General features: G+C 49.9%; 7 protein-coding genes across 12 annotated transcripts in view; 1 reads left to right on the top strand and 6 right to left on the bottom strand.

Annotated features, from left to right (window-relative positions):
* PRC1 (protein regulator of cytokinesis 1) overlaps positions 1 to 28511 on the bottom strand; it is a 28996-nt gene extending 485 nt beyond the window's left edge. The window contains exons 1-15 of one of the 4 annotated variants that reach the window (XM_046655168.1): positions 28409 to 28511; positions 14283 to 14415; positions 13939 to 14061; positions 12239 to 12472; positions 11991 to 12161; positions 11369 to 11518; positions 10625 to 10772; positions 9679 to 9815; positions 7324 to 7419; positions 6075 to 6221; positions 5751 to 5861; positions 3263 to 3373; positions 2505 to 2681; positions 2140 to 2181; positions 1 to 563 (exon numbers count right to left, since the gene is read on the bottom strand). The exon at positions 1 to 563 is cut by the window's left edge and continues 485 nt beyond it. In XM_046655168.1, the coding sequence (XP_046511124.1) occupies positions 492 to 563; positions 2140 to 2181; positions 2505 to 2681; positions 3263 to 3373; positions 5751 to 5861; positions 6075 to 6221; positions 7324 to 7419; positions 9679 to 9815; positions 10625 to 10772; positions 11369 to 11518; positions 11991 to 12161; positions 12239 to 12472; positions 13939 to 14061; positions 14283 to 14415; positions 28409 to 28419 (1863 nt within the window). In that variant the 5' untranslated portion in view covers positions 28420 to 28511 and the 3' untranslated portion in view covers positions 1 to 491. The remainder of the gene's footprint in view (positions 564 to 2139; positions 2182 to 2504; positions 2682 to 3262; positions 3374 to 5750; positions 5862 to 6074; positions 6222 to 7323; positions 7420 to 9678; positions 9816 to 10624; positions 10773 to 11368; positions 11519 to 11990; positions 12162 to 12238; positions 12473 to 13938; positions 14062 to 14282; positions 14416 to 28408) is intronic. The other 3 variants (XM_046655171.1, XM_046655169.1, XM_046655170.1) reach the window with 3 other exon arrangements.
* Positions 28512 to 31709: 3198 nt separating this feature from the next.
* Positions 31710 to 49912, bottom strand: VPS33B (VPS33B late endosome and lysosome associated). The gene is made up of 23 exons (XM_046654898.1): positions 49543 to 49912; positions 46004 to 46084; positions 45585 to 45646; positions 44003 to 44052; positions 43739 to 43806; positions 40236 to 40281; positions 39089 to 39183; positions 38685 to 38789; positions 38171 to 38267; positions 37871 to 37948; positions 37595 to 37668; positions 37223 to 37309; positions 36940 to 37030; positions 36645 to 36719; positions 36322 to 36386; positions 36142 to 36196; positions 34867 to 34913; positions 34157 to 34289; positions 33456 to 33529; positions 32880 to 32981; positions 32615 to 32690; positions 32391 to 32507; positions 31710 to 32079 (listed from the first exon to the last, which is right to left on the bottom strand). The coding sequence occupies exons 1-23, from the start codon at positions 49636 to 49638 to the stop codon at positions 32000 to 32002; spliced, it is 1854 nt and encodes a 617-aa protein (XP_046510854.1). The 5' UTR covers positions 49639 to 49912; the 3' UTR covers positions 31710 to 31999.
* Positions 49913 to 54340: 4428 nt separating this feature from the next.
* Positions 54341 to 59778, bottom strand: NGRN (neugrin, neurite outgrowth associated). Of its 2 annotated transcripts, XM_046655092.1 has the most exons (3): positions 59574 to 59778; positions 59102 to 59212; positions 54341 to 55439 (listed from the first exon to the last, which is right to left on the bottom strand). In XM_046655092.1, exons 1-3 carry the CDS (start codon positions 59735 to 59737, stop codon positions 54827 to 54829), a joined length of 888 nt encoding a protein of 295 aa, XP_046511048.1. In that variant the 5' UTR covers positions 59738 to 59778; the 3' UTR covers positions 54341 to 54826. The 2 variants fall into 2 exon arrangements, 1 of the variants encoding a protein (XP_046511048.1); XR_006887671.1 differs by lacking the exon at positions 54341 to 55439 and adding an exon at positions 55446 to 56172 and having other exon boundaries at positions 59102 to 59717.
* A 96-nt stretch (positions 59779 to 59874) lies between these two features.
* TTLL13 (tubulin tyrosine ligase like 13) lies at positions 59875 to 70531 on the bottom strand. Its single transcript, XM_046655093.1, has 15 exons — positions 70354 to 70531; positions 69618 to 69888; positions 69220 to 69260; positions 68704 to 68822; positions 67195 to 67325; positions 66788 to 66944; positions 66251 to 66394; positions 65794 to 65879; positions 65247 to 65478; positions 64592 to 64776; positions 62977 to 63162; positions 62499 to 62679; positions 62029 to 62208; positions 61132 to 61450; positions 59875 to 60748 (listed from the first exon to the last, which is right to left on the bottom strand). The coding sequence occupies exons 2-15, from the start codon at positions 69875 to 69877 to the stop codon at positions 60492 to 60494; spliced, it is 2478 nt and encodes an 825-aa protein (XP_046511049.1). The 5' UTR covers positions 69878 to 69888; positions 70354 to 70531; the 3' UTR covers positions 59875 to 60491.
* A 2400-nt stretch (positions 70532 to 72931) lies between these two features.
* GDPGP1 (GDP-D-glucose phosphorylase 1) lies at positions 72932 to 81159 on the bottom strand. 2 transcript variants are annotated; one of them, XM_046652189.1, is made up of 4 exons: positions 80788 to 81159; positions 80426 to 80461; positions 75331 to 75387; positions 72932 to 74277 (listed from the first exon to the last, which is right to left on the bottom strand). In XM_046652189.1, exon 4 carries the CDS (start codon positions 74266 to 74268, stop codon positions 73078 to 73080), a length of 1191 nt encoding a protein of 396 aa, XP_046508145.1. In that variant the 5' UTR covers positions 74269 to 74277; positions 75331 to 75387; positions 80426 to 80461; positions 80788 to 81159; the 3' UTR covers positions 72932 to 73077. The 2 variants fall into 2 exon arrangements, with proteins under 2 accessions (XP_046508145.1, XP_046508144.1); XM_046652188.1 differs by lacking the exon at positions 80426 to 80461.
* A 145-nt stretch (positions 81160 to 81304) lies between these two features.
* CIB1 (calcium and integrin binding 1) lies at positions 81305 to 84860 on the top strand. The gene is made up of 7 exons (XM_046652190.1): positions 81305 to 81545; positions 81650 to 81684; positions 82787 to 82895; positions 83805 to 83955; positions 84070 to 84188; positions 84274 to 84362; positions 84600 to 84860. Exons 1-7 carry the CDS (start codon positions 81495 to 81497, stop codon positions 84619 to 84621), a joined length of 576 nt encoding a protein of 191 aa, XP_046508146.1. The 5' UTR covers positions 81305 to 81494; the 3' UTR covers positions 84622 to 84860.
* Positions 84861 to 85110: 250 nt separating this feature from the next.
* On the bottom strand, positions 85111 to 120628 carry SEMA4B (semaphorin 4B). Its single transcript, XM_046652187.1, has 15 exons — positions 120478 to 120628; positions 109607 to 109832; positions 95337 to 95500; positions 95101 to 95163; positions 93363 to 93461; positions 92657 to 92768; positions 92280 to 92393; positions 91991 to 92142; positions 90920 to 91101; positions 90632 to 90782; positions 89405 to 89615; positions 89189 to 89304; positions 88757 to 88923; positions 87602 to 87687; positions 85111 to 87339 (listed from the first exon to the last, which is right to left on the bottom strand). The coding sequence occupies exons 2-15, from the start codon at positions 109719 to 109721 to the stop codon at positions 86600 to 86602; spliced, it is 2472 nt and encodes an 823-aa protein (XP_046508143.1). The 5' UTR covers positions 109722 to 109832; positions 120478 to 120628; the 3' UTR covers positions 85111 to 86599.
* Between the last annotated feature and the right edge of the window lie 19120 nt (positions 120629 to 139748).

Raw genomic sequence — 139748 nt, 5'->3', positions numbered from 1 at the left:
CTTTAGGTGAGAGCAAAGCTATCACAGCTATAGCATTAACTGAATATCTCTAAACAAAAAAGATATTAATTGCTAATTATAAGTGTACAAGCCAAAATTACTTCATGTCCCATACCCCAAGGATGGGCATAGTCAAGCATTTTCCTACACAATGGTGAAATAAAACAAGCCCTTGATCGTGCTTTAGCAAGAGGAATTATGGGGCAGAAAAAGAAATTAGATTCAATATGCTAAAATTTGCACTTAATGCTATGAACTAAGTTTTAATGTGTTTTTTGAATCAAAATAAAACCAAGTCTCTAAGGACCCACTAAGCCTATTATGGAGTTTCATCTGTAACACTCATTTACTTCTGTAAGTTAGGCCCATGGTAATGGAACCTCTCGAGGCTTTCAAGGACACCTAAATTTAAGAAAAATGAAAACCACCCCTCTCTAATTAGGTCCAGTCTTGGCACAGGAAGCCACAGCTGGCTGACTGATCAGGGCTTCTCAGGACTGGATGTTGGTCGAATTGAGGATTCGAGAAGTAGCATCAGATTTGGAAGCCTTTGAGAGTTCTCGCTGTTGAGAAATAAATAACATCAATGGCAGTACTGCCCCTCTCATGCACGCCCCGCCCTTGTAAGCATGGGTGAGTGTCAGCATGAGGTCCCTGAGGGCTGCTTCCCTGAGACAGAGGTCCCTAGCCCAGCACAAGCTGTGTTAGGAACAAAAGGTGAGGGACTCTGACCATTCTTAGTCACGGATTAAGCGTGTGCACATATGCCCTTGACCGTTTCCTCAGCCGGTCCATCCTGTTAAACCCTCACAGACAAGCAATCCCTTATACTTCACAAAATACTCTGTTGTCAAGCTAGGTGGGCAACAAGCTTTGGTCTTCTGAGCCCTTTCTAAAACAATGGGCCAGACCATATATCTACCAATCCCTGGGGCTGAGGGCCTTGTAACCTGCTGGTGATTTGATCTCATGCTGGAGCACATGGTATAGAAGCAGAAGATAAAGCATGAATGACCTTTGAGAAAGACCGATGTTAGTAGCGGTTAGTCTACTGGCTTTCGTGCTGCCTGGTGGCGTCTACCAGTCATAGCAACCAAAACCAGATGAACCTGTCTAGGCCTAGCCAGGGGCAAGCAGGTACATTTAAGCCCCAAGTGGATGAAATGGGGCTTGGCTGAGCAAGTGAAAAAGAGGAAGCTGGACCCTCTGTCCAGCAGTCAGCTTGCCAGAGTGTCACACACCCACTTCTATAGGTAGAAGCACATCAGTCCTGTAATTTGAGAAAAGTGCCAGCATGTGAAGCTAGCTTCAATGCTCAAAATGAGCTATCACCATGGGCAACTGTCCCATTCTCCATCACTGCAGCAACAGGAGAGCTGGCGCCCTAGGCTTTACTCAGTATCCCCGCAAGGGTAAGGAGCAGCTTACCTCTCAACAGAAAGATACGAGGGAAGAGGGAACACACATTGTTAAGTAAAGGGCACTGCAGTTAAGTGTTAGTAAATATGGACTAGGTTACTAGGAGCTGAAGAACATTCTGGAATTTCTTTCTTCCAGTGTCTCTCATATGCTTTCGCAGCTCAATGTGGTAGAAATAGGCAAAGGCAAGGAAATGAGTGATGGCTAGCTCAGAGTAGACGGAAAGTTGGTGATTAGCCCCGAGGGGTTAGTAAGGCATATACTCCAGGAAATAATCAGCACACAGGTCAAGGACCTCATAGGCAGCACACAGCTGGGGCTCCCCTCCCCACGTGATGGACCTCTGTTCTTTCCAGCACATTGGAGGCCTCTGATGTCACAATTGGGGAGGGTGAAGGTTTTCTGTTATGAAATAACATGATAAAAAAGCTTTGCCTGACTTTAGGTGGGGCTGAGAATCCAATTCAAGTCTGAACAAATTTTCCTGTTAATCAGCAGGTTAGTCAGTGTGTTGGAACTTAAGCCAGATATTTATTATTTTTGAAGTCTGTATTAGGATTTTCTGCTTCCTTTGTAAAAAAAAAAAAAAAAAAAGGGTCTGTGATAGTACAGCTGAGATTATTGGTTAGTGTAGCCCTGTGCCCAGATGGAAATGAAGCCAGCAGATGACAGATCAGTTTGGAAAAGGGACATGGGACATGCAGGGGTTGCCATACAGACCTGAAGCCCAACAGTGGAGCTGTCAGAGAGGGATGGATCCTTCTAAGAACAAAGAATTAAGACAATTACCAAGAACTCCACCAAGAGAGCACAGGGCAGCTGATCAGCAGGGTCACCTCCTGCAGCCAGGGAATGGTATTTCTTAAGCAGAAGGATCCAAGGTAAATGTCTAGTTGCTGCTGCCTTCTGTCCTATACACTCCCCTTAAACCACCCCCACCCCACGCCATGGTCAAGGCAGGAAAGGGATTCTCAGCCTCCAAAGAACCGGCCTAACTAAAAAGCTGGGTGCCCTGGGGAAGATACCCACTCTGCCCCAACTGTGTGCTCCCCAGAGACTGGTAGATATTAGAAAAGGTGAATTACCGCAAACTCAGAATAGGTGCTGGCAACAGAATTAATGCTGAAGTTGCGCTGGAGAGGGGCCGAGTTGGGGTACCCACCACACAGGATGCTGCCATTGAGCTCCAGGTTCTCCTTGTTGGCTCCATGCCTACTGGCATGGGGTGTTTTTTTTCCTGAACAGCTGGAAGTGACAACTGGCTGCAGAGAAAGGAAAGACAGATCAATGTATCATCCTTATAATGACTACAACACACACACATAAATGCAAATTGTCAAAGGCTGATACCATCTTTATATTATTCATGTGTCTGGAATCCTGTACTTCTGGTTTAAAGAAATACAAATTCTAAACGATCTGCAGAACACCTGTCTTGAGCACAGTCTGTAAAATACTTGAAAGACTGGACGCGTTTTAGCACATACTCCCCACCATATGCGAGAGTACCGGACTGTGTCTAGTGATCCAGTGTCACTGGGCTGGAACCCACATGCAGGGACTCCGCTCAGCAGCAACTGAAGACTAGACTTTAAACTGAGCCTAGGGGCACCATCACCTGCTCTTGAGTGTCCCAGTTACACCCCGTGCTTCCCTGATGCTGGTGGGGCTCAAAAAGACCATTCTTTTTCTGATTTAGTTTTTTGACAGATTTGCTAGCTTACATCTGTCATCTCAGCATCTCAATGATAACTGAATCTTAGAAACTGGAACAGATAGGTGGGGCCCCTGGGTAAACAGGCTGAGACAGTGCTGGGGATGTGTTTGTACAGAGCACACTAACCTTGCTGCCAGAAGGTGGAAGTCGAGACACAGGAGAGCGGTAGATCGTCCCCCCAAAGATGGGCCGCATGCTACTGTTGGCCGTAGCATTGGACATGGTGGTAGTGTTCAGCTAAGGAGAAGAATAGAGATTACTGATGTGAGTTACATGCTCAGCAACCCATCCCTACACTACAGAAAAACGAGTATGGGAAGCAGTCTAAGAAAGATGGGTTTCCATGGGGAATCGCTTTGAGGAAATCTGTGAAAAGTGTTCACAGCCTATTTATATCTAGCAGACGGAACTATAAAGTGGCACAACCATTTTGTTTTTCAAAGTTAAACACTTAGCATATGACCCAGCCATACCACTCTTAGGTATTTACCCAAGAGAAATGAAAGCGCATATCCATACAAAGACTGACACATAAATATTTATAGCAGCTTTATCTGTAATAACCAAAAAACTAGAAACAAGCCAAATATCCATCAACAGGCAAATGGATAAGCAAACTGTGGTGCAGTCACGCATTGGAACACTGTTCAGCAAGAAAAAGTGGTGACCTATTGATACATGTAGCAACAGGGATGAATCTCAAAAACAATTATGCTAAAGGACAGAAGCCAGACAAAAAAGGACATGTAATAGAGCCAGCCCTGGTGGCCTAGTGCTTAAAGTTCCGTGCTCTCCACCTTGGTGGCCCACGATCGTTTGCTAGTCATGGAACCACCCCACCTGGCTGTCGATTGCCATGCTGTGGCAGCAGCTCACACAGAAGAACTAGAGGGACATACAACTAGGATATACAACCGTGCACTGGGGCTTTGGGGAGAAGGAAAAAAAAATCTTAAAAAAAAAAAAAATATGTAACATATGATTCTATTTATGTAAAATGTTAGAAAATGCAAACTAATAAATAGTGACAGAGCGAATTTGTGATTGCCAGGGGCTGAGGGGGAAGGAGGAGAGGAGGGGGAGGCAGAAGGGAACACAGGCATGAGGAAACTTCAGGTGTGACAGATATGTGATCATTGCCTTGATTGTGGTGACAGTTTCATGGTGTATACATATGTCAGAAGTTATTAAATGTTGTGTCAATTTTAATAAAGCTGTAAAATTTTTTTAGTTAACTCTAGGTGGATTAAAAACCTTAAAATGGAATAGCAAAACTATTAAAATCGAAGACACAAACTAGGAAATAACAATGTAGAAAAATATTTGTATGGCTTCAGGTCATGGGTAGCTTACTTACAAGGTACAAGAAGTACAAATCATAAAGAAAACAGACTAAAAACATTTTTATTATATTAAAATTAAGAACTTTCTGTTCACCAGCAAGACACCATAAAGAGTAAAGAGACAAGCTACACAAGACACACACAAGTACTGCCAATGAGCATGGCAAAAGGTTCAACTTCATTAGTAATTAGGGAAATAAAAACCAAAATCATGAGACATTACTTGATACCCATCAAATAGACAAAAATTTAAAAGTCAAGATTTTCATCACGTGTTGGCAGGGACTGGAGCCACCTCGACACCAAGGTACTACCACTGGGAGCATGGATGGGTACAACCCCTTTGCATCACTGATGGGAGGGTTAGTGCTGCCAGGACTTGAGAAGTGTGTGGATACAGCCCTCTTGAGAGCAAGGGCTGGCTCACTTATCTCTGTATTCTCAGCATCCAGCACAGACGTTCTCAAACTTTTAATTAAAACACACCTTTCTAGAATTGAATTTTAGTGTTTTTAAAAGTTTATTTTCATAATAAAAAATTATGTGTTAAACTACCTAATATCAAACAATATGGAACTAGTTTAATAAAAGTGTGTCAAGAGGATAGAATATACAGCTAATAACGAGCATACATTTGAAGAAAGTTTGATGCTATAAAAAAAATCACAACCAATACCAAAAAGGCAGAAATCAAAATTATATAATATGATCTCTATTTTGTAAAAACACATTATTTTTAAAAACCTTTTTAAAAAGCAAGAAAAATACTCTCAGTGGTTCTCTTAGATGATTTTTTTAAACATTTCATATGTTACAAAATATGAGTTGAAGAGGGAAAAAGGAAATGATGCTCCACTTCCTTTATCAAAGAAAAAGTTAAAAAAGGAGAAACTCCCGATTTCCTGTTCTGGAGATTCAGGAGTATTAAGTATTCTACTTACAAAACATGAAAGTCTTCTTTCACATAGTACCATGGTCACTTGTCGGAATTCTGAAGGTTTATCATTGCAGAATGTTGGCAGGTACTGGCCCCCCTAAGTTTAATCTGAGGACTCAACAACTGGACACATCAAAGCTGGCCATGCCTGACAGTCACTGTCCAGTCTTCTCAGGACTAAACTGCACTCCTCCATTCACTCTCTCATGTGGACTCGGCCTGGGAGGCCAGGATAGCCCTTCCCCATCTCTGCAGGACAGAAGGCAAGAGACGGCCCAGAGCCCTGTCCTCAGCAATCCCTCGTCAGTAGTGGTCCACAAAGCCTCACGCTTACCTTGCGCACTTTGCCTGGCGTGTTGGGTGCCAGGCCTCGCCGCTTGTTGGGTGTTCGAGGAGCACTGCCATACAGCATCTCTGTCTCTGTCTGCTTCTTGTTCTTTAGTTGCTGTGTGAAAATCAGAAGCAATAGTGATAAATCCCAATAAGAGAACAGGTCTGAGATGGGAACAAAAGCAAGGCCAGAAATCTGGTGCCAAGTCTCTGCAACCAGAGCTAAAAAGAGCTGCGGTGGGCTGCTGCTTCCCCAGCCCAGATCCCTGGCAGATGCTGGGCTGCTCACATTATTATCTTCTCCTCTTCGCAAATTGTGTTCACTTACTCTTTCCTGCTTGGCTCGCTCTTTCTCTAGTCGATGCATCTCCCACTGTTCTGTCACATACTCCATGAATTTCTGCCCATTCACCACAAACGCTTTTGAATGCTCCTGTTCCCACATGTCGATCCGTGCCTTCAACTCCTCTTCCAGCTGAGCCCAGACACAAGGACACGTTAATTACTTCAAATCTTTGGTATGAAGCCCAAATGATTCTCCCAAAGAATGGCTCCTTCCTCCCAAGAGCATCATTAGCCTAACTTCAGGTAGCTGGACCCATGGAGGTACAGGTCAGAGTGGCCAGAGATCAAAGCCTAGGGATGGTTCTTTCACAGTACACATGAAGGTGGGAAAAGGCAAGAACCCAGACTCTGCCCACTAAGGTTCTGGGGTCTAAAGCTGAAGGTGGCACTGGGGAAGATGGGTGACATGAAACAGGCAGTGGACATTAGGAGCAGCACTACCTGGGTTCCAACCCGGAAGCTACCTCTCACTGGCTATGAAAAGGGGGCAAGGTACTTAAGTTCTCAGTGCCTCAGTTTTCTCATCTGTAAAAATGGAAATAATACCAACCTCACAAGGACGTTATAACGATTAAATGAATAAATGGAAAGCACTTTGAAATAGTACGTGGCACTTAATTTAATAAATGCTGTTATTACCAAAATAGAGAATAGGAACGAAGCCCACAGCACTTTAAAAAGCTTGCCTTGGGTTACAGGCTGAACTGTGTGCCCCAAAAGTCATATGTTGAAGTCCTAGCCCCAGTACCTCAGAAAGTGGTCCTTTATTTGAACACAGAAGTAATTAAGTTAAAATGAAGTCATTAGAGTGGGTCCTAATTCACATGACTACTGGTGGCCTTATAAGAGAAAATTTGGACCCAGACACATAGAGAAGGAAGACCATGTGAAGACACAGGGAAGAGATAACTACCTCCAAGCCAAGGAGAGAGGCCTCAGAAGAATGCCTCCTTGCCAACCTTGATCTCAGCCTTCCAGCCTCCAGAACTGTGAGAAAGTAAATTTCTGTGGTTTAAGCCACCCAGTCTGTGGTGCTTGGTCATGGCAGCCCTGGAAAGCTAATGAACCTTCATATTCAGTTGCTTATACTAGGAAGGCCTAGTATAAGCTTCCTATCTTTGCCTAAGCTTTGGAAGAGAAGAGTTTTGTGGCAAAATGAGTCAAAGCTGCAAATATACAAAAAGTGAAGTATTTTGGAGCCAAGCACCAAGAACTCTTAGCAACAATATTACCTTAGGGAGTGTTTTTTGGAGCTTCGCTCGTTGCTTTTCTTCTTTTAAAAGATTTCCTCCACGATTCGTAAATCGACTTGGATCTGAAGCTTTTCTCTGTGAAAAATACATTTTTTTTTTTTTTGAGGAAGATTAGCCCTGAGCTAACTACTGCCAGTCCTCCTCTTTTTGCTGAGGAAGCCTGGCCCTGAGCTAACATCCATGCCCATCTTCCTCTGCTTTATTTGTGTGACGCCTATCACAGCATGGCTTGCCAAGCAGTGCCATGTCTGCACCCAGGATCCGAACCGGCGAACCTGGGGCCACCGAAGCGGAATGCGCGCACTTAACCACTGCGCCACTGGCCCGCCCCTGACAAAAACATTTTAATTAGCATAAACCCCTAGACAGAACAATTACTTCTGCTATGATGCCTTGCTCTCATCAACTGATAAATATTATTAAGTAGACTTTCCAGGAGTCTTGCATCCCATCCACTCTCAGCAGTGAGAAATGGTGGAGTTCTGAAGCGGGGGAGCGGAGGGTGAGCACTCCCGGGAATAGGCAAGATCATCCACTGGCGTGCAGGAAAACTGCTGTTTCCTTTTCAGTCTAAAAAGTCTAAGACAGGCTTCCCTATTTAATGCACAGTGTCGCTGGTCCCTTCCTTGGTTTGGCTGTCAAAAGGAAATGAGGTACGCAGAGGGACAAGAGGGGGTTCTACACTCGGAGGGCTTGGTGGTGGCACCCCTACTTGCCCCCTTACTTCTGGCATATTGAGACAACGCAGCTTAAATTAAGGGGTTTGCCCAGTTAAGGGGTTTATAGATAATCTGATATTTATGAAATTAACCCTCAAAATGGACAAGTAAAAAATGTAAAGTGGTAGGTTTCTTATTCTTCTTTTGTTTCTATTCTATCATATATACAGTATATCAGAACATGAGTATATAACTTGTAAATATAAATTAGGTCTCTACACTCAAAAATAGGGTCAGATAATCAGAAAAGTTTAGAAACAATCTTGACGATTTCAGGGCCAAGCTTGTAAAGAAATTCTATTTCCCTTCCAGACTGCTTGTTTGGTGACTGCTTATAAATGCTCACTAAAGGGGATGGTAGTTTCTTTTTTCTTAAATACTGGCATGTCTACAAAGGTTCCTTATTTGGCTCTTTATTGACATTTACTACTCCTGCTTCTTGCTTTCAACCAAAGTAAAGAGTCACTGAAGACTAGGACACCTGTTCTTAAACAGCTATAAGATTTCAGACAATTCTCTCCACTTCTGAGTCCTAGTGTCCTGCCTGTAAACTTGTGGGAGTTGAACTCAGGATTCTAAGAAGGCCCCTTTGAGCTCTAACAGAGAATGAGTCTCCTTGAATTGTGTGCCCTACATGCCTCATTTGCTTCATTCTAGTCCCAGCCCTGAGCTCTAAAATGCCTTGGGAACCAGTATATGCAAAGTCTATCAGAAGAAAAGGAATTCAGAGTAAAAACATGTGCCCCCAGGGCCGGCCCAGTGGCCTAGTGGTTAAGTTTGTGCGCTCTGCTTCGGCGGCCCAGCGTTTTGCTGGTTTGGATCCTGGGTGCGGACATGGCACTGCTCATCAGGCCATGCTGATGCAGTGTCCCACATGCCACACCTGGAAGGACCCACAACTAAAAGTACACAACTATGTACCGGGGGGCTTTGGGGAGAAAAAGGAAAAATAAAATCTTAAAAAAAAAAAAAAAATAGTACCCCAATACCCAGACAATGTTCTATGAAAATAGCCAAAGTTGGAATGGTAGAGAATGTTAGTTGTGTTCCCCAACACCCATTCTTTCTCCTTTCTTAGTAACAGAACCCACATTTACCTGTGGCAGCAATTCTCCCAGCCTCACCAGCAGCTGGTGTGCATGTAAGCAGAGGTGCTGTGAGGAGAGCCTGGGAGGAGCCCTTAGTGGGGCTGGAGGGGCCACGCCTTCTGTGTTTTTTCCTCTACCACGCTGCCTGAAGTGCTAAGGTGGGAGCTTGGGAGCCACCCTGGCCCTGAGGATAAGGCCCACCCATTAGTGGGAGGGGAGCCATGAGAGGGAGAAGCCTGGGCCCCTACTGACTGTGGAACTGCCATACCTGCCCTGCACTGCTTACCTCTGGACTTTATGTAAGAAACTTCTACTTTATTTAAGCCATTAATTTTGGGTTTTTCTCTTATATGTTCCTGCATACAAGCTTAACAAATACAGATAAGTTAGCAGTAATTCAGAGATTTAATACCAATATGGTATTAGAAACTGGTAAGGAGCAAAGGAAACTGGACTCGGACCCTAACCAGGGCATGGTTTCTGAACACTTTATTGTACTCTAAGGAAAACAAAAACTAGGACACTACCTCAAACTCTAAGAAGAGCTTCCAGCTTTCTTCCCATTTCTGGACACCTTCAAAGAGTTCTTTGTGAACCTCATAGTAGTTTCTTAACCGCACAATCTCGGCATCATGGAGTTGGAGCAGATTTTCTGTGTAGTCCTCTGCAAGATATAGGCCCAGTAATTTTAAAAAATTCTTCTAGTGTTTAGTATCCCAATTTACTAATCCTTTGTCCCCCTAAGATGGAAATATTTTTCTTCCTTATAGTAAAAATAGTACAATAAATAAGTCTATATTATGGATAGTAAAAGCCAGGTTTGTCACGATCAGCCTGGGAGTACTAGGGACTAAAGGACTGGAGTGTGGACTAAAATGATTCAGATTCTCAAACCTCTGTCATCTCTTGCCTTGTCTTAGTTTCTTTCATATTGTCCCTTTCTACCCTGCCCAGTAGAGGGTTAGGTCACAGATAATGTCCAAAAACACTTGTTGAATTTAGTAAAGACAGCCTTACATTTATATTCAGTTCAGGTCAGACCAGAATTCCACTGGGCGCTGGGCTCCAACTCTGTGGGCTCAAATGTGGGCTCTGCCATTGACCTGCTTGCTGTGTGCCTCTGGGCTAAGTTGCTCAACATTTATGTGCCTTAGTGTCCTCATCTGTTGATATGAGGATTAAGTGAGATCCTATTGTTAAGGGTTTGACAGCGCATCTGGCATAGAGTAAGCACCTGGTAAACTTAAGCTTCACAAGTACAGGTTACAGTGATATACTACTTCAGAAATCAAGAGAGCCCTTGTTTCCTAATAGCATGTGCAAATGGTTCTTTGTACAGGAATGGCAGTTTATGCTGAATGGCTTGAAAAGGTGGCTATATCTGTTCAGCAGAGGAAATACTTCCTGGTGAATGTATGCACTTGTAAAAGACAAGTGAGCAGGCCAGCTGAAGACCACCGCTTCTATACTAACCAGAATAGTAAGGGGCAAAAGCGTTTCTCTGCTCCTGGCTGTAAAAACACTGGTCCCAGTATTGAGCCAGCTCCACTCGAATGGCCTCAATCACTTTCTTCATGTTTTGCATCTTGAGTTCTTCCAACCGATCCACTTCTAATTGCAGCTGAAACAAAGAGACCTGTTAAAGGTGCCTGTCATGCTTTTATATTCATGGAGATTTGCAAAAGTTTCCCCCTCACCTTTTTTTTTCTGCTGGGAAAGATTCGCCCTCAACTAACATCTGTTGCCAGAGGAACATCAGTTCCTCTCTCTCTTTTTTTTTTCTCCCCAAAGCCCCAGTACACAGTTGTATATTCTAGTTGTAAGTCCTTCTAGTTCTTCTATGTGAATCGCTGCTGCAGCATGGCTACTGACAGACAGTGGTGTGGCTCTGTGGCTAGGAACCAAACTCAGGCCGCCGACGCAGAGCACATTGAACTTTAACCACTAGGCCAGCAGGGCTGGCTCTAAAAGTTCCCCCTTTTCAAATAAAATTACAACACAAAGCCACAGGGGTAAATCAACACTCTATAACATTATAGGAGCCAGAAATCTAAGAAATGTACACAAAAGATAGAAGATGAACAAGCTATTGCCAACTTTCTCTGATGCTTGTATTAAAAACAAACTCACTCAAGGCAGAAGCGGTAAACACATCAGACTTGACACAGAAGCTCTGCTCATACTGACTGTGGACCCAGCGCCTGTTGGGTTTCTTACCGCTTTCTTGACCTTGGCCTTTGACCCAGTCATAACCGTGGCCACAGCTTCTCTCTCTTCTGCAGGTATCTGCAATCTGTCCCAGAGCTCTCGGATCTGAGCTCGCAGACCCTCACACACTGCTTCATTTTGTGACTTTCGCATTTCTAGCTGTAGCAAAGAGAGCCGTGGTTATAGCAAAGGCAGCAGCACAGAAAATGCTAGCCCTCTGGCCTCCCACAAAGACAGTCTGGACCCACATGGAGAAGAAGCACTTTTACAAGATTGTGAAGAGCCGTGTTTTGATGACTTCTGAACACCAACTGTAAGGCTGTCATTATAGTAGGATCTCAAACCCCAAGACTTGGATTAAAATTTTGAATTAAAAAAGATTTTTTTCAATTAAACACTAAGCTAATTCACATGACTATTATTTCATCCAAAATTTCAATTTCACATTCTTAGAGGTACATACACATTTTTTGTTAAAAAAAAGAAAGTCAAGTTTGTATATCATATAATACTATTTTATCCTCTCTCATTCTCTTCAGTTAGACTGGCTCCTTATTTAAGACTCAAGGAAAAAAAACTCTATTTTTTCAAATTGCTGGAGATCCCAGGCCGTAATCTGAGTAGACCTTACCTGCCGCAGCAACTTCTGTAGTGTTGTAATGTTCTCCAAAGACAGGCAAAAGGCATCTTCATCTTCACACACCACATCTCTTTCAAAGCTGGTGTCTGGGGTGTGATCTAATTCTTCCATACACAGTATGATCTGTCTCTTTAGGTTGACAAACTCCTCATGCCTGGACGCCTATAAAATAAGATGATTAGGAGCTACGCAGAGGAAAGTGAGGCGACCTTTGAGGAAGTGCGAATGCAGCAGCATACCTTTGCCTGCCTCAGTGTTGCCACATGCTGTCTGAACTGGCTCAGCTCTTCTAAGCTGGGAACCGAGGTGCTGCCAACATCATAGTGGGGCATGCAAAGAATTTCACACAGTTCCTGATCTTGTTCTTGAAGTAGTTTCAGTTCCTGTTTTCTCTCCTTTTTCTGTTTTCGCATGAGTTCTACCTGAGTGCGCAAATCCTTTTCTAGTTGCAGGATGGTTGTCTCTCCTTCTTCCTGGAATATAAGACAATGTACCACTGTTCTAAGGTTCCAGGTGGATTTCTTCCAAGGAAGAGAAGGACAACGGAAGAAGGCTAGGATGATGGACTTTTAGTTAAACTTACAAATAAGTCAACTCATGGCCAACAGAATATGGCACAAAGAGGATCCCCTAAGGAAAGCATCTAATAAAGAAAGGTACCAGGGCACTTTGCAAGAGGTGAAAATTGGTTGGAAAGTTTGCTTTGAGTCGGCTATAGGGTATTATATTTAGCTTGTAACTAAACGCTCAACCTAATAATCCTAAGAACATCACCTAACGAGTAAAAATTTAGTAGTCCTTGCTCTACTCCTAACTGATGAACAGAAAAAAAAAGTGGCAGTTGTATGTCCTATTCAACACCGGTGAATTAAGAGCTCTCATGTAATTTAAGGGAGAGGGGCTACTGTACACCTAACCTCTCATTAAATTTCACATCGAAATTTAAATTTAAAAAAAAAGTCCAAATGAAACTATTTGTCCAAAATCAATGATATTTATGCCATTTCTGTTAATTCCAGGAAACCCCACTGATGTCATGGTCTGCCTGATTGCTCTTGGCTGCCAGGTATGAAGTGTCCTTAATGCTTTAAAAGCAGTCTCCCTCCTAGGCTGACTCCATCTAGATATCCAGGCAGTTCTTCCTGTAACAGGGGGAGGGACCCAAGAACCTTATGGGTGCCACACCAGCCACAGTGTGCTGTCCCTGCACCCACATCTGTTCTGATCACCTTCCCACACTCCACGTATGTTTTCATTTTTAGGATTCCAACACTATTTTTACTGGTTCTCCCCAGGGATATGTTTTGGGGCCCCATCTGTTATTCATTTCATCCTTGTTGGTGTCCTCGTTTAAGCCCCTGACTTGTGCTGGGCCATAATACAGCAACCTCTCAGCTAGGTCCACGGTAACTGTGGCATGCTCTGAACTTGCCCATGCCCTCCTGATATCCAGCTATGGAGACATTTCTTCTCAAGTAGCCATTTTGGCTGGCTCAGTGGTATGCAGCTTCTGGATATGAAAAAACCCACAAAGGCAGGTTTTTGGGTAACTTTCCCTTGCATCACTAGTTACTTTTGCTTCCTAGGTAGTTCTTTTCATTTTCGTTCAAAGAAAGAATAGTATAGTACCATCTTGCCTGGCTTCTCCTCAGGGTTAAAAAATTTTTATATGCCCTACAAGTTGATAGCCAAAGAAAGCTTGTTTTTGATCAAACCATTGCAACACTTATTAGCTTCTTCACCTCTCAACAGGGTGGGCAACCCTTTACATAAGTGAACATTACTTTGCTGGAACTAATTAACCAGGCAGCGTGTTTCCTCACTTCTCATGTCCAGTACCACCCTACCCTACAAAGAAACTTTCCACTTGCAGCCCTAAGTCAAAGCTCCTTCCTAAATCTCAGACTCAAGCAGGATCCCCAGAGACCCGACCAGGTACCTGAAATGGCTCGACATGTAACTCGCTGCACAGGGTGTTCAGCTCTTTTTGACAGATGGAGATGCTTTTGATGAGCCTTTCCTTCAGGCTTTCCTCTTCAGCAATCATCATATCCAGGAGGTCCTACAAGAGAAAAAACAGTCCTATAAAAATTTAAGGCCAATGGGAAAAAAAAACCCAAACCAATAAATAACACCAAAACCTTCATAAATACAAATTTTTAAGAAAGGAATTAAAAACAAACAAAACCAGAAGAGCATGTGACATCCTAGTGTCACTTCTATATGCTATCTCAGCGATCTTACCCCGTCCCACTGCAAAGAGCCCAGTACTTCTCAACTCACCTTGATATGTTTCTTCACAACCTCGGTTCTTTGTAACCGCTGGTCCTCTGGAATCCCAATTAATTCCCATATTTCCCGAAGGTGATTCAGGGCTTTCTGGAGACATACTATGGACTCCTCTGCCAGCACCTCACTGAAAAGCAAAAGAGAAGTCAGTTACATGAGCCAGTGACTCCAGACTAAAAGAAGTATTTAAAGGAACTAAATAAACTAGTTTCTCAATGGCCTCAAGGATAAAACAAATTGAAAACAAGCATTCAGCTTAATTTATCTTTAACCACTCCCCTCCACTTCTCTCTTAAAACACAACAACACTGGCAGAGCAAAATTCAGTATCATATTATATTGTGGAAATTCAATCTTCCTAATAATACTCAGAATCTGGACTTTCATCAATGACTCTACCTAAGCAGTATAAGAGAGAATTACAAAACCTTTTTTTTTGAGGAAGATTAGCCCTGAGCTAACGTCTGCCACCAATCCTCCTCTTTTTGCTGAGGAAGACTTGCCCTGAGCTAACATCCATGCCCATCTCCCTCTACTTTATATGTGGGACACCTACCACAAGTGGTGCCATGTCCGCACCTGGGATGCAAACTGGTGAACCCTGAGCTGCTGAAGCAGAACATAACCACTGCACCACCGGCCAGCCCCTATAAATCCTTTTGTTAAAAAAAAAAACGGGCCGGGGGCTGGCCCCGTGGCCGAGTGGTTAAGTTCGCGCGCTCCGCTGCAGGTGTCCCAGTGTTTCATTGGTTCGAATCCTGGGCGCGGACATGGCACTGCTCATCAAACCACGCTGAGGCAGCGTCCCCCATGCCACAACTAGAAGGACCCACAACGAGAAATATACAACTATGTACTGGGGGCTTTGGGGAGAAAAAGGAAAAAATGAAATCTTTAAAAAAAAAAAAAAAAAAAATGGGCCGGCCCCGTGACCAAGTGGTTAAGTTTGCCCGCTTCACTTCGGTAGCCTAGGGTTTCACAGGTTTGGATCCTGGGCGCAGACATGGCACCGCTCATCAAGCCATGCTGAGGCAGTGTCCCACATGCCACAACTAGAAGGATCTATAACTAGAATATGCAACTGTGTGCTGGGGGGCTTTGGGAGAAGAAGAAGAAGAAGAAAAAAAAAGAAGATTGGCAACAGATGTTAGTTCAGGTGCCAATCTTTAAAAAAAAAAAACCAAAAAAAACAGGAGCTTGCCGGTGGTGTAGTGGTTAAGTCTGAGGACTCCACTTCAGAGGCCCAGGGTTCACTGTTTCAGATCCCAGGCGCAGACACACACACCACTCATCAAGCCATGCTGTGGTAGGCATCCCACTTATAAAGTAGAGGAAGATGGGCTTGGATGTTAGCTCAGGGCCAGTCTTCCTTAGCAAAAAGAGGAGGATTGGCAGCAGTTAGCTCAGGGCTAATCTTCCTCAAAAAAAAAAACAAAAGAAGAAGAAGATGGCAAAACTACAGTGAAAGGAAGCAAATTAACTGCCTGGGATCAGGGCAGGGGATCAAGAGTAAAAGAGCACAAGGAGACATCACCAAGATGGCGGAGTGAGTAGTCTTCTTTGTCTCTCCCCCTTCGAATCTACAACTAATTGGACATTCATTGGTTAACAAAGGATATCCATATAGCACCTCAGGACGCCTGAGAGACCTGTGCTGCTATACATCGGAAGGCGGATGGACTTCCCCCCGGGAGGAGGTGGAGATAGGTGACCCACGGACAGCCTAGTACCTGCAAGTGACTTTCTTCCAGTGGACTCCCCCATAGCATCACCACGCACCAAGGGCAGGAGTGTTTGCACGCCGGCGGAGCGACGGTGGAAACAGGTGACTATAGCCCTAATTAAGCCCCTCGCTATTACACCTAAGCCCAGGGGGAAACTCGAGGGTCCTGCACCGGCGGCAGGGAAAGCCTCTACTCACCATTAGCGGAGAGGCTCTGCCTGGCATTCAGAACACCGGGAGGCTTCTGAAGAGGAGGATTCTGAGCAGGGCAGCAGCCCGCCAGCCGCCGCCAGACTCACAGACTCCGGCTGTCTCCCAGACGGGAAAAGGGCCTCCCGGAGATCCCGTGGGAGTGCTCTGGGGCTGGGTGGAGTTCCAGCTGCCAGTTTCTGCAACCCAGGGGGAGACTCCAGGGTCCCGCACTGGCGGAAGGGAAAGCCTTCACTCGCCATTAGCAGAGAGGTCCTGCCCAGCATTCAGAATGCCAGGAGGCTCCCAAAGAGGAGGATCCCGGGCAGGGCAGCAGCCCGCCAGACACCTCTGGACTCACAGACTCTGGCTGTGTCTCAGAGGAGGCAAGAGGCACCCAGAGATCCTGTGGGTGTGGTCGGGGGCTGGGTGGATCTCCAGTGGCCTGGCTCCATGGCCCAGGGGGAAACTCCAGGGTCCCACAGCAGCCTCAGCGAAAGCCTCTGCACAGCACTAGTGGAGAGGCCCCAACCGGCAATCACAAGGCTGGAAGGCCCTGGGGCAAAAGTAGCACAGCTAGGTGAGCTAATCACAGACTGCAGAAGATACCTATAGCTCTGCTGTGACCTATAGTGGACAAGTGAGATTTTGTGGGCTCTGACAGTGACAGAGCTGTGAATATAGGTGATCCTGCTCCCGGCTGCTGGGAAAGCCCATAACACCACTGCAGACCCCAAGGAGGGAGCACGTCTAGGTGGTCTGCAACAGTAGGCACCAGCAGCCTGAAGCCCCCTTGCGATTGCCCCCACAGCTGAAGAGGGACCCCACAGGACCACTGTGACTACGAGGAGGAGCCCAGGTCCAGTCAGCAACAGCTGACAGGGTTCCTGGTCGGTGCAATCTAAACAGCTGCTACCCCCGACATACCACTAGAAACAAGTGGAAGCAGTAACTAAACTCTATCTCTATGTGGAGGCACAAATCCACGCCATCAAGCAGTATGAAAAAATATATTAAATCTCCAAACCAGAAGGAAAATGACAAGTACCTAGAAAACAATCCCAAAGACCATGAAATCTATAACCTAAATGACGATGAATTCAAAACAGCCATTATTTAAAAACTCAATGAGTTAAAAGAGAATACAGATAAACAACTCAACGAATTCAGGAGCTATGTCACAAAAGAGCTTGATACTATAAAGAAGAACCAAGCAGAAATACTGGAGATGAAGAACACAATGGAGGAGATTAAGAAAAATCTGGACTCTCTGAACAGTAGTGTCGATAATATGGAGGACAGAATTAGTAACTTGGAGGATAGGAATATAGAAATGCTGCAGACAGAGGAGGAGAGAGAACTAAGACTAAAAAGAAATGAAGAAACACTCCAAGAATTATCCGACTTAATTAGGAGATGCAACATAAGGATTATAGGTATACCAGAGGGAGAAGAGAAGGAGAAGGGGGCAGAAAGCCTGTTCAAAGAAATAATGGCTGAGAATTTTCGAAACCTGGAGAGAGAGATGGAACCTCATGTGACAGAAGCCAATAGATCTCCAAACTTTATCAACGTAAGAAGACCAACCCCAAGGCATACAGTAGTGAAGCTAGCAAAAGTCAACGACAAAAAGAAAATACTAAGGGCAGCCAGGCAGAAGAAAATAACCTACAAAGGAACCCCCATAAGGCTGTCAGCAGATTTCTCAGCAGATACCTTACAGGCTAGAAGAGACTGGAATGATATATTCAAAACTCTGAAGGACAAAAACCTGCAGCCAAGAATACTCTACCCAGCGAAAATATCCTTCAAATACGATGGAGAAATAAAAACTTTCCCAGATAAACAAAAGTTAAGGGAGTTTATTGCCACAAGACCTCCTCTTCAAGAAATGCTCAGGAAGACCCTCATACCTGAAAAATCAAAAAAAGGAAAAGGGTTACAAAACCCAGAGCAAAGGAGATAAGTAGAAGGAGAACAACAGAAAGTAGCAGCTCTCCATCAGAACAGGTTAGCAAAAGTTAAATAAAACATTAAAGATAAAAGGAAAGGAAACACCAAGAATAAATAAAATCCTGTCATTTTAACCACAAACTCACAACACAAGAAGGAAGAGGAAAAAAAAAATCTGACAATAACAACCTAGAAGGGGAAAAGAAAAGGGATGGAACGTTTTAATTTAAGGAAATAAGAGGCTATCAGAAAATGGACTATCTCATCTATGAGATGTTTTATACAAACCACCTGGTAACCACTAAACAAATAACAAGAATAAAGACACAAATTACAAATAAGAAGAAAGCCAATACAGAAATTTACCTACCTGAATTAGTAATCCAAAAATCATGGGACAAGAAACAAAGGAAATGCAAGAGAACCTGAAAACAAGTGATAAAATGGCAGCGGTAGGCCCCCACATTTCAATAATCACTCTGAATGTAAATGGATTGAACTCTCCAATCAAAAGACACAGAGTGGCAGGATGGATCAAAGAACAAGACCCAACAATATGCTGCCTCCAGGAAACACACCTCAGCCCCAAAGACAAACACAGACTCAGAGTGAAGGGATGGAAGACAATACTCCAAGCTAATAATGAACAAAAGAAAGCTGGTGTCACCATACTTATAATCAGACAAAGTAGACTTCAAAGTAAAACAGATAAAGAAAGACAAAGAGGGGCAGTATATAATGATAAAAGGGACACTCCACCAAGATGACATAACACTTTATATATATATATACGCACCCAACACAGGAGCACCAAAATTTATAAAGCAACTCTTAACAAAACTGAAAGGAGACATCAACAACAATACAATAATAGTAGGGGACCTCAACACCCCATTAACACCAATGGATAGATCATCCAGACAGAAAGTCAACAAGGAAATTATAGAATTAAATGAAAAATTAGACCAGATGGACTTAATAGATTTATATAGAACACTTCATCCAAAAACAGCAGGTTACACATTCTTCTCAAGTGCGCATGGAACATTCTCAAGGATAGATCATATCTTGGGAAACCAAGCATCAATCAATCCAAGAGGGTTGAAATAATATCGAGCATCTTTTCTGATCATAATGCTATGAAACTAGAAATCAACTACAAGAATAAAGCTGGGAAGGGGGCAAAAATGTAGAGACTAAACAACATGCTACTGAACAAATAATGGATTATTGAAGAAATTAAAGAATAAATCAAATATTACCTGGAGACAAATGAAAATGAAAACACGCCATACCAACTCATTTGGGACGCAGCAAAAGCAGTCCTAAGAGGGAAATTCATTGCAATACAGGCTCACCTCAATAAACAAGAAAAATCTCACATAAGCAACCTCAAACGACAACTAACAGAATTAGAAAAAGAAGAACAAACAAAGCCCAAAATCAGTAGAAGGAAGGAAATAATAAAAATTAGAGCAGAAATAAACGATATTGAAACAAAAAAGACAGTAGAAAGGATCAATGAAACAAAGAGTTGGTTCTTTGAAAAAAATTAACAAAATCGACAAACCCTGAGCCAGACTCACTAAGAAAAAAGGAGAGAAGTCTCAAATAAATAAAATTAGAAATGAGAGAGGAGAAATCACAATGGATACCAAAGAAATACAAGGGATCATAACAGAATACTATGAAAAACTATATGCCAACAAATTGAACAACCTAGAAGAAATGGATAAATGCCTAGACTCTTACAACCTCCCCAAACTGAATCAGGAAGAAAGAGAGAATCTGAATAGACCAATCACAAATAAAGAAATAGAAACAGTAATCAAAAACCTCCCCAAAAACAAGAGTCCAGGACCAGACAGCTTCTCTGGAGAATTCTACCAAACATCCAAAGAAGATTTAATACGTATACTTCTCAAACTATTCCAGAAAATTGAGGAAGATGGAGCACTCACTAACACATTCTATGAAGCCAACATCACCCTGATCCCCAAACCTGACAAGGACAACACAAAGAAGGAAAACTACAGGCCAATATCACTGATGAACATAGATGCAAAAATCCTCAACAAAATTCTGGCAAACCGAATACAGCAATACATCAGAAAGATTATACACCATGATCAAGTGGGATTTATACCAGGGACACAGGGATGGTTCAACACCCGCAAGTCAATCAACGTGATACACTACATTAACAAAATGAGAAACCAAAACCACATGATCATCTCAATAGATGCAGAGAAAGCATTCGACAAGATCCAACATCCATTTATGATAAAAACCCTCAATAAAATGGGTATAGAAGGAAAGTATACCTCAACGTAATAAAGGCCATATATGACAAACCCACAGCCAACATCATACTCAATGGACAAAAACTGAAAGCCATCCCTCTGAGAACAGGAACAAGACAAGGGTGTCCACTTTCACCACTCTTATTCAACATAGTACTGGAGGTGTTGGCCAGAGCAATTCGGCAGGAAAAAGAAATAAAAGGAATCCAAATAGGCAATGAAGATGTAAAACTCTTGCTGTTTGCAGATGACATGATCTTATATATAGAAAACCTCAAAGAATCCATAGGAAAACTATTAGAAACGATCAACAGCTACAGCAAAGTTGCAGGGTATAAAATCAACATACGTAAATCAGTAGCATTTCTATACGCTAACAATGAACTAACAGAAAAAGAACTCAAGAACTCAATCCCATTCACAATTGCAACAAAAAGAATAAAATACCTTGGGATAAATTTAACCAAGGAAGTGAAAGATCTATACAACGCAAACTACAAGACTTTCTTGAAAGAAATTGATGACGACATAAAGACATGGAAAGACATTCCATGCACATGGATTGGAAGAATAAACATCGTTAAAATGTCCATACTACCTAAAGCAATCTACAGATTCAACGCTATCCCAATCAGAATCCCAATGACATTCTTTATAGAAATACAACACAAAGAATCCTAAAATTCATATGGGGCAACAAAAGACCCCGAATTGCTAAAGCAATCCTGAGAAAGAAGAACACAGCTGGAGGCATTACAATCCCTGACTTCAAAACATACTACAAAGCTACAGTAATCAAAACAGCATGGTACTGGTACAAAAACAGGTGCACAGATCAAGGGAACAGAATTGAAAGCCCAGAAATAAAACCACACATCTATGGACAGCTTATCTTTGACAAAGGAGCTGAGGGCCTACAATGGAGAAAAGAAAGTCTCTTCAACAAATGGTGCTGAGAAAACTGGACAGCCACATGTAAAAGAATGAAAATTGACCATTCTTTTTCACCATTCACCAAAATAGACTCAAAATGGATCAAAGACCTAAAGATTAGGCCTGAAACAATAAGTCTTCTAGAAGAGAATATAGGCAGTACACTCTTTGACATCAGTTTCAAAAGAATCTTTTCAGATACCATAATTCCCCAGACGAGGGAAACAATAGAAAGAATAAACAAATGGGACTTCATCAGACTAAAGAGCTTCTTTAAGGCAAGGGAAAACAGGATTGAAACAAAAAAACAGCCCACTAATTGGGAAAAAATATTCACAAGTTATTTATCTGACAAAGGGTTAATCTCCATAATATATAAAGAACTCTCACAGCTCAAGAACAAAAAAATCAAACAACCTGATCAAAAAATGGGCAGGGGACATGAACAGACATTTCTCCAAAGAAGATATAAGGATGGCCAAGAGACACATGAAAAGGTACTCATCATCACTAATCATCAGGGAAATGCGAATCAAAACTACACTAAGATATCACCTTACGCCTGTTAGAATGGCAAAAATATCCAAAACCAAGAGTGACAAATGTTGGAGAGCCTGTGGAGACAAAGGAACCCTCATACACTGTTGGTGGTAATGCAAACTGGTGCAGCCACTATGGAAAACAGTAAGGAGATTTCTCAAAAAGTTAAAAATAGAAATACCTTATGACCCAGCCATCCCACTACTGGGTATCTATCCTAAGAACCTGAAATTAGCAATTCCAAAAGTCCCATGCACCCCTATGTTCATCGCAGCATTATTTACAATAGCTAAGATGTGGAACCAACCTAAGTGCCCAGCAACTGATGATTGGATAAAGAAGATATGGTATATTTATACAATGGAATACTACTCAGCCATGAAAAAAGACAAAATCGTCCCATTCACGACAACATGGATGGACCTTGAGGGTGTTATGTTAAGTGAAATAAGCCAGGCAGAGAAAGACGAACTCTATGACTCCACTCATAGGTGGAAGTTAACATATAGACAAAGAGAACTGATCGGTGGTTACCAGAGGAAGGGGGGGGTGGGGGGGAGGGCACAAAGGGTGAAGTCGTGTACTTACAACATGACTAACAATAATGTACAACGGAAATTTCACCAGGTTGTAAACTATCATCATCTTAATAAAAAATTTTAAAAAATGGAAAAAAAAAGAGCACAAGGCAACTTTTTTAGGGTGATCAAATGGTTCTAGATCTTGATGGTGATGGTGATTACATAAGTGTATGCAATGACGAAAATTCAAACTGTATATGTAAAATGAGTCGATTTTACTGTATATAAATTACACCTCAAATCTAAAAGAAAAAAAAAGGGAAGTAAAAGAAATAACTAATGTGGAAAAACAACAAAAAAAGTTGGGAGAGGGGCCGGCCCCATGGTCGAGTGGTTAAGTTCTCGCTCTCCACTTCGGCGGCCCAGGGTTTCGCCGGTTCGAATCCTGGGCGCGGACACGGCACCACTCACCGGGCCATGCTGAGGCGGTGTCCCACATGCCACAACTGGAAGAACGCATGACTAAAGATACACAACTATGTACCAGGGGACTTTGGGGAGAAAAAGGAAAAATAAAATCTTGGGGGGAAAACAATAGTTGGGGAAGAGGAGGAAAAAACAGAGCAAAAGAAGCCAGGCAAGCAAGCATATATTACTATGTGATTCCATTTATATAAAGTTCAAAAACAGGCAAAACTAAGCCATAGTTTCAGCAGTCAGGATAGTAGCTGCCATTGTCCTGGGAGGTGGTGACTGGGAGAGGGCACAGGAGGGCTCTTTACACTGATGAGTGCTGACTTGTGAAAATCCACTGAATTCACACAATATGTGCATGTTTCTGTATGTATGTTATTCTTCAATTACAAAAAGTTTATTTAAAAAAATTATTCATTGTTTATCTGAAATACAAATTTAACTGGGCACCTTGTTTTTTATCTTAAAAAATGTTTAAAAATGATAACCATTAGTCTGCTTCACATAACATTTAAAGATTAGAGATTTTCTCTTCTTTCTCTGGTACAACTGGATAACAAAGAGACTGCTCTGATGCCAGAGAAACTAGAGTCTAGATGTTTTTTGCCACTAGTCAGCCGTGAGGCCTGGAATAAGTCACATAAGCTGTTTGTGTGCTGTCTACAAAGGATGGGGCTAGAGACTCTCACTGGCCCCCTCTCTCTCTCAGTGTATTCACTGGTTCTGTCAGTCACCAGCCAGCCTAGATCTCCAAGAACATCAGTTTCTCCAGAGGTTTTAATATATTCACATCCGAGACATTTCTCTAGCCAAAAAATCCCAATTTAAAGGTTGCCTGTCCTAGTTGAAGAAAAGCTTTTGCACAAATACCAGTTGCCTATATCAGATGGCTAATATCAATACCCAGATAATGAATAGTCTTTAAAAGAATTTACTGTACTCCATTCATTTTAGAAATATTAACAGGTTATTAAGGCATTTATTTAATATAATCTCAATTAACTAAAGTTCAACCAAAGAGCTTCCCCAGGTGAATAATCCCTTTGCACTTCAATTTTAAGACAGAATGCACAAATCAAAATTCTAATTTTTGCATTTCATTAAAAATAACCTACAGAATCTAATCTGTGGTCAGTGTTCAATCTGAATACAGAACCCTGGTGTTGAGCCAGACCAGCCTGGGCTCTGGTCCAAGGGTCACTACTGCAGAGAGTGCTCTCCAGTCTGCTCCAGTCTGACTGGCCCAGCCCATCCTGGCCAGTCTCCACAAGACAACTAGGCTGTCTGTCCAGTCAGGTCCCTGCTGAACCACTGCCCTCAGGAAGCAGAGACTCAATCACCTTCAAAGGAAAAGGCCCTCTAAAACATCTCTCCAGGTTTGTCTCTTCATCTCTCCCACCCTGCACTCCCCAAGACTCCAGCCAAGTGAACTTCCTAAGCATTGCCTCCACAGTGCCTGCACTCAGCCATGTGTAGCTCTCAGTTTTTGATGCCAACATGCTTCTGCACATTACCTTCCACTTGCCACCACCTCCCTGGACAGCTGTGGATTTCTCAGTTGTTCCCCCACCCCCAGCCCAGTAGACCATAAACTTAAGCGCAGGGACCACCACATCTTGTCCATCTTCATTTTACCAGACCCTAACACACAGGAACTGTTCAATAAATGTAAAATGAATGGCCTTGAATTCCTGCCAACTACCGCTGGTGCAAAGGTAAACTGCTACAGCTACTTTGGAAGACAGTCTGGCAGTTCTCAGTTAGACACAGAATTACCGTACAACCCAGCAACTCCATTCCTAGGTATTTACTCAAAGAAATGAAAACTTATGTCCACACAAAGCTTATATACAAATGTTTACAGCAGCATTATTTATAATAGCCAAAAAGTGCAAACAACCCAAATGGCCATCAACTAATGAACAAGCAAATAAAATGTGATTTATCTATACAATGGAATAGTATTTGGCAATAAACCTCAAAAACATTATGCCAGGTGAAAGAAGCCAGTCGCAAAAGACAACATATGGTATGATTCCACGTATGTGAAATATCCAGAATAGGCAAATCTATAGACAGGGAGATTAGTTGTTGCCTGGGGGTGGGGTAGGGGCAGGGGGGAGGGTGTGAAAAGGGGACTGACTGCTAATAGGTATAGGTTTTCTGAAGGGATGATGAAAATGTTCTAAAACTAATTGCAGTGATAGTTACGCAACTCTGTGAATATACTAAAAATCATTAAATTGTACACTTTAAGTAGGCGAATTGTATGGTTTGGGGATTCTATCTTAATAAAGCTGTTATTATTATTATAATTTTTTAAAGATTTTATTTTTCCTTTTTCTCCCCAAAAGCCCCCGGTACATAGTTGTATATTTTAGTTGTGGGTCCTTCTAGTCGTGCCATGTGGGATGCTGCCTCAGCGTGGCCTGATGAGTGGTGCTGTGTCCGTGCCCAGGATCTGAACCAGTGAAACCCTGGGCCGCCAAAGTGGAACACGTGAACTTAATCACTCAGCCATGGGGCCGGCCCCATAAAGCATTATTTTTTAAAATCTGACACATAATTTGAAGTTTTCTAAATCTGTGACTTTGTTGAAAAACTTAGATATATTTACTAATTAATTTAATCAAACAAATTACTTCTACAAACTAAAATGATATGATTGGGACAAATGTATAGACCTCAAATCCAATTAAAATCAAGACAAGTATCTGCATAGCGAATGGACTGCTACACATTTAAAGGGTCCTCTGAACTCCAGTAGATGGGCCACTAACAAAAAGCAGTATGCACATAACTTGTTACAAAGAAAAAGTTAACCATCCCTTGGAGCTGATTACTTTAACAAATCTTATTTGGCCTGTTGGAGGATAGGTGTTTGGAATTACCAATCTTCTAGTTAGAGACAGTTCTCATGAGTACCATTTTCAAAGAATTAAAAACTAAAATGTTCCACTCTTCACAACATTCAAACTGTATGAACTTAATTCCTATATCATCCTAACACCTCTTTCTTACATTCCCACCATTAGCCTACTCTCAAAAGACAGCCAGAATCTCACTCCTCCCCACACCTGGCGGTAGCCGCCCTGGTCCAGGTCATCGCCATCACCTCTTGCCTGTACTGCAGTGGCCTTTCACTGGTCTCGCTACTTCTGCCTTGGCCTCCTTGAGCTTGCTGTCAACAGAGGAGTTGACACCCTATCTTCTTGAGAATCCTCCGGTGATTGCCCGTCTGCCTGTACAGAGGCCTCTGGAGCCCTGTTTCAGTACTCCAGTCACAACGGACTCCTTTGCTCTTTTTGGAACCTACGAGGCACTCTCCTACCTCAGGCGCTGGCATTTGGTGTTTGCTCTACCTAGAACCCTCTTCCCCACGTCCACACTCATCCCCTCACCTCCTTTATGTCTTTGCTAAGATCACCTTCTCAGGGAGGCCTTTGAAACTGCCATTCCCCTTTCCTACACCTTCAGTACTCTTTATCCCCTCTCTGCTTGATTTCTCTCCACAGCACTTATTACCATTAATGTAAGATTTGCTTATTTATTACCTTTCTTCCGCTATTAGAATGTAAACTCCAAAAGGGCAAGGATGTCAGTTTCGTTCACTGCTGAATCCCCTCCCTATACTTGGCATGGCACCTTATATACATTAAACATTCAAGAACTTTTTTTGAGTAAAATAACTTGACAATTCAAAAAAGTTGTATGATCATAAGATGCGTCAGCACAATCACGGTGAATAATTACCATGGTACATATATACTGCCTTGCTAAATGGTTTCAGGTAGTTCCCAAAAAGGTGCAAATTTGAGACTTTTTTCTTATAATACATCACTGGAAAACTGAGGGTGCTTACAATACTGCCCAAGACACAAAGGTTGTAAAAAGGACCAATTTTCCCAGTCTCTTGAACCTGTCACTGGGCTGGAAAAGCTCTCAAATGGTTCTCTAAATGATTTCCAACCTTCGGGCAGCATTCACTGATCCACTGTCCTATTTTCTCCTAAACAGCCCTCCAGAGAAGGAGCTTTGTTAAGCCTCATGTGTGCAACCTGTCTGAAGAATCAATAACCAATAGTTAATTCAGCCACCAATCTGATAACCATGATATTTCTCAGGTCTATTTCTCATAGTCCTTTCTTTTTTTTTTTTTAACGATTTTATTTTTCCTTTTTCACCCAAAGTGCCCTGGTACAGACTTGGGTATTTTTAGTTGTGGGTCCTTCTAGTTGTGGCATGTGGGATGCTGCCTCAGCATGGCCTGATGAGTGGTGCTGGGTCCACACCCAGGATTCGAACTGGCGAAACCCTGGGCCGCTGAAGCAGCGCGCGTGAACTTAACCACTCAGCCACGGGGCTGGCTCCTTATAGTCCTTTCTAAATATAAACACCTGAAATCCAGATTACCCAAAAGTCTGGTTTTGTTCGTAGAGTAATCCCAGTGGCTGTTTTAAAGCCTAATTATATCTGTTGATCTACTGGTAACCCTTTCTCCCCATTCATTCACTGTCTTGAAAGTAGAAGATGCCTGAACAATCCTAAAACTGTTAATGAACTCGAATTTGGACTAAGAGTTTCCTGTAAGATGTCGTCTAAGGTTTTACTCGTCCTCAGAACGCATCATTACCTTAAACGCACGGCAGCTTAAATACGCTGTCCTTTAGATAATAAGATATTGTAACCCACAACCTGATACCGTTGTTTTTCCAACGGTACCAGCCATCTTCTACCCAATTCCCATCCTCCCGAAGGTGAGCATTTGGAGAAGAACGGTCTGAATCCCTAATCATGAGAGACGATGACCCTTACAAAACCATAAGGCAGTCGGTTTGGCCAATAACTACAAATTCTTCAGGAATGAATCATCACAAGTCTTCACCCACCACTTTCAGAAAATAAGGTTAACGTGTGTATCACTCTTAACACACAAGTCCTCTGCACCGATATTCTTATTTCAGAGGCGAGGAGACTGACGTTCAACATCTTGCCCAAAGTCACCGTGCTGGTGAGTGACAGTCCGGTCGCGATATCAAGTCGGACACTCCCCCAGCGCCACCCGGGGAGCTGTTAAAACGCCTTATTAGGACTTTCTTAACTTGCAAGGAGACCAGGCTCTTTCCCAGTCAAGGGAAACGTTACCACTGCAGCCCGGATACGTCGAAAAACAACGATAATAATAAAGGCTCACGGCTGTATTTAGAGAAACGAGAAGCCCCGACATGAAGCCTCCGCACTTAGAGAAGGCCGGCGGGGCCAAGCAGCAGCACCTGCGGCTCAGCGCGGGCCCCGAGGCCGCCTGGCCGCCTGGCCTCCACGTCCGGGAGTCGGGGCCTGCGGGAGCCCGGCCCGGCCTCCGCCCCGCTCCCCGGCCTCGCTCCGACGCGGGCTGACAGGACACCCCAGCCCCGGCCGGGGGCCTCTCGGACCCCGCACCGCTGACGGGCGTCGCTCCCTCCCGCGTCCCGCCGCTCCCCGCACCTTCTCCTCATGGCGGACGCTCCGAGCAGCCTGCGTCGAGGCCCCCGACCTGCTCCACGAGGGCCCGAGCGCGACGACCAGCCACAGACACCGGCGACCTCACTCCGGGTCGCAGCTCCGCGAGCCGTTAGGCCCCCGCGGAATTTCAAACGGAGCCCGGAGGCGGAGCAGCCGCTCGATTGGTGGACCGTCCCGTCGCTCCTCGCCAGGCCCCGCCCCGCCCCGCCCCCGGCGGCGCGGCGCGTCGCGAGTGCGCACTCAGGTCCCAGCGCGCCCGGGGGCGGGGCGGGGCTCGTGCGCCGGCGGGGGCTGTGGGCGCCGTGTGTGCGTGCGCCGGGCCGCTCCCGAGCGATGCTGTTGGGCGGCTCTTTCCTGCAGCCTGGAGGGACGTTACCCCGCCCCGCCCCGCACGGGCGCGACTTGGTTCGAAGCGCTCGCTGCCGTCCGGGACTGCCCGACCTCCCCGGCGCGAAAGCCGCGTCGCTGCCGCAGCCCCGGGCGGCAGGCGCGGGCTTAGTAGGAAAGCCTGGCGCCTTGTCTCCTCGCTCATCAGGTCGCGAGCCTGGGACTGATATTCGTGGCTGTCTTCCCAGATGTAGGAGACCATCCCCTCCAGGGGAAGGGAAGGAACGGGACCCTGCTCGCGGCCTGGTGCCTTTCCGGACAGTGATCCCATTTAATCTCGACCACAATCCTGTTAGCCGAGTATTAGCGCCATTTTACAGAGGAGAGACCTCTCTCAAAAATGCTTGAGTGACTTGCCCGAGGGGCACGGTTGGTAAATAAATGGAGATCACCTGGGCGTGGTTTTCCTGTAAATTACATGGGTTTATGTAATTGTTATATGAAAATTTGTGCGTGTGTGTGTGTGAAGAAGATTGTTGCCGAGCTAACATCTGTACCCGTCCTCTATTTTGGATATGGGACACGCTGCCACAGCTTGCCCTGATGAGCGGGGCCTCGGTCCACACTGGGGATCTGAACCCATAAATCCTGGGCCACAGAAGGGAGTGCCCAAACTTAACCACTACACCCCCGCTAGCCCCTAAAAGTTTAGAATTCAAAATCGACATCAAAATAATTTTGTACCCTTTTTTCACCGAACATATTCTACATCTCTAAATGCTTATATACTTTTTTTTTCAGTGATTCATCGTTGCGTAATGTCCTGAGTGTGTAGATATCTCAATAATGCAACTATTTTGCTATTGATGCAGATATAGATCGTAATTTTTACAAATAAATGTCTTCATACATAAATCTTTGGGTCTTGCATTATTTTCCTATGGTTGATTCCTAGAAGTGCACTTACTGAATGCTCCTTTTCCAGGGGCTTTCCCCACCAAGAACCCCACTGAAGAGAACCCCCTCTTACCCTCAGCAGGCAGAAGACTACTGGCCTTTTAAACCTCTTTGCTAGTTTCACATGCAAAAAGTGGCATTTCCGTGTTTGATTCGCACTTGCTTGATTACAACTGAAATAGCACATTTTCCGCGGTTGTATTGGCCACCTGTAACTTCGGTGAATTCTCTTGTCTTTTCCATGAAGGAAAAGTGAAGGATGCTTGTTTGCTTCACCTTCAGGACCATGTTTTTTTCCATTTTTAGAAGAACTTCATTGTGCTTGCAGCATCCTCTAGCTTGTCAGCAGTGTGCCAAACATTTCCACCACTAATATGGTGGACCGCAGGCACCACTTTTTAAATTGAATTGCATTCTTTGTTGATTAACTTGAGAGTTTTTCAGAAAGCTTCAGACATTTATGATCTTCAGACATGTCCCCAGGGCCAGCATTGCAAGTATCCAGAGATAAAACAATTTTGCTCTCGTGTCCTTTACGCTGTAGTTCTGAAGCTGACACAGTCATAGCATCATTGGAAGATAACCATTCAGAGCAGGTACTCAGCATGTCAAACACTGTGTAATGTGTGTATATGAGCCTTTTACAGGGTCATGTTGTATTTCTATTGGACAGCGTTGTTCTAGAATGTAAATGCAATGCATTGCCACTGTTTATTCACTTGGCCATAGAATCTTTTTCTGACTGCCACATATTCTTAATACAAACTGAGAGCCCTGTCAGCAGCGTCTTTGATCTTACACTCTAGCTTGACATAGCACTGTCAAAATTCTAGCTAGATACTTGAAGTATGCATTTTCTTTGGAATATGCACTGATACAGCATTATCATTCTTCTATGGAAAGAATACTCTTGATGATCAGACAACAAAGGTTTGGATCTTTCTTTTGATAACTCTCAGCACCGTGGATTGAGGAAGAGATGGGAGGCAGAGCAACTGGGAGGGTCAGTATTGCAAAAACCGGTAAGTACCTCTGCCATGGGGATGGTGAGGAGAGGATGAACCAGAAGCATTTAGAAATAATGGGTAGGGGGACCAGCTGAACGTGGGGCATAAAAAGAAAAAACCTGAGGTCAAGGATATAATTTCTTGCAAGAACAAAACTTGAGTAGATGATGAGAATGTCAATTAAGGGAATAAAGGAAGAGGAGTAGGTTTAGGGATTCAAAGTGGGGACAGGAGGTTCGAGTTGAGAGTTTATTTTAGACGTGGAGTCTGAAGTGCCTGTGGAACACCCAGGTTGGAAATGCTAGTGTGAAGCTCGGCAGTGAGACAAAAGCTTGGGATCTGGAAGTAGATAACAAGGACAGAGAGAGGGGAGGTGTCAACAAATGTGGAGAGGCAGAGAGGAGTAATCACAGGGGACAGAAGTACAACCTAGGATCCTGAAGGAGGACAAAAAAAAGTGTCATGGTAGCTGAATACGAGAATTTCAAGAAGGAAAGGGTTATCAGTGAGATGAAGTTAGAAGAGGACTGAAAAGAGACCACTAGTAGATGTGGTTACAGTTCACAATTTTTAAAAGGTAAAGCAAGAGAGAAAGGCCACTAGCGTCAGCAATTAGGGGGGCACTGGTGACCCTTACAAGAGCACTGTTTGCTGATGCCTGAAATTGCCCTAACAGTGGGGACGGTCTTTCACTCTGCAATAAGAAACAAACGCTTAAAATTAACGCGTCTCCTTAAGTTAAAACAATAAAACTCATTTTTCTAAAGTAGAATGAGTCAAGAATTTTAGAATTGGAAGGGTGCTCACTGATCCTCTACCTAATCCATCCCCTCCTTTTATGGCTGGGGAATCTCTGGTACAGGGCAGGTTTCAAGGAGGAACCAGACCGGGCGCAGAGCCACCAGAGTGCAGGCCACAGCACACACGGAGGCCTGTGTAAAGCCCCTGTGCTTCAAAGCTGGACGTGCGCATCCAGAAGTAAACATCCCACATTTGAGAGTAGAGGCTTTATTTACAATGATACTCAAACAGGATTTAGCAAAAGATGCCTCTTCTTCCTTGTCTTATCAGCATGGGATGTCCTTCATAAACAAAAAAGAAATATCCTGGGGGCAGCAAGTGAACTCTCCTCAGATATGTTCTCTAAGTCCCAAATAAGTTCCGTGCTGCCCAGCTCTTAGTAGAGTAGCTGGCGGAGACTTTGTTAGCAGCTGGGAGCCAGACTCCTGCATCCCACTGGGGAACGTGTCCCGGGAAGACTTCAACATTGGCAGGGAAACCTTCAGGCTTTCACCTCACTCATGGCCTCCATAAGGCGAGCACTGTTCGTGACTGCTGTCGTCAGAAAAATGAACCGGTACCCTAAGGAGTCAAAAGCACCAGCGTACGTGACTAAGAGTAGATCACAGGCCCCCAACACTAGCTTATCAAGCCCCTCCAGTCCCACAGCCCTGGCTGGATCACAGCACCAGTTTACAGACATACATGTAGCCATACCATGCTGTTGGGCACAACGACTTGACAAGCTTGGTGGAACTGGGCTCCCTGCTATTCAGCTCACAGCAAGACTACAGCCAGTGGTACCCAGAGGCCAGCAGAGAAGCCTTCGTGAGTGCTGGCCTGTGTCCCCTGGATCCCATGAGGCCTGTTCTCAGCTTTCTGCTCTCTCTTACCTTTTTCTCTACCCAGGAACCGGAGGGCTGAGATCTCAGAGAACGTGCAGCCACCTAAGAACACCACCAAGATGAGGCGCAGGGACTCGCTGGAGGCCTTGTCTTCCTTGGTCATGTCTGCGAAGATGAGACCAGACTCAGCTCTTCACTGGCACGAGAGTACTGGGCGATGCACCCAGCCCTCCTGTCGTTCCACCGTGCCCCCACCTGTCAATGCCACGCACCTGTGAATGCCAGCTCACTGCAGTTGAGCAGCCGCACCACTTCGTCCAGACCCTGCCAGCTTCGCCGCTCCAGCACCTGGGAAGGCGCAAGCACTGGTTTCAAGTCTAAGACTGTATCCGGCTTAGGAAAGGGAGGTCGCAGCAGCCAGGCTGTCACGTTTCTTGCTAGTTACTAGGGTAGTTAAAAATTGGCATAGGCCAGGGACCAAGAGAAAGCAGAGAGAGTGATGTAAGAATGGGAGCGATGGGAGTCACCTGTTCTCACCTGCTCAATGATTCGGCAGCTAAGGGGCACGTAAGCACCACTGAAGACATATGCCATGTCCCGCGGCACTTTCAGATCATACTCGCCATCCACACGTGGGATCTAGAGGGCAAAGGGGACTACATGAGGCAAGTAACAACTCATCTCTCCTGTGCTTTACTCCATATCCCAAAGAACAGTTCTTATTTCAACTGAAGGGAGAACTAGCAAGAGCCCTGAAAAAAAAAAGACTCCAGAACCAAAGATGAAGGCTTCTGTTCAGTACCCGCCAACTCTCTTGAATGAGTCCCCATGCTCCCTATTGAAGGGCTGGAGGGAAGGGTGGCCCTTGGCTGGCCCCTCAGTGACACGGGACACGTATGTCACTGAAGGAGCACTCAGCCTACTCTCTGGCATTGGTAAGTGCTTGTAACATGTTTATTGAATGTGTCATCTCATTAAATTAAGCTCATGCTATAACGCTACCAAATGAAAGGATCTTTATAAAAACAAAACGACAAAAAGGTTTTGTGGATTCAAAGTGCTCCACAAAGGGCTGAACCCGCTGCCTCCCCTAGCCATCTCGGTTCCACATACCAAATTCAGCTTCTTGCTGATGGCACGAAAATTGCTCCTCTTGGCCAGAGAACTGAAAGCATCAGTAATCTTTCCTAGGGAAGAAATCTGTGCTAGGTTTCATCTAAGGTCTAGGGATTCATGACACTGCCAGAGGCGACACCATTCATGAAATGACAGGACCGCCTCTTCTCAAATAGCAGGACCTATCACATCTGAAGACCCCCCGCAAAGCTGTTCACCTACAATTCCCTGGAACTGATCAAGACATTCACCACCCTTCTACCCACCCCAAGTCTTCCCCGCCTTCAGGGTACCAGCTATTCACAAAATGTGATCTACAGGATGACCCTCGTTTACTGGTTAAGTGTGTGGGCTCTGGAGTCCATGTGACCTAGGTTCAATTCTAACTTACTAACTGAGGGACCTTGAACAAGTCACTAACCCTCTAAGCCTCAGTTTCCTCATTTGTAAAATGGAGATAATAAAACTTACCTTTGCGAGGATTAAGAGAAAAACTGTATCTAAAGGGCTAGCACACGCTTAAGTGTTCAGTAAATGGAAACTGCTCTTACTAGCCGGAGTAGCAGTAGTAAGGGTAGTAACAGGAAGGAACCCCATTCTCCTTCCCAGCTCTCTCTCTCCCCCAGGGTGCTCTGCCTGTTGAGAGAAGCGGGAACAACAGCCGAGGAGGGGAGGGGTTACCTGTGCTCCCTGCTCACCTGCAGCCTTGTCTGTCACCAGCTTGCTCACTTTGCTCTCTACAGCTGTGAGGGTGTCCCCCGGGGCCTGCTCTGTCAGGAGCCCAGCACGCCGCAGGTTGGAGAAGGTCAGCAGGTGCTCAGGGCCGTAGCTCTGAAGAAAAGGCAATTTGGCTATTAACTGAGTGCCCCCCAAGGATCCTGCACTGTGAAGTAATAGAGAGGGAGGGAGAGGGGGATTATGCAGTCTGTGCCCGAAGAGCTCACACTGTCTGTGTGAAGGACTTTCATATCAGAAATAATCAAACACCAAACAAAGAATAAAAGCAGTACGAAACTACTACAGAACAGAGAAAGCTACTGACATGAGGATGGTGGGGAAGGCTTCACAGATGAGGAAGGACCTGGAAGGAAAGCTGTATCACTGCCTCGCAAGGAGCTAAAGTGAGGGAGAGTCCCAGGGTCACCAGCTGGGTCCAACATCTAAATTGTTCAAACTTTCTCAGCACCGGCCACCCACATGGGAGGGAAGCAGAGTGAAATAGGGCTGTGGGAAGGGTCTCTGCAATGCTGAAAGCTGACTCTCCCTCGGACCTCTAAGAGGGAGGCCAGATGGGAACAGGATGATGACGGGGACAGGAAAGGGGCCATTTCTTCCCTTCCCTCTTTCAAAAATGTCCAGTGACCTCCCTCTACCAAGATCCTTCAAGAATACACTCTCCTGGCCTTACCTGCAGGTACTGAGTTTTCAGGGATCGGTAATCCTTAGGGATCAATCCTGAGGGTAAGGAAGATACAGGTTCATGGGAACTGGTTGACGAGCCAGTTGTGGTGTCCTAAAATGGCCAAACCAACCAACCCTCTTCTCCCTCCAACAAAACCTTAATGAGATGGAAGGATTCAGTAAATGATGTTAACCCTGCCTCCTACACAGTTGATTCTGGACTGACTCCTAAATTCAAGCTTGCCTATGGAAAGGGAAAGCCTGGTTCTGCAAGTTCCAAGGAAGAGCCCTGAACCACAAGGGTGCTGAGGAAGGGACCCTGCAACGACTGCTGATCTGCAGTGGGGCTGGGGTGGCACGCAGCAGGAGGAGGAGAAGGGACTTCCTGTGCCTTTCTTCCCGCCTATGTGCCGGGTCTACTGGGAACTGCTTTACAGCTCTTGAGGAATAGGAATAGTGTTCATATGAGTTCCAAAAGTGCAGTCTGGGACGTTTTCCTCCACAGAGGTAAGAAGAAATGGGCTTCCAACTACAATAAAGGAGATTTAGAATAAGCAAACTACTTCTCTGGGTAGAAAGCAACCTTAAAGAATATTCACCAACTGGAAGACTTCAACAGTAAAAACAAGTTCCCATAAAAGGTTGCAGAATCTGGGTTTTTAAAACGTTTATGCAGGGCTGGCCCCATGGCCCAGTGGTTAAGTTCTTGTGCTCCGCTTCCGCGGCCCAGGGTTTCCCTGGTTCAGGTCCTGGGTGCGGACACGGCACCGCTCATCAAGCCATGCTGAGGCGGCATCCCACATGCCACAACTAGAAGGACCCACAACTAAAAATGTACAAGTATGTACTGGGGGACTTTGGGGAGAAAAAGGAAAAATAAAATCTTTGGGGGAAAAGAAAATAAATTTTAAAAAATGGTTATGAAATTGGTTAGCAGTCCCATTTTCCTGGACTCTATCTTTATTATGAAATCTTGTTGACGGTAGGAAGCCAGATAGAATGATGAGAGAAAGGCCACTCAGCTTACCCCTCTGCAGTCCTAAGATGTGGCAGGCCCTGTTTGGGGTGCCTGGAAGTGCTCCTGCTTAGGGCTGGGACAGTAAATGACCCCACGACCTGGGGATATTTTCTCCGCCAAAAAACTCCTTTATTTTACAGGGGAAAGAATTCACAAAATTACAGGGAAACGTTCTGTCTGCTAAGATATTTATGTCTGCCTTTCAAAATGACTTCTATCCCTGAGGGAGAGGCCTCAGTCTGAATCTCTGATCCTGAGACTCACCATTCTCAGTGATGGACAAAAGGCACATGAGGCGAAGGCTTTCTATAGGTGACACCTGCACAGGAAGAAAAAGCCAAGGAGAATTTGAGTTTCATAACGCACATTCTTCTCTTCCCTTCCTCCTGCTGGAGGCCGGCCCCACCTCTAAACACCTTCCCAACACCCCGCTCTCCTGCTCACCTGCCGGTCTATGTGCTCTTCAATGTAGCTAGTGCTCTCCCGGATGTTGAAGCCCTCCAGCAGTGCTGTGAGTAATCAGAGGACAGTCTGTTACTGGGCAGCAGCTCAGCTGTTGCCATCTATGCTAATAGGCGTCTGTCTCCCCATCTCTTTCTCCATCCTTAGGGTGGGTTAAGGGACCCCCAGGACTTCTGGCAGGAACCAGCATTCCACACAGCCAGCCTCAGCTGGAAAGAGCCAGAGAGCATCTGTTCAGGATGGGAGGGGGCCGGGGGCAGGGAAGCAGAAGCACGAGAAGTAACGGAGCAAGGCTGCTGCAGTACCGTGCTCGGTCTTGATGAGCTCCTGGAAGTCCTGCTTGGTTTTCTTCTTCATGATGGATTCACAGGCCCCAATATCTGCAGACAGGGTGAAAAGGGAGCTGACATATTCCTGGTTCTAGAAGGATATCCTTTCATCGTTCAGAAGCATAAAAACCTCTGAAAGCAAAACACAGAAGCTCTTCTTCCCATTTTAGACCAAATAAGATCATCATTTGGCAGATGAACAGGGATCTCTTCTCAGGAGGCAATGCTCCTCTGTGGCTTTCCCCTTACCCTCCCCTAAGCTGAAACTTACGGAGACTCAGCAGGCGGTGCTCCTGTTTCAGTCCCTTGAGCTCCTGGGACACGAAGTTCTTCATCTGTTTGATGTCCATGCCCCTCCGGCGCTGTGGGGAAGTCCCCACAATGTCAGCCTCTCCCTGCCCTCAGACAGGAGAAACCACTACACTCCCTCAGTTGCCACCCATCCAAGAGAAAAGACAGGGGGCCTGCTGTAGAACAGAAGGGGAGTCAAAGGGCAGCAGCCTTGGGAAGCCACTGAGGAAACAAAACAGAGGAGCCCAGGCTTGGGGCCTCACATCATACTGGGCCTGCAAGTTCCGGGCCTTCTGGCTCAAAAAGCCGAAGACATTGGAGAAGTGCTCGTTACGAATCTCATTAAACACCTGTGAGGGGAATAAGACAGGAACAACTTACTACACAGAACTGTAACTTGCGCCTTCCTGCCTCACCAGTGTAACGACAGCACAGGAGGAGCACTCGGCCATTCTAACAAAAGTACAGAGAACGCTGAGCGGGTACCGATAAGTCTACGTCAAATCCCTGCTGCGTGCTCTGGGACGCACTCTTCACCCACTGGCATCCCTCTCTCCCGTGGACTCAGCCTCCCCTCCCAGGCTCACGGGAGCAGTGGCCCTGGGGAAATCCACTGCCAGCACCCACACCCTCACCTTGTCCTCAGCATTGAGTAGCACCTTCAGGCTCTTGTCAGAAGATGTGACTTCTGGGCCAAAGTCGACACTCCCTTTGAGAGCAGAGGGGACAGCTATGAGGATCTCCAATGAGGCCTTCCTTCTCCAACACTCTCCTGAACTGCCATTAAAGGTCCCCTAAGCTATTTGGAAGCCAGGAGGTTGCTCAGAGTCTGGGTCTCTCCCACAAGCCATGGCCCACTGCGGGAGGCCCAGGGGGTGATGACCACCTCCATCTCGCAAGATGCCACTTACCACACTTGATGCGAAAGGTGTCATCCACCAGGCCCTCGTAAACCACCTGGGAGCAAAGTGCCGTCACAAAGTCCATGTCTGAAACCAAGATCCCCGACCATGAGGGCCCTCCCTGATGCAGCCTTCTACCCAATTTGCTCAGTATCAGTTCAAAGGCCTTCTAAAGGGTCCAAGGCCCATGCTCCAAATAACGCCGGCATTCACAGCCCCAACTTGAGAATCCTAACTGTGCCACCCCATTTTCCATATTCCCATGTCTTCTAGGGTCCAAAGAAGAAGGGAGTGCAGAGCATAATTTACCTCTATCCAGCAAAAAGATATGTCCAATTTCTGGCCTTCGGCCCTTGGTTTCACCATCCTCCTCATCCTCCAGTTTCCTCCACAATTCATATGACATCTGCCAGGACCCAAGACATTCTCAGTCTCGTGTCTAGGTCCCTACTGCAGCCCCACACCTACAGAAGCCAACCCCTTTCCATATGACACTTCTCCTTGACCCCACAAGGGGAGCTAATTAGTAACAATTACTGCCTATTCTACTCCTGTCTGTTGCTATCCCTCCCTGCCCCCCCATACCAGTGAAGGAGCATCTCCGTACCCAGAGATCAAAAGAGGTTCAGGAACGCTACCCAGGAGGCCCTGGCTCTTGCCTTTCTGTTAGCTGCACAAATCCTCCTCTCTGAGGAACTATTCTGGGGCAATAAAAGCAAAGTAGAGAATATACCTCATATCACAGATGCCCGTGGACAAGCCTTGGTGGGGTGAGAACAGGTGAAAGAGGGGCTAGCGGGACAACAGCACTGCTCGTGCTCACCTTGGCACATCTGCCAATCCCATAGCAGTTCGGAAAGGGTCCATAGAGAGTGCTGAGAAGATGCAAGGCCTGTGCCACCGTGTTGATCCAACGCTGATCTCCTTCCTGCGGGGACCACATGGGCCACAAAGATACGGATCAACCTAATCAACCCATCTAGAAAGTGCTGAGCCCTAGAAGCCCTGGAGGAGGAAGGCAGGGTCTGGGGAGTGCTTGAAAGAGTTCATTTTGATTGGCCCCAAAGGAAGTCCACGGACATCAATCAGTAGCACTCAGTCTCTAAATCACTATCACTCATAATAAATTATTTAAGTTGGATGAAGGTTACATTTACATGTCTAGCCCACTGGACTCCAAGTGCATCCCCACCCATTGATGCCAAGACCTAAGGACCCCGCATTTACCAGGAAGTAGTCCCTGAAAAATTCTGGTAGTTCCATGCTCAGCAGATCCACATCAAGAGGCAGCAAAGAGAAGGCCCATTCGTCACAGCTCACATCTGTGGGGACAGAGAGCATCAGCCTCCCTGCAGAGGCTGCTTCCACATTAAGAGGGAAGGTCCACCACACTCATGCAAAAAGCTCCAAGTGCCTGCCACATGCCAGGTACCGTGCTAAGCACGGGACACTCAATGAAGACACAGTTTGTGCCTGGAGGAGCTCAGTCTGGCAACAAAAGGAGACCTGAAACTACAACCTGTAATACAGTGTGATAAGGGGTGTTTTTCCATCAGAGCGCCGACCAAAAGTGCCCAGGAAATGAACCTTCATTGTTACATAAACACTGACGGAAGCTGCACACTGGCAGGCACTAGGGGAAGCATTAGGTGATGGTGGTGAACAAAATGGACACACTCCCAACCTTCCGGAGCTTACAATCTAGTGAGAGACAAATTCAATTATAGTTGTGCTCCAAAGAAGTCAAACAGCCGTCCATGAGCACAAATATTTCAGGGATCAACCTCAACCAGGGGTACAGGAACAACTTCCCTAAACAAGTAATACTTCGGCTTAGAATTTGAGTAAGATTTGGGTAGACAAAGATTTGTAGGGTAGAGGATATTCTACACAACAGGAAAAGCATGTGCAAGGTCACGCAGACTGGAAGGTAGTGAGTTAGGAGGAAGGAGTGGCACATGATGAAGCTAAGGGGCCAGACTGCAGGAGGCGCAAGAGGCCGTGCTGAGGCTTCTGGGCTTCAGATTGAGCCACTGCAGGATTTTCGGCAGGGGGAGCCATGATCAGGTTTGTGCTGCACGGTGAACGGAGTGAGGAATACACAGGGGAGGGAAGGTGGTTTGTCCGTGTTGGTGTCTTGGAAGGTCAGACTAGAGCAGTTGGTGAATTCCAGCTCTAAGCCTGGCGTCCCCTTCACCCTACCCCACTAGTGCTCTAAGTGGGGTCCTACTCCCATGCCCTTCTCAGGAACCTGTCCTCCCACTAGGCCAGCAGGTCTGAGACAAGGCAAAGGAGGAGAGGGGGCAGGGGAGCAACAATTCTATCCTTCTTCTATATGTTCTCCCCCTTCCCACACACATTCACCTCCTCTCACCTCCATAGATTCCTTCTTCCTCAAGCACCATCTCACACGCATAAAACTGAAAGAGAAAAGGAAGCTCATGAGTAGCCACCCTCTTCTCCATTCCTTCTATTTCTCTGGCGTTTCTCTATACTCACGGAAGAGGACAACACTTATTGAACCCAGCGACAAAAACAAGAGAACTCAGACAGTTCCCACTGGAATCCCTTTGTTTCCCTTTCATCCATTTTATTTATGTATTAAGTCAATTGCTTTTTTCTCCCTGAGAGAGTGGGAAAGCTTTACAAAGGAGAAGGTATTCAGCTGTCACCAAGGGCTGAGTCCCACAGGCAGAGATGGCAGGAACAGCCTGACAATGCTATAGAAACAGTGGAGGAGGAGCAGGCGGGAGGTGGAGAGCAGTGGTGTGGAGAGGGCGTCCTGGTTAGGACATGTCCATGGGACCTCTGGAGACACTGAGGGAGGTCTGGAGACACAACCTTGGGGGTCAGTGGCACATGTGTTGTATTTAAAGTGGTTGGTTTGTCCAAGAGAAAAGAACACAAAGGGAGAAGAGAGCTAAGGACAGGACTCTAGGGATCCCCAAAATTAAAGGGATGCACAGTGTGAGAGCTGGCAGAGAAGACTGAGAAATAATACAGAGAGGAAGGAACAGGAGAAAACAGCAGCTCTAAAGGGAGGGAAGGTCAGAGATTCAAAGAAGAATGAACAACGTGTCAAATGCCAGAGAAGTAAAGCAGGACGAGCATGCAACAGACATTCTTGGATTTGACAAGAGAAGTGTTAGGGGACCAGATTAAAAGATGATGAAGGTGGAGGTGAGGAAGCAGAAGCAGCGGCAGCAGATAATTCTTCACAGAAGTCTGGCCATGAAAGAAGGGAGCCCTGACAGAGAGAAGAAAGGGGGAGAACGCTTTAGAAGGGAGGGACATGGTTGGAGACAAGAGAAAGTCTACCCGATGAAGCAAGAGTAGAGAAGGAATACAAGGACGGTGCCAAGAACAAGGGTGAAGTGGCTGATCTTAGATGGGACAAGGTCACGTCTCTTCCTCCTCCAAGACAAGAGGGGAGAGGAGGTAATGAGGAAGAAAGCTGAGGGCATCCCATTGGATAATGATGACGACAATAACAGTGGATGTACATTAAGCATTTAACATGCACTAGGCATCGTTCTTAGTGTTTTACAAGGATTAAGTGTCTTAATCCTCATAAATGCTATATGTTCCTTATTTCACTATTACACAGAAGAGTCCGATTTATCCCTCACTCATTTCTGCCAGTAAAACTGAAATCTATAGGCCTACTTTTTTTTAAGGTACACTTTTTGGTGAAGAAGATTGGCCCTGGGCTAACATCTGTTGCCAATCTTCCTCTTTTGTTTTTTTTTCTCCCCAAAGTCCCAGCACATAGTTGTATATCCTGGTTGTAGGTCATTCTAGTTCTTCTATGTGGGACGCTGCCACAGCATGGCTTGATAAGCAGTGTGTGGGTTTGCGCCCAGGATCTGAGCTGGCGAACCCTGGGCTGCTGAAGCAGAGTGCATGAACTTAACCACTCAGCCATGTGCCGGCCCCTAGTATAGGCCTACTTTTAACTTTAATGCCAACTAACGGAATTCTGGAGTCCAGTTTAAAAACTGCCCATCTTCACAGTCAACAAAGAGTCTCAGGCAGAGAGAGTGATTTTCCCTTCCCTACGGCTACCAAGGGAGAGAGCTTCCTGTGACATGAAATAGGCCAAAGAATTTTATTAGATGGGGTGTTATATCAAGAAAATTCATAAAAGTAACAATTTTGGTTTTCTGTGTAATATGGAGGCTTGTAGGATTATTTGAAACTGTTACCAACTTGTTCTAATCCCTGTTTAAACAAATCTGTCCTTGAAAGCGTATCTTGAAGAAAAGACTAGAGCCTCTAAAAACTAAAAATTCTTGCCATAGCTCCTTTAGTAACACTCAAAAGTAACCTTTACTGAAATGAATAGGATATTGTATGTCAATAATACTTGAATAAAAAATAAAAGTAACCTATAATTCTGATGATTGTCTTACTCAATAATTTCTTGTCCTAGTAATAATCTTAGACTTGACATCTTTGTATTCCTAAAAAGGATAAATAGCTATAAGACTGTGCTATCAATCTTCAAACGATCTTCAAAGGAAGGTCCCTGGCTCTTTCCCCTTATTCCTTTTACATGATGAGAAAACAATTTTAGCCTAAGATTCGACTAGATTTCTTTTTCGTTTTTTTTTTTTTTTGAGGAAGATTAGCCCTGAGCTAACATCTGCTGCCAATCCTCCTCTTTTTGCAGAGGAAGACTGGCCCTGCGCTAACATCCGTGCACATCTTCCTCTACTTTATATGTGGGACGCCTGCCACAGCATGGCTTGACAAACAGTGCATAGGTCCGCACCCAGGATCCGAACCAGCGAATCCTGGGCCACCAAGGAGGAACGTGTGAACTTAACTGCTGTGCCACCAGGCTGGCCCCTCCACTAGATTTCTTAAAAGAGACTGAAAGTTATCTCATTTAAATTAAAAGAGATAAATACTATTATCGACTCCATTTTACAGATTAGAAAGTTGAGACACAGAGCAGTCAAGTAACTTACCGAGATCACACAGGTAACAAGTGCTAAAGCAAGGATTCACATCCAGACAGTTTGACATCAGCGTCTTTAGTTTTAGCTAGTGCTTCTATTTTCTCTAGGATTTTCTTAGAAAAATTAAGAAAGAATAAACCCCTGTCCTTTCGATTTTAATTCCTGCCTGCTCTAAGTGTGGCACACACTCCTTGGTACAGCTTGACAGGCCTGCAGCTGGCAATGTCGAGGCCTGGTGTGTCATTCTTCCAATCAATGAGATTGAGGACGCACCTACGACACACCTCACTGATGCGGAGGTGAGAGAGGAGCCTGATGGAATCAAGAAGCGGATACTATAACAGATCACCAAGTACTTCCCGCAATTATTGAGGCAGACACGGAGGAGACCTGGCCTGGCTAGGCTCACTCACCGTGTGACTGTGAGATTCAACTCCCTTGTCTGCTCAAAGCTGAGGTCAAGTAAAATGGGCTCTACGGTTCCTCTTCTGTGTAAGAAAAGGCTTTTCGAAGTATGCTGGTATGAGCCGGGGAGGTGATGACTTGTGTTTATTATTAAAGAGATATAGGGAGACAGTCACTGAAAAGCCATAATATCCTGCGCCATTACTGTGTAGCAATTAGTGTTAGAAGAGATACAGAGCAGATTCTACTTCAGAAGTGTGAGAACCTTTCCATTTAAAGAAATCTATGTCGAGGCTGCCTCTCACGATTCTACAGTCTTTATCTGGGACAGTTTGAGGCGAGACCCTCCGCTAAACAATCAGGGCTGCATTAGTGAAAAGACAGTGACAGGCATTTTGTTCAGTTAGATATAATTTGTTAGAGGGAGATATAAACGCTGACTCCTTACCCTTTCCTAGTCCTCAATCCCATTCTACCTTATCCCACTCCCACCAGGATCCAAACTCACCTTCTGAGGGCTGAAGATCACTTTGTATTTTCGAGTTCGGCCAGCCAATTTGTCAGCATTGACGAGATCTACAGACAGAAGGAATGCAGCCCAGAAAGCCCCGGGCCATCTGTTAGACCAGAAGCTGGGAAGGAGATATCCCCTAGGAGTGGTATGGCAACTCCAACAACTCTTTTCTTGTTAACGGGTCCTTAGGGCCAAGGCCCTTGACCTTGCCCTCCCTTTCCCAGGTCTTAGTTACACGCAGCACCGCAGCATACTCACTGGCAATGTATCGCATATTCTTGATGCGTGGTCTGACCAAGAAACACAATCTACGGGAGAGAAGGGGGAAAAAACAACTCTGAAGAAAAATCATGAAGTTGGTGATAGCAGCTTAGAAGAAACAAACAACACTAACTTTTTCCCCATTTGCCCCTGTTGACAGGCCTACTGTTCGCATCCTAGCCAAAGCTATGCCAGCTCTCTTAGCCTACCACACGCTGACCACAGCAGACTCCCTCGGTACAACAGGTAACTGCAGTGAGCTGGGGGCACTCATTGGCCCTATGGTGGACCCAGGAGCCACTGCTCTCCAATAATTTATAGTCTATTGGGCAAAATGAGATGCACATGTGTATGGAGTATATTAATAGTCAAGTGCTAAAAGACAATACAAGAAAGTAATAATCTAAAATAGTGTTTTTCATCCGTTCCCAAGCCTGCAGTCTATGGTTGGTGGCTGAAGAGCGAGGAACGCATGGAGGTTTGTGAAGGCATTTAAGCAGCGACACCCCATCACAATGAACATGAAACCTATCAACTCAAAGTGTATACTGTAAATAGAAATAAACTTATATAATAATATTTTTAAAGAAAAAAAAACGTCAGGCCAGCCCTGGTGGCCTAATGGTTAAGTTCAATGTGCTCCACTTTGGCGGCCCAGCGTCAGTTCCCAGGCACAGACCTACACCAGTCTGTTAGCAGCCATGCTGAGCTGGCAGCCCACATACTAAAAAACAGAGGAAGATTGGCATGGATGTTAGCTCAGGGCAAATCTCCCTCAGCAAAAAAAAAAAAAAAAAAAAAAAATTGTCAAATTGGGGTCTATGGATGTATTCTTCACATATCCAGGAGAATTTTTTTCTCTAAGGGAAGGTGTACATTACTCAAGTTTGAGAAATATTAAAACAAAACAACACAAATCCCCAGGCAGTATGTGACTGTGTGCCAAGTGAACAGGACAAATACTGAACCCCATGGGAATCCAGAGGAGCAGAGAATCTGCCTGAACGGGAATGGCAACAGAGAGCTTCACAGAGAGGGTGGGGCTAGGCTCTGAAGACTGGGTAGTTTTTTACAAGGGCAGCAAGGACAGAAGAGAATTTCAGGAAGAGTGAATGGAGTGCTTAGAAGGGCAGAGGCACACACACATAGGTGGGAAGTGCGCGGAAGCGTGTGTCAAAAGAGGCTTGAGGGGACACGTGAGACCGGGCAGAAAGGCAGAGTGAGGCCTCACTGGAGAGAGCCTGGAATCGACGATGAGCGATCTGGGCTTTACTGCTACTGCTAAGTGATGGGAAACCTTCAAGGTTCTTGAGAAGAGCACAATGAAAATATTTTTGCAAGATTAAGCAATCTGGTTAGAGATGGCAGATTGGAGTAGAGAGAAAAGAGGGCAAGGGAGGGAGAAACGGCAGAAAGGAGACCAACAAAAAGGCAAAAGCACAAGGCAGGCCTGATGTGAAAGTGCAGGGCGGTGAGTACATCGTCAACAGGGTGCCAGATCTGAGCCATGGACGGAGCAAAGGCAAACGTGCGGGACTCCCCCAGCCTGGAGCCGGGACGGGCTCTCCCAGACACTCACTGTTCACTGGAGCTCACGGCCGGCTTGCTCTCCACCTTGTAAAGCTTGTCTACTTCGTGTTGCTACAGAGAGAAGCCAACAAGACAACGGACATAAGAGTGCTTGGAAACCACGAAGCATGACAGAAAGACAGGGGACTTCTGCAAGGGCTCCTGGTTATGCTAATTCTAGGAATCAAACTGCCTCCCCAACAACCACCCCACTGAACCTGCCTCAAACTGTCAACAGAAAACCCAAAAGTAAAACAATTCAAAAACAATACAAGCAACAGCATCAATCCCCCTTTGGCCGCCCAAATAAGGCCCCCTATATTCACCCTGTAAGGGTGGTCACTCTAGTAATTTTTACTGTTCATCAAAAGAAAAACTGCTTCCTGAGCAAAGAGGGGCCTGTGTCCACCTGGGACAAGAGGCAGGTACCTTTAGGATGGAGACATTGGCAATTCGATCCAAAGGGCTCATGAGATCTGCCTCAATGAACAGGTCCTTTTTTCCTGGAAGCTGAAGGAGACACAGTATCTTGGGTCACTCATAGGTCACACAACCCACCTTGGCTGAGAGCTCCTCCAGCCATTCGTTCAGCAGAAGTCGAGCCTCTGCCCTGGAGAACATGGTCACGATTTCCTTCTATCAGGCCATGATGTGCTCAGGTGGTGGAAACTCCAGATGCTCAACATCACCTATCCCAGCACCGTAGGTGGTGCTTATCTCCACAGTCGACATTTCTCTATCTATTCACCTTTTTGTCTTCTTCTGATTTTCTGTACCAGTGGAAAGATTTTTCACCTTCTTTCTAAGGTTAAGTCCTTGTCACTCAACTCTCCTACCCGCCCATGACCTTGTTCTGCACACTGCTCCTCTTCTCCACCGCCTGCTCCACGCTGCGTCCCAATAACCCCGAGCTCCTGCTGAACCAAACCAAACCCAACCAAACCCCACTGTGCATTCCTGCAACCCTGTACCTAACTGCCAAATATCCTTTTAAGCAGCATTTTTCTTCTAATTACAAAACTAACCCATGTTCAATGCAGAAAACTTAGCCCAGGACAGTCCTCGCCCAACCACCCACTCTCCTACCACACGTCCCTGTCATCTGACTCCTGCATCACCACTCCTGACGCTGCTCCCTCACCTGTCCAGAGGAAGTAGAGGTCACGCTGAGCGGCAGAGAGGGGGAAGTCATTGAAAGTTTCCTCTCAACTAGGCCTTGACAGATGGGTGGGGTGTTGGCAAGGACATATTAAGATGGCATTCCAGCAAAGGCCAGGGAAAGAGAACAAGCTGAATGGCAAGGGCAGAACAAGCAATTCAGTTTGGCTAACGCATAAGGCTTACAGTGGTTCTCAACTAGGGATGACTTTGCCCCACAGGGGATGTGTGGCAAGGTCTGGAGACATTCTTGGTTGTCCGACTTGGGCAGGGGGTGTTACTGGCATCTAGTAGGTAGAGGTTAGGGAAGCTGCTAACCAACCCACAACACGCAGGACAGTCTCACAACAAGGAACTATCCAGCCCAAAATGTCAGTAGCACCAAGGCTCAGAAAGCTTGCTGTAGGGGAATGGTGGGAAAGAAGACTGAAACAGGTGACTGGAAATGGAGCACGAAAGGCCCCAAATGCCAAGTCAGGGAGTTTGGGGTTGATCTTCTACGGAAAAAGGAAAACCAGAAAGCTTGTGTGCACTGAAGCATCCAATTGGCTGGGCATTTTAGTTAGGTAAACCCGGGAACTGTGGGCAAAACAGACTGGAGACTGAGAAACTGGAGGCAAGGTTCTGTGGCTAATGCAGCAGTCCAAGCAGCCTAAGCCTGTGGCAATGAAACGAGGACCTGATTAAACTGGTGGTGCTGTGAACAAAAATAGCTTATTTAAGTGATACATGGAATGTGTAACAGAATTTTTTACACACTTGAAAGAAATTAATGGTGTTGGGGCCGGCCAGGTGGCATAGTGGTTAAGTTTGCACGCTCCACTTCAGTGGCCTGGGGTTTGCAGGTTCGGATCCTGGGCACGGACCTCCCACTCATCAAGCCATGCTGTGGCTGCATCCCACATACAACATAGAGGAAGACTGGCATTGATGTTAACTCAGCAACAATCTTCCTCAAGCAAGTAGAGGAAGATAGGCAACAGATGTTAGCTCAGGGCCAATCTTCCTCACCAAAAAAAGAAAAAGAAAGAAAGAAAGAAATTAACAGTGTTAGTGCTTGTATCTTATGGTAGGATTATAAATGATTTTTTTCTTTATACTTTCCTTTACCTTCTACGTTTTCTATAATGTGTGTTATTTTATAACCACTACTTAAAAAGTCAGCTGTAAGGAAATATCCATAGGATGCAGCAACTGGTTCAGTAAGTATGAGGAGGGAAAGGAAAGCCAAAGATAATTCCGAGGTTTTAAGCATGAATAGCAGTGAATAGCATTAACAAGATTTAAGTCAAAAGAAATTAGTTTGAAGAGGATATTATTACACAGAAATCCACTTTGGCCCTGTTGAGTCATCCTTGTGGGCAGCTCTTCCTCACCTACACTCCACTTACAAGTTTCTATCCTTGGTCTCATTTACTCTTTTTCATGTGACTCTAACTTGAACTAGTGGCCTTAACTATCGTCTCTCTTCAATTCCTCAGACATTTGTTGAGTGTCTTTTATGTGAAAACCACTGTGCTACCAGCATGGGGCACAGAAAAGAGAAACAAAAATGGTCCCAGATCCCCTGAGGTTCTCCCAAGACCCCATCTTCATCCCAGCTGCAGCTCGACATTTCTATGTGCTGGATGTTACAGCAGTACTTCCTACCAGCATCTTAACCTCGCCCCATCCAAACCCAAGCTATTCAACTCCCCCCACCAAGCCTGTTCCTCTTTCTAATTCTTTTTTCATTGCCATTCATTGTTCATGCAACAAATATTTATTAAGCATGTGCTATGTGCCTGACTCTAAGCTAGGTACTCACTGGGTACACAGTACTAAACAAAATAGACATATTCCTTGTCCCTAAGGACCTTCCAATCTAGTGGGGAACATGGACGTGAAATAAATAACTGAACATGTAACCCACTACAATTATTGTAACAGCATTATTTTCCTATTAAGCGAAGTCAAAAATCTCAAACTCAGCTTTGCTTCTCTCTCAACCTTCACAACCAATCGATAAGTCTTCGAGTCTTCTTTCACCATGACTTAAAAACCCATCCCTCCCCTTCATTCCCACTGCCACTAATTTTGTGTGGGCCTTTCTTACCTTAGTCTGATCTATGGTCTCCCAACTGGACTTCTTGTTGCCCCTTTACCCCACTCCACGCATGGCTATTAGAATCACCTTCAAGTACTGCTTCATGCCACAAACAGGGAAAAAAATCTTCAGTGGCTGCCTAACGCCTATCGTGTAACTTCTGATTGCTCTTCCCTGTACATCTTGTCCTTCCCTCATTCCTCAACTTTGCTCCTATCAATCCATCTGTCTCGAACATGCTCTGTCATCTCCAAAGAAAATATGCTTATTCTTCACGCTCCAGTTCCTCAAAATTCCTAAGTAACTCTACCAAGAAATGCTGGCTTATTCTGACTGCTTAAGGTACCCTAGCTATCACTCGTTTACCACACGATACCCTCTGTGCGGTGATCTGTGTTTCATACGGCTCCTACTGGAGGGTAAGATCCACAATCACAAAGATGTCTTAAGCACCTTTCCATCCCCAGTGATGCCTGGCACCAGTGGTGCTTCCCTTGCCTGTATGAAAAGAAGTAATTTCCACTAGCCCTCTGGCCGGGTCCCGGGCAGCTCTTATTGCCCTCTGGTTTTCCCCCGAGTGCTGCATTTCGGACCTGCCGCCGAAGCTCCTAGGACAACATCAAGGGCCAGGAACAAGATCAAGGGATCTCCGCAAACAAGAACTGTGCGTCCAGTGAGTGCTGACTGCTGACGCCCCAACGGCCCCAGGCGCGGCGGCACTGACCTGCTCCAGCAGATAGATGAGCTGGTCTCGGGCCAGCCTCTTGAGCATGGAGAAGTCAGGCAGCTCCGGGGCGTCCGGCCGATGGGGAAAAGCCATGGCAGCGGTCCCCTGAGCCGCGGGGTGGAAGAAGGCGGACGCTCCCCGCTCCGGGAAGGCCGGTGGCAGCCCAGGGTCAGCGCAGGGTGGCTCTCCCGCAGGCCTCCGAACGGACTTCCAAAGAGCCCCCGAAGGGGCCCTCGGTCCTCAGCTACGCTCGGATGAATGGCCACCTCCCGGCCAGACAGCCTCGGGGGGCCCTCGCCTCACGCCTGCAGCCGCCGTGTCCCGCCCCGCCCCGCCCCTCCCCTCCCCTCCCCTCCCTGCTCCACTCTGCGGCTCAGCAGGATCTGGTCTACACCCGCAGACTTCGCGGCGTACGGGAAAACCCCATCTCCTGCCAGAGAATGAAGCGACTTCCTGGACCTCCCGGAAGTGCCGTTCACTGGTCCAGCGCTCAGCGCACCGGGAAGGGGACGGCGTCTTGGAAGGGACATTTGAAGACAGAAGGAAACGCGTCAACGTTCCTGTCTCGTTCCTGGCCAGAGCGGGTGTTCTTCTGATCAAAGGATTATACCTTAAACTAATTTTAAGGGTACAGCCAGATCTCCTAGCTCACTCAAGCGAGGGTTGGGCACTTGCTCGATTTTCAGAACTTTGTAAAATGGGCGAAACCAACTCGGAGTACGGAGGACACTGATCACTGGAGATCTTGGCTGTCAATCAAATCTGCTCCTCCCATGTAGCTGAGAGCCTGGGACCCCCTGGCTTCCCAGATGCAGGAGGAGAGACGCGTCGAGATGGGGTCCCGGGGGCGGCGGAGGGGAGGTGTTGTGGGGCGGGCTGAGGGGTTAGTAGTGAGGGAAGAGGAACGCGTTAGAAGCCAATGGGAGCTAAGACCGGCCAGCTGTGACCTTTGGATACTGGAGTTTTGACTTATTAGTACCCTTCGTAGGGAAATGAATAGATAAACTGTGGCATATTCATACAATAAAAACTGAATAAGTGAAAGAATCCAGACACGAGAGTGGCATCTGTGTGATGCCATTTACATAAGATTCTAGAACAGGAAAAACTAGTCTATGGTGACATTTCAGAAAAGTGATTGACTTTGGGGATGAGAACTGACTGGGCAGAGAAATCAGGAAATTTTCAGGGGTGATGGTAATGATCTAGATCTACTTTGTTTTTTAAAAAAGCTTATGAGAGACATTGCAATGGTTAGATCTGGCTGACAATACCTGAATCACTCGTAACATCACATCTTCATCTCCTGGTGAGATGCATAGGAAGTACAGAGCATCATCCATTACCAAACACTGAACCTGATCAAGCCTCAAGATCTAACTACCAGTTCAAAGGAAATATAGAGGGTAGCAGGAACTTGATAAAAGACATCATAAGGATGAAATCAACCAAATCCAAAACGCAGGAAATTATATGGGTCAAACAGTAAGGAGAATAAAGTGGAAGGGAAACCATTTTAGAGTAAGAGACTTCTGGGAAATAACACAACGCAATGTTGCAAAACGTGGACATTCTTTGGATCCTAATTCAAAGAAATCAACCATGAAAGTCACTTATGAAACAATCAGAATACTATCAGTATTAGCTGATATTAAGGAATTGCTAAAACTTTTAGGGTATAGTAATGGACTATATATGTCTATGTTAAAAAGGGGTCCTTATCTCTTTGAGATACAAAGTTGAATACTTACAGATGAAATAATATAATGTCTGGGATTTGCTTTAAAATAAGCTGGGGGGAGATGTGGGGCAAGTATGCAGGATAATGAAAAAAGATTGGCCATTTGTTAAATGTTAAAGCTGGGTGATGGGTACACAGGGGCTCATTGCATTACAATATTCTATTTTCATGTTTGAAAAATTCTATAATACAGGATTAAGCAAAAAAAACCCAAAAAACAAAAAAAACCCAAATCAAAAAACTTTGTGCTCACACTGGGCTTCAAGAGCTCATCCACTATTTTATAGTGAGCTTCCGCCCCCCCCCCCCCCCCCCCCTTAGTTAGATCAAATCTCGGCTGCACAGAGAGATGGAGGCTGCCCTGAGCAAATGAGTAACACATACCCTCCAGGGCACAGGGACCTAAGTCCCTTCTGTTGTACAATATGCCAACCCCTTGGGCTTGGCCCCAAGGTTGCTGTAAGGTGCCCCTTCCACCCACAGCTACTTTCTCTCTAGCTGGGGCAGAGCCCTCTCATCTGCTGCTGCACCTGTGCCCTAAAGCACAGCTCCATCTTATGCAGTGTGATGTCAAAGTCCTTCATGGTGTCCTGAAACAGGACTCCCTGGGGATAGGGCACTATGGAGTCCTCTGACCCCCAGCCCGATGGAACACAGGCTGGGTGAGTCCCTCATGCCCCTTTCCAGCCTCCTAGCTTGGGCTGAGTGGGGAGAGCAGTTTCCTGAAACACCAGTTTCGGTGGGTTAGGACCCAAGACGCACTGATGGGACAGAGCAAGAACAGCTCAATCTGGAGGAAGCTTAGGCCCTGTTGTTGGCTGAGGTCTGGATGGGTAGGCTGGCAAAGGTAAAGGGCAGGCCTTTCTGCCATTGTGGACTAGCTGACCGGTATGAGGTTCCCCAACCATTTCTTCATTCACTCACCCAATACTGAAATCTACCTTGGGAGCTGGAACTATAGCAATGAAAAGGCAGGTCTCCTGCCCTCACGGGGCCTACATTCTAATGGGCACAAGGTAGATGATGACAAAGAAAACCCCAGTAGTAATATATTTCAAATACTGGAGGAAATTAAACAGGGTGTGGTGATAGTAGGAACATGAAGAGAGCTGCTTTACATCAGGTGATTAAGGAAGGCCTGAGAAAATAACATCTGACAACTGAATGACAAGTAGCTAGCCATGTGAAAATCTGAGGACAAAGAATCAGTAAATGCAAAAGCCTTAGATTGGTATTTGCATAAAAAAAGATTTAAGCTTAATGAGCAATAGGATGGTAGAGGATGAGGCAAATGGAAAACACAACCAAGTTTGTCAACAGCTTCTAGTTTTCCCTAGCTCACTGGGGAAAGAGCATGGTCAAATGATTTGCAGGAGTTAGAAATGCAAATTTAGGCGCCAGCCCTGTGGCCAAGTGGTTGGGTTCACGTGCTGCCCTTCAGCGGCCCAGGGTTTCACAGGTTCCAATCCTGGGTGCGGACATGGCCCCACTCATCAGGCCATGCTGAGGCATCATCCCACATGCCACAAGTAGGGGAACCTACAGCTGGAAATACACAACTATGTACCAGGGGGCTTTGGGAGAAAAAGGGAAAATAAAATCTTAAAAAAAAAAAAAAAAAAAGAAATGCAAATTTAAATAGTCAAATAGCATCTTGCACCTCTTAAAAGATTAAAATGTTCTAATGACAAATCACCGTATTTTTTAATCATAAAAGTGCTGATTAGCTTTTATTATAAACTACATGATAGCAACAGAGCAGTGACAAGGGCCTTATCTGCCCACTGGTGTATTATCAGAATCTGGATTCCCTAACTTTGACTGGCATGTGGCAGGGCCTTGCTCTCTATTCTGAACAAATGCTCAATTTAACAGTAATCAGGGGCTGGCCGTGTGGCACAGTGGTTAAGTTTGGTGTGCTCCACTTCAGTGGCCTGGGTTCATGGGTTTGGGTCCCAGGTACGGACCTACACCATTCATCAGCCATGCTGTAGCGGCAACCCACATACAAAGTGGAGGAAGATTGGCATTGATGTTAGCTCAGGGCTAATCTTCCTCAGGAAAAAAAAACAACCATTAATCAATGATACTGTAATTGCTACCCATGGCATTTGAAATAGTAACAAGACTCATGAACAGAACATCAATGACAAGGCTTGGAATATCAATGTTTTCATTAAACATCCTGCAGATATTTAAATTCTGAATAACCAATATTTGCTGGTAAATTGTTAAAATGCTAGATTCCTGGAATTTTAGAAGCTTTAGATTAAGGATCAAGCCTGGGTTCAAGTCGCAGTGCTGTCACTCACTAACAGCCATGTGGTCTTGGGCACATCCAAAAACCTTTGAGACTGCCTCATTTGTAAAAGGAGCCTATTATCTGTTCTTGCCTACAACACCCTTGTAAAAACTGTAAAATAAGATACAACTTAAGCTTTTGAAAGTGGCTGGGGATTATGTTGAGGGCCCTAAAGTCTTTGCCTGGTTTTGTTGGGTCAAACCTCCATACCCCCGTCTTTTTCAGAACCCTAGCAACTAAAAGAAAGAGAAACTGCATTACATCGAGTGATGATGGCCTGATGTCCAGTTTTTATTTACTTATTTTTAAATTATTTTATTTTTTATTTATTTTTTAAGGAAGATTAGCCCTGAGCTAACTGCTGCCAATCCTCCTCTTTTTGCTGAGGAAGACTGGCCCTGAGCTAACATCCATGCCCATCTTCCTCTACTTTATATGTGGGACGCCTACCACAGCATGGCTTGCAAAGCGGTGCCATGTCCTCAGCCCGGATCTGAACCGGTGAACCCCGGGCTGCCAAAGAGGAACATGCGAACTTAACCACTGTGCCACCGGGCTGGCCCTAATGTCCAGTTTTCAGCTGTCAAAATCCATTACTGAGCAGGGCGATCTGCACAGAGCTCTTTGTTGGGGATTGATCTGGCCCCATCTCTCTCCCAACGTTTAATGATAAGGGACCCTTTGCCTCTTCCCTTCTCACTCTCCAAGTTCACAGGTAAACCCTCCCATCCCAGAGAGCACCAATCAACACAGACTGCCACATTTTACTTTATTTTGCACATAATGAAAACAATCAACTGACTAAGCAGTTCCAGAACTGTTAGCACTCATTAATCCAAAAGTAAATGAGGTCAGAAGGCAAACTTTTCATTTCCTCCCAAACATATTCCAGGTATCACAGAAACTCCTAACAACACATGCAACACAGGCTGGTTTCAACTTACAGAGAGCCCAAGCAAGAAGGGGGAGCTCCAAAGACCCACATGGGTCAGACAGGAGTAGCGCTCCAGGAAGCTGGGGTCTACCCAGCACATCACTCACCCTGCCCCCACACGCATTTGCCCCGTGAAGTTCACTGCCATTTGTCAGATTCAAATCCAAGCAATTCTTGCCTCCCACATTCCAGGCTCATCATTTCCTCCTATTCCAAGGTAGATAATCCATATGCAGAAACCAGGCAGCTCCAAATCCACTTTTCCTGCTGTTTCACATGGCATCTCCACAAGCCAAGTTCCAGCTCAAATTCTGTACAAGAAGTTCCCATTACTGTCAAAGAACTCTCGCCCCCTCTGCACTACTTTGCTGCTGAAGTTCTGGTCACTGGGCTCCCCTGTCTGGAACTCTCCTAGCTTCTTGTCACTTGGCAATCCGTCACTGTCAGCTCCTCTGGTGCCCTCACGATCACTGGTGGAGTACTTCTGCAGCTCTCTCCGATGACCCAGGGCTGCAGCAACAGGCACAAAGCTCTCCTCCTCCACGACCTGGATTCCTTTATTCCTCCCTTTCTGTTTCCTTGGTCTATTTGTACTGTGAGTGTTTGATTCTATCACTTTCAAAGAGGTGCTGTCACCCTGGCCTTTGGATGAGGCTTCGCCCCTTGGCATCAGCAAAGGGCCTGACACAGAGTGGCCTGCAGAAAGCAGCTTTGAGGTCTCCCCAGAGCCAGGGAGCTGCCGGAGGGAGTGGGCAAGCCCAGCTTTCTTAAGGACTTTTTGATCCTGCTTCAGTTTCTGCTCCAATGTGGGTACAAACTTGCTTTTTAAAACCCTTCGGATAACATCAGTGCTGACATCAAAGCCTTCAGCCAACCTGGGAACTGACCAGGACTCTGCAAATTCCTTATGTAAATACCTGTGGAAAAAAGGAGCAGGTTTTCAAATTGTGAAGAAGTCTCCTATCAGAATAGCTAAATGATAATACTAGTGATGAATATGTGAAAAGAACAGGGCTTGGGAAAACTGCAAACATACTCTCTATCTCGTGCCACTAAATGGCTGTGTTCCATTCCTGTGTGCCGTCAGCAACACCAAACCACTGTTCATCAGGTCACTTATTTCAGAGCAATTGAAATTCCTCCCACTGCACACTGCGCCCAAGTTAGATCCTGGGATGCATGAAGACTGTCCTTCCCACCACAATCTGGTGACGGAGACAGGTACATTAACATATTATAACACTGTGCCAAGAGTTACAGCAGAGGATGCTGTGACAGTACCCAGGAGGGAGACCCAGGGACAGGCTATCACAACACTTGCACCATGGCCCAGGAACTGTTCAAGAAGTCCACACTAGAGCTGGTCTGCAAGGATGAAAAGGAGTAATAAGCTGGCAGAGAGGAGGAGAGGAAGAGATCAAAGGTATTGACAATAAAGTGAGCAGCATGTGCAGTGCAGAAGCATATCACCTTTGCTGGGAACAGCTGTACTTCTCTGACAGTGAGGACAGGAGCAAGATCACGTCAAGCTTAGGATTCTGGAGTTTATCCCAAAGCAACAGTGGACCAAGGAACGATTTTAACCAGTGGAACGCCATCAGCAAATTTTCATTCTGAAGTTCAATGCAATGGTAGTTTTCAGTGGCAAGGCTAGAGGTGGAAAGACAGGGCAAGAGGCTGTCATAGTCATCCAGGCAGTCTGAAATGAGCGGCAATGAGAGCAGAGGAGGGAACAAACTTGAGAAATATTTTAGGAAGGCCTGATGGTAGAACTTGGTAAGAGACTAATATTAGGGGATGAAGGAGGTCAAGATTCTGGATTTTGGTTTGGTGATTGGTGGGACCATTCAGAGTTATAGCAAAAATAGCAGCAGAATCAAGTTATCCAGGAACAAGGATGAATTCCATTTTGTACACGTTGAGTTTGGGGAACCTGTGTGACATCCAAACAGAGACGTCTAGGAGCCAGCCCGGTGGCACAGTGGTTAAGTTCGCACATTTCGCTTCTCGGACGCCCGGGATTCGCCGGTTCAGGTCCCGGGTGCGCACATGGCAGCGCTTGGCACGCCATGCTGTGGCAGGCATGCCACGTATAAAGTAGAGGAAGATAGGCATGGATGTTAGCTCAGGGCCAGTCTTCCTCAGCAAAAAGAGGAGGATTGGCAGCAGTTAGCTCAGGGCTAATCTTCCTCAAAAAACAAAACAAAACAAACAAACAAAAAGAGAGACGTCTAGAGCACAGATGAATATAGAGTTCAGAAGAAAAACACGGACTGGAGATGACAGACCTGGAAGTCGTAAGCCAACAGCAGGGGTGGTTAAAGCCAGGTGAGCGGCTGGCATCAGGCAGGGAAATATGCAGGGAGATAAGACAATGAAGGACGAAGGACACTACTCTAAAAAACAGCAATACTTAAGATACAGAAGGAAGACGGGGGTGCCCAGGAAGAAAACTGAGAAAAGGGGCCCTAGAAACAGACGTGAGTGGTCCCCTGCATCACGGGAGAAGAATTTCAAGAAAGGAGACTATAAGGTCAAATGCTGCAGGAATGTTAGGGAGGCTAAAGACTAGAGCGTCAGTTATGCCTAGCACTGGGGAAGTCGCAGATGGATTTGTGGAGAAGTTTCATTGTAGTGATCAAAAAACAAACAAACGAGGGTGGACAGCCAGGGAGCCAGCTGGGAACAAAAGGATGAGGGAGAACCTTAAGTTGACAGATGCAGGTCCCTCAGGAATTAGGCAGGGATTTGACCTAGAGCACACAGAGGATTGGCCCTAGACAAGTGAAGGGCTGCCAGTTCCTGAGATGCGGAGTAAAAGACTTAGAATGAAGGCAAGGAGGAAGACAGAGAAGCCTCAGAGGGTTCTTACCTAACAGCCTGTTTTCTCTTTGAAGTAAAAGGATATTCACTGACCACAAAAGGAGAGGTGACAGGTAGGAAGCTGGAAGGTTTGAAAAAGCTATTGTTCAAGACAGGAGAGGACGGTGACAAGAGAGAGGTGCTACAGGCTCACAAAACCAGCTCGACAAAATCCCCTTTATTCTAAGTCTCAATTCCAGAGTCATTCTGATGGGAATGGAAAACGGTGCATAACCTATGGAGGGCTATTTAGCAATATTTATCCAAATGCAAATCCATTTGCCCTCAGACCCAGCAACACTACTTCAGGGAATGTATACAACAAATAAATACACCTGGCAAATATGTGGAATGATGTGTATACAAAACCATTCACTAGAGCACAATTTGTGATAACAAGTCAATGGAAACAACCCAAGTACTCATCGTAAAAGATAAACTAGGATTTACTACAACTTCTATAAAAAAGAATGAGATGCTTTCTCTTTTAAAGTAGAAAGACCTGTAGAATACATGAAGTGAAAAAAGAAAAATGTACAACAGCATTTACAGTATTCTACCGTTTGTGATTAAGGACGTGAAAACAAAAATCTATATTCATATTTGGTCCTTTTTGCATAATGAAACCTGGAAAAAGGCACAAAAAACTATTAAAAATAGTACCTACAGGAGACTGGCTGGGATTAATACTTCTCAATGTGTACACCACCTTATACCGTTCTAATTTTGAACCATATGTAATGTATTATCAAAACAAAAAAATTTTTTTAAAGGGTCTCCTTAAGGTTTTCTAAGATACGGATCCTCTCTTCAGAGAAGTGTACATAACCACGGAAGCCCCCATCCCTGGACCTTAGATTAAGAATATCATGATCCAGACAAATACTGCATGATTTCACTCATATGTGGAAGATAACAAATACATGGATAAAGAGAACAAATTAGCGGTTACCAGACGGGAAGGGCGTTTGGGGGTGGGCGAAAGCGATAAAGGGGCACATATGTATGGTGATAGATAAAAATTAAACTACTGGGGGGCCGGCCCCATGGCTGAGTGGTTAAGTTCGCAGGGCTTCCGCACCCCAGCGTTTTGCTGGTTCGGATCCTGGACGATAACATGGCACCGCTCATCAAGCCATGCTGAGGCGGAGTCCCACATACCACAACCAGAAAGATCTACAACTAGAGTATACAGCTATGTACCAGGGGGCTTTGGGGAGAAGAAGAAGAAGAAAAATAGAAGATTGGCAACATATGTTCGCTCAGGTGACAATCTTTAAAAAAAAAAAAAAATTAGACTACTAGGGGTGAGCACGATGAAGTGTATTCAGAAATTGAAAACAATAACGTATACTTGAAATCACACAATGTTATAAACCATTATGATCTCAATAAAATTACTTGGAAAAAAATGCCAAAAAAAATAAGATAAATAAAAACGTAAAAAACCAAAGAAGATCATGATCCACTATATTTTACGGGTTAAACGTCTGATACCTGCAATTTACTATTTTAAAATTTCAGCAAAAATGAACTATGTCACCTTAAAAACTATTAAATCTAGATGATGGCCTTACAGACGTTCGTTATATTACTATACTTTTCTTTTCGAAATCGTAAGCGATAAAAAAAGTAAAACAAAACGGAGAAACAACGCTCTAGGCCCTAGGATGCTTCACTTCTCATCACAGCAGAACCAAACCACCCCGGGTCTTACCTGATCTGCTCCATGGCTTCCCAGGTCAGGGTCCTGGGCGGGGCACCCGGTGCCTCCATTTGCCTCCGAATTTTCTGGAACCGGGCGGCTTTCTTCTGTCGTTTCAGGGTGCTGGAGGAGAGAACCAACGGCTGGAGCCATGCGTGGGAGGCAGACGGGTGGCTGAAGAGCCTCAGGCTAAGTCACGGAGCGCCCAGCCCCCTGCTCTTTGACCTGCTCGCTGCACCGCCCCAGAATCCTAACACCTGAACGGCGACAGCCCGTAAGCACGCTGAACTTTGTAAACGGGGGATGAAACACGTCACTGGTGAAGGGACCCGCACACCTGCCCCTGCGCCCCTGACAACGGCTAAGAAACAAGGGCCGCGCGCGACTGGTGCGGCGGCAGGACGCCCAGCGCCAAGGGGCGCGGCCTGGAGCGCCGGGGCGCGAAGCCCTGCTTCAGGCCGAGGGCCCAGGAGGGAGCCGGTACCTCTCCACCTCCTGCAGCTCCCGCTCCTCCGGCTCCCAGTCGGAATCGGGGTCCGGCTCGCGGCCCACGGAGCCCGGGCCCGCCACCCCCCGGGTCGCGAACCCACAGCGAGCGACGGCAGCACGGACACGTCCGCCCAGCAACAAGCTAAGAGCCAACGCCATGTCGACAAATAGCCCTCAGAAGGCCAAAGCGCGACGGCGCCGGAAGCTGGGGGGCGGGGGCCGGAAGTGGGAGGGGCGCGAAGGAAGTAGACGTCGCACGTCTTTTCCCGCTTCCGGCCGAGGGCGGGACATCCGGGCTTGACCCGCCCCCGCCGCCCGCCCTTCCCGGATGTCACTGGGAAGGGGCTTCCCTGAAACGGGAGGACCGCAATGAGGGAGAGGACGCTCCTGCAAAACGGCATAAACTTTAATGAAAAGACGGGTTCAGCTGCCAAGAGCCGCCCCTCCGTCCCAACGGCCTCCCAGGCCGGCCTGTCTCCGCCACGGCGGCGGGAAGGACGTCCCCTCGGCGGTCCTCCGACGGCCACAGCCCGGTGCCTCGGGCACTCGGCTCCTCCGGGAAAGGGGCTCCTGGCCGCCGGCGTGGCGACCAGCCCCGGGCCGCACCCGGGGTTCAGACCCATCACCCAGCGGGAAATCCAAGCCAAAGTTTGAAGGGCGAAGACGAGCGCCCGGCCGGCCCTGGTTCCTCTTCATCTTTTAGTCTTTACCGATCCAAAAATAATCTTAGGGTATTGAGGAATTGTCGGTGTCTTTGCATTTTGCCTTAGGCAGGCAGGGTTCCTGGCCAGAGCTCTTCAAACTGCAGCTTGGTGGCAGTCTTTCATTTAGCAAAGATTGGAGGCCCTTTGCCCCTTTGGAATCCTCGGGGATTTCTCCAGGACAGGTTGAGCACTGGGCTGGCTTCCTGCATTTACCTGTGGTGGATGATGTCGAGGAGTGCAGTGGTGCGCTGCAGCAGGGGGGCGGAGGCAGGGCAGAGGGGCAGGTCCCGGGCCTTGGCTGCTCTGGGTTCAGAGTCTGCCATGGAGGGCAAGGTGCGTTCAGGCCATGAGCCACTTGCCACTCTTTCTGGTTGCAGAAGATAGCCCTGCTTCGGGGTCAAAGAGGATGGCACTGATCCCGCCAGGGCTCGGTTTATGGCTTCTAGCCTTCTGCTGGCTTGGCCTTCTGCAGTGGAAACATGGGTGCCCCCGAGTTGGTACTCACGGAAGAGATTTGCTCACCTCTTTCCCAACCTTTGCCAATTACCAACACAGGGCAATGGCATGCCATGCTTCCCTCCAGCGTGTTTACCACACTGTTGTGATTGCTGTGTTTACTTGTCCCTTTCCCTGTTAACCGTGTGTTGAGTGCTGGGACTGTATTTCTGCCATTTCTGTCACCAGGGTCTAGTACATAGAAGGAGGTAAATAAATGGGTCCTCTATCCCCCCACCCCTTCCCACACTTGCTGGAAGTGCCATATTATATTCGGGGAGCATCCAAGCTGTAATATTAGCCAGGGGGAATTTACACAAGTCAGAGGGACCGAAGCCAGTTTTGCATACTTACGCCTAGTTAGCCTGACTCTGGCGCTGGGAAAATAGCGCCTTCCAGATTTCTTCACTGACAATGAACAAGGGCCGATGGTTGCTGGATCTCTTATCCAGTTGAAGTTCTTGGGCTGTAGATGGCACTGGGAATGATGTGGAACTGCAGCATTCATGCTTGACAGTGGCCCTAAGATCCTGGGGATCAATTCGTGGGGCCGAACTGGATGCAGGAATTGAGGAGGGCCCTGCTCTTTGGTGACCCTTCTCAGGAGGACCAATGGGACCAGATTCACAGAATGCAGTTCTTGACTGCCCAGCCCGTCCTGGTGAAATCTAGGCTAGAGGAGAAGAGCAGCCCCTTACCACATTTTTTGTGAGGCTGGATGGAGTGGTGTAAGACATAGGTAATGGAAAAATCTAGACCATAGCCACTATTTAACTGTTACTCCGTTGGGGCTCAACAAAAACAGGGGACCCAACAGGTCTGCTCCTAGCCCAGGGAATAGTGAATGCGGCAGCTGTTTTGTTGGCCCAAGACTGTTTACTCATATCCTGTTAGAGCCACGGCACTGGCAGTGCTAGGGAGAGATTACACAGAGGCCATTGAGGGTGGTGGCCTTGTTATTTGTCAGTCACGAGTTTGGAGTTATTGTAAGACAGGAATACAGAGAACAAGTCTCTTGTAAGTGAGAAGGCTGGGAGCTGCACTTTGCTGGATGTCATTACTAAGAACAAGGGAGCTTGGGAACAGATGCAAAAGGAACCAACAGACCTTTTCCCAAGGCCCAGCATACACCACCTTCCCAGGCTCCACTGCCAGATACCATCACATTAGCCTCCTGTGCTGCGGCCACCACCTTGTATTGGTACAGCCCTTGTTCCCTTGTTCTGTGAGAGGCTGCGTAGGGACGCTCACCCAATACTCATGAAGTTTTCTCTGGCCCCGTTGGGTAGGGTGCAGCATGCGGGTGAGCTGCTCTACAATACCCAGGCTACGGATGAGATTCTCCCTTTGTAGCAGGGCCTTCATCCGCTCCAGCTCCTCCTCTTCCACAATATCTTGGGGCTGCATGGTGTCCAGGTGTACTGGTAGCAGCTACAAGGTATGTGAGAGATGAATGGAAGCTCTCCTAGGATCAATCCCAAACCACCAACAGGGATGACTGCGGGTCTCCTGCCCCCTCTACCTCCATCCTTTCCCTGACTCTAGTGGAAGGGTCCCTTTGCTATCCATTCTCTCACCTCCTCTTCCAAAAGGTCAGATTCAAGGTACTCATTAGGAACTCCTCTCTGCCATGCAAGAGGAGAGGACAGCAGAGATTCCCTTCTCTAGTAGTCCCAACCCATTTTCCTGCAGAAAGGCAAAAGCCACAAAAGCCCTGACACCTCTTTCTCCTGGTTCCGGATGCTGTAAGCCAAGTGGGTAGAAACGCCCCGGAGCCTGGGCCTGGGCCGGCTCTTCTCACCGGCTGATTCACCCTGGTTCTGGTCTTTGTTTTCCTTTCGCCTCTTACTGCCCAAGGTCTCCTGCTGTTCCTGCTTCAGGCGGATCTCTTCCAGTTGTTGCCTGACAAGACACAGCAGCTTCAGACACTGGAGAAATTGTTTGGGGGAGAAGGGGAGAAAGAAGAAATGGGGCTGGGGAAAGAGTAGGAAATTATGATCTGTTTTGGGGACTGATGGGAGAGGAAGGAGGGGGAAGATGGGAAACCTACTAAACTGAGTCATTAAGAATCTGATAGAATTGATAACTCCACTGCACTTTCCTCAAGTGTTGGGCTTCCTCTCCACCCTACTGGGGAGCAATTCAGCTTCAGGAGTTGCCTCCACCCGCATGGACAGAGGAGAGTGCAGGGCAAACTACCTGGCACACTCCTCTCTGGCCTTGGAAGCAGCAGTCTCCTGGAAGAGGGAGCCATTGTGTTTGAAGAAGGGTGCATACTTCTCCGTGTCCGGCCCAGGGTAGATCCGCCGGTATCCCCCAAGGTGGGTATCCTCATAGTGTTCCTGGTCCAGCATCGCTACATGGGACGATTCAGTTTGTTCTCGCCTATGGAAACCGAGGTCAGCGTGTGTCAGGGGAGGACTGTGAGGAGGGACAGGAGGGCTGGCTAAGGCTTTAAGAACCTCCCGCCAGCTTCGTGGCCTTTTGGGCCCCTGCCCTTGTGAAAGCTGCCAAGCCCATCTGTGGCCAGTCCCACCTGTGCATAGACATGAAAATAGGCTTGACTTCCAGAAACCTAGTTTTCATCTTAAGGGCTGGGGGGTCCACTCGTAAGCTAGCATTCCCAGTTATCATAATCTGTTAGGTTTCTGATTTTAAAGTAACATATGTTAATTACAGAAAAATTTAGAAGAGCAAAAAGCTGAAACCTTCCCTAATCTTGCTATGCAGTCAGCACGGTGGCTATGAGCAGGGTCTCCTGGGTGGGACCTCCTGAGTTGGGATCCTGGCTCTGCTACTCACTACCTTACTCTTTCTTTATTCCTGCCTTTCTTGTTTTAGATGAAAATGAGGTCATACAACAACATTTTAAATGGGTATCTAGTATTCTAGTGTATGACTGTACTTTTGTTTATTAAGTCCAGTAGTTTTCAACCTTTCTTCCCCATTGAAAGACATGATACATAACAGCCACGTGCACGATCCTATCTCGTGGGAATCTCCAGGGTATTTACAGTTCTACTTCACCTCCATTTGCACAAACATTTGAGTGCGTACTGTGTGCCAGGCCCTCAAGATATCATGGCGGATCAAATACACACTGGCCTGGCGTATTGCATTGTAAATGGAGAAGAGGGATGTGATTATAGGAATAATCCTAAATCTACTCCAATTCATTTTTATGTTTCATTAACAAATTGTAATTTAGTGTCACAAGAAACGACCATATTTGGGACCCATCTTACAATTAAAACAACAGTAAGTAAACAATGTTGATTTCAACAATCCTCTATTATTGAATGACTAAACTTTTTTCTGTGTTTCATTTTATAAACTTTCTTAGGAAATGGTTTCTAGAGGAGCTTTGTTTAAAAGAAAAACCAGCTAATCAAACCACATAAAGCTCTTTATGTGCTGATATGAAATAGCTCTAAGATACATTGCTAAGTGGGATGCACAGAGTATGAAATTTATGCTACTGTCTGGGTAGATAAAAGGAGAAAAAAATTTGTATGAGTACACATGTATTAACTATTTGTGAACGTATACACATGGCCCTAGGAACATTGACTGGCTCCAGAGAGGAAAACTGAGTAGCTGGAGAAGGGTAGGAGAGACGCTATTCACTGTATCTTTTGAATTTTGAACATATTATCTATGATATGTGACATTTTATCTATGCAGAAAAGATGTTTTTAAGAGCTCATCAGCCCCAGGCTGCCTTCTCCATCCAGAGGAGGACTTTCACTCTCAGGAAAGTGATAACAAAGAAGACAAGTTGCGCAACTAAACACACGTCAGACACCTGGAGCACCTGGCTTCTCGTGGCTGTTGATGGCACTGAAAAAGCCGCTCCTTGACTCGCCGCTTGTCCTCCTCTATCACCTTCCTTTTGTCACAGCCCCGGAGGTTGACAAGGGTCATGGCATCACAGAGAAGTGCATCCTTCACTTCTCGATCAAGCCGTGAGTCCGTGGTGAAGCTTGGAGAGTGGTTTACCTGCCAGGAGGAGTCATTATCCACTCCCTTCCTGGACACCTGAGCAGGTGGTGGTCTCAGCAGAGTACCTGGAGGGTCTAGGAGAGACATCCCCCTCCAGAGGCCTCAGTCAAGGAGGCTGGATGTTCTGACATCCAAGGCCACAGACTCTGCCACAGAGATCGCTCCCATGCACAGGCTGGCGAGAGCAAACCAGCCAGCCTGACTCTACAGAGAGTGTCCTTAAAGGCAAGGCTTAAGTGAAGAGCACTTGGGATCCAAAACCTGGATTCCTGTAGTGGAGGCCAGAGACCACCAGGATTTGACTCAGCAGGTCAAAAGTGTAGAAATCATATGCCTTCTGTCGGTTCCCACCCGTCCCAGTGCTGCCGCGTCCCCCATTCTCTGCCTCAGTGCACTCCTACCCCAGGTGTCCTGTGCAGGAAGGCCTCTGGACCTTGGTTATGCAAAGCCCAGGAGATAATCCTCACCTCCAGCAGCCAGGGCTTCAGCTTGTGGTCCAGCAAGATGTCAAAACCAAGGATCTCAAAACAGGCACATGTACCTCCACTCAGGTATTGGGGAAAACAGGTTCGGTAGTTGTGGCGAAGAACAGAATGGGCCGAGATGATGGTTTTGATGATGATGTCCTCGATGTCACCCCACAGCTCTCGGGGGTCGTAGCTGTGCTCTCGCAGCCAGGCATTGAGTGTCGATAGCTTCCTGTGAGGCCCAGTGCTCAGAGGAAGACCAGTTTCTGGGCCAGTGGGGACGGGCTGCAGGAGACTCCCTAATACTAACCCCAATTCCCTGCCAGGGCTCCTTGTGCTTTAAAGGGCTGCGAGCAGTGTGGAGCAGGGCCTAGTCATCAGGGTGGGGTGTGGGGCTGCACTTAGAGGTCAGGCACAGAACAAGGGTCGGTCTGTAAAGCTTGAGTTTTCCTGAGCAATTAGCATCCCAAGAACCAGCTCGCTTTCATGGGCTGCTGAGACTGGGGCTAAGGGGAGAAGAATTAGGAGAAAACAGAGTAGAGAGTACCTCTTACTGCCCACAGCATCGTCCCGGACAAAATTCTCATTGTGTTTGTTGATAGCATAGTTGGTCAGGTGCATGCAGACATCATCCTGGGAAGAGATGGCCCTGTGGTCTCAGACTGCTTCCATGCAGCTCTCCAGTACTTCCCTGGCTTTGGATTACCCGCCCCTCCCCAGGACTGCTTGTCTCCTGTCCCTCTTCACTGGAGGACTGTCCTGTGAGCTCCTGGGGAAGAGGGTGTGCCATTCCTCCAGGGATGACCTTCCACAGTCACCACCCACCAATGCTGTTCCCCCAGCCAGGGGCTGAGGCGCTTACTGGCTTCATTCCCTATTCACGGGTGACAGGCTAGCTGTGTGACAAGCCTCTCTGCCTGCTTTCCCCATAGACCCTCAGCCTCATGGCAGTGGAGGAGAAGAGGGTGCCGCCCTGCCCCCAGGGCCGCTGGCTGGGCCCTTACCAGGTTGCTGTGGCTGGGCTCCACATAGGGCATGGTGGCAAAGCGGGCCAGGCCCTCCTCATACATGAAGATCCGAAGTGGGTCACAGGATGTGATCAGGACGTATATTCGCATATCAAACTTGAAGCCATCAATGAGGAAGGGCTGAGGGCACGCAAACCCGCCAGGGAGAAATAATGACACTTTTGAAGTGCTTACTATGTACCACGCACTATTCTATGTGCTTCAAATACATAATAACTCATTTAATTTTCACAATAACCGTATAAAGTAGTTACTGTTATTATTCCCATTAACAAGTGAGAACACTGAGGCACAGAAAGGGTAAGAAATTTGCTCAAAATCACACATCTAGGAAATGGAAAAACTCAGATTCAAACCCAGGCAGGCTGGCTTGGACCCATGGCTCCATGCTGCCTGCAGGGTAACGGGACATCGGAAGGGCAGAAACCTAACACTGGCCTCCTCCCCGGCTTCGGGAGAGACGAGGCCCCCGGTGCTGGCTGAGCAGCCTGGCGGTCCTGAGGCGCCCTTCACCTTGGAGATGTATTGCTGGCAGATCATGTGCTCTCCTGGCTTGATCTCCCGGGGGTTTCGGGTGATGAAGATGCCACGTCCCTGACAGCCACTGTCTGGCTTGCAGATATAAGCGCGCGTTTTTCGCTGACGACCGTAGGACTGGAAGTCCCCATAGCTGTGTGTAGAGAGGGGCTGGTCAGAAGGTTTCTGTGCATCACGGCTGGCCCACGGCCCTGTCGGGTGTTCCCTGCCATCCAGTCCGTGCTCTTCCTGGAGCACTCAGTCTCAGAGCTACTTTGCTTTGACCCAGCTGAAACGGTCCTTCCCCTTCCGTCCTCCTGAGAGGTTCTAGGCCATGAGGCCGGAGTCTGGAGGGAACTCCTTCCTTCCCCAGTACCTCAGCCTGGGGAGCCAGGCTCACTCACTCTGCAGGGAGGCACCAGGTACGGGGGAAGATGTTGTACTCAGTAGGATAGAGTTTCTGCATGCGGTTGAGGTTCCGAGCCAGCAGATCTTTGCGGCAGATTTCTGTCATGCCAGGGAAGTGGTTGATTTTCTGAAACACAGCCAGTTGGTTATACTACCCCACAGAGCAAGCAGCAGTTCCTGGGGCCTGGGACTCCCAGGAAGCAGTGGAGAAGGACTGGGAAGCTCAAGGTAGAAGTCACAGTGGAGGTAAACACTGTACCTAGCACCCCAGGGGAGAAAAGGAAGGTTACCTAAGACCGGTGAGACCCCTGCCTGGCCTTTCCCCAAAACACACATGCGCACCGAGGCTAGGGGCAGTGAGAAGGCCAGCCAGGACCTTGGGCCTTCTAGCCACCTTATAAGATCCCTCAGACCACCAGGGGCTAGTCCTATCAGAATAATTGGTGCGTGATAGCACAAAGCAAATGAGAAAACCTTTCCCAAAAGAGAAGAGAAAATAAGGAACCAGCCCCAGGGAATGCACGGCCACGGCACCCTCAAAGGGCATGGCATTGCCCTGCAGCCTGCTGGAAACCCCCACTGCTCTGTCCTCAGCACGGGGAGGCAGCATCTCAGGATGGGTCAGTGCTCTCTCACTGGCTTTCTCACTCGCTAGCTCTGTGAAGTTGGTATTTCTGAGCCTTGGTGTCTTCTTAACAAAGGAGTATCCACCACTCAGGGTTGTTTTTGAGGATTTAATGAGGTAAGAATGTAAATGCACTTAACACAGTGTCTGACATACAGTAAGCCCTCAATCAATGTTGTTAATTATTGTTACCCTCATCTTACAAGTGCTCCATGCATGCCCCTTCTTTGGGGCTTCTTGAGTGCTTCTAGCTCTCTCTCTCTGTCTCTTTCTGGCTGTTGTCTCATGACTTGTTGTGGGACAGGTTATAGTCTCCTCAACTCCCTTCGTAGCTTCCCCTCAAAATAACCTTGCAGACCCTTTTTAATTATTTTATTGCTAACCACCACAAAGGCCCAATTAGAGAATAACAAAAATACCATGGAGAAGTTTGGTTTGTCTTGTGGACCCTGGTCCATCTTTCTTGCTGCCATGCAGGACCCCACACTGACTCCTCATGAGTGTGGGGTGCTAGGCTAGGCAGCTTAGAAGGCTGGATCATTCAGCTGGCTCTGCTGTTAGCTCCAAAGCTGCCTCTCAGCCTTTCCCCTAAGATGGACTCACATGCCCTGGAGGGGTCCAGCTGGGCACAGGTGCCTCAAGGCAAACAGCAAATATTGAGATAGGATGTGCCCAGCAGACACTCCTTCAGATAAGAGAAGTTCCAGAGACCCAAGAGGAGAATATTTGCATCGGAGCAGAAGACCCTGGCCATGGTGTTTCCTGCTGTGCACAGGGGTATAGCCACACAGGGCAGCAGCCTCGGGTGCCTGGGCAGAAGGGTGGGAGTAGTCATTCTGAGGCCACAGCCCCTTTAGGATCTTGGGCCAGGAGGTTGTACCTGAAACCTCTTCATCTCCATGACTCGTTCCAGTGAGACAGAGCAGTCTGTCCAGTACACGGTCCACTCTTCGTCCTCCCCCACTTCCTTCAGGCCACACATTTGGGCTGCCCGACGCACTGTGGAGAAAGGGAAGCCAGTGATGCCAACCTGGGCACCCGCAACAAGCCTTGGGACTGGATCTGGGTCAGGTAAGGAACGGACCTGACTGGACAGCAGCTTGACGAGGGAGACAGTTCTTAGCTCTGCAGTTTAATTACCACGTGACAATTCCAAGTTCATGAGGCTGTCGGGGCCCTTCCAAAATCTGTGACAAACTCCTACCCTCCCACTAAGGTAACTGGAACAGTGATGTCTCAATTGCCAGTAGCTGAGCCAAGGGGCTCAGTGCAGGTGACAGGCCAGCCCAACCAGATCCGGGGGGATGGGAACCCGATTGGAGGACCATCCCCAGAGGAAAAACAACAGCTGTAGGCGCCCTCTTATGCAGTGGTGTGTGATGAGCCAGGCACTTACCACTGTCATACTTGCAGTTGGTCAGGTTGATGGCCAGGGGTCTGGAATGGAGGAATAGCAGAAATCAGGCAGAGTGGGAGAGGACAGACCCTGGGCTGCGGGGCACCCAAATGAAGAGATACCCAACAAATTCATAATACAACTCGTTTTCTCTAGAAACCACTAAAGGAAAGACCAGGATGATATAAATGTGCTGAAATTCCAAATTAACCCAACCCAAAGGGTTCTGAATTTTGTTTGCTTTTGGCTTACCAAAAGGTTAGTGATGCTCCCGTAATCCCTGTCCTCTTTTGCAGACTAAAGGGAAGACTTGGATCCCAGCACCCCAAACTGCTGCAGGGAAGCCAGGGGGTGACTCTCTGGAGATGGGCAAGTGAGGGGGTCCAGGGAACGGTTACCTGCGTTTCCGCCTTCTCTTTCTCTTTCCAACTTCTAAGTCATCTGTGTCATTTGGAGCAATGATTTTCTTGGGAATTTTCTTGGCTACAATGGATAGGGGCACTCCATTCCCAAATGGCTTGCAGTCAGCCTTTGAGAGTGCCCGCTGAGAAGGGTTAGAAGGGATGGCAGCTTCCCCTTTAACACCCTCCTCCTCTGATTCCTCTTCTTCAGCATACTCTTCCTCTGACTCACTGGTCTTACAGGTCCTTGGCTCCATCCTCTTAGATTCTGAGGGAAGAGGACGGGAGTGAAATATATATCAGACCTCCCTCCAGGCCTGCAGGAATCCACCCAAGGGACTTTCACGGTGTTATCCTTCAGAGGAGGATAATCCCACTGCAGAATGGGATGTTTCCAAGTAGGTAATGGGGGCCGTGGGATGTCAATGAGATGATGGATTCTCTGACAAGCCCCAGTCATCCAAGATCACTCCATACAACCCACTGGGGTGCATGCAGGAGCTGAACAGAGCCGGCAGGGACCATGACCATAGCTTTTTTGTTTTTGAATGGGATGGGGGATGGCTGGGAGCACTGGGGGGACCTTTGCTTTTCAGATACAGTCCCTTAGGCTGGCCTTTTCCCTGTCCCATGACTCAGTTTCTCCACGTGTACACACTGGGGCCAGGCACCGGTGGCTAAGACCCCTTGGGCTCTAACGGCGGAGGAGGAGTCTCCGGCGGACACTGCCCACCCGAGGTTCCGAGGAGCGCGGAGGGGCTGCTGGGTTCGCCTCTAGCGGCCCGGGGCTCGACTCAGCTGGCCGCTCATGTCCGCCCTTCGCCCGCCTCCTGCTCCTTCTCGGGCGTTGCTGGGGCTCGGGGACCGCCTCCTTGTTCCACAGGACTGGCTGTCCCCGCCGATCGCGAGGGGGAGCCCGCTCCCCCCGCGCCTCCCCCTGGGTTCACTCCTAGCTGGGCGATCCAGGCGGCGGCGGCGCCTCCTTTCGCAAGCCGGCAGCCGCCGCCGCCGCCGTCGCCATGGACACGAGGGCGGCCCCCATTGGAGAAGCGTTCTGGGGGCGGGGCCTCCAGGGGCCACGCCCACTTGGGCGCCGGCCAAGGCCATCTTGAGGGGGACCCTGAAACGTTTCGCAATGGGGCCAGCGGTGGGAGCCCCGTGCGGCGCGCAGCCCCGGAGGCGGGGTTCAGGCTGCAGCGGACAGGGTGCATGATGGGACTTGTAGTCCCGCTCTGACGCCGGTGGGCACAAGCCCTACCCTCATCCTTCCTTGAACCCGCAGATCAAGCCCGGAATTTGGCCAACTCTGTGTTCCGGACAAATATCTGCTTGCCTTTGTTTTTAGCAACCATACCTTGAGCACAGCCCCTGCACTCGGAATAGCCGTGCTTAGGACGCGTGTCCTGGAGGCGCTCACCCAGGTGGGCCGCGGCGGCTCCATTGACTGAGGAACAACAGGAGCGCCTCATCAGACTGCTCCTGCGCTCTCCCCTCTTCTTCCTGACGTCCATCCACTTTGTCTGGCTTCTGATCGCCACCTTCACCAAACTCAGCCCAACCTGTCACCTTAAAAGTACCATGTGGTTCAATCTAGGGGACACTTAAAAATTTTCCCTCCTTTAAAAAGACATGGACATTTTCTCATTCATAGACTTCTTGATCTTTCTTCAGCATGACACTCTCGATTACCTCCTCCTTGAAATGCTTCGGAGTCTCTTGGCTCCTAGGACACTCATTTTTCCTCACTGTTTTGACAAATATTTAGTGTTCCAGGCACTGTTCTAGGACCTGAACCATCATTTTTTTTGCCTGCATTGCCACCATTCAGCAACCTCTTAATTGGACTCCCTGATTCTGTTCTTCTCTTCACCCATCTATCCATCCATCTGTTGCAGCTTACACTCTTCCTAAAATGCAAATGTTACTCCCCAACTTAAAACTCTTCAAGGTTTTCCATTAGATCAAGTCCAAAACCCCTTAGTACATGAGACACTCCATCAAAAAGCAAGCAAAGAGGTGGAGAGGCTCTGGACCCCATCAGCCCTTCCCATCGTGCTCAAAGCCCAGGGCTCTGAGAACAAAGGGTCCCCTAAGTGTTTCATACTCAAGCTTAGAAAAGCTTCCATCTAAATTCTCTTCTTGGTGATTCATAGAGTATATAAATGGCCGAGAAGTACCACATAAAAAAAAGCTATTTGACTTTTTTCCTCTTTTTCACGAAAGCTTTTTTGGGCCAGAGAAGGCTTTGCTCTGAACATCAGTCCTAGGGAAAAACTAGGAAAACCCTGATATTTGGGCTCGTCACCTTGGACACAAAATCCACTTTGCTGTAATGGCCATCTGCACTCCCTTCAGAGCATGAGCAAGCAAAAGAAAGTGATGTTACTGGAGCTTGTACATGCAAAGGCTTGCAGAAAGAGGCATGAGGCTAAAATTACTGCAACGTGCCAAAAACACGAGGGTGACCAGATTTTTTGGAGAGAAATTTCAATATCAAACATATCAGTGTAAACATTTAAACGTGAAACTGGTTTTCTTATGAGATGGGTTGTGCTGCATATTCTACCTTATCCCAGGGAGACTTTATAACGTCTTTTCAGGTATAAAACCTCTAAAATCCTGTATAAAAGCTTCATACGGGCCTGGGCAGAGAAAGCCAACTAGCTGGAGAGCTGAGCCTCAGCTTGGGGCCTGAGAACTGTCAGGACAGCACCACCACGGTTATGGGAGCCGCTGCCTGGAGGAGTGGTCCCAAGTGCAGACCCAGCTCGGCTCCTGGCATCTCCCTGCCTGGGCTATGGTCCTGATGCCACTCCGCAGGAGCTGTCTGACCATGGACAAGCTATTAAATCTCTGTCAGTCTCGTCTCTTCATCTGTTAAGTGGAGTTTTCAGAGGACCTGCACCTTCAACGCTGTGAGGACCCCTTGTTTACACAGGAGATGGCGGACGTGAAGAACGCTCAGCTCAGTGTTGGGGGCTGGAGGAAAATTCAAGGTGGCCAAGTAGGTGAAGAACATGCTATAAAAGGGCATCTGGAGAGGGCTGAATGTAGGGGAGGGATGAAGGAATAAAACTCCAGTGGGCAAAGGCAGAAAAAGCAGGGGCGAGAACAGAGGAAGTGGGGGCATGATGCCAGAGGCACATAAACTATCATTTTGCTAAGATTTGATACGAAAGGAAGACAAAACTCCATATCTAAAGTCAGGAGTATGTAACTCTCATGCACACGCCCTTAACAATAGGTTTGACATCCCTGGGGCTTGTCCAAGAAGACAGGAGAGAAGAAGCAGATACATCCACGAGGGCTCATTCATTCGATTTATTCCAAGGTTTCTCCTCTTTAAAGAGACCACTTATCAGATCTTTATCCCTCCCCTTAGGCTGAAACAGATGAGAAGGCAGTCGTGAAAAATGCCCAAATGACCATTATGGACAGCTCTCTAAAGGGACTTAGATCAGTAAGAAAATAAATACTTCTGGAAGGATTCCTGCTCCTCCTGGGCTGTCAAAGCGACCAGTGCTGCCTGTACCTCCTCTGCTTGGGCTGGGGGCAGCAGGCAGTCTTGGATGAGGGCCAGGGCAGCTGCCTCTGTCAGGCTGCTGAAGTCTTGGGACGTTTTGACAGGGAGGTGCCCAGCCAGCTCACAGAGGGCAACATTGAACGCCCCGCCTTCCTTTATCCCAAAGCTGGACTTCCGGGCCCACAGAATTACTCGGACCCCCGTGAGGGCTGAGGAAGGTGATGTTTTTCCCGGTGGGGCCCCCCTGGTCACAAACAAGTTGTGTGCAATCTCGTGGTCAGTCAGGTAGTCAGTGGCCCGACACACCCTGCTTATCAAGGCTTCCAGTTCAGGCCCCGGCCCGCTGGCGTAAAAGAGGAAGCCGGGGGCTGGAAGGGCCTGGAGCAGATGCAGGCGACCCCCAGGGTCCAGGGGCTTGCTGGGGGCTCCCTCCACGGGCAGTCTGTGGGCCAGGTAGTAGCCATGCAGGTGCAGGTGATTCACCGAGGCCAAGCCACCCAGGCTGTTGAAGCCGACACGGAAGCCTGGGTGTGAGCTCAGCAGCACAGCCTCAACCCCAGCCTGCAGCGCCCCTGGCAGCAGGCGCTGGGGGAGCCCGCGGGCAGGCTCAGGCACCAGCAGCACGTGGCCCCACTCCAAAGGGCTGACATTGATCATCACGAGGATGTCCTCTTGCTGGAGAGCACCTGGGAGACCGGGCTCCCGGTGCAGTCGGAAGAGGACTTCTCCTGGCCGGATCTTGTTGAAGTTAAACTGTTCAGGGTCGAACGCCTGCCTCACGCTCCTGATATTCTGGGGGCGCCTCCTCTGCACGCCTCGCTCCACATTCAGCTGAGCCACAAAACCCACAGCACCAGGGAGGGTTTGGGTCTGCAGCTCCCCCAGGTGGTAGCGGAACAGCCCCAGCTCCATCCGCTGCCTCCAGGCAGAGCAGAGCACACAGTCGAAGCGGGACAGCGGTGGTGGCGCGTCTGGGAGGCCCGGTGCCCTCCTCGGCCACTGAATCCCTTCCAGCAGAAGCTCCTCCTGCCGGTAGACAAAGTCAGGAATGCCGTGCCCTTCCCAGTCCTCGCTGTTTTCAGGCAGCAAATAGGAAGTTTCATTTGAATCACATGGAAGAGCCATAGGGTGGACCTGAAACAATCATAAGAGGTGACAAATACATGATGCCACCCCATTTCCAGAGATTTTTTTATTTTGCATTAACCCTTACTTTTTTTTCCTGATTACAAAAGTAATGTATGCCTTTGGTAAAACATTTTGAAAACACAGAAATCACTCATAATTCCATCACTTGCAGACAAGTGTATATTTTTGCTGAATTAAAAATATATATCGAATTTTTTTCTTTCTAAAAATTATATCTATTGAGTAAACTTTCTTAATGGAGGAAAAAATAAAGATAAAATACAATCCTTATTTCAATGCCTGGGGGACAAAAACAATTTACATTTAGCCTTATTTTCATATATAGTCATGTGTCACTTAATGACGGGAATACATTCTGAGAAATGCGTCGTTAGGCAATTCTATTGTTGTGCAAACATCATAGCGTGCACTTACACAAACCTAGATGGTACAGCCCACTACACACCTAGGCTCTATGGTACTAATCTTATGGGACCTCCGTCATATACATGGTCCGTGGTTAACTGAAATGTCATTATGTGGCACATGACTGTACAGATGGGTCTTGAGTTTTTCAGCCAGTCTTTAACTGTTGTACATGGAGGTTGTTGCCAGTTTCATATTATACACAATGTTCTGATGAACATCCTGTGCATTTATTCTTGCAGACATGTTTTTATGTTCCATTAAAATAGAACGCCAGTGGACCACTGGGTCAGAGAAGGCTCACAGCTCAGGCATTTGATACAGACTCTACCAAACTGCCCTCCGGAGAACCGGACCAGGGTTCAGTGTACGAGAATGGCCAGGGTTTCAAAGGTGACCACTCCTTTTGTGGGAATAGCTTTCCTGCTGTTTGGTAGTGATTCCAAACAGCCATGCAGACAGCCATTTGGGTGAGGATGGCCCGACGTGTGCACCAGGGCCCAGGGCCAATCCTTCAAGGGGGAAGTCAGTACCCATCTTCACCTCCCACTGTGCCCTGGAGCCCTGTGGAGCCACAGGGCCAGGGCCAGGGGCTTGCTGTTGGCCCAGACACGACTTCTGAAGGAGGCTTACCCCAGGGGAGGTGCTGCAGTCCACGTTTGGGTTCCCTCAGCTCTGCTGGTCCAGAAACTTCACAATGACAAAAAATAGAGTAAACAAAGACATACAAAATGACATTTCACAAGTCCAGCTGAGTTTAATGAGTACAGTTTCAGTCTTGCGAGATGAAAACATTTTAGAGATCGGTTGTACAACAACGTGAATATACTTAACACTAGTAAACTGGACACTTAGAAATGGTTAAGATGATTAATTATATGTGTTTTTGACTACAATAAAAAAATTTTTTAGGGGCCAGCCCCGTAGCCGAGTGGTTAAGTTCATGCCCTCTGCTTCAGTGGCCTGGGGTTTCGCCGGTTAGGATCCTGGGCGTGGACATGGCACCGCTCATCAGGCCACGGTGAGGCGGCATCCCACATGCCACAACTAGAAGGACCCACAAGTAAAATATACAACTATATACTGGGGGAACTTGGGGAGAAAAAGCAGAAAAAAAAAAAGAAGATTGGCAACAATTGTTAGCTCAGGTGCCAATCTTTAAAAAATAAAAATAAATAATTTTTTTAAAGTCAAGCTAGGCATAATTTTGACAATAAAATGTAAAATCTTAAATTATTCTATGGAAAGTGAGTCTCAGATATTTGTCCAGAGAAGATACACAAATGGCCAATATGCACATGAACAGATGTTCAACATCACTAATCATTAGGGAAACACAAATCAAAATCATAATGAGATATCTCTTCACACCTATTAGGATGGCTACTACGAAAAGACCAGAACACAATGAGTGGGCAAGGATACAGTCATGTGCCACATAACAATATTTCAGTCAACGACAGGCTGCATATATGACAGTGGTCCAGTAAGATCAGTACCATAGAGCCTAGGTGTGTAGTGGGCTGTACCATCCAGGTTTGTTAAGTACATTCTGTGATGATCGCACAACTACGAAGTCGCCTAACAACGCATTCCTCAGATTGTATCCCTGTCATCAAGTGACATGTGACTGTACAGAGAAACTGGAACCTTGTGCACTGTTGGTAGGAATGTAAAGGATGCAGCCACTATGGAGAATAATACAGCAATTCCTCAAAAGAGTAAAAATGGAATCACTATGCAATTCAGCAATTCCACTTCTGAGTATAGAAGCAAAAGAAAGCAGGGTTTCAAAGAGATATGTGCACCCCCATGTTCATAGCAGCATTATTCATAACATTCAAAAGGTGGATGCAACCCAAGTACCCATCGATAGATGAGTGGATAAACAAAATGTGGTTTATCTATATAATGGAATATTATTCAGTCAGGAATATTATTCAGAAGGAAAGAAATGCTGACAGATGCTACAACATGGATGAACCATGAGGACATTATGCTAAGTGAAATAAGCCAGACACAAAAGGACAAATATTGTATGATTCCACTTAAATAAGGTACTTAGAGTGGTCAAATTCACAGAATGGTGGTTCCCAGAGGCTGGGAGTGGGGAGGGAATGAGGAGTTGTTTGTTGTTTAATGGATATAGAGTTTCAATTCTGCAAGATCACAGAGGTCTGGAGGTTGGCTGCGCAACAATGAGAATATACTTAACACTACTGAACTGTGCACTTAGAAATGGTTCAGATGTTAAATTTTATGTTATGTGTTTACCACAATAAAAAAAAGTCAAGATGGTAAATTTTATGTTACGTATATTTTACCATAATTAAAGAAAATTTTTTTAAGTGAGTCTCAAAATAGATTTAAGAAATGCAACAATTTCCTGAGTCATATTTAAGACAGTATTCATTACTCATTCATTCATTCAGGGTCAGTGCCTACTCGTGCCCACTCCTGATGCTCTTCTGTGCACCCTGCTCCATGTTCAGCTGTGTACAAAACCCACGTATTTATGGAGTAACTGCTGCGTGTGGGACAATGAAGACACAGTGGCGAATAAGGCAAACAAGGTCCCTATCCTCATGGAACCTACATCCCATGGGGGAGTCAGACGACAAGCAAAATGAACATGTTAACCACCCAAGCTCACAGCATCCTGTGGGAAATAAACAAGCGACACCATAGAGGGTAACTAAGAGTGGGATCAGGGCATCCTACTTCAGTAAGAGGGCAGGGCTCTCTGAGATGACAGCTGAGAAGACATGCAGGATGAGAAGAAGCCTGCCATGAAGAGCTGAGGAAAGTGTGTTCGGGGCAAAGGCAACTGCCAGTCCAAGGCCCTGAGCCAGGCAGATGCTTGGCCTGTGCGAGAAACAGAAAGGAGGCCAGTATTATTGGAGCATGGCCGACAAAGGGGAGAGGGCCCCAGATGAGGCCGGAGAGGAAGGCAGCAGCCAGATTAGCTGCAGGGCCTTACACATCATGGTCAGGAGCTTGGATTTTACTCTAAATGGAATAAGAAATCACTGGCAGGTTCTAAGCAGAAGGACCATCTGATATTTCATAACTTTTTCTAACTGCTATGTGGAAAATGGACTGTAGGGGAGCAAAGGGGAAGCAGACCATTTTGGAGGCCACTCTGGTGACCAGGTGAGCGACGAGGGCAACTGGACAGTGTAGTTGGCAATAGAGATAGAGGGGAGCAGGGGATGCAGGTCATGTTTTGAAGGCTGAACCAACCGGGCCTGCTGACATGCTGGCTATGGGGACTGAAGGAAAGGGAAGAACTGGGAGTGACTTGGCTTCAGGAACTAGGTAAACTGCAGCGGCATTTACAGAGAAGAAGAGGCTGGGGAGGCGGGTGGGAACAGGTTGACTAGAGGAAGGGGGAATCAAGAGTTCAATTTTGATTAGAGTCATGCCTAGTTCAATGATGGGGATAGGTTCTGAGAAATGTGTCATTAGGCGATTCGTCATTGTGCAAACATCATAGTGTGTACTTACACAACCCTAGATGGTACAGCCCACTACACGCCTAGGCTCTATGGTACTCATCTGGTGGGACCACCATTGTATATGTGGTCTGTCGTTGATGGAAACATCATCATGCGGCACATGACTGTGTTGAGTTTGAGATGAGCCTGGGCATCCAAGAAGAGAAGTGTTGTAGGCAGTCGGATAGTTCAACCTGGAGGTCAAGGGTAAGATCTGGGCAAGATAGAAACTTGGAGTAGCACTTAAAGCCAGGGGCTAGGACGAAGGACCCAGGACCAAGATGATACCAAAAGGCTAAAAATATGAGTAAAGAGACATCAATCAACAGCATCAATAAAAAGTGGGTATGGTGATATATATGTTACAGTGAACTAGTACACAAAAAGCATTACCTAGGAATACCTAGGAATGTCACTTTAGAGTGACAAATCACTAGTGACCACGTGACAGGATTCAACATTTACAGGAAAACCTGGAGAAGGGGAACACTAGTTGCATGTCTATATCATGCCAGGCATGGGTGAGAAATTAGTTTTAGAGGCTGACAGGTGTTTGAATTCTAGCTAGACTACTCACTAGCGATGTGACCTTGAGTCCCTAGAAGAAAGTCCATTTCCTTGCCTCCGCCTCTGGGCTCTCGAGGCCTAGCTGTGCCTCCCTCTCTCACCTCATCTCCTACCACTCTTCCCCTTTCCCGCTCCCCTCCTCATTTTCACTCAGCTAATTCCTGCTCATGGCCTTGGCACTTACTGTTCTTTCTGCCTAAAATACCCTTTTCCCAGATTTTCTTCGCATGGCTGGCTCCTTGAGGTCTCAGATCAAATGTCATTGCCTCAGAGAAATCTTCTGTGGCCCTCCTATCTAAAGTCCCAAGGAAAACAGGGAGAAGGAAATAATATTACAAGCAGGGAGAAAAATGTCTTGGAAAACAAAAAAAAGTGGAATACATAAATCCAAGAGTTGGTACATTGACAAAAAACGGGATCTAGGAACAAGCCTTTGAAAAACCTAAGAAACAAAACAAAATTTTACAACAAGCAGCACTAGAAGCTATTTTTAACAGTATATCAGCAACTCAGTTTATCATTGTACCAAGAGATGATCAGGGACAGGAAGGACAATATGCTAACCAGACTCACCAGGGACTACTGGATGACTCAGAAGGCCTATTTAATAATTTATGAGAAGCACGCCACACAGCACAAAGTGTTCCTATTGGCTGGTCACTATCGTCCTTCCTCTATACAGAAATCTACCAGGAAGCAAAATTATAATCAGAAGGTTGTCCAATGAAGAAGGGTTCGGAGCCCTGTGAGGTGGCTGGGAGTGCCAGATCACAGCTGGTCACCATGGCACAAGGCCGATTTCCCCTCTTCCCCATGAAGAGATACAGTCTCCCCATGAGTCCAAGGATTCGCCTTAGGGCCAGCGCTCCCTCTGCGCAGTCTAGCACAGGAGACACAGTAACACCTTCTTGCTCTTTGCCTACCCTTTGACTAACTGAAGAACAACCTTTTCTTGGACAGAAAGAGCCCACTATCAAGAGAAAAATTCTCCTGCTGGGACAGGACTAGACTCCAGTCACTTTGACTGGTTTTGGTGTTCGTACTGCCGTGCAGCCTCCCCTTCTCGGAATGGAGTGTTTCCACAACGGTGGGGCTCACATGTTGATATACTGAGTCTGACTAACGTCACTCTCAGACGATCCCCTTATTATGGGGTGCTGGGAAAACTAGTCACTCAGCAAACATTTACTCAACAACTGCCACATATCAGGTCCTGGAGATCACGATTCTCATAGCTCACGGGGTTTACAGTCTGGTGGTGGAAACAGACAATAACCCAATCATCACCCAAGTAAATATAAACTGCAAACATGATACATGCTCTCAAGAAGCAGCACTGGGTAATCAGCAAGTGTGAGACAGATTCCTAACCCAGGGAGTCAGGAAAGGCTTCCCTGAGGATGAGATGGCAGAGGAACTGAGAGCCCAGAGTGGCTGAAACACAGAAAGCCTGAGGGAACAGCAGAGATGCTGAAGTCAGACTACAGAGGGCCAGGATTTGGGTTTTTAACCACTTAATGGTTAAATGGTTAAGACTAACATGCTCAGATTTAGACTTTACAAACATCAGAATGGAAGAATGAAATGGAAGAATCCTAAATTAATTCCTCTGATTTTGTCAATTATACTTCAATAAAGCTGAAAACAAACAAAAAGAGTCTCACCTCCTCCTTCCCCTCTCAGCAGCCTGGAATGCTCTCCTTTTGAAATAACGCAGGTTCATTCATTCATGTATGCATCCAATAAATATTTACCGAAAGCCTCCCAGGTGCCAAGCAGGGTCCTAGCAAACAGGTCAGCCTCAGCCCCTATCAGCCTCCTGCTCCCCGCTCTGAGCCGCTATCGCCCCGGAGCACGCAGCCTGGGCGCAGGGTAGGGTCAGAGGAGAGCATGCAGGCAGGAGGGAGGAGTACAGCAGCGGGGAGCCTCACACGGCAGCGACCGCTGTCAAAAGGCCGGAGCCTAGACAACTCAGAACCCCTCTCGACAGCCGTAAAATTTCCACACTTGTAAGATGGGCACCTACCTTGCAGGCCTGCGTAAGATCGGACATAACTATGCACAGCGCTTGGCATCCAGCTGGCCATCAGGAGACGGCCTCAGCCGGCAGCAGGGTTATGGTCATTTCTGGAGCGGTGGCAACTCGCCACGTGGGGGCTGCAACACGTGCGGCGCGGGCCAGCTGGCAACGTCTGGATGGAGAAGCCCTCGCTGGGCAGAGGGCAGCCGACCGCCTCTGGCCACGCAGCCAGCCTCCAGTTTCCCGGTTGCCCCGGCTCCAGAGACTTCCCTGATGCCCCTTACCGGATCCCGCCCAAGGTCGCCCCCGCCACCGCCTGCGGCAGGTGAGGAGGACTCACCGCGCGACTCCGCCCAAGCTGCCACCCGGCCCATAGCGAGCCCGCGGCGCCCTCCACGCATGCGCAGCCTGCTCACGGGGCGCGGCGCGGCCCGCCCACCCCGGAGGCGGGGCCGTGCGGCCTGGGCTCCGCCCCGGAGCGTCCGGCCCCGCCTCCAGCTCGCCGGGGCCCTCCCGGAGTTGGGAGCCGGCCGGCTGAGCCCGGCGGGAGCGCCTGGGCGCTTTAAGGAGGGGGCGGGCCCCGGGGCGGCGGCCCCAGGAGCGGTTGCCGCGGGGACTGGACGGGGCGGGGACGCGGCCCGAGGGCGGAAGTGAGAAAGTTGCCGGCGTCCCGAGACGAGTCGGCGGAGCTGTGCGCGCGGCGCGGCGCGGCGATGGGGGCCTCGGGCAGTCGCCTGTCCAAGGAGCTGCTGGCCGAGTACCAGGTGCGCGGGACGGCGGCCCCCAGGGAGCGGGCGCGCGGGCCTGCCCTCGGGAGCGGGGTCCCCCGGCGGGCGGCCCGCTGAACCCGCCTCCGTTTGCCTTCCAGGACTTGACGTTCCTTACGAAGCAGGAGATTCTCCTGTAAGTGCCGTCTCGGTCCTCGCCTCTGCGATCCTCGAGGGGCGGCTTCGGGGGGCTCCGTCTCACAGACGGGCAAACCGAGGCCCCCCCAGCGGAAGGGGCGGTGGCCTGCCCTCAGAGGTCAGCCGCTGATCCGGAGCTGCGGTCCCGGGCCCCGAGCGCTCGGCTGTGCCCTGCTCCCGCCACGCCTCCCCGCCCGCGAGGGGGGCCCCAGCTCTGCACCGCGGGGCCGCCTCGTAGTCTCCAGCCCAAGTTAGGCGCCCTTTGCCCCTTGCGCCGCGGGCTTCTGCAAAACCGAACTTCCGCCCCAGTACAGCAGAGAGTGCTGTGGCTCCTGGATGGCTTTGCCGACTGGCAAAGCCGGAGATGCCTTGGGGAGCTTGGCTCCTGCTCCCCGCTCTACCTGAGTAATGCAGTAACCGTTAACGCTTACTGAGTACCTACCCTGCCCAGGAACTGTGCTAAGTGATTCCTACGTTACCTAGATTAATCCTCACGGGAGAGCTACGGGGACAGTGAAGCAGGTTCAGAGAAGGTTGGTAGCCTGCCTAAGACTACACGCCTGGTACGAGGCCTTGAACTGGGGCTGGAGCCCCGCTCTAGTCGTGTGCCAGCTCTCTGTGGCCAGGGCACTTGAGGAAGGAGGTTCCTGGGCTTCCCTTGGCAAAAGCGATCCCAGTGAAGGAGGTGGGGGCTGAGGAGGGGGTAGTTCAGGGGGCTGCTAGCCAGAGGGGGGCTTTGAGGAGCAGGAAGTCCCTGCAGTGAAATGCGAATGAGGTTTCGATTTTGCTCTTTTCTCCCTGTTCTTCAGGGGCAATTTCTGGCTCCTTCCCCAATCTTTCCATCCCTCAGGGAGCTCTGGAATGAGAGTCCAGCACGGTGCCTGGTGCACAGTAGGCAGTCAGTAAATACCCATTGCAAGAATGGACTCCCAGCCTGTACTGTCTTGTGACGTACCTCCCTTTGGCTTATGCCTGATGACTGAGAAGTTCTGTGCATGTGGCTCAGCCCCTCACCTGGTCTGCAGTGGGTAGCAAGGCAAGGACTGGGGGATGCAATACCCACAGGAAGGCGCGCCAACAGGTTCCCCTCCTTCTGCCAGAGCCCACAGGCGGTTTTGTGAGCTGCTTCCCCAGGAGCACCGGAGTGTGGAGGAGTCACTGCAGATACGAGTGTCCTTGGAGCAGATCCTCAGCCTTCCAGAGCTCAAGGTGCTAGCGCCCCACCCTCCCTCTGCTGCTCATCTTGAGATCGTGTGGTCACTCATCCCCATTCTTTTTTCTTTTTTTGAGGAGGATTAGCCCTGAGCTAACATCTGCTGCCAATCCTCCTCTTTTTGCTGAGGAAGACTGGCCCTGAGCTAACATTTGTGCCCATCTTCCTCTACTTTATATGTGGGACGCCTGCCACAGCATGGCTTGCCAAGCAGTGCCATGTGCGCACGCGGGATCCGAACTGGTGGACCCAGGGCCACCGAATCGGAACGTGCACACTTAACCGCTGTGCCACTGGGCTGGCCCCACTCATCCCCATTCTGGTCTTTTCTCTGTTTAGCCCTAATCTCCCGGGGGCAAGGACTTTACCAAAATCACCCAATGGAATTATCTAGAATGGTGTTTCTCAAACTGGGGTTCTCAGACGTATTCTTGGAGGCTCCAAGTTTTGTCCTTTAAGAGGACTTACCCTATTAAAATTTGAGAAACCCTATTCCAGAGGCAGATTGTTTCTCTGTAGGGCTGCTGCGGAAATTTCTATGCAAAGGGCCTGGCCTCGTGCCAGTAACAGTACATACTCAAGTAAATGTTTGTGTTCTAAAATAACCAGCCCATCTTGTTCTCTTTGCTTAGGATGGCTTCCTCTTCCTTCTCTGCCCCTTTTGGGCAGAGAAGGCCTGCTTTTGGGTTAAACCCTACTCCTAGGAAGCCATCCTGTCCCTTCCCCAGCTGGGTCATCGGTCCCCCTGCCCTCCCTGCCAGCCCCAAAGTGCTGGTGGTTCTCCCTCCTGAGCCTGAGCTCATGGTGTGAATACCGTGAGCTGCGCCTCCAGTTCCTGGGAGGGTTTGGTGAGTGTGCGACCTGGCCTGCGTCCCATGGTGTTCACAGAGCGCTCTCTTGCCTAGGCCAACCCCTTCAAGGAGCGAATCTGCAGGGTCTTCTCCACATCCCCAACCAGAGACAGCCTGAGCTTTGAGGACTTTCTGGACCTCCTCAGTGTGTTCAGTGACACAGCAACCCCAGACATAAAGTCCCACTATGCCTTCCGCATCTTTGGTAACACCACCCCTTCCCACGTGGTCTTTGTGCTGGTCCTGCTGGGGAGCTGGGGGTCATCCTTGGAGCTCATCTTGACCCTATCCTTTTTGGCCTCCTGTGACTGCTCTCTAGACTTTGATGATGATGGAACCTTGAACAGAGATGACCTGAGCCAGCTCGTGAACTGCCTCACGGGAGAGGGCGAGGACACACGGCTCAGTGCTTCCGAGATGAAGCAGCTCATAGACAATGTGAGCAGCTGGGCCGGGCCGGGTCGGGTCAGGGGGTGGGAGGGTAGGGGTGGGGCTTTGGCCTGAAGCTCTCTCCCTTTCCCAGATCCTGGAAGAGTCCGACATTGATAGGGATGGGACCATCAATCTCTCTGAGTTCCAGCATGTCATCTCTCGTTCACCAGACTTTGCAAGGTATGACGGTGATCCCCATCTGCTGCATCTGGGTCTGGGACGTTATTATGGGAGGTGGTGTCCAGGGTGAGAGAAAGCCCCCCCCCACTTCCTCTGAAGGTATCAGGGTAGCTCTTCTTCCAAAGGGACCAACAGGGGTGGGACACAGCCCATTCCCAGGGGTCATAGGGGTAAGTTTGGGTTTAGTCTCTATTCTCCTCTTCCAGCAAAAAACCCAAGCCTCTCTTCTCTTGTCAGCTCCTTTAAGATTGTCCTGTGACAGGAGGCACAGCGTGTGCCCCAGCACCCTGCTGAAGAACCTTGCCACTCCTGGGCTGTGACCAAGGTCATGCCTGTGTTGCCAGGGCTGGCCAAGCTGGCCTGGCCTAGAGCTGGCACCGCGCAGTCTCGCCCCGGGCAGGGGAGGGGCCCGCACATCAAGGCCTCTCCCCTTCTCCCTGCCACTGTCATGGCTGTTTGTGTTTCTACTAATCAATAATAAAGGTTTAGAAGTTTTGACCCTGTGTGTGACACTAGAAACACTGGTATGAGGCAGGACTGGATTTCTAGGAGCCTTCGGTCATACTGGGAATAAACAGGAGCAAAAGGAGGGGCCAGCAGGAAGTCAAACTGCACCCCGCCCCTCCCGCCCCTTCGTGGGGATGTGAGGATGAAGGGCAGCGTTGGGATGGAATCCTTCTGTATCCCAGTCGTGATGGTGGTTACAAGAGTTTCTACAGGTGTTAAACTTTACAGAACTGTATACCAAAAGAAAACAACCAGCTTTACTGTGTGATCATTTTCAAAACAGACATTTTTTTGGAGAGTTAAAAAAACAAACAAGCCTGTCACCTGTGCCGCCACCGCTGAACTGGAGATGCAAAGTAAGGGGGGTCAGGGAACCCGAACGTCCCCTGCCCCTGCCCCATGAGTGCGTCAGTCCCCACCTTAAGAACCATGCTGCCCCAAGAGAGGCGCTCAGCCAGCCAGGCGAGGCCGGCTCTGGCCCACTAGCCCCTGAGAGAGGTGGCCTGGAACCTCCCAGATGTCAGAGAACTAGACCAACCTCAAAGAGCAAGTCTTTTTTTTTTTTTTTGAGGAAGATTAGCCCTGGGCTAACATCCGTGCCTATCTTCCTCTGCTTTATATGTGGGACTCCTGCCACAGCACGGCTTGCGAAGCGGTGCCCTGTCCGCACCCGGGATCCAAACCGGCGAACCCCAGGCCACCAAAGTGGAACGTGCGCACTTAACCGCTGCGCCACCAGGCAGGCCCCGCAATAGTCCTTTAAGAGGAAGGGCCAGGATTCAATTTCAATTCTTTAGATTTTATTAAAAAAAAAAAAAAAAACAGTAAAGTGCATCTTATTAAAAAAAATATAAAACCCACATAAACTCAAGGGCCCTGTGCCGGGCAGTATCAACATCCCTTAGACGGGAGGCAGGCAGTGTGCAGGGGGACTTGGGAACTGGGCTCGAAGAGGCGGCTCGGGTGGACGTGGGGAAAGGGACACACAGGCTCTCAGGCTGGGCTGGAGGAAGGCAGGCAACGGTTCCCTCCTTGAATTCAGAGGGAAAGGTCTAATTGTCATGAACTCTCTTCTGGGCTGGTGCCCCCTCTCTCATGTGGCCACGGCCTGATGCAGGCCGGAAATGTCTAGGAGGTGGGTCTGAACCCCGGGGCCTGGTGAGGGCTGCAGCGCCGACATAGCCCTCTGGTCCCTGAGGTGACGGGATGATGGCGGTAACAACTTGGCCAGTCGGCAAGGCAGGACCCATGGCGCTGGCGCCGCCGCTGGCCCCTGGCTCTGCAGTGAGAGGGCAGGCTGTGGCGGCAGGACAACGCCGAAGGTGGAAGAGGCCAGCTGGGGAGGGATTTCCAGCTGTCTGAAACATCCACTTTGGATGTGGCCCCAAGGCCCCTGCAGGACCTTAAGGCTAGGGGCTGTGAACCGGAGCGGCCGTTCGTGTTGCATTCTGTGTCGTCTCTCATTCTTCTCACTCGTAATTCACATTTTCATTTGTTTTTTAAACAAAGGGCTCAGTTTACATAAGGAGCACTGTTCTGCCCACCTAGACAGGCCCCCATCTTCAGCCAGGACCTCCGGGGCTGTGGCTGGCTGGGTCGGAGGGGGCCTCGCTACTTGGCTGAAGAGCAGCGGGCTGGCCCCGTTGCTTCCAAGGACTGGGCACCATGGTTGTGTTCCATGGGGAGCACTCCTGGCCCCTGAAGCCAGGGTGGCCTCTAGAAGTCTGCTCTCACACCACGGAGTCCCGGATCTCAGAGCCCAGGCGGACGCGGGGCCGGGGGCACACTGGGGACACCTCCACGAAGCTGTCCTGGATGCTGAGTGGCCTCTTCTCTGATTCGGTGAAGACCCGGGGCACTGGGGAGCTATCTGACAGTGCCTGATAGCCTCGGTGGTCGAGTAGGGTGCTAGGGGGGCCCACGCCATTGAGCGGCCGGGTCTCAGGTGGCAGCACCACAGGGCGGGTCTTGGGGTGCACACTGGCGCACTCTCCCTGCTTCAGGAAGACTTTCATGCCTCCCCGGTGCCGGTAGAGGAAGAATAAAATTAGGAGCACCACGGCGAACACGAACAGCGTGCACATCACCAGGAACTCGGTCCAGTAGGACTTGTCCACGCTCCAGCTGACCTTGCCACTGGCTGGCGCACTCACCCGCGACGTGTTGATGATGACAGGCACGCTGCCGCTGTGGTCCCCTTGGTCTCCCATGTCCTCTATGACCTTGGGGCAGTAGCTGGTTACCAGCTGCTGGAAGCTCTCCTCCAGAGACCAACACTGGAAATGCCCCAGCTCCTGCTGGCTGCCCACCAGCAGCAGGTCCCCAGTGGGCAACACACGGCAGGAGGCTGAGGCATTGATAGGGACCCCATTGTGAAGCCAGAGCCGGGTCGCCAGGTTGGAGAGGAGGGGGCAGGCCAGGGTGTTCACCGTGTTGGGCTGGAACAGGACTTGCTCACATGGCTCCTCGCCTACGGGCAGAAGAGGCACAGGGTAAAGGGGGGCTGGAGTCCTGGTGTGCCCCAGGCTCACCCACCTCCCTCGGGGCTGTGCTCCTCATGCCATGACACGCAACCCTGGGGACTTCAGGGCCTGAGTCTCACTTCCCAGGGCCCTGCTTGCAGGGCTGGAGGCATGAGGAGGATGTGAGGAAGGGCACTTACAGCCACCAGCACCTGCAGTGCCTTCTAAGCAGACTTGGCCCCACTTTCCTCTCCGCCACGGGCACCGTACCTGTTGGTGCAGAAGACCTGGGCCTGGCCGAGGAAGTGTTGCAGAGGTCCCTGGTGTTAGCCCCCTCGATGTCCTGGATCCACGGCCTGAGGACCAACCAGAGTGTGCGATAGGCCGGGAGCCCCCCGTGAGCATGCATCCCCCAACCCTCAGCACTGCACAGGCCCTCATGCAGCCCTGTAGACACAGGCCTTCCAGGGGAAGGGTCTGGGGCTCAGGGACCACCAGGCCCAAAGCAGGCAGAGGCAGACAGCTCCCCAAGGCTGAGTCCTCCCCCTGCAGGGTCTGAGCCTCGTCTCCTCTGTCTACACAGTATGTATTTCAAGAAAAGCTATATAATACTTCCCTGAATTACAAAGGAGTGTGAGCCTTTAAAGAGTCTGGAAGGACAGCTGGATCTATACATTTCCGTCCCTTTTAAAGCAATGCACACGCACTGACTTGTTTAATAAAACATAACAAAGAAGAAAAGTAATTCTTGATGCACTCAGAGCACCTGAAAATCTCAAGCAAGCACAAAGGCTGAAGACACTACAGAAACCACGCACAGTGGGCCACCAGCGACTGGCACGGGGAGACTTTTGGGTGTCCGTCCAGGTGTACTCACACGTGGCTTTTTGAAATATAAAACTAGCACCAGGTGTCCCTCTACGTGAAGCAAGGACACTACAAATGAGACAGGTCTTACTTTTACTTAAAATACGTATTTGTTTGTTTTACACATAGGTAGGAAAATCTGGGAGGATATATATATAGCAAACCTCACTGAGATTCTCTCTTGGCGGTAGGATTGGGGGTAGTTTTTATTTTGTGCTTATCTCTGTTTTCTAAGTTTTCTATAAGAACATTTTATAATCCAAATAGGTTATTCTGAAAACAATTTTTAATGGGTTTGTTAGTGGACCTATGCTGCCCTTGTTTTTTGTTACCATATTTTGAATCAAACATGTTCTCCTTCAAGGCCTGTCACAGCTGTGCCGGCTAGGCCGGACATAATTTATTGTCTGAACTACGGCACTTTTGAATCAGAAGGGGAGCTAATTAGCAGTTATGCTGAGACAGTGGATGCAAATCAGGCTGTGTGGTGATTCTCTGAAGGCCCCAGGGAAGGTGCTGAGGCCAAGTGCACAGGGAGGGGCCTGCAGGAGCTCTCACCTGGAGGCCGCCTCGGGCTGGTAGAGGCTGGCGAGCCTGCAGCTGGAGCCACTCCAAGCGCAGTAAGGGTCCCGGGCGAGGAGGCAGTCCCCACAGCTCTGGTACAGGCTGCAGTTGGCCACGGGCACCTGGACTACACCCGAGTGGGAGGCAGCATACAGCAGGCCCTGCACAGACACAGGGGGATGAGGGGCAGGTGTGGGCAGCCAGGGCCACCACCCATTGCTGCACTTGGCTCAGGGGCCCACAAAGCCACTCCCCAGGAGGCCTCCTCTCATGCTCCCAGGCTCCCCACTGTCTGACAGCTCACACCATGAGCCTGGATTTTTCTGTCCTGAGGGGGCAGAGGAGGAAAAGCTGGGTGGGGACTGCTTGTTAATGATAAAGGGGCGCCCCAAGCCCGTTGCCTGGCCTCCTCCTCTGCCTGCTCACCCCGTTGGTGTCCAGGAGCAGGTTCTGCACGGGCTGTCCTGGCGAGAAGATCTGCAGCTCCTCAATGATGTGCATCCTGGGGCCCACGCCCACCGCCTTATGCAGCCGGCCATCACCTGGAGCAGGGACACCACTCAGGCCCTGGGAAGAGCCGCTGCCCATGACCCAACAGCCACGCCCCCTCGACTCCGAGCCTGTCTTGCTGCAGGTACTCACTGGTGCCCAGGAAGAGGACATCGTAGGTGCGGTGCAGGCCAGGGACGCGGTGTACGGCCACGCGCTGGTAGCGGGCTTCGGGCTGCAGTAGCAGCAGATGGCTGCGGACCTGCCCATCCATCAGGAAGTGGTCCTTGAGGAAGTTCAGCACGCGGTCGGGGAGCTGCAGGGATGAGCTGATCTTCCTCTCCCGGGCACTGTCGGTGATGCACTGAAGGGGAAGGCGGCGTGTGAGGCGAGCGAGTTCAGGGCAGCAGGCAGGACAGCAGCCCGAGGATCCTGCCAGGACTGCTGGCCAGCCTCCTTAGCGGACAGCAGATCTACCCACCCTCGGAAGCCATGGCACATCACGTGCGTTCTGGAGAGAGCCCACACTGCTAATCTGGTATGTGGGCACCGAGGTCCCTGGTTGACAGGGTCTCCTCGCTGTGCCTCCTCCCTGCCTACGCCCTGGCCCTCACCCAGGCCTCAAGAAGCATGACCGCACGTCCTGCTCCTCTGGCATCCTTTCGCCCATGCTCCCAGGAAGCCCTGGCTGAGTGAGGTTCTGAGTGGAGGGGCAGGAAGGGGCCTGCAGTGAGTGCCCACATTGCCTGGGGCTTCCTAGTCTCTCTGCCCGAGGGTGTCCTCTGTAAGAGCCCTGAGCGTTAAAGCCCCCGAGGGACCCTCCACCACTAGGGAGGCACAGGGGTGGTGACAAACATCCCAGCAGGACAACTCAAAGATGCGCTCCACACCCCTCTCAAGGCCCCAGGGGCCCCAGGACGGCCAGCTCACTGACACACCCTTTCTGGCTTGGCTCCCTCCTTTTCTCTTTCCAACTCCCTCAGGCCACCTCCTGGGATCACCCACCAGATCAACTGCTGGCACTCACATCCCTGCCTCAAGGTCTGTTTTGGGAGGAGCAGTATGCTGGAAGGAATAAAGGACTATTTCCCCATGGCCTGGCCATTTGGTCACTCGATAACTAAATAAGGAGCTCACAGCCAAGTGGAGGAGAGGCACGAGGCAACAGACAATTACAAAGGCATGTGAGTGCCGGGAGGGGGACATGGCTGCTCTGCGGGACAGGTCTGAAGGCGTCCCCACATTCACGGTCACACTTAACCCAGCAGGACATGCAGGCCTGAGCTTTTGCCCTCATGTTCAAGATGAGAGAACAGACTTGGGGAAGCCAGGTGATGCCCGTGTGGTATCTTCCACCCTGCAGCAGGCAGTGGTCCTCACCGCTCCGGGCCGAGGCGTGGGCACTCCGTGGGTCACCGTGTACCACTGCTGCGTCTCACGGTTCACCTCCTTGTAGAGGCCGTTGAAGGCCCTCTGCACATCCTTCATAGTGAAGACACAGACGGCAGAGCCCTCTGTGGTCCCCCTGTGCCTACAAAGGAAATGGCTACATTAACTCAAGGGCCCTGGAGCTCAGGATGAGGCCTCCTGGGCGCAAAGGCCAGCTCCTGGGCCCCAGGCACAGCCGCCCCTCACCCTCCCATCCCCATCGAGGTCCTGGGGCCCTACCACTGGGATGTGAAGACCCCGTAGAAAAGGGTGTCATGCCACTCCTTGGGGCTGGGGCTCAGCGTGAAGACGTCCTGCAGCACGTTGAACGGGAAGCCGTCGTCAGGCCGCGAGCACAGCAGCTGGGCCTTCAGGAAGGATGTCCAGCGCTGCTGTAGGACCCGCTCGCCGCCCTCGTCACCCTGGGGGAGGGAGACAGAGGCTGGGCCCGGGCTCAAGTCGGGCCAGGGTGGCAGGCTCGGTGCCCCGCACGGTTCCCTCCCCAGTGGCAGCTGAGACAGACACCAGGAAGGAAGGGCAAGCCAAAGCCAGGACTGAGTTCCAAGTAGAATCCAGAAGCCTTGCAGGTGGCATAGGGGTGCCACCCCAGGAGAGCGCTCTCCTTACTGCGGACGGCCAGAGAAAAGCAGGAGGGAAGTCTGTCTACAAGCACGGAAAGACGTCACGACTCGCTGATGAGCAGAAGGGGAGGCTAAAGTACTGCGTTACAGTACAACTCTTGTTTGTAAATAGTTTTTAAGTAATATAAACACATATATATTTATACATATGCAACAAAAAAGACTAGCAAGGAACATTCTAAAATGTTAACAGCGTCACTTCTTGTGGTGGGGCGGCAGGATCATAACACTAATAGTAACATTTAGTTGTTGTCTACCACGTTTCTAGAAGCTTGACGTGGATTAATTTAATCCGTGTAACAACTCTGAGGGAAGGTTTGTTATTATTGTCACCGGACAGATGAGGAAGCTGGACCTGAGGGGAAAGGACTTGCCTAAGATCACACAACCAGCCGGGCTCCAGACTCTATGCTTTAATCGCAACGCTATATGCCTCTTTATCTTACAAGAGATTATTCTGTGTACTTTTCTGTACTTTCACATTTTTTAAATAAGAAAAAAGGATGAGCTATTTTAACTTAAGAAGAGAGAAAGAGAAGCCGTTAGCCAAGCTGATCCCCTGGAGGACAGGAAAAGGCCATGGGGCTGGGGGTAAGGGGGGCCCTCCTGGCATTTCCTGATCCAGTACCCGGGGAGCCCTGGGGGGTCCCTGGGTGACCCGGCCCCTCACCTTGCAGATGCGGGCGATGCGGGACACGATGGTGTTCTCAAAGAACTCAAACTCCTGGCCAGTCTCGCTGAAGAAGAAGTAGATCTTGTCGTCATCCCCTTGCGAGCTGCCCAGGCTCTCGGGAATATGGGCCGAGGCCACAAAGGCTGGGTCTGTGGGGGCCCATGGGGAGCGCAGAGTCAGCCCAGGAACCCGACAGGCAGACTCTGCTCTCAGGCCCTGCGGGGGAGGGCGCCCCCTCCCTAGGGCTCCCAGGACGGTCACTGGGTGGGTGGAGGGAGGACTTCACCTTGTAGCCAGTTGAGGGAGCTCTCGGTCTTGGTCGGGCGGTGGCTTTGGCTCCGGGAGATGGCCGGGTCATTCCCCTGGAAGCTGCTGACTGTTCCAGTGTAGAGCTCGCCATCTGCCAAGACAACATTCCCATGGGAATGGCCCCTCTCCCCGCTCAGGGCCCAGAGTGACCCCAGTGCTGCCCATCTCACTTGAAGTGGGCAGAGAAGGAAGTGGGAGCCGGGAAAAGCCAAAACCAAGGGCAGCCCGGGGTCACTCCACAGCCCCTGGGAAGCAGCGCAGCGTGGGTGTACCCGCTCAGGCCTGGGGCCCACCCTGCCCACCCAACATGGAGCCTCAATGAGCCCACCCTGCCACCCTGCTCCCAGCACTCACCAACCACCAGGGCCGTGGACTTGAAATTGGGGTCGAAGGGACAACGGCCCTTGCCATCTTCCAGGAGGATGTTCCCCGCCTCGTCCCGGGCTGGGGTGAAGTTCTCCACGTTCTGCAGGGGGGCAGACAGGCGAGCTCAGGGCCACAGCAGGCAATGAGTGGGCTCAGCAGGAAAGGAGGGAGGCGTGCCAGAGAGAGCGGAGGTGTTGGGCCGGCCGTCTCACCCCAGCACCCAGGGCACGGTGCTGGCACCCTCTGGCGTGGGCACTATTAGCCCCAGTGCGCAGAGAAGAGACGAGGCTTAGAAGGGTGATGTGGCCCACAAAGGGGCAGTGACATGACTCCATTGCTGGTGCTCTAACCCACAGCCTCAGAAGGCGGCCCTTCGCTCCGGTGCGTGTAGGGCATAAAGGCAGGGTGGTGTATGTTGAGGAGAGGGTGTGCGGGGTGGGCTGGCGGGAACTGGTGAGAGCAGGGGAGGGAGCTGGAGGCAGCACGAGTCTTGGGTCAGTCAGGATCTCCTTCCCCTGCAGGGCAACCTGGCCATCAGGGCCGGGTCACGGCCCTCAGAGCCCACTGCTGCCAGGAAGCCTCCTGGGCCCCGCCCTTTACCAGGGCTTGGGGCTAGAGAACAGCGCCCTGGGGCAGAAAGCAGGGCAGCTCCAGGCTGGTCGCAGGGAGCCCGAGGCCGAGGACGGGCACTCACGATGTAGGTGCACACGGGACTGAAGGCCGCTGTGCCGCAGGTGAACAGGTGGCTGCTGTTGAGTGGCAGGAGGATCTTGATGTAGTTTTGACAGTCACGCTGGGGAGGGAGGGAGGAGGATGTCAGCTCAAGCACGCCACCGGGGGCACCGCTGAGCTCGACCCAAGGCCAGTCCTGGGCGTGCGGCCTCTGCTCTTGGGCACTTAAGTCCAGGAACAAATGAGAAGCCAGGAGCCTGCCGGGGCAGAGTAGATGGGGGACCACAGAGCGTGTGCTCTGGACGGAGGACCTTGGGGTTCAGCCAGCTCTGTCGTTGGCAAACTTCTCTTCAGTCTGTGGGTGAAGGCACAGAATCCCTCCCCCTTGGGCTGTCTGGCCCCATGAGGGTCCTCTTCAGGTCCTCGGTGACCACAAGTCCCTCCCAACCCAGCTGGGGAGGAAGCCCCACCCAGAGCAGGCGGGAATGCAGGGCCCTGAGCCCTGGGCCCCACACTCCTGTATCACCTCTGCGAGGGTGTCTCACGGGCATCTCCAACCGAGCTTCTGACTGTCCCCCAAAATCTCCTCCGAGATCTTTCCCTTTTCGTTAATGACAGCACCATCTTCCCAGTTGCTGGGGCCCCAAACCTCACAGTCAGCCTCGACTCCTCATCTCTCACTTCCCCCATTTTCCATCAGGAAATCCCAGTGGCCCTATCTTCAAAATACCTCCAGAATCCAACCAGTTCTCTCCCCGTTTATGGTCCCACCCTGATGTGAGCCACCATCACCTCCCGCCCCTCACTGGTCTCCCTCCCTCGGTCCTCACCCCCCAGAGGCTGCGCTCCACCACGGCGGCCAGAGGGACCCTTTTAAAACACACGTCACACCATGCCACCCTCTGCTCAGCCCTCTCTCCAGTGGACCCCCAAGTACGTCACTCAGAGTGAAACCCAGAGTCCTGCTCCTCCAGGAAACCCAGGGTCAACTCCCTCACCGCCTTCCAGTCTTCGCTCAGATGCCACTTTTTTAATGAACTGTAACCCGACAACCTTTTAAACGGACTGATCTTTGCCTGTTGTTCTTCCTTCTTTCTCACAATTATACCTCCAGTGTGTAAAAGCACCTGGGCACAGAGCAGGTGATCAATAAGTGTGCGCTGAGTCTCAGAAGTCAGGGGCAGTCAGGAGTCGACCTGCGTCCTGACCCCAAGTCTGGTGCTCTTTTGCCCTCACCTTAGCCACCACCTGCTGCACACAGGACCAGGGGGTCCCTGGGGATGGTGGGGAGTCCTCCAGAGAACCCCAGGCTGGACCAGACCCCACCGAGTGGTCTGGCCAAAACCAAACCAGAATCTGTCAGACTGGCCATGACAGGCAGCCCCGAGCGGGATTCGACCCCACCCCACCAGTCGCTGGTCATGCTGGGTGCTGGCCTTCATGTGGCTCTTAGCATGTACCAGGTGCCTTATCCTGTTAGCTCAGTGAATCCTCAGGGTAAGCCCATCGAGGTAGGCCTCATGCTCCCCACTTTACAGGTGGGGATACTAAGGCTCAGAGAGGCAGAGCGACTTGTCCAAGGTCAGAGAGATAATAAGTATAGGGCTGAGATCCAGACGCAAGTGTGGCCATCGCAAAAGCCTATGCTCTTTCCATCACAGCTGGCTGCAGCTGCCCCACCCTCCTGCCTCCGACCCGGGTCCCAGTCTACCACACTCCATCCCTCCTTTGGCCCAGGTCGCCTCCAGGTGCTGGCTCACCTGTGGGTCCTTGCCCTTGAAGCTGCACTGCTGTTTCCTGTCTGCATCTGCGCTCCACAGGAGCTGGGGAGGAGAAGAGGAAGGTCAGTGCGCAAGTAGGATGGAGGACACGCCGGGCCTCTCCTCTCCCCTCTCCTGTCTGCAGCATCCTCAGACCCAGAAGACCCATCTTCCTGTCCATCTTCCCCTCTGCCATCCTCTGCCCAGCCTAGCCAGCCCCGGGCATCATCTCTCACCTCCTGGTACCCTCCGTCTGGCAGGAAGCTGATGCTGCTATTGAGCGCAAAGAGGGCCTCTCGGGCACCCACATACAGGGTCTCACCATCCTTGCTCAGCAGAAGGGCCGTGTAGTTGGAAATGTTTCCAGCTTCAAATCTGAGAAATGGCCGCTCTTCAGAGCCTGGGGAGAGGAAGATAGACATTACCTGGGGGCCACCTCTCCCACGAGAACCCTCTTACAGCAACCTCTAGAATGGGCCAATCTGATTGAACGCAGATCAGCAAGGCAGTGGGTGGCAAGGGGCTGGGGACAACGGAATCAGGCTTAATGGGGAGCAGCATTCCTGGACTCTCAAACACTATGTAGGAAACAAATGCACAAAGATGAATGTGAAAAAACATTAATTAGAGCACCATTCATATTAATGAAAAATTGAAACAACCGAAATGTCCAACCACAGGGGACTGGGTGTAAATAAATCCTAATACTTCACTTGATGGAATACTATGCAGCTGGTAAAACTGATGTTGTATCAGAAACCCCAGAAAAACAAGCAAAGTTATATAAGAAAGGCATGGTCAAAATAGGAAGTGAGCTAAAATATGAAGAGACGGTGTTTGAGCACATAACAGAATATTAGAAAGTACATTTATCACTCTCCTTTGAGCGGCACTAGACCCACAGAGAGGGACTTGCAAGGACAGCCCACTCCTTGGCCCGACACGATTTACACTGGCAGAAGAATGCAAACACAGGGCACTAGTCTTCAACTCTTAACACCACCACACAGTCACTCATGGAAGACTGATGGGTATTAAACAGGATGTAAATGTTATCATCCTTGACCTCAGAACCTTGAATGTACAAGACAGACACAGTGATGCAGGGGGTGGGGGAGTTAAGGAAACAGGGGACTCTCTCTAACTTCCTCTGAAAGCAGGTGGCCACAAGATACTGTCAATGGTCAATGGAACAAGAAACTAAGCTTTTGGTGTACTAAACTGTGACCAAATATAGTGGCTGAAAATGTTAGGAGGGGTGGGGAATGGTGATGGATGTGATGGAAAGCCTTATTTTTCTCAGTAGCAAATCAGTAAGTCAGATAATCCAAGAAACAGTGGTATAAGCATTTTTCCTAAATATACAGAGGAAACTACTATTTAGCAAGAAGTCTAAATGATTAAAAGTTGCCCCTTTTAACCAGGCCTGGGTTGGGGAAACTGAGGCAGTTGTTGCTTTTCATAATAAGTCCTTCTATACTTAAAAAAAAAAAATTATGTGCATGTATCATTGATAGAAATTTTAAATATCTTTCTTGTTGTAATAACAAGGAAAGATACTAATTATCTACTGCTAAGTGAAAATGAAGGTTATAAAATAGTATGTACAGTTAGAGTCTATTTTTTTGTGGGAAAAATACAAGCATAGAGAAAAAAAAGCCGTGGGGCCAGCCTGGTGGTGTTGTGGTTAAGTTTGCGCACTCTGCTTGGGCGGCCCAGAGTTCGTGGGTTGGGATCCCAGGCGCGGACCTAGCACCACTTGTCAAGCCACACTGTGGTGGCATCCCACATAAAATAGAGGAAGATGGGCACAGGTGTTAGCTCAGCGACAATCGTCCTCAAGCAAAAAGAGGAAAATTGGCAACAGATGTTAGCTCAGGGCCAATCTTCCTCACGAAAAACATAAAAGAAAAAATATCCAGAAAGATGAATGACAAAATGCTGAAAAGTGGTATCCCTGGAGGGATTTGAGGTGGTTTTTTTTCCCTTTTCATTTGTTATCATTTTTGGATTCTACAGTTTATACTCATGTAATGCTAAAGAAATAAATTAGAGAGGTGGAGAGGAAGAAGAAAAAAATAAACACACACAGATCTATCCACCAGGGTACTGTTTGTGCTTTGAGTGACTAATGGGTTTGGAGAGAAATTATTTTAAAAATTCTAAGCAGCTGATAAAGAAAGAAAAACAAGCAGAAAGCAGCACGCTGCAACCTCAGGCACCTCTGACTGACCAGGGAGTGACCACCACGCACACAAACAGGCTCATGAAGCTGAGGAAGCAGAAAGTGCCACATGCCAACAACGCAGTCGTGAAGGAGGCTCCATGTGTGTTCACACCGTGAGTGTGTTTACATACCCCCGGCCTGGTTCCACAAACGGTGAGGAAACAAGCAAAGGAAGGTAGTGAAACAGACAGACCAAAGTCAGGAGCAGAGGAAAAAAACAAATCTGAAGAAAACATCTAAACCAGAAGGGAAGGGCAGAGTCACACGAGCAGGTGATAAGGTCCTCACACAGTTAGCAGAGATGGGCTGCACGATTAGGGCTGAGCCTCCCAGTGGCCAAAGAGAAAAGGGAAAAGAAGTTACCTTGTCCTTACTGTCTAAGAGGAGGAACACACACCAGCCTTTCTGGGGAAGCTAAGCTTTTTACCTAGCCACTCATGCTCAGGTGGGACTTCCGGGCAAATGTACCGGGATATGGGATGGACAGCATCCCACCAGCAAACAGGATGAGGGAGTTTGCAAGGCATTCCTCACAACGTCTCCTGGTGAGAGAAGGTGGTGCCATAAAGTGACCAGTGCAGGAATCCACGGGGGAACGTGTGCGGCTCTGCGCTGGGAGGCTTATCACTCTAGAACCAGAGTTAGAACTGGGGCTGTGCTGGGAATTCACAGGGAAGGTCCTGCCTCATGTCTAGAGCCAAAACTCTGCTCCTGAAACCACACAGGGCAGCTGCGGTTGGAGAAGCCAAGGCCTCTCTGAACTATAGTCCGGAATCACACTAGACTCTAGGTCTTCTGCCTCAAATTCCCGACTCCTCACCACTTCCTTTTGGCACTCGACACACTGGGAGGCCCAAGGAAAGTTTCCGGCACTCACCCCCGACCTCTCCTAACCAAGAAATTTCCCAGCACACTAGGGCCCAATTATGTTGCTTGTACTTTGTGCTGATGAGCTCATGAGTCTTCTGGAACAAGCAGCCTGACCTTCTGGTGCTCTGTTCCTGGGAAGAACCCCCCACTGGCCCCCACAGGACCTCCTGAGACGGTGCTGAGCTAGACACGTTGTGGATTTAACTCCCCACCAGCCCAGATGACCCTCTGAGGCTGGGACTGTGGGATCCCCGTTTACAAGTGAAGAAGTTAGCGCCCAGAGAGACGAAGCAGTGTCCACACAGCCCACGGTGAAAAGGAGCTCTCCTCCCCGAGCCCGTGCTCTGCCAACGGCAGGACGCAGCAGCGTCGCCCGCCTGCAAGATCTAAAGCCCAGAGCTGGCCCGCCCCTGGGGGTTTTGCCACTGCTGACCTGGGAGGGGCCTGGGGAGGTGCGATGTCACAAGCTCCCGGGGGTTCTGAAGGGGGACGTCCAAGAACCACACGTGGGGAAGAACCGTGTAAAACCTTCTGTAGGGCCGTGTTGACGTCAGTCATCTCACTGAGCTGCAGTTTCCTCATACGTTTATCATGGGGATAATGAAAAAATAAAACCCACAGGGGTCTCCGGAGGAGTCACTGAGACCAGGGCCACTGCTACTGCAGTTCCCCCCTTATTTTTCTGAAAGCGGGGGCTGGTTCAAATCTGCCAATGCTTATCTGTCTGCAGAGGAGGGATGTTGCCACCCCAGGCGGGCGGGTCTGTAAGTCCGGACAGGTTGGAATCTGTCCAGATACAGAAAGGCCCAAAGGTCAGAGATAAGCCAAGTCCAGGAGGCAGCTCAGCCCACTCAGGCCTGGGAGGGGGTGGAAATCTGGGAGGACAGAGCACAGCCGGGCTGGGGGGCAGCCAGGGTGCCAGCCGCCCATCCCTGGTCCAGCCCAGCCCTCCAAACAAGCGAGCTGCTCAAGAACCCCCCCATCTCCTCCTGTCACATTGGGAGTACAGTCAGTGAAACGGCAGAGGGATAGAAAACGCCTCACAGAAGTGGGTGAGGGGCCCCTTACGCCACACATTCCCATTCTGGGGAGTCCCCTCTTTCGTCCCTCTACCCTGAGCTGCTCAGACCCAGAGCCGTGGCGTCCTGAAGGCCTTGCGCCCCACGATCCCCTTGCCCTGTGGACCTCACCGGCACTAGTCAGCGGGGCTGACTTCCCAACTAGCAGTCTCAACGAGACAGAGTCAGAGTGCAGACTCTAGAGTCAGAGACCCAGGTTCAAATCCTGGGTCTGCCACTTACTAGCTGTTTGTCATCAGGACAAGCCAATTAACATCTTGGAGCCTCACTTTCCTTATCTGTGAAAGGGTGATAATGGCACCTTGCCTCACAGGCTTGTTAGGAGGAGAAACGAGATTACGTATGTAAATAATAATATACATAATAACTCACATTTACTGAGAGCCTTACTCAAAACAACTGTGCACACGTTAGCACAGTGTTGGCATGGTGTCTGGCACGCGATCAAAACTCAAGTGGATCAAAAATAAAATCCAAAAGCCCTGTAGGAAATCCAGGCCAGTGAGAGCCACCGAGGAGCATACAGGGCTGCCTGGAAGAACCGGGCCCCCCTCGTCCTCATGGTTAAAAAGCCCCTTCTGGGCGATGTGAACTCAGGCCTGGGGGTCACGCAGGGTCTCATGGCCAACCAGAGGGCATCAGCTCAGAGGCGGGGCGGGTGCCAGGCACGTGCGCTGTGCGTGAGCTGGTCCCTGCTCAGTGGTGTTCCGAGTGGCGCTCCTGCGTGCGCACCCAGGTGCCTGGGGTCGTCTCCAGTCACTGCACATACGTCTGTGCGGGCCCGGCCTGAGCTTGCCCGTGTGTGTGTGTGTGTGTGTGTGTGTGTGTGTCCTACTGCAGGGCCTGCCCGTGCTTGTGTGTTTGCTCTGGGGTGCTATTTGTGCAGAAGTGACTGGGAGGGCATGTTTGTGCACTCTGTTTCCTGGGAGTGCTGCCTCCCCTTAGGGTCAGTCTTAGCTTCTTGCTGTTCTGTGAGGCTCATGTGGCAAAGAGGGTGTCTCGTGGGGGCTCCCCGGCTGCCTGTGCTGCTCAGACATCCTGCGCATCCACTACCCGCCAGGCGGGTGAGCGCAGGATGGAGAAAGCCAGGCTGCCCGAGGCTGTGGCCGCTTCTCCCAGGAGCAATGAAACCTGTCCACCTGGACAGGCCTGAGCTGGTGGCGTCCACAGGTCTCCAAGAAGGCAGGGCAGGGGCTGGCTTGGGGCTGTCAGGAGCCAAGCCTCCTCCGAGAGGGCATGTTGGGTTGGCCATGTCGGAGCCACTGCAGGGCCACACGCCCCCAACCCCGGGGCCTGGGGCTCCCAGCAGGAAGTGATGTGGCAACAACTCAGCCCCTAGCCTCACCTAGAGCTTCGCCCCTTCCCTGTGACTCAGCAGGAAGCTTGGAGCTCTCTGAGGTGAGACAGGAATACGGCTCAGCACCGTCCCCACCCGGGGCAGTCCCCACCCAGGGCAGGCCAGCCAGAGAGCTGCAGCAGCTGTGACTCAGAGCCGCACCCCACCTTTCTTCACCATGGCTGCCAGCGCTCCAGCAGACGCTGACCTGGCCCTGACGTCCCGCCCTCCACAGGTCCCAGCAGGATTAGGCCAGAAAACAGCAGCTTCCCCGTGCAGTCGGAGCCAGGAAGGTGCCCCCACTGGGGAAGGCAGCCAGCTGCCCCTCAGCTCAAATCACAAAGTCCCCAGAGAGGGCTCTGGGCCTGGGACAAGTCCCTGGGAGCCTCCCCAGGAGGCCCTGTTGGGGCACCTCTTCCCTAGGGAGTCACACAGGACCCTTGGACCCACTTGTACCAGCAGGAGCACCACTTCCAGGATGAGTGCTGACTCGGCAGCAAACCAGGGCACAGCAGCTGACCTGGCCGCACACCCTCCCTCCTCGCCGCCCAAGTACTGGGGAGGGGCAGGCTGAAGGGCCGGAAGCGGCTGGCCAAATCCTGCCACCACCAGGCCAGTGCCAGGCCAGAGTCCCCAGGAACTCACGGCAGGGGATGGTGGGGGATGAGGGTCTGTGTGCCAGAAGTCCTCCCCATGGACTAAGGGAACCAAGAAAGGCAAGAAGGCAAGGGACCCCAGCACAGAAGCATCCAGCGTTCCTGGGGCAGGCACCCTCAGGGAAGCCTGCCTCCCAGCTGGCCGCTGCCACGGCCCCAAGCCCCAACCGAGCAGGCCAGGAGGCCCTGCCAGAATCACCAGGTGTCCCCCAGCCCCTCACAGAACCTCTCCCTTGTGCCCATCTGGCCAGCAGACCCTTAATCTGGGACGTGTCACGAGCTGCCATCACCTTGGGAACCTGACCTCCAGCCACACCTCCCAGGACCAAGGTCAGCTCCCCTGGCCCTCGGCTCAGGGGCTGGCTGTTCCCAGCGACCACTCTCTCTCTCCGAGGTCTCGGCCCTGGGGTCCACCTCCTTGTCTCACAGAGGTCCCTCCTTTGTCTGAGGAAATGGGGGCCATGGGCATAAACAACCTCAACTTCCTGTCAGCCCCCCATCTCCTCAGAGAGCAAGTCCTATGTCACTGACCTCTGCCTCCCAGAAAGCACTATTCTCCTTCAATGTCCATCCTAGAAATTTGTGTGCCTCCCTCCTCCCATCCTCAGCCAAATTCCTGAAGAGAAGAGCTGCCCGGTGCCGTCTCCACTCCTCACCTCCCACTCGCTCCTCCACTGGGGGTCAGGCCTCGACCAGCCCACGCTCGCCCGGGCCCAGGCATCGCCTCACTGCCCAAGCCCGGGTGCTGAGGGACACGGCCTCGGTGGCATGCGGCCTTGTGGAGGTCCCCTGTCCTCGAGGTGTCTGCCACACCGGTCTCAGGGGTCACTTCACGTCTCCCTCCTGTTCTTCTCGGCCTCCACCCCTGCAAGAGCTACCATGCTGTAGCGCTCACTAAGCACTTCAAATGGGTTCACGCGGGGAATCCTAGCCAGGCTGCTGTGAGGCAGGTGTCACCACCTGTGTCTTTCAGGCGAGAGAACTGAGGCACACTCGAGCAGCTCGCCCTCGGTCACCCAGCTGGGAAGAGTGGTGGGGCTGGGATCTGAACCGGGGCCGCCGGCTCTAGGGTCCCGTTATTAGCCACCCTTCAGCCTCTCCAGGGTTTGCTCCTGAATGTTCTTGCTCCCTGGGGTCTGCCCTTGGGCCACACATTCATGCTCGTCGCTTCAACGATCCCGATGCTGGCAACCCCAGATCTCTTCTCCCAGTGCCGATCTTGCTCCAGCACACCAGAGCCCCCTCTGCGGAGACCCTCCACGGCTCCTGCCACCGCCGCCTCCTTCCAGACTCACTCCTTGCCTGGGGGTCTTGCCTTTCTGTGTGGCGCCACCGGCCTGGATAAAAACCTGGATGTCACATTTCTCCCTCCCTCTCCCTCAACCACAGAGGACATCTAATCCATCGCCAAATCCTGCCCATCTTCCTCCTCAATATTTCCCAAACTCATTCCCCTCACTATCCCCCCTACCACAGTCCTGAACCCGCCTCCTGGTTCACCCTCTCCCCGGGGTCCCCCAAGCTGCTGTGCTGCAGCAGAGGGCTCTGGGGACTCACTGTCCTGTGTGACCCTCAACTGCGTCCCAATGTCCAAGCCCCAAACCCACCAGCCCCTCCACAGGCCCTCCCGTTTCAACAGAGGGACACCGGACAGCAAACTGCCACTCAAGGTCCCACCTCCCATCTCCAGGCTTTGCTCAGACAGCCCTCCTGCCCGGAATGCCCTTCCTTTTGACTGACTCCTACTCATTCTCTGAGATTCAGCTTGGTTTCACCTCCTCCAGGAGCCCTTCCCAAACCCCCAGCTGGGCGAGGGCCCTTCTCTGTGCGCCCAGCACTTCCTGTCGACACCTCTCACGGTACGCTGGCCACACTGTTGGATGACAATGGGCTTTCTGTGCCTGTTTCTTCCACCAAGTGCCTTGAGGATCAAGACTGTCTCATCTATATGTGTATCACCTGGCCAGGTGAGTGCCAAGGAGTTGTTCAATAAACATCTGTTGACTGAATGAATGACGGACAGAATCCTAAGCTCCAGTTCGGGGTGCTCTGGTCCAGAGAGGGGCCCCAGATTCAAATGGGGGCAGTCTGGAGGTCCCGAAGCCTCAAGCTCGCACGCAAGAATGTGTCTGAGCACCTCCCTGCTCCACCCCTCCCCAAAGCCCTGACCGCTCAGTCCTGGAGCCCCAGGGCCCAGACAGAAGTGTGACAGCTGAAAGTGCTGAGGGAAACAGGACAGAGGCCACAGGGACCGGAAAGGGGAGTCACAAAGCTGGTGTGTGAGCCCTGATTTTTGTCACTGACCAGCCGTGCAACCCTGGACAAAGTAGCTGCTGTCTCTGAGAGGGAGCCCTTGTGGGGCTGCTGGGAAGACCAAGTAAAATGCAGCATGTGGAAGTGTCAAGCCCCGCTCCCAGGTTAGGGCATCACCAACAATCAGGATTGGCCCTACCCATGCCCCCCACCCTTGCTCTGAGTAAACACCCAGCACCCTGGCCACACCAGAAGCTCAGCGTGCAGGGAAGAGGAGACAGGGCAGGAGGGTACAGCCACCGGGAGGCAGGAGCCCCCTGAAGGGGTGGCTGCTCCTTAGCCCCAAATGCTGGCTGCTGAATGGAGTGGGGGCCATTTCATTCTTCAGAAGAGCTGGAAACCTGGCTTTTTATATGAAAGTTCCTGAGTTTTAAATATCAGCAACTAATTAAAGTTTTTCTAAAACACTTGGAGGCCAAACAAAATAGACCTCCAGGCTGGCTCCAGCGACCGCTCTCCTGTCGGTGAATCTCCGAGACATTGGTCCCCAGTCTCATGCACCCGATTCCTGAGCAAGTCGGCCCTACCTCCAAGCGTGGCCATGTCATCAGGAGCCTCCGTTGCATCCCTCGCCCCATCCAGGGAGTGAGCTCAGTAGATTTCTTTACCAGATGGAAATATATAACCTGTCAGTTACTCAAGGGCTGAGCTGGGTCATTCTGCTGCTTTTGCACATTTCACAGGTGAAGCAGGAGGCAGCTGTTCTAACGGAAAGAATGTGCTTCTTGAGTCAGAGAGTTTGTGGTCCAAGGCTTGGCCCCAAACCTTTCTAGCTGAGTGACCTCGACAATATGAGTTAGCTCTCTGAACCTCACTCCTGCCTCTGTGCGAGATGGAACAATACTGCCTCCACGGCCAAGGGCAGCGCCCGGCACACACAGCGCTCCATCCTGAGCGGCTTTCTGATAGCATCTCTCCTCCTGATAGCATCTCTCAGAGGACGGGTAAGGGGGGCCAAAAAGGGGCAGAGAGTCAATCCACTTGGCCCCTCTTTAGGAGTTACAATAGAATAACAGGTTTCTGTGGACTATCTACCGTCCCCACTGGAACCTCCTCGTCACAGGCCTCCCCCCTCTCTGAACCCCACTAAGCTGCCAGGATGGGCTTCTCACACGGACCCACGAGTGCAGACCAGAGAGGTCCCATGGAGAGCAGGGCAGGTCACAGGCTTGGGGGGCAGAGCTATATGACTGGGACAGAATACTTCCCCTCTCTGAACCTCAGCTATCTTATCTGTAAAGTGGGGCTAATTCTATCTACCACGTAGTGGAAACATGACAACTAAATGCCTGGTGCCCACAGGAGCTCTGTATCTGTCACCTCACCTTCTACCTTCTTCTAGGCACTGAACGCTAGAACACAAACATAAGGAGGCCAGCTGTGCCACCTGAGGGCTGGAAGGCTGGCTCCTGCCCTGTAGTGGAGATGGTTGCATGGGAGTGGCGGTTAAAGAGTGACCAGGGAGACTGCACAGGGCGAGGAGCAGGGGAAAGGCTTGGGAACGGCAGGAGATGGAGTGGGGCCCTGATGGGACCTCAGGTATCTGTCCCAAGATAGCTATCTCTGAGTAAGCCACTCTCCCTCCTGGACGCAGGAGAGCACTGCCAGGACGGGGAGGTGGGCTTGCAACAAGAAGGGGCAGGGGGCAAAGCAGCAGGGGCTGCTGAGGGCAAGCCGGCCTAGACCACGGGAGTCTCACGTTCTGTTCCCCCTCTTCCCCCTCACCCGCAGGAGGTCCACATAAGACGCTCTCCACCGATCCTGAGCACCCATGGGGGTGGAGGGTGGGGCCACAGGAAGGAGTAATGGACAACATGGCCCGTGTCCAGCCCTTTCTCCAGGCCCGGTGCCATCCTCTCCATCTCCCTTATCTGGAGGATGAATGTGCAGGTATATCCAGATGTGCCCCAAAAGTTGTGCAAGCTTAGAGTTTTGCTAGGCCGGCACGCAGGCGTTTCGACACCCAGCTGAATGTAGGTTATGCAGAGGGCAGAGCGGAACGGGCGAGGGGCAGGGAGGAGGAAGCGGTGCCGTCCAGCCCCAGGCAGAGGAGGTTCTTGGGGCAGGGGACTGTGGAAGAGCTGAACCAGGAGCACTTGAAAAGCGGACTAAATGAAGCAGGACCCCTGGGGACGACCTCCATCAGCCCTTGCGGGACTTGCTTTGTCTTCCAGCCCAGGACAGGGGGTGAGGGCTGCCCACTTCGTTCCTGGCCTGGGAGTCTTGGCCCCTAGCAGAGGGCCTGCATACAGCCTGGCTCAGTGTCTACCAAAGTGACGCAAATAACCTCACGGAGCAAGGCAGGCAGAAACTTCCACCGCAGAGAACAGAAGCTGCTACTTTTTACTGGGGACGCAGCACGAGCCAGGCCCCGTGCCAAACGCTTTACATACGTTATTCCACGTAATCCTCTCAGGCCCCCGAGAGATGGCCCTGCTGTCATTCCTATGTGAGTCTTGCCAATGTGAGGAATGGGCTTAGAGGCGGCCGGAAGGGAGGTGGTACAGGTGGGAAGGGAGGCCAGCTAGTCTTCAAGGCCGGGCTCTTGGCACCCACAGTCACAGCTCTTTCCACTGGGCTCTGAAGGGCCCTGAAGATGCGGGACCACAGGACAGAGCAGAAGACAAATGCTCACGTGCAACTGAGACCACATGGACGAGGGAGGCCAGTACCACCCAGGGAAAGACTGGGAAAGCGGCCTGCACCGGGGGCTTCTCAGGACAGCCGTGACCCTGGGTGCCTGCTGTGGGGTCCGAGGACAAGCAGCTGATTTGGGCCAATGTCCCGTTCTCTCAGCTCAACAGGGTTTTGCTGACTGCAGTGTGCAGGCCTAGGGATTGATTTCCAATCGGTTTAGAAACACTGTGTCCACAGCTCTCCAGCCAGGCACTTCTGGGGCGGCGGAAACGAGCGATGCCTTTTAATTGCCCAAGGGAGGGGACTCAATGAGATTTTGTCCAGCTGGGAGCTGGTGTCGTTTCTTCCCACCCGGCCAGGCTGGGAGGCACTGAGCTGCACAGCGTACCCACCTGGGCCATCGCCTCCACTCGGCACCTCTCTTGCTCCTGACCAGTGCAGTGCTGGAGCTCCAGACCGCGGCTTCCCACGCAACCCAACCAAAACTCCACACACTTCTTTGGAGCGTTCCTTTCACAGAGACAAGTAACTTCCTCTTAAGGCTTCTGCTTGTCCACCTGACCCTGGAGCCCCCTCCTGGCCACTGAGTGAGACCAGAAGTGGGACACCCCCTCCTGATGGCCCCAGTAATCTGCTGCTGATCAACAGAAACAAGGATTCTATAGGAAGGACCCAGGCGCAAACTGGACACTCCACGTCCAGGGACTTTGTCTTAAACCACGGACGTAGCCCACTGTCCCTAGGCATCCACACCCTCAGGGGGGTGGGTGGGGACTCAGTAGGGGAGGGCAGGTGACAGGAAAGGGGGCGCGTGGTCTCCTGTGAGGGAGCAGCCCTGGGGCCTCATGCCAAGCATCCACGGTCACCGCGGGCCTGCCCAGGATGGGCACACGGCCAGGAACATCTAACAAGCCCCCAGGGATGAGGCAGGAAACCACCTCAAGCCACGCTCGGAGGCTGAGCCTGTTCAGGCACCAGGGCATTCCCCTCTGGGGCTCCCAGCCCGCCGGGAGGACCTGCATGTAGATGGGAGGGGGGCAGTAGGTCTGAAGGGCCAAGAGGAAGCCCAGTGAGGCGAGCACTGCAGGGTGTGGTGCAGCTCAGCGAAGCGTGGCTATGTGCTCACAAGTCCGGGTGTCGAGGTGCTGCTGAACTATCCCGGGGCTTCAGTGGGACTGGAAAAAGGGGTCCCCTCTGGGCAGACCCAGCCTTGAGAACACAGCTTGGAGAGCAGAGGATGGACGGCATTTCAGGGCCTCTCAGTCCCTCAGCCGGGCCCCTTTGCACAGTGTGCAGGATGTGTGCTGTCCACGGCAGGACTAACAGGAGAACCCGAGTGTCTCAGTCCTTCGGGGGTTAGGATTTTAACATACGAATTTGGGGGGGACACAGACATCCAGACCACAGCACCGAGTGACCTGTGCAGGGGGTGCTGGTGTGTGACAGAGCCTGTCCCATGGCCTGGCGAGGGTCACGAACTCGTGGAAGCAGGCCGAGCCTTGCAGCCGGGTGGCTAACAACAGCCAAGTGTTTCAGCAGCTCTCACGAAACAGGTCCTCTCAGTTCCTCCTCACAGCTCCCTGGCTCTGCCTTTTAGTCACCCGATGAGAGGTCCCCATCCAGTTTCAGAGGTGGACACAAGGCCTGGTGCATTTGGCACAGCCCCGTGAGCTGGCCCAGCTTTCCCAGGGCCACATGTGGAGTCCATCGGAGCTTCTGTCCCCACTTCATCTCACCTTCTCCCAAAGCCGAGAGGGTCTAAGGGCGAAAGGCGTCGTGGCCACAACAGAAAAAGTAGCAAGGCAGCAGGTCTGGGGCCGGATACACCTGTTTATCCTCACTTAACCAGCTGGAGCACCCAAGGGGCTGAGGTCAAACTAAAACCAGCACCGCCCCCCCTCCCCCGGGGCAGAATCACCCCAGTTCTGTGCAGGATGTGCTGGAACGAGCCTGTGCTCAACACACAACAGTGATAGTTAACACTGAGCAGTGCCTATGCATCGAGCCCCGTCCTGCAGACTTTGCAAACATAACCTGATTTAATCCTCACAACCCTGAGATAGGTGCTATTATTATCTCTATTTTACAGAAGAGGAAATTGAGGCCCAGAGAGGTTAAGCAGCTTGCTCAAGGTCACCAGGCTAGCCAGTGACTGAGGCAGGATCTGAACCCAAGCCATCTTCTCAGTACTATCCCGCAATGTTTCAGGTAGGGTTACTCAGGGCCCTGAATTAATTTAAATGCGGATTCTGCCACTCTTTGCTTTTGTAAACAGAATGCTTTTAGGGGTGGGGATGCTGTAAAGAGAAGGAAGTCTGGCACAGTTTTAGTCTGCAACCTCTGATTTATATATCCTTTATTCTAATGCACACAGCGTGACAAACAAGTTAAAGGGCTGGGGAAAACAACATCTATTGAGTACCTACATACAGTGTGCAAATACTACACCCGGTTTCATGAAATCTCCAGGAGAGCCTTGTATACCTCCGACTGCACCCCTTCTACAGATGAACAAACTGCAGCACAGGGAGAAGGGACTGGCTTGCCCAGCAGTAGAAATGGGTTCAGAATCAAGGTCCCTCTGATTTCAATGAGTTGAAGAAGCAACCAGATAAAACGGGGCAAGGAGAGGGGCGAGCTGAGGGCCGGAAAGGGAGGGGTCACAGAAGCAGGTGTGCTCACCAGGCGAGGGGCCCGGCCAATGAGGACGAAACTCCCGGGTCACTCCCAGAAGGAGTCCCTCCCGGGGCCTGGGAGTCTCGGCGCCCAGAGCTGCCCTATCCATAGCCCTATCCAGTCGCTCCCAGGTGCCCGGGATCGGGGAGTCCCACCGCGTCCGGGCCGCGGACTGCGCCGGCCGCCAGAGTAAAGGGGTGGGGAGGGCGGATGGGGCGCCGGGCCCGCCGCGGCTCCCGAGTCCTGCTGCGACTTGCTAGAATACCAGAACCCCAGTGTTTACGGGACGGCGGGCACGGCCCCTCCACCCCGCGCCGCCCTCGGGGGCGGCACCGCGGCTGGCTCTGGTCAGCATCAAAGACAAGCAGATGGGCAGGCGGACCGGCGGGGAGCCAGCACCGGGGGCGTGGGGGGGGGGGGGGCTGCCACTGCGGAAAGGGCGCCCGACCAAGGGGCGAGCAGGGACGACAAACCCCCTCCCCGACCATTAAAAGAATGGAAGAAAGGGGCCCGCGGCGCCACAGCTCCCTTCTCCTCGCCCTCCCTCCCTGCAGCGCTTGGAAAGGAGGAGGGGTCCTAATGGACCCCAGCCCTCCGACAGGCTCCCTCCCGCCCTCCTTTGTCACCGCGACCTCGGCTCGAGGCGCTGTCCGGCCGCCTCCCCTCCCCTCCCCCGACCGCAGCCCGCGCCCGCGGCGTCGCCCGCACTCACCGAGCGGCAGACTGATCCGAGGCGCGAGCGCCCGCGTCAGCGGCGGCGGCGGCAGGAGCAGCAGTAGCAGCAGCAGCGCGCCCCGCGGGGCAGGCGGCCGGCTCCCCCGGCCCATCGCGGCGCCGGACTCGGACGGCGGCCTCCGCGCTCTGGCTCAGGTGGCTCAGCTGGACTCGCGCGCCGCGGCTCCGCCCCGAAGTCGCTCGGCGGGTCCCCGCCTCCGGACCTGGGGGTGGGAAGCGGGCTCACGTGGGCTGCCGCGCGCTGGCCCCGCCGCCCAGCTCGGACGGAGCTCGCCCGCGAGCGGGGAGGGAGGGGCCGAAGGAGGAAGTTGGGCGGTTCGTCCTGCCTCTCCCTGCTCCACTCCTTGCCCAACCCGCCCCTTCCCCCTTCCCCCTTCCCGCTTCCCGGGCGCTGGAGGTACGAGGGGCGCCCGCTCGGTGCACCCAGCTTGGGGCGCGCATGGAGGGGGCCAAGCCCGGGATCAGTAGCCGCCGAGGCCTCCGGGACGCGGAGGAAAGCAGACCCCCAGTACCCCGCCCCCACTTCTCAGACCCTCCCCCTGCCGCCCCGCCCCCTTCCGGCTCCTCCGCGACCCTCTAAGGCGTCTGTTTGGGAGAACGTGGGGGTGTCTCCACTGTGCGCCCGGTGAGGGTCAGGCTCGGTCTCCCGCCGCCTCCCCTGCTAACGCTCCTGGCACCCACTTGTCCATGACCAGATGAACTGGGCCGAGCTCGCGCCCACGCCGGGGCTGGGTGCTTCGAAGTCTAATTTCTGCACCGGTCAGTCCCCCTTAGGGCCTGGCCGGCGTTCCTTGCAGGCTCGGCCTTAGTCTAGGGGTCGTCCACGGCTAGAATTCTGTCCACACGAAGCCCGAACCTTGGGTAGGGGGCGTGGGGCAAGATTAGCTTAAGTGGGATAATAGGATTTCACGTACTGCCGAGGAGGTGGGACCTTCTCCACAACCTGCACGTGCCCCGGGGGAAGCGCTCCCTAAGGCTGGAGTGGAATCCTTCACCCCCAACCCCTCTAGCTCCTCACATCCTCAGGGGTGGAGCTCAGTTCTGCTGAGACCAGGGGTTTCAGAATGCAGACTGGACCCTTTAGTGGGTCCTGAAATCAATTTAGTGGAACCCTGTCAGCATTAAAAAAGAAACAGAAACAGAATAGAAAATACCAAAATGCAGTGATCATAGAAAGGATAAATAAGCTTTGGGAAACCTGTTTCCACTTTTCCTAAGTGTGCACAGGATCATAGGGAAATGTACTTCCTGTAGTTGAAGGCAAAAGGAGCTGGAAAACCTCTGCTAGTCATTTCCACGGCAGCGGGGGCAGCTTCTCTAGGAACTGGCTGCAATCACAGGAAAGTTCCTCTTCACCCCCAGCCAAAATGACCCACCACCTTTTGCTCTCATCCCACCCCTAGGGCCTGCCACATCCTCTCCCATAGGGTGGCTGTCAGGGGGTGGGCACAGTACCCACATCATCCCAGGTCTGCTCTCTTGCAGCCAAGTTTCCTCATACTCCATGATTTCTGCACCTCCACCATCCCGACACCCTCCTCTGGGCATGGCTCAGGCTAGCAGCACCCCTTTTAAACGGGCTCCCGCACTGGACACAGAATTCCACACGGGACGTGGGCAGTACCACCCACCCATAGTTCTAGCGTTGGCCAGGCCTTGGACACTTCGCTTCTATTAATGGTGTTGATCCATCTTTAGCCAATGATGCCCAAGCGTCTATCTGCAGCCAGGACGTCTGTCCTGAACTCCAAATGGGATCACACTTCTACTTGGCTGTCTTGTCTGACAGGCATCTCAAATTCAACATGTCCCAAACTAAGCTCCTGATCTCTCCCCGCTCACTCCCCAAAATGTGCTCCATCTGTGTGAGCCTCCCTCATCTCCTTTAATGGCTGGTCCATCTTAAATTGCTCAGGTTAAAAACTTGAACTCCTTTCTTTTCTCTCCCTGCTCACGTCCAATCCAGTAGCAAATCCATAATCCGACCACTCAGCACCTCCCAGTCAGCACCCTCTTCCTCCTGGTTACTGCAAGGGCCCTCTGACTGGTCTCCCTGCTCCACGCTGGCTGCCCTGCAATCTGTTCCCAACTCAGTAGCCAGAGAGAGTCAAAACAAACGTCAGGTCATGGCAGCCCTCTGCTCAGAACCCTCCAGCGGTTCCCTGTCTCACTCAGATCAGAAGCCAAAGACCTTACACTGGTCGGCAAGGCCCTCTGTTATCCTCACTCCCGGCACCACTGCATCCTCCACGGCTGCCCTCTCCCCGCCCAGGCACACCTGCAAGCACTCGGGGTTAGGACCTTGGCACGGCTCCTCCCTCTGCCTGGAGCACTCTTCCCCCAGAGCCAAATGACTGAGTCCCTTGCTGCCTTCAAACCTTTGCTTAAAGATCACCTTCTTGAAGAACCTGAACTTCGCCCAATACTCCCCTTGCCCTGAGATATTTCCTTCAAAGCACCTATGACCTTCTAACATACTTGTGATGTGCTTATTTGCTGTGGATTTGCTTTACTGTCTGAACTCCCCACCCACCCCTACACCCCCAAGAATTCAGACTGAGGAGGGCAGGGATTTTAGCTTACTTGGCTTGTTAAGGAACATATCCCAAGCCTCTGGAACCTGTCTGACACGTGACAGGCCCTCAGTAAGGACTGGCTGAGTGAATGAATGAACAAACGCAACCTAAGAGTCACGGAATACTGCTAGCTCACGTCAATTAATGACCAGAGCTACTTTCTGCTATCGACTGTGGTCTAGAAAAGATTTCTCCCAAACCTGACGTTATGCAATTCGCTTTTTCAACCTAACCACAGGACTTTGTATTGAGCTCTTTTAAATCTATTGGTTCTGGTCCAGATTTCATCCTATTGAGGTCATTTTGAATATTGATTCTATTATCATACACTTGGCAGGCTCCCTTCCCAGTTCCGAGTCATCTGTACATTTGTAAGCATTCCTTAGCCTTTATTCAAGGCGTTGATAAGAATATTGGGTGAGCAGACCTAGCACCCAGTTGTTGGTTTCTAAATGCCACTGTCCGATAAAAAGTACCAGGAGTCCTGGGGCGGGGGGGGGGGGGAGAATGAAAGGGAAAGTACAAGGTGCGGCCGGGACATTTTGTTAGGCCAGAAAACAGGAAGTGATTAAAAACTAATGGGGTCATGTCAAAAGGACATAGGGCCAGCTTGATGACCAAGGACTTGGGACGATCAAAAATGAAGTAATGGATTCTAATGCATCAAAAGAGAATAATCCATTAGTCCAAAGTGAAACTCAGAGAAACACAGAGAGAGAAAGAGAAGGGGTAGAAAGGAAGCTTTTCTTTATAGAAAAATGCTGGCTGGTAAATGTAGAAGAAATGGGAGATTTAGAACATCTAGATTCAAGCAAAGATAATCAATGGATGCTAAACCATTGGGTGGAGGATTGTCAGGAAACTACATATTAACGAGGTCTCAAAGGCGGTCCCACAGATGACTCACTAATCACCAAAGGGAAAACGTATTTCTAAGGGGGAGCTCTGGCGGCCCCCATCTTAAGCAAGTGGTCAAAAGCAGCATCACCAGTTCTGGGACCACCTGACATCGTTTACCTCCTGATAGGACGCAATAAGAAATACACAAACATCATCAGCCCTGGTAGCATTCTTATCAGAAGTGTCTGACCCAGATCTGATAATGAGGACACAACCAGAGACATCCAGCATTCTACAAGACAACAAGCCCGGACTCTTCAAAAAGGTCAATCTGGTGAAAGGCAAAAAAAGCCAGGGGAATTATTTTAGGTTAAGAAACTAAAAAGACAAGATAATCAAATGCAATATACGAACCTTGATTGAATCCAGGAAAAAAAAGCAACTAGGAAAATTGTAACATGCACTGTGTATTAGATGACATTATGGCATTATTGTTCATTTTGTTAGGTGTGATAACTGTATTACGGTCTCAGGAGAATGTCATTGTCCTTCAGAGATGCCTGCTGAGGGCTGCAGAGGTGAGGGGTCATGACATCTGCAACTTACTTTCAAATGATTCAGCAAAAACAAATGTGTGTGTATTAGAAAGAGTGTGGGTGCGACTGTGGCAAAATTTTAACAACTGGTTAATATAGAAAAGTTAGGGGTGTTTTTGCATCAGTGTTTTGAAAATTTATGGGGGAACAAATTGAGTGAGTCAGGGCCAAAAACAGAGCCCGATGCCACTAGAGACTTCCCTCAGGGTTGAAACTGATCAGTCTCCTTTGCAGGCTGAACAGCTGGCTGAGCGTCCTAACTGCGTGCGCTATTTGGCTCACATTTCTCCCTATCATCCGTAAGAATATTATGAAAAAAAATTACAAGGAATCTTGTTGAAATCAAGGTGCTAGCTGCAGCGTTTCCTTCTGTCTGCTGCTTGCTGCTCTTGCTTAGAACAGGCCTGATGAGTGGCATGTGCTCAGCTAGTATCTGTGGAGGGCCTGCACCTCCATGGCAGGAAGGCTGGCTGGCCCTAGCATCTTGGCAACACACGGGTTGTCTGACTGCTGTGCTCCTCCCTAAGGAGAGGAGGCAGGGGCTGGTGCAGCCTCGCTTGGTGGTTAATTATATCCTGCTCACGGCTGCTCAAATGCTTCAGGTACGTCTTAATGCCAATTGGGTGGCAAGTCCCTTGAAGACAGTGATAGGTCTTTCTATGGAACCCCCACTGCCTGGCATGGCACCCCAGTAGGAACTCCACAGGGCTGACAAAACGAGGGACCCAACTGTTGGCCTGGAAAAAAGCTCTTCGATCCACACCCCCAGCACAGCACGGCGGCCCTTGTGGGCTCCACTCTCTTCCGTTCTGTGCTCATTTGTTCTCCCCTGACTGGAGAAAACAGGACGACTGACAGAGAAAAACCTCATTTGAGCTGACTGCCTGTGGGCTCAAGAGTGGTTCCCAAGCCAACGCTGTGTGTCCCACTCCCTTCTGCCACTCTTGGACGTAGGCAAGGCTTTCTTGGCCAGAACATCGGTGTTTATAGAGAGCTCAGGGGGCGGCTTGGAAAGAGAGTATAAAAAGAGACAAGAGAAGAGCAGCGCTTCCTCCATGCCCCCAGCCAGCAAGATGAAGTCATCATCAAGCCAGGCCCCCTCTCCCCATCCATACTCACGCAGTCCCGGCCCTTCCTCCCATCCTCAGCCGCCTCCCTCTGAGGTTCTCTCGCTCATGCACACAGACACACATACACACAGACACAGACACAGACACACACACACACACGAAGGACAAAGATGCAACCAGGAGAGGCAAAATGTGCATAGGGAGACCCACAAAGAGGCCAGAGCCAACTTCCCTCTGGTGAGAGATGTCAGACTAGGGGTCACATGGCCCGTTGGCAGACAAGGAAACTTTAGGGATGACGAGAATATTCTGTCTCTTGGTCTGGGTGTCGGTTTCCCAAGTGTATACAAATGTTAAACTGTTTCGAGCTGTACACTTAAGATTTGTGCATTTTCCTGTAGATCAATTTATACCTTATACCTGTTATCATGAGGGGGGAAAAAAGCAGAGGCCAAAATGTTAAAAAAAAAAAAAAAAACTCACCTGTAGGGTCAAGTGGAAGAAGAAATAAATGAAAAGAGCTACAGAAGAGGGAGAGGATGACGAGAAACAAGAAAGGCTCTAAGAGAAAGAGAAAATAAAGGGAAGCATGACTAAAAATGCAGAGCAAATGAACACATGTGCCTGCTGCCTCTCGAACTTGCTCTTCTCAAGGAAGGTGGCGGTGAACGCAGGCGCGGGGCAGTGCGGGCAGTGGAATGCTCCATCCGGGCCACGGACGGCCTCTTGAGCAATCAATACTCATTAATCATCTATAGGTCCGGCCCCTGCCCAGGTCCAGGCCGGCTGGCCATGCCCTTGGGCATGCATGGCTCCTGCCAGGTGGCCCCCAGCCTGGCTGCCTGCTCTCATTCCCCCCCCGCCCGGGGGGACCTGGCTCCCTGACTCCCACAATTCTACTCGGGGAGTCGCTGCTTTGTTTGCTGGCTGTAGGGGAGGGGCCTCCTGCCAAGCCCAGCGGAGCTTGAACCCGAAGGTCCCGCCACCCCCTCCTGGAGTAGCACCCAAGCTCCTCCCCTTCCCGGGTTCTGGCTGGCAGGTTGCCCAGCAAGGCCTCACAGACACGCACTGGCTGCAACCCAGCTCCCCAGGCCTTGGCCCCCTGCCACCACCCCTCGTAGCCCTGAGCCCTCCTCTCATGCCAACCTGCAGCTGCAGCTCCCCACCCTGTCCTGGCTGGGCACGCTGCTGGTGTCTCCTCCAGGGGCTGGGCAGCAGCTCAGCTGCAGCATCAATACATTTTGATGAGGAAGCCACACCAGCTGGCACACCCTGTGTGTGCTTTTAAATCAGCCAATGACTTCCAGATCCTGGGGGCTGGGAGCTTTTTTGGGGGCAGTGCCCTCTGCAGCAGAGGGCACTCACAGAGCTGGCACGAACACTGCCTTCAAATCTTACAGGCAGCTTTGAACCAGGGTCTGCCAATAAATGTCAACGGTCTCATCTCTGTTCCCCAAACTCTCTTCCCCTCCGTGGGTCCCTTGTGTTTCTCGGTCCGGGAAGTGGCAGGGTCCAGCGGTCAGGCACACCAGTTCTTCTGTCAGAAGAGGAATCTCAGGCCTATCCATTATTTTGTGGACTGTGAGCGAGCCACACCGTCTCTCGCAACCTCAGCTTCCTCGTCCGTGAGATGGGAAGACCAACGGTGCTTCCTGGGGCCGTTAGGAGAACTGACGAGAGGGGGCGTAGAAAGTGACGGGCAGCGCTGGTATGTAGTGACGCTCCATGGACAAAACCACGCTTGTTATGTTCTCACTTCACCTCCCCTGGCTGAAAGCTGCCGTGACCTCAATAACTTAACCATCTTAGGTACCTGACCCTGAGGACCCCCTTCTGGGCTCTTCGCTCAGGTTAAGCTGCCTCCTGAAAACCAAGTGCTGAGGCTGCAACTCTCACAAGGAGAAGGAACCGGCCTGCCCAGCCCAGGCCCCGGGTGCGCCCGCTGTGGCGGAAAGCCCGCCACCCGCCCCAGTGCCACCCCCGCTGGGGCCTGTTGGGGCTTGAGCTGGCCGCTCCCTGGGAGGTGATCCCCCTGCCCCACAGGGCTGTGGTGTAACCAGCAGGGCTCAGCCTCTCCCCGCCCCGACACGGTAGAACATGAAGATGCCACTGTCACTCCCCTGCCCCAACACAAGTTTAGGAGGGGCTGTCTGCCTGTGCCTGCAGGCCTGCTCACCTAGGGGCCTAGAGGGCATGGGTAACTGGCCTGGCTGATGCTTGGCACCTGTCACCCCAGAGGCACACAATGACTGCTCAGCGACTCTTTCCTCTGAAACCACCGCAGCCACTCACAGGTGGCAGGTAGATGTTCCAGCCAGGTGAGGGTGGGGAGCAAGAAGTGTGACAGTCTAAGAGAGAGTTCTGGTTTCCAGTTTGGCTCATCAGACCTGAAGGCCCTCCATTCCAAGACCCCAAGAAATCGGGGACTCTGTCTCTCCATTTGCCACCAAGTTCTTCCTCCTTGAATCCCACTCGGAGCCCCAGACCCCTGGCCATTGCCCCATGAAGGGAGAAAGGCCTGGGCCGGTGCCCTTCCTCCACCCCAAGCAACTAACTTTCCTTTCCAGAGGCCCAAGGCTCTCCTTTCCCAAAGAGGAGGGGCTCTCTGACCCCTGTAGTTCCCCAGTCACCTCAGGTCACCTGGTGGCTGCCACTCTTTTCCCCAGACGGAGAGCCTTGCTCTTGAATCCAGCACTGTCCACAGAGAGTGGGGGGAGACAGGTGAGCCCATCCGGGTGGTGGGGGAGGGGCAGGGGGGGTTCCACTGACTTCTTGCAGCTCCAAAGACTGCACTGTCACTCTGCTTTGTCAGGGTAGAGGGCGGAATGCACTACCTGTGGCTGTATGCCCACTTGCCATCCTAAAGCAATGACATCAGGAGACAATACTTGCAGAAAGCTGGTGTGTGGGTGGCACCAAAGATCCACGCTTGGATGAGGATTTTGCACATCAGCCACCCAGGTCTGCGACTCCTATGCCTCCTGGCAGCACTGTCTATGCACTGGGAGTGAGTGTCGGGCTGGAGGATGCCATCAGGTTTTGACCCACTGGAGCCTGACCCACCCAGCTGCATGGCGTGTCTACAGCTTCTCCACCTTGTGGTTTCCACAGGGACCCCACAAACCCCTTGAAAGGCAGCAGACCCACCTCGCTCCTCCTAGACGCTTCTGTGAATGCTGTCTTAGTTCTTTCATTAGAGCCTGTGAGTAGCAGAGCAGAGCAGGGAGCCCCGTAACCCCCAGGGTGGGCTTCAGGGAGCTGTGAACCCCAAGAATGATATGCCATTTCTGATGAGAGGGATCAGAGCTTTCATCTGATTTCAAAAAGACTGCCCCCACCCCACCCCCAAAAAAGGTGCAGAACCATTTCTTTGACGTATGCTAATCTGCAACCATGGGGAACTTTCAAAATTAGCCTTTATCAGGTAAAAAGAAATTATACCTCATTTTGGGGTAGTTATGTAAACTTGACATAAATTATTTGGCAAACTATTCCACCTAAAGCAAAGCTGACATTTATGAGGCTAACATTTATCGGGCACTTACTCTAAGTGAGGCACCGTGCTGAGCTCTTTACAGTCAATCATTCGCTTACTTCTCACAACAGAGCTCGATAGGAATTACTGTATTCCCACTTCATAGATGAGAAACTGCAGCACAGAGAGCTTCAAGGACTTGCTAAGGTCACGCCGGTGGTGAGTCAGGGCTAGGACCAGAACCTGGATCCGACTCCAGAGCCCACAGAGGCATCTCGAGTTAGAATTTCACCCAGGGTTTGTCTATAGCCATCCTCCTCTTGACAGTATCAGCTGCTTCCATTTCCTCTCCCCTTCCATCCTTTCTCCTCCCCCTTCTTTCCCTTCCTCTCTCCCTTCCTCTTCCCCTTCTCCTCTCCTTTCTCCTTCCCTCCCTCCCTCCCTTCTCCCCTTCCTTCCTTCCTTCTTTTATTCACTCAACAAATCTTTCTTGTGCACTCGCTGCTTGTTAGCATTGCTGAAATTGAAGGTCACTGACACAGTGGTTGCTGCCTTCACAGAGCTCACAGTTCATCAGGATTCCTAAAACTCTTCTTTCCAGAGAATACCCATCCTAGTCCACATTTCTCTAGACACTTGCACTCACTCATTCCTTTGTCTCCAGCACCAACCTGGCAGAGCTCCAGAAGTGCTCCCAGATGGCACAGGCTAGAATCGGGCCGTTTTCACCTAATTTCTGGAGTTGCTCCTCTGGGCTCCCTCTGCACCCAGCTCAGATTTCCATTAAGGCACTCGCTGTGCTGTAGTGAAATACTCATGTACACATCACAGCCCTCTTTTCCCGTCTACAAGGACCAGGCCTGCCTAACCCAGGTTTTTCATCTCCAGCCCGAGTGCAGAGCCTGCAGGCCCCCAGTAAATGTTTACTAAATGAATGCATGAGTTTTCTGCTCTAGATGACTGTCTCAAATCATTTCCCAATGATTCATTCAAGTGTTCCTTCCTGGATTTCTTTCCTGCCTTCCTCTTATCCTTTTCAAAGGAAAAGGCGCCTCACTGGTATGGGAAGTCCCACTTCCTTGCTTTAGGGCAGCCAAAGGGTTTCTTGCTCAGACAGTCTCAACAGATTTACTGGCTTCAAAAGAGATGGTATTTAGGAGAGCTGCTGAATGCTGGGCTCCTGGGGATTTATCGGGCAATCCTGTCAGACACTACACTAAAGCAAGGGCCCCAAGGCATGGGACCCACACACCAGGGAGGCAGGCTCTTTCCGTTCTCCCCAAGGCTTCAGCCTTCATCCTCCATCTTTAGTTCACCTGTTGCCAATGTCCCCATCTTTAGATCACGTGTCACCAAAAGTTTAAGCCCCAGTTGCAAGGAGACATATCCCAGATTTCCCTAAGCTTCACTAAGAATAATCAGCAAAGGAAACAGCCATGGCCTGGAGGTCAGGGGACTAGGTTCAAATCCTGACCCTCCCGCCAACTCACTGTGTCATCTCGGGAAGTAATTTAACCTCTCTGGGTCCAGTTTCTCCTATGAAAACGAGGGGGTGGGGCCAGGTGGATTTCTAAACCTCTTCCAGTTCTAAAGCATCTATGGAAAAACAAAAAATGTTTTTCAATTCTGAGCTTCCCTGTCCCTCCGGCATTCGACCCTTACGAGAATCTTGTGACTCATAAGTCAAATGACATACACCACAGGTGCGGAAATGTGAACAGAGGTTGACGACCTTCCTCAGGTGACCCTGGGCTCCTGAGTCCTTTGGCCAGACCGCAATGGCTCCAGAGAGGCCACTAGAGCAGCCTCATTTCCAGTCCCGAAGGTCCTTTCCCTGCTAACCCTGGCATCCGCCCTGTCAGTTAGAGAGAAGAAGCCATGACAAAGAGCCGAACTCAAAGGTCACGACCATGACCATTCTGAGGAGGGGCCCAGGACTTTCCCAAATTCCAAATGATTTCCCTCCCGAGCAAGGATTCCCGCCTCTCGGTTCCAGGTTCGGGAGTTGGGGCTGCTGCAGAACACAGCCAAAAGGATTCGGAGTAGGGCCCCGGGTTGCCATGGGAACGTGGGCCCAGCCTCCTGCGCTGCCATGGCAACAGGCTCCCCCGTGGCGGGCGCCGGTGCCCATCAGAGCTCGCAGGTGGCGCCCTCTCGGGAGCCAGCCCGGCAGGAGGCGGGGGTGGGGTGGGGCGGGGGTGGGGTGGGGACGCGGGCTGCCCCCTTGGCCCCGCCCTGGTCCGCCTCTTCCCCCGGCCGCGTCTCCCGCCCGCCCTGCCCCCCGCGCCTACCTGAGAGTGTCACGGCCCACGCGCGACCACTGCCCACAGCAGGGCCACCTCTGCGGCACGGCCTGTCTTCCCGGAGCGTCCAGAGGCTCGTCCCGGCTGTCGGGCCTGCCCGACGCCCTCCCTGGGGACCCAGAGTGTCCCCGCGAACACCCTCGGTCCGGCGCGACGTCCCCGGAAATGCGGGGCTGCGGCCAAGCCCCGCCCCGCCCCGCCCCGCCCGCGGTTAAGGGATTGTCCCGAGGCGCGCTCGCGCCACTACCATCCGCCCCCAGCGTTGACGGCCGTCTAGACTCGCTGCTCTGCCCGCTCCCCGCGTCGGGACCTGCCACCACGACGGCTCTACGGCCCCTGGAGGCTGCGGGGACTGTGAGGCTGTGCCCTGCCAGACCTCAGGAAGCTCGGCCTCGCCTGCCCTGGGCCCCGCAGGGGACAGTCTCTCTAACTGGAGTCCAGCCGGCCTGGGCTGGGGTCCTAGATCTACTACCACCTAACTGGCTGTGTTACCTAGGACAAGCTCCTTAGCCTCTCTGAGCCTCGAGTTCTTCACCTGCAAAGTGGGCATCAGAATCTTAGGGACCTCACAGGGTCGTGGTGAGAAATGAATCATGCAGGCACACACCTGGCGCACGGTCAGCTCCCTAATGGAAGTATTGTTTACAGTAGGAGGCAAGTGAGAGCCGGCGCAGAGCCGCCCTCCAGAAGCCACCCACGTCTCCGTCTGCGCTCACAGCGCTCCTGAACCCGCAAAGGACCGCCCTGGGAGAGGGAGACGAATCCCGGGCATCTGCGGGCGGGCTGAGAGACATGGTTATAAATATCTAGCATTTACCCAGTGACCTTGGCTCGTCCCCTCCGGTCCTTGCGCCCCGGCTCTCCTATCTTCCAGGAAAGCAAAAGCTCTCAGGGCAGTTCCTGAAACAGCCAGTTCCGGGCGTGTCGGGTTGAGCTGGCCAGAGCTGGCGGGTCAAGGGGCTGGAGAAAGCAGAGGCCCAGCGTCAGCCGCTTCCCGGGCTGGGCTTAAGTGCATGCTGTTCTCCTACTGCAGAGCTGGAAGGGGCCTGCCGACTCCCCCGGATAGAGCTCCCCCATGAAACGAAAAAAGTGGCTATTCACTACAAAAGTGAATACATATTTACTAGAAAAAAGAAAACAACAACAAAAAAATGTAAAATAGCACCCATAATTTCACCTTACCCAGAGACCACCAGTGTCAATATTCTCTAAAACTTTTTTTTTGAGATGTAATTTACAGGTAGTAAAGTGCATAAATCTTAAGCCCATGGATGTTAATACTTTGGTAAATATCCTCCTGTCTCTTCTATGCATAGTTACACATTTATATCTTTTAGAAACAGGATTAGTTGGTACACACTCTTTTGTAACTTTTCCTTAGGACAGGAATAGATCACAGACTTTTTTCCATAACATTAAAAATTCTTTCATACCTTCATTTTTTAATGTGTTCTATCATATGAAAGTAGCATACATTTTTCACTAGGTCTCTACTATTGGACATTTAACTTGTTTTTAATTGTTCCTTATCATAAGTAATGTCCAGATGAGCACCCTTATCAATAAACTTCCTCAGTTATTTCTTTTTGTTCCTTGTATTCTTTTTTTTTTTTTTTTTTGCAGAGGAAGATTCGCATGAGCTAACATCTGTGCCCATCTTCCTCTATTTTGTATGTGGGACACCGCCGCAGCATGTCCACTAGCCCACAAGAGGTATAGGTCCCTCACTGGGAATGGAACCGGCTGCTGAACTTAACCACTAGGCCACGGGGCTGCCCCTCCTTGGATTCTTCCTTCCTCCTCATAGTCGTCCAATTAGTAGTAAAACATACTATGTTTATAGCTAAGGTAGTGCCCTTCACTTGTGCAAATGGCTTTAAAAATCCTCCAGTCATTTTATTGGCCCTGCCTTCCAAACAGCGCTGGCGGGGTGAGGGGGGGGGTTGGGGGGGGGTTGGGTGGTGGGCCAGGGGTCATGCTAAAATTCAGCACTTCCAAATTCCCAGGACACAGAGCACATTGTGTCCCGCTGAGCACAGAGCTCCCGGAATTTAGGCCTCCTCTGTTGGGCCTCACAGCTCCAGAGGGCTCGGGCAACCGTGACCTCTTCCCTCGACCAGCCCGGAGCCCTCAGGGAAAGAATGCTACCCACACCCACCCCTCCCCTCCTTCTCTCTCCCCCTCATCCTCTCTTCTTTCCTGTCCCTCCTTCCTTTTCCGCCCCTTCTCCCTGCCCCCTTTTCCTGCCTCTCCTCCTTCTCCAACCTTCTATTGAAAAAGGGGAAAAGGCTTGTATTGAACAAAGGCCTTATCTTTAATGTCATTGATCCCCCATCCCCACCCCCTTTCCTGGCTGTGGGACCTCAGGTGCAGAGAGGCTGGAGTTAATCACTTTCTCGGTTCACAGCACGTTGCCACCATGGGTCTGCACAGAGTCCCCTGGTTAAGGGAGGATTTCCTGTGATCCTTTCACTCCTCCCACTCCCTCCCCCATCCCAGGGTGTTTAATATGCATGCTTTTGTTCCTATGCGTTCTTGCAAAATGTGCATTGTAGAATTGTATACACGTACTTTTTTTAAAACTTTTTTTGGAAATAGTTATAGACACCCAGAAAGTTACAAAAATAGTACGTAGTGTCCCACTTTCACCCAGCTTCCCCTAATGGTGACGTTATATATCTGTAGTACAAGAGGGAAACCAAGCAATGGATATTGCTGTAATACTGTTAAACAGGCTACAGACCTTACCATTCAGTTTTTACATGTCTTTATTCGTGTTTGTGTATGTGTGCACAGTTCTATGCTATTTGATCCCACAGATTTGTGTAACCACCACCACAATCGAAATCCAGAACTGTGCCATCCACCCCAGGGGGTCTCCTTTGTGGCACCTTTTATAGCTACAGTCCCTCCACTCAGATCCCTGTGCCCTGGCAACCACTAATCTCTTCCCCATCTCTATAGTTTTGTCATTTTGAGAATGTTACATAAATGGAACCTTTGGAGATTGACTTTTCTCACCAACCATAATGTCCTTGAGATATGTGTGGGTTGTCACATGTTTTTGTTGCTCAGTAGTATTCTGTGGGATGTCCCAGAGTTGAACTATTCACTCAGTGAAGGATATTTGGGTTGTTTCCAGTTTTGGGCTATGACAAACAGAGCCGATAGGAACATTCACACACAGGTTTTGGTATGAACGCTAAGTTTCCATTTCTTTGGGGTATATGCCCCAGGAGTGCCATTGCCAGGTCTTAGCGCATGTTTAGTCTTATAAGAAATTGCCACACTGTTTTCCAGAGTGGCCGTTCCACTTTACATTCCCGTCAGGAAGGCATAAAAGACCCAGTTTCTCCGCAGCCTCGCCAGCATTTGGTGTTTTCACTGTTTTATAGTTTAGCGGTTCTAATAGGTATTTAGTGATATCACATGGTTTTAATTTGCATTTCCTTGATGGCTAATGATGTTGAATGTCTGTTCACGTGTTTGTCTGCCATCCATATCTCCTCTTCGGTGAAATGTCTGTTCCTGTCTTTGGCTCATTTTCTACTTAGATTGTTTTGTATTTTTAATTTACATAAATGGCATTTTGTTATACGCCTCATTCTGTTTCTTAGTTTTTTCCTCCGCAGACCCATCCATGCTGCTCTGGGTACATCTAATCTGCTACTTCTAGCTGCTACAGGGTACTCCAAGCTGCGCATCCACATTTTATCCATCTGCTCCCCCAGGAATGGACACCCCAATTCCAGACAACTCTCCGAGCCCATAAATAACCCTGCAGTGAATGTCTTCTCGCCTCTCTCCCTTATGGGCCCTGTGAGAACGTCTCGGAGATTGTATGCAGGATACGCCTTCTCCGGGTCACAGGCTGCCCTGTCCACACACGCACCAGCCGTGGACCCCTGCACCCTGCCAACTCCTGGCATTATTTAGCTGTCTAATTTTTCCAATTTAAATGATATAAAATTAAAACATTTTTATTTTTTAATCAACATTACCAAGGTATTACTTACATACAATAACACAGTTTACGTGCACATTTTGACAAATGTGTACACCTATCAACACAACCTAAATCAAGACATGAAACATTTCCATCACCCCAAAAAGTTCCCTGTGCCCTTTGCCCTCAGTCTCCCCTCTCTGCCCACCTCGACCTCTGATCTGATTTCTGTCACTGCTGCTGTCTCTATCACTATCAGTTACTTCTGCCTCTTCTAGAAATCTGTACAAATGGAGCCATACAGTGTATCCTCTTTAGTGTCTGGCTGCCTTCACTAAGCATAATGTTTTGAAGAGTTGTATCAATAGTTCATTCTTTTTATCATTAAGTAGAATTTATTGTATGAATATCAATTTGTTTCACCTACTGATGGACGTTTGGGTTGTTTCCAGTTTGGGAAGTTGGGGGCTACAAGGACTAAAGCTGCCGACGACTGTTGTTTTAATTTATATTTCTCTGATTTCTAGTACATCTTAACATTGCCTCTTCTATTTATTAGCTTTAAAATTTCTCCTCTGGCAACAGTTGTTAGCCCAGGTGCCAATCTTAAAAAATAAATAAATTAATTAATTAAATTAAATTAAATTTCTCCTCTGTAAATCACCTATTTATATCTTTAACCATTTTCCCCCATTTGAGTCCCATCTTTTTCTCATTGATTTGCAGAAGTTTCTAGTATACTCTGAATCTAGATATAGTCCTTCATCAGCTTTAGATGTCACAAATATATTCTCCCAATCTTGTCATCTGTTAACCTTGTCAGTGTATGTTCCTTGGGCAGAAATCTTTAATTCTGATCAGTCAAACTGATCAATTTTTTTGCCTTATGGTTCGTGCTTTTGAAATTTTAAGAAGTCAGCTCCTGCCCCAGGGTCACAAAGATATTCTTCAAATTTTACCTTATTAACTTCATAGTTTTATGGACACATTTAGATTTTTAATCCATGTGGAGTCCATTTTTTCATGTGATGATAAGTTTGGGATTCAGTTTTATTTTTTTCCCAGTACCATATTCCTGTGGGTCTCAAACTTCAGCATCTATCAGAATCACCAGCAAGCTTGTTAAAGCTCAGATTGCTGGGGCCGACCCCATGGGCGAGTGGTTAAGTTTGCTCGCTGCGCTGTGGCGGGCCAGGTTTTCACTGGTTTGGATCCTGGGCGCGGACACGGCACGGCTCATCAGGCCATGCTGAGGCAGAGTCCCACACGCCACAACTGGAAGGACCCACAACTAAAATATACAACTATGTACTGGGGGGATTTGGGGAGAAAAAGCAGAAAGAAAGAAAAAAAAGATTGGCAACAGTTGTTAACTCAGGTGCCAATCTGTAAAAAAAAAAAACAGAGGCTGCCCCGTGGCGCAGTGGTTAAGTTCGCACATTCTACTTTGGCAGCCCGGGTTTTGCCGGTTCCGATCCCGGGTGCGGACATGGCATCACTTAGCAAACCATGCTGTGGTAGGCGTCCCACATATAAAGTAGAGGAAGATGGGCACAGATGTTAGCTCAGGGCCAGTCTTCCTCAGCAAAAAGGAGGGGGATTGGCAGCAGATGTTAGCTCGGGGCTGATCTTCCTCAGAAAAAGCAAAACTATGGAATAAAATTTCATCACACTTTGAAAAAAAAAGCTCAGATTGCTGGGTCCCACACAGCTGATTCAGTAGGTCTGGGGTGGGACCTGAAAATCTGCATGTCCAGTAAGTTCCCAGGTGGTGAGGTGGTGCCACTGATGCAGGCGGAGAGAGCGCACTTCAAGAACAGCTGCCATAAACTAAAACCTTTAACCTCATTGATTTTATTTCTCTACGTCATTGGCATCCTCCGCAATACCCTACACCTCCTGGCTATGCTCCATCCGGCCCCCTCCCCTACCTTCCCCAGGTCTCCCTGGACCTGGGGCTCCATCTACACATTCTATGATTCCACCCCCATAGCCCTCCTGAACCACACTCTTCTATCCTCTGGGAAAAGCCCTGAGGTTGTCCACCCACCTCCTGGCCGCTCCCCTGTAATCACTGGAGACTTTGGCACGTGGCTCCCAATCCTTTCCACCTAAAGCCCTGTCGTTGTCTTGGGTGACTTCAGCGTCCACGTGGAAGACACATCCTGTGTCTGGTTTCTCAGGTCTCCAATGCCATCCCCCACTCCACCTCAACCACCACTCCCATTTTACCACCAATAAAGGCTCCATCACCAAGATCCCAAATTCAAGCCTCTCTCTCTCTCTCTCTGGCCACAATCTCTTTTCCTTCCAACTTTCTGGTTTCACACGCTCCCTCTGACCCTCCTTGAACCTCCCCAGCATCTCCACCTTCTCCCCATCCGTTAGCTTTTCCCTGTCTTCATGCCCTCCTAACCTCCCTTGGAATCCATGGTTCCCCGTTCCAATACCCTTATGGCCCCAATTCCCTGAAAACTCTTGCCACTCTATTTTCTCTGTAAAAGCTCTGGATGAGCTCTGTGATCCACCTTCTCCTACCTCTTCCTGAGCGGTGACTGGGGAGCGTCACTCAGGATGGAAGGTTCCACTGCAAATCCAGGTCACCAGTCTCAGATGGACCCTTCACGTCACCTGCCTGTCCTACTCATTTCTCTGGTCGCTTCTCTATACCACTGTCTGCAACAACTCCCCTAAACCTTCTCCCTTCTCCCCAAGCTGCCAACACCCTCCCTTCATTTCACATACAACCATACAACGTAGAAGCCATCAGATGGGGTCTCCCTTATCTTTTTTTTTTTTTTTTTGAGGAAGATTAGCCTGAGCTAACTACTGCCAGTCCTCCTCTTTTTTGCTGAGGAAGCCTGGCCCTGAGCTAACATCTGTGCCCATCTTCCTCTCCTTTCTATGTGGGATGCCTGCCACAGCACGTCTTGCAAAGCGGTGCCATATGTGCACCCGGGATGCGAACCGGCAAACCTCAGGCCACCGAGAAGCTGAACGTGCGCACTTAACCGCTGCTCCACCTGGCCGGCCTGGCGCGGGGCAGGGGTGGGGGGTGGGGGGTCTCCCTTATCTTTTTCCTATTTGCATTGAGAGAGACCCAGCTACTTCCATGAAAAGGGTGGTAGTCTTGAGATAGAGAGCATGCCAAAACCAGGCTACAAAAAATGCAGTTATTTGAAATGTTTAGACACAACAAATTAATGCTTTTTAACACATGCACACAAATACAACAGCTGTTGGTACAAATACATCCAGTAATAGCATCCAAAGTCTCCATCTGAACCCCTTCCCCAATGTGAAACCCAGCTCCCAAGGCCCTCCTGGTCCCCCCACCCCCAGACCCCATCCACTTCCGATCCTTCCGCCTTTCCTCCTAGCCTTTTCTCCACCAAGTTGTGGTTCTCCGCTCGGGCTGCACGTTGGAAAGACTTTGTGGGGCTGGCTGCACCTGCAGATCATTTAAATCCTAGTCCTGGGGGGAGGCCCAGCTATCAGTATGTTTTTAGCTCCCTAGGTGCTTCCAGCTTGCAGCAGGGGCTGAAAATCCTGCCCTGTATGAACTGCGCCTGCTCCCGTCTACCCCTCCACTGTACTTCGTCTCCCACGCCCTCCCTCTCCGCTGGTTTATTCCTAAAAGCTTTTAAACATGCTCAAGTGTCTCCCACTTAAAAAAAAAAAAAATTAGCATACTCACACAAATCTCCCTGACTTCCACATCCTGCTGCCAGCTCCCACCCAGGGCTCTTGGCTGGCAGACCCTCCCCCGGTTTCAAGCTGTACCTAGGCTGGAAATGCCTAGTTCAACCCTTAGCACTGCTTCTCAAACTTCATGTGCATACAGATCACAGAGGGGATCTCGTTAAAATGCGGATTCAGATCCTGCAGGTCTGGAGTGGGGACGACGATTCTGCATCTCAATAAGCTTCCATGTGAGGCAGATGTTGTGCTCAATCTTCAAGCAGCAAAGCTTTAGACCCCTGCTCAGATGTCTCTGGAAACCTCCCTGCCCTTCGTAAATCACCCTCCACCCCAACAGGCCCTCTCTGCACCACTGTTCTCTCCTCCCCAGCTCTTGACCCGATTGTATTTGACATTTGTGCTTGTGATTATTGGATCACAATCTACGCTCCCATGAAATGAGTGTTCTGGAAGACGTAGGACATACCCATCTGGGTTTGCTTGCCATTGTGTTGCCAGCACCTCACAGGGCCTGGCACATAGTAGGTGCCCTCTAAATGTTTGCAGGATGAACGAGGAATAGATTGCTTAGTCAGTCAAAGGAGCAGATCCTTCAGGAGGGCCTCTGCTCAGGGCTGGCCCAGCTGTCCCTTTGTCTCTGTTCAGCCCCTCTCCTCCCGCTGGGCCCTCTGTCCTGTTGCCCAGGCATCCTGCCCCTGAGACCAGGAACTAAGAAAATGACGCAGGAGGTATCTAACAGTCTCTTCTCTGCCCCCCGGGTGTGATCCACCTCCCCAGACACCAGGCAGGAAAACAGGTGCAACAAATTTTTCTAGTCCCTTAGAAACTGATCTCTTTTTTTGTTGTGGTGGTTAAGGGCTGTGTGGGAAGGGTTAAAGCATTTACAGAAAGCAAGGGACCTCCCTCCCACCCTCCCTGACGACTCTTGAGATGCTCTGCAAAAGGTCAAATGTTTCCAGAATCTCAACAGACAGGCTGTGTCTGTTTAAAGGGAAAGACAACGAGTTCTGGGCCCCCAGCCAGCCCTCGTGGGCAGTTCTTGCCTGGTTCTGTGGGCACCCAGCCAGATGCTGGGGCAAAGAGCACCCACCACCCTCTTGATGGCTGTGGGCAGGCCGGAGTTCTCCGAACCCCAGCCCAGACTCCCACGGGCCTGGGGAAGGCTGGCTCCCACACAGGCACACACACCAACGGCTTGGGCCTGCGATGCACCAGGAACGATGAGGGCAAGGGGGCAACTTCCTATGGACATTGAATATTTTCAGCTGGAAGGGACGGTATTCTGACGCTGTCATTTTAGAGATGAGGCTCAGAGCGGGGTGGCTGTGACGTAGCATAGAAAATCCAGGACCCAGAATCAGGAAACTTGGGTTCAAAATCCAGCTCTGGTGCCATGAGCTATGGGATCTTAGGCACCATGTGGGTCCTTCCTGTGCATCAGTATCCATCTGTAAAAAGTGGGTACAAATACCTCCCACCCCAGGCAGCTTGCCCAAGGTCACGCACAGCACAAACCACGGTTTCCTGACTCCCAGCTACGCCCCAGTCCCCTGTAAAGATGAGCAGATTACCTGGAGCACCAGCAGACAATAAAAAGTAGCTGAAGACACATTTAAATAACGTTAGTCTTTTATTACTTAATTGTGTGCTTTGTAGAAAAATTAGAAAATTCTGATAAGCATGAAGAAAAAAATTGATATTCCCATCCTCTGGAGTTAATAACTGCTAATATTCTGGCATTTTTCCTTTCATATTTTCAAAATATATATAAAGTATATATTTATATACTTTTTTCGACAATGAGATTATAGGAGGTATGTATATATATATGTATATACTTTATATACATATTGCTCTTTTCTTTTCTATATAACATTTCAATGGACAATTTACATCCTTTCATGTCTAGATACAGTTAAATAAAGCATTCTATAGTTTGGTTAATCTCCTATGGTTAGGCATTTAGGTTGTTTTCAATTTTTCGTTATAAGCAATAAAAATTCATCTTTATTCACTTGTTCTCTTATTTTCTTGGGGTAAATTCCTCTCTGTGGATTGTCGGATCAAAGGGTCTGGTTTTTTTTTTTTTAGGAAGATTAGCCCTGAGCTAACTGCTGCCAATCCTCTTCTTTTTGCTGAGGAAGACTGGCCCTGAGCTAACATCCGTGCCCATCTTCCTCTACTTTATATGTAGATAGCTTGCCATGTGGTGCCATGTCCGCACCCAGGATCTGAATCAGTGAAACCCTGGGCCGCCAAACCGGAGCGCATCAACTTAGCCACTCGACCACAGGGCCAGCGCCCTGATTATTGTATCTCTTAAAACAACGTACTTATATATGAAGACGGTTCCTCCTTTAACTGAAAGCTGCTCTTTTCAATGGGACACTCAGCTTTGGGAAGAAGTGTGGTGTGTGAAGGGTGTGAAGAAGCAGATCCCAGCTGGGCAGCCTGGGTGCCAGAGACGCAGGGCGGCTGCTTCGTGCCTGACCCACAGCTCCATCTCACCAGCTACTCTTACTGCCTGCGCATAAACACGCCCCTTCTCCTGGCCCACAGCACGACCAAGGCCATGGGATACAGGGAACCTGGTCCCGAAATTGCCCTCGAAAACCCTGCTAGATGCAAGGGGACTTTGTTCCTCTTTTCTCGTATTTCCTTGCACACCCCACCTCGAGCCCTCTGGACAAGCACCCTCAAGCACTCTGTTTCCTACATAGATGCTACTGCTGTTTACTAAGTGTTTCATTTACACGATCACATTTCATTGCTACATCTGCCCAGGAAGCAGGTACAGATGAGAAAACTGAATGGCAGATCGAGCCACTTGTCGAAGGGGACACAGCAGGTAAATGAACTATTTGGAAATCAAAACCAGGTCTGACTACAAAACCTGTGCTATATTTTTAAATTACTGTGAAACGACTGCGTATATCAATGTAAACAAAAAGGCCTGGGAGGATGTGGTTGCTTTGGGTTGGGTGTAGACATGACCAGGGCTCGCACATTTCCAGCTCTCCTCTCTTTCTGGTACGTGGGAAGATTAAGCTTCCACGCTCTCTGAAGTTAGGTGTAGCTGTGTGACTTGCTTTGGGCAGTGAAATGTGAGGGAAAGTGGCATGTGTCCCTTCTGGGGGAGGCATTCGAGAGCCAGAGTGGCGTTCTCCTGCTGTCTTCCCTTGCCGCAGGGAACTCTGAAGCCTCGTGTTGGGATGGTGGCCTCAGACGATGACAGTGGCTCTGATGACTGAAGTGCTGACTATTCTGACTACAGTGAGCCGAGCCTCTGGGAGCCACGTTGGGAAAGCAGCATGGGTGAGAAGTAACTGTTGTTGTAAGCCACTGAAACTCTTTATTGTTTTAAGCCACTGAGATGTTTAGAGGTGGTTGTTACCACGGCATGACCTGGTCTGTGATGCAATGGGAGAGCGTTGACGGGAGTGCACAATGTCCCCCATTGTGATGGGGAAGTTTCACATCTTAGCCTGAATTTTTCTGTAGTTCTTATCCTTTTACAATGAGACGATATCCATTTATAATTTAAAAACTGAGTCATGGGGCCGACCCCCTGGTTAAGCACACTCTGCTTCAGCAGCCCAGGGTTTCGCCGGTTTGGATCCTGGGTGTGGACGTGGCACCGCTCATCAAGCCATGTTGAGGTGGTGTCCCACATGCCACAACCAGAAGGACCCACAACTAAAAATATGCAATTATGTACCAGGGGGCTGTGGGGAGAAAAAGGAAAATATAAAATCTTAAAAAATGAGTCATAATACACATTCCCACAAATGGGAGCAGAATATACACACTGCTGTGCAACTTCCCTCTTACTCTTAAAACAGAGAATTCATTTCTTACGTCACCTTATGTAGATCTACTTTGTTCTTTTTTTTTTTTTTTTTTTGAGGAAGATCAGCCCTGAACTAACATCTGCTGCCAATCCCCCTCTTTTGGCTGAGGAAGACTGGCCCTGAGCTAACATCCATGCCCATCTCCCTCTACTTTATATGTGGGATGCCTACCACAGCATGGCTTGCCAAGTGGTGCCATGTCTGCACCCAGGATCCGGGCCAGCGAACCCCGGGCCACCAAAGCAGAACATGCCCACTTTGCAGTGCTTCTGGCCAGCCCCCTAGTTCGTTCTTTTTAACAGCAGCTAGTTGTCTATTCTCTGGATACACCCTAATGTACTATAACTGACCACTGCCGTCAGACATGTAGGTTGTTTCTGGTTATTCACAAAATGCACGCTCTAAGCTACGGCTAGGCTGTTGCAACATTTTCAGGAAAGGAAGTACCGATATTTGTTTTCCCACTTTTGATTCGCATCTGGCAATTTACAGCCTGAGCTCAGCACGCAGGAGGGCCGAGTGTACCTCCTGCGGACAGATGAATAAGCTAAGCGAGCTCAGCCCTTCCCAGGATATGGGGATGAGGAGGCCGGGCCGGGAGAGCGGGGTGGCGGAGCACGTACACATGCACCTCGGGCTGCGCCAGCCTGACTCACAGGTTCGGGCAGATAAGGTAACGGCCTGGAAACTCCAGAGCCCCTGACTGAGTTCTGACTCACTGACACTCACCCATACACAAGTCGTCTCACCTTTCATTTTTCTTCCAGTTGCCACTACACGATTTTGGGGAAGGGCTAGTGACATTAATCATTAGGATCCTGAGAAAGTTGACAACTGTTCAAATAGAGTGCCAAGAGGATTATAATTGTTGGCCTCCTTTATAGGAAGCTATTGGCTTAGTCCTTATCACATTAACACTCTGAATGCCCCCCAAGCAGAGGCCGTCAGTGGCCAACGCAGACCCTACCTGAGTTACGTTCCCAAAGCCGTTTGACTGAAAACATCCGTCACACACGTGTCAAGCCCTCTTCCCATTCCCTTGTTTCTATTCAATGGCTTTTTTCAATTCCTTTTCAAGATGAAAATGGCTTTAATTATTTTTTTTCTGATTATAAAAGAAATGCTTGATCTTTGTAAAAAAAAAAATTCAGACAATACCAAAAATCATAAAGAAGAGAATGAAAACTACCCGAAGGCCATCCCCAGAGGTGCCATGCTGTTGGCGTTTTGAAGCACCTCCTTCTAGCCTGTCTCTGTGTGTGCCTACACACTCACACGGGCACGGATCCATAAAGCTCCCGGGGGGTAGAGATCTCCGCTCCCCTTTGCAGGAGTCGCCATGTATCCCGTCACAGGGGTGCAGCTGGCAGCCTCTCACAGCCTCCCCCTCCTGCTGCAGGATCTAGCAGGAGGCCAGGCAAGACTTAATAAGCCCTTCATGAGCTTCATACAGGCATCTAAAGATGGTGTTATGATTTTAACAATTTAGGCCACGAAGAACTCCACCTTCCGTGCGGCTGGAAGTGAATTCACACACAGGTGAGCATGGTGGGCAGGCGACAGCTGACTGCCAGACCTGCCTGTGCCTCCTTCCTGGTGGGCAAGTCCCTTCGCCCCTCTGAATCTCTTCTGCAGTTGAACATCTGTGAAACTGGGTGTGATTATGACTATGCAGAGTACTAAGTACTAAGTACTGTGTAGAGGCGCTACTGTAATTCCATGGCAGAAGAACAGGGAAGCAACTGGGATTTCTCAGCCACGGGAGAGGGCAAGAATTTTAGAGTTTCCCTGGATGAGACGTAAAGGAAGCAAATATATCATAGAGCCCTAGAAAAATTTAGAGCAGAAAAGAACCTGAGCGATCAGAGTAATATTTCCTCATGCGGTAATTTTGAACGTCTGCATGTCTATAACATGACCTAATGGAAAAAAGCATTTGAAATGTGCATTTGCTCTTTTAAGGCAATCCCGTGTCTGGCTTTGAGTCCTGGAAAGAGCTTCCTGAGACTCAAGTTCTAGTGCTGGTTCTGCACCTGTGAGGCGTATGGCCTTGGGCAAGCTCCTTAAGCCTGTGGGCGCCTCAGTTTTCTCATCTCTAAAACGGGGCTTCTGATCTGGGCCTAGCATCCTACAGGTGGGTGTGACATGAGGCACAAAGGGGGCAGAGAGTGTGAAAGTGTTTTGGAAATCTGAAGTGTTTTCCCATCCACAGGGCGGCCTCGTCACAGCTCCAGTCCTGCCCAGAGCAGAGAGGCATGATGGGAGCAGACATGGGGACCCTCGTTCAAAGGTGGGTCTCACACAGGAGAGAGCACCAGGGACTGCTCCGAGCTGCGGAGACGGTGGAAGGAACGACAGACAAGGCCCTTTCCTCCCAGAGCTTAGATTCAGTGAGAGGCAGACAATAAAAAGGGGTGCAAATAAAAACAAGAAAACTTCCGAGAGCTGAGTGCTCTGAGTGAAAGGAGACAGGATGAGGCTGGTGGAGAGGGACAAGGCAGGGGCTGGTGTAGAGGGTGACCACAGAAGGCTTCTCTGAGGGGTGACCCCTGAGAACTAAGACCTGAGCGGCAAGGACAGCCTTACAGAGACCTGGAGCACAAAGTGTTCCAGCGCACGGGGACAGCAAATGCAAAAGCCCGAGGCAGGAACACGCTCCTGTTCCAGGAACTTCAAGAAGCTGGTGGCTTGGAACCCCCGCAGGGGAGGGCGGGCAGGGAGGCGGCCAGGGTTACAGCGGGTTTTAAGGAGAGAGACAGGTTCTAGTCTGTGTTGTACTAAGACCACCCTCCATTGGGTTTGAAGTTCCATCTCCTACAGGCTGGGTTGGGAGCCCCAGGGAATTTTTAGGGCTTGCCAGAGCTTTATTCAGGAACCAGCCCAACCACCTGAACATGTGTACTAGCAAAACTGAGGTGCAGAGAGAAAGGCGGCTTGCCTAGGGTCACCCGGCTGCTCCATTCCCAGGCTGGCACTCAAGCCCTGGTCTCTGATCCTGGCCCCTGAGCCCTAGCCTCTACCCCAAGGCCACCCCACCACAAGAGGATGGAAGGGGGTTCCTTGAGGCCCCAGAGCTGGAAGGAGGGCCCAGTGCCCCAAGGCTTCCTGCTTCAGCCAGTGAGACCCCAGGGCTAGGCTCCAGAGAGGAAGTGCACTGCCCAGCGGGGCCTTGTCCTGCATCACGGGGCACTCAGCCCTCAGCCGGTAGGGGCAGAGAGGAGGGGGGAGCTCCAGGGGCCCAGCCAGCCAAGAGCAACCTGATCGAGCAGGAAACGGGCCTACAGCCAGATAAAGCATCAACCAACCACCTGGAGCCTTTGTTTCTTTTATTCCCATTGGGAACTTTCCCAGGCACCTGCAGTGGGGCCTCAGGAGCACCTGGGCCAGGTAGGGGCTCCCACGGGATCTGGTTCTCCTGCCACAGGGAGTGGCCCGACCCGTGACCCTGAGGGAGGTCTCGTGGTATAATAACAACAACAATAACGACAGGGGCCACTTATGGAGCTCTTACCACGTGTCAGGTGTCCTTTCATTTAACCCTCACAACAGACCCAGGAGGTGGGTACTATCATCATCCCCATTTTACAGGTTGGGAAATGGAGGCACACAGAGGTAAGGTGAGCCGTGCAGGTCACCCAGTATAAGGAAGTGAAAACAGTCTGTGTTTGGAATCAGCAAATCCCAACCCTCCTTGCCTCTATGACCTTGGGCAAGGCATTTCAATTTTACCAAGCCTGGCATCTGATTCTGACCTCAGAGGACCACCGTGCGGATTAAATGACCAGAGCCGTGAAAAGCCTCTGGTGCATGGCTCCCAATCCGGGCGCGACTTGCTGTCCTGCTTCCCGCTTCCCACAGCTCTGTGGCCTTGGGCACGTGCTGAGCCTCAGTTTCCTCATCAAAGAAATAGGCACAAGGAATATTACCTAATAAAGCTGTTGAAAGCCTGAAGCTCTTCTGAAATGAAAGCTTCATATTTTGAAAAGGGCATGTCTCCGCAGACCATCCAAGGAAGATGCCATTTTACAAAATTGCCCTCTTTGCTTTCTACCAAAATAGACAAAGAAACACAAATAGAAAAACCAGTCTCAGAGCCATTCCCCATTTGAGACAAAAAGCCAGTATTACTCATACTGCTGGGCTCAGAAGATTTTTCTCAGAAGGAAAGCCAGAAGTGACAGGTCAAGTCATAACATGGCGGCCAGGATTGTCTCTAGTTCCACACCCTGAGACAAGACCAACGACCCCACCCACAGCAGCGGCGACAGGATGGACAGTTGGAGACTGATGCAAAGTGTAGGGAAGATCCACCAGGGATTTCAGCCAAAAAAAGGTCTGTTTCCTATAAATCAGCCGATATTTATCAAGCTCTTGTTGTCAGCCAAGGCACCATGGGCATGTATAGTCCTTGTCCCCAATAACATAAACGCTACATCTGTCGTAGATACACATCAGGGGGGTGGCCCCAGCTCTTCCCATTGGCCATGACTGTTTCTCTCATCCATCTTTTGGCGATCAACCGCTCCTTCTCTAGTCCAGTTCTGCCATTCAATTAGGGGCTGCCAGTCATCCTACATCACAGCCCCTGGCCACAGCCATTGATCCAAGGAAAGAGCGTGTGATCTGGAAAAACCAAGCCTATCAGAGCTTTTACCAAGAGTTTAAGATTGGAGCTGGAGAGGAAAGTCCTATCCCTCTTGGATTGCTGAGCTCGAAGGATGTACGTCCGGACAGGCTGACAGCCGTTTTCTGGGTGGAGAAAGCCTGCTTGCAGAAGCCTGGATGAAGACATCAAGGAGAGAAACCATGATGGTGGCAAAGTGTCTTGACATTATAATCCCTGATTCCGGTCTCCCTTAGGCGGGCCCAGCCCTTCCTGCTCATCCCCTGGTGGTGTGCCTCAATGAGCCCATAAATTCCTTTCCGTCCTTTGCAGCTCAAGAGCCCTGCCTAACCCAATCGCCAAGTCTAGAGTGGTAATAAACACAACAGTTCAGTAGGAGAGATGTCCCAGGCAGGACTTAATGATTTGCAGAGTGAAAGTTTCAGGCGATCCAGGCTGTGAAGTCAGAGACAGACAAGATCATCTCAGTCCTTCAAGTCAGCAAATATTTACTGAGCCCCAACCTGTGCCAGGCACAGTACTAAGCACTCAGGATATAAAAGTGAGTGAGACAGACAAGGGCCCTGGCCTCGCTCTGGAGTCATCAGAAGGGACTTCCTAGAGCTGATGAGGCTTGAGGAAGGCACTGAGGGATGGTAAACTCTGGCCAGGCAGAGAAGGGCGGGGAGGAAAGCATGAATAAAGATCTGGAGGCATAAGACTGTAGTGTCCACGATGGCACTGATAGTGTCTTGTGTCTCCATAGTGCCTGGCTACAGTGGGCACTCAATAGTGTTTATTGCATGTATGAATAAGTGAATGAAGGAATGAGTGAATGAACTAAACTGCAAGTCATTTGGGGGAAGAGCAGGTCATTCAGCTGGGCGGGAGAAGAGCTACTTTTAGAGGTTAATGTTGACGAAGGGAGATTGAAGCCACACCACGGAGGACCTTGCTGAAAAGTGTGGACTTTGCCTGGGCCACACCACACAATCCCACTTCTAGCAGGGCTGCGGGGAGCTGGCCGGGCAGCGGAGTGGATCCCACAGGCCCCCATCTCTGTTGTGGTTGCCACACCCACGCTCTCTTGGCCTTGCCAGCCAGGCTCCGCCCAGCACCTAACCAGCACCACAGCCACCCAAGGTCATGCCCCAGACACCACCGCCCTCCTGGCTCCCGGGCGAAGCTGCCAGCACAGCACTCCTGCCCAGTCTGTAATTTAAACATGACCTCCTCCCCAGCCTCACCACTCGTGGCCTTCTGCACCCCAGAAATACACCCGCTGCAGGAGCTGCCCGAATAGGAGAAGAGGTCTGATGTCCACTGAACCCCTGGGCAGAGACGGGGCTGAAGTCCCTGCTAGGCTGAGAATGGGCCCAGCTGGCTCCTTAGCCCAGGACCAGGGAGACCACGCCCCCTCGTGGCCAGGAACCACCCAGCACCTTAGTCTTCCAGGACACGGAGAATTTACACCTTTACTTTAACTTTTTGGTTTTTCAAAAGAAAATACATTTCTGAAAAGCTGAGAACACAAAAAAATGGTTTAAGTTAGACAGGTTGATATCTCAAGGAATCTCATTAGTAAAGACTTTTGGAAAAATCTGTTTTAGATTTTCCACAGCCAAAGCAAATTTTTCTGACTCTGATTTAACATTTCTCTGCTCAGGCAGGAGGATATGATGTCTGGAAGTTGTTGTTGTAGTTATTTGCCAGCTCTACGAAGAGTCTTTCCAGGTTAATATGTTCCGTGAGGTTATGGGGTACGCCTCTTACTTATTTTGTAATTCCAACATCCCTATCGGGGCAAACACCTGGTCTGTTCGATGAACTGTAAGAGTAAAGAGCTCCACTCTGAACCTTCCTCAGCTCGGAAAACTCAGCTTTTCACCTACATAGTGTTAGTTTCCAGTGGCGGCAAACCTCTGCCGCGTCCCTGATGTTAACTCATTTACGAGCATTTTTGTCAGTGTTACGTAACGCCCTGTATCAGGTGCTGGTTGTTATTGTTGGTGGAGGTGTTTGCGGAGGAGGAGGACGGGTCAAAAAAAAACTAGAAGACAGATCCTGATCTCAGGGGCCTATTTCCACCTTAGACACAACGTACACACATGACACCACCAAAACAATCACAAATTAACAGCAGAGCAGAAACTAAAGGTACATGTGCTGAGAGCAGTAATCAGAGTGGGTGTAAGGCCGATGGCAGCACACTTGCTGGAAATATGGTTCAAGAGGGGTCTGGAAGAATGTCAGGCCCACAGACTGAGGCCTTCTGGGGGCTGGATAGATGGGAAGGAGGAGGCCAGCATCTACACATCTTTGGAGATACAACCATTAAGCCCCCAAGGCACGGTGGCCCACCTGGACCTCCTCTCAATGTTCTATGCTGGCTAAAGACCCCACACTCCTTCCCACCTTTCTGCTCCCACCATCGGGCTGCCGCATGACTATATGATCAACTGTGAACCATTACCACCTCTTATGGCCCCTAGCAGACCTAAGGCTGTACCAGGGGCATCAGAGTACCACTTTCGAGTACAACCTCAGTGAGGTTCTCCTGGTTATGCCTTTGTCCTGGCCCTGCCTCCATCTTAGAAGGGACCAAGCCAAGTCCTTAGGATTTCCAGAGCCATGAAGGCTCCCACCCGCCAAAGCCAGGTATTCTCACTCCCACTGCAGAGAACACCCAGGCAGGATTGGTGCAGGCCTACACATGGATGGGGCTGCAGGACACTGCCAGCGGCAGCCGTCCACCCTGACTGTGAATAGCCTGGAAGTGTGTCCCAGTCACTGGGTTCATCTAGAGGGCGTAGATTATGAAATGCTGTACACGAAGCAGTGTAGCTCGGGGGCAGGAGCCAACTGTCTTTACCCACATCTCAGAGCAGGAAGGTCATTAGTGAGGAACGTTGGGTGCAGGGACTCAGGGATTCCACTGGGCCTGTCCATTCTTTGCTAGTAATTTTTCAGAAGAAAAAGAGAATACCAATTGACTCATTTACCTTGGGGGATGCAATTGCCACACAGTTTGGGAATACTCAGGAACCAGAAAGTTGCTCAGCGAATAAGAAATTCAACTAAAGACTATCAGATGAACCAAATAGCTAGAGACATCAGGACATCAGGTCAAGAAAGACCAAGGTGGCCTTCTCACCGC

Source organism: Equus quagga, chromosome 2 (assembly GCF_021613505.1).
Source record: "Equus quagga isolate Etosha38 chromosome 2, UCLA_HA_Equagga_1.0, whole genome shotgun sequence".
NCBI classification, from domain to species: domain Eukaryota; kingdom Metazoa; phylum Chordata; class Mammalia; order Perissodactyla; family Equidae; genus Equus; species Equus quagga.
Note: the sequence above shows the minus strand (reverse complement) of the source record. Positions and strands in the feature narration are given on the sequence as shown.

Coding starts and splice junctions, on each gene's coding strand:
- TTLL13 (XM_046655093.1), bottom strand. CDS start 69,877: ATGGAGCCAAGGACCTGTAAGACCAGTGAGTCAGAGGAAGAGTATGCT. Junction 69,261..69,617: donor AAGAGAAGGCGGAAACGCAG/GTAACCGTTCCC, acceptor CCTCCATTCCAG/ACCCCTGGCCATCAACCTGA. Junction 60,749..61,131: donor CAGAGTCAGGCTAACTAGGC/GTAAGTATGCAA, acceptor TTTCCACTGCAG/AAGGCCAAGCCAGCAGAAGG.
- SEMA4B (XM_046652187.1), bottom strand. CDS start 109,721: ATGGGCCGGGGGAGCCGGCCGCCTGCCCCGCGGGGCGCGCTGCTGCTG. Junction 93,462..95,100: donor TCAAGGGCAAGGACCCACAG/GTGAGCCAGCAC, acceptor CTCCCTCCCCAG/CGTGACTGTCAAAACTACAT. Junction 89,616..90,631: donor CCACGCCTCGGCCCGGAGCG/GTGAGGACCACT, acceptor CTTCCCCTTCAG/TGCATCACCGACAGTGCCCG.
- CIB1 (XM_046652190.1), top strand. CDS start 81,495: ATGGGGGCCTCGGGCAGTCGCCTGTCCAAGGAGCTGCTGGCCGAGTAC. Junction 83,956..84,069: donor CTATGCCTTCCGCATCTTTG/GTAACACCACCC, acceptor ACTGCTCTCTAG/ACTTTGATGATGATGGAACC. Junction 84,189..84,273: donor TGAAGCAGCTCATAGACAAT/GTGAGCAGCTGG, acceptor TCCCTTTCCCAG/ATCCTGGAAGAGTCCGACAT.
- GDPGP1 (XM_046652189.1), bottom strand. CDS start 74,268: ATGGCTCTTCCATGTGATTCAAATGAAACTTCCTATTTGCTGCCTGAA.
- VPS33B (XM_046654898.1), bottom strand. CDS start 49,638: ATGGCTTTTCCCCATCGGCCGGACGCCCCGGAGCTGCCTGACTTCTCC. Junction 46,085..49,542: donor TCATCTATCTGCTGGAGCAG/GTCAGTGCCGCC, acceptor TGTCTCCTTCAG/CTTCCAGGAAAAAAGGACCT. Junction 37,669..37,870: donor CACCTTTCGCATCAAGTGTG/GTAAGTGGCATC, acceptor CTGCTCTCAAAG/GGAGTGTCGACTTTGGCCCA.
- NGRN (XM_046655092.1), bottom strand. CDS start 59,737: ATGGCGTTGGCTCTTAGCTTGTTGCTGGGCGGACGTGTCCGTGCTGCC. Junction 59,213..59,573: donor GAGCTGCAGGAGGTGGAGAG/GTACCGGCTCCC, acceptor TCTCTCCTCCAG/CACCCTGAAACGACAGAAGA. Junction 55,440..59,101: donor GAAGCCATGGAGCAGATCAG/GTAAGACCCGGG, acceptor TTTTTTCCACAG/GTATTTACATAAGGAATTTG.